Raw genomic sequence first — 144,179 nt, forward strand, 5'->3', positions numbered from 1 at the left:
GCAAAACTGCACATCCAGGCAGAAAAAACAAAGACATTTTTATATGGAATCGGTCTTAGGAAAGTTAAGGGAAAAAAAGACAAGCATTATAACAAAAGTATAACTAATGAAGAAATGATGTAGGTGACTTGGGAGACAAGCCAGGTGAGAGGCATGAAGCTGTAAAGAAAGGCCCTGCTCTGAAAAAAGGAATCTCAACTTCTTCACTGGAGTTAGAAGGTGCAGCAATTGCCTTTCTTTTTTCTACCTAATATAAAAGCAAATTGGTTTCATAATTTATTTGGGTTTTCATGCCTTATGAAGGCTCCCATGTCACAAAAAAACTTGTGTTAAATAAAGTTATATGCTTTTCTTCTGTTGCTTCTTCTTATGTCAATTTAATTCCAAAAAGAACCCCAAGCGGTTTAGTAGAGGTAATGGTTTCCCTTCCCTATAAGTCAAGGAACATGAGTAACTTCTAGAAGCTGGGAACAGCTCTCTCTGAGAGCCAGCAAGAAAATGACAACCACAAGGAACTGAATTTGGCCAACCACTTAAATGATGAACAAGGAAATGGATTCTCCCTCAGAACCTCCAAAAGAATGCAGCTTGCTACTACCTGGACTTTAGCTCTAAGAGATCTGTGTTAGATTGCTGACATGAAGAGCTATAACATAATAAATGTGTATTGTTTTAAGCCACTTAATTTGTGGTAGTTTGTTAGAGGAGCAATAGAAAACTAATACAGGAAGAGATGTTATATCTTTATTTTATTTAAATCAAATGTATCCAATGCTGAATCCTTATTCTATTGGGCTGGCAGGGTCTTCAATCCCAGACACTATTAAAGCCTTTTCTTTATCAGTGACATGAAAGTTCCCAAAGATCTTACCATGTGCCATGTTAATCTAAAAATAAAAGGCCAAAGTGAGAGGCAACAAGGGTTTGAGATCCAAAACAATAGGTATTAGGAAAGCACTGATTTAGACAGAAAGCCAAATAGCGTACCAATAAGGAGAGTAATTAAGAGAAAGGGAAGGGGAATAATTACATGAACAGGAGAAATTTATATAGTTACAGATAAAAGAACACAATGATGCTAATTCAGAAGACAGACTTTAATTTTCAGTCCAGCTTTCAGAATGTCTTTTCTCTTGTTATTTTTGCAAGCATTTGTTGAGGATGCAAGCTATTTTAGGCCCAGTCCAAGGATTATTTTGCCCAGTTTTAACATTCCAAATGTTTGAGGAGTAAGGCACACAAGACAGTTCCTCCAGGAACCTCCGGATGGTACCTCCAACTCCATTTAAAAGTGGCTCTGTTTATATTATTTCACAGCAAAAACATCAGGAAGGCCCCTTGAATTGTCTGTCATCATTCGTTACCAATAAGATACCATTGTCTCTGCCATACTGGTCCCTTGTATTCTGGTAGTAACAGCAGGATCTTCACAAGGCTGGGAAACTTGGCATCTAAGGCATGAGAGTGGGGTTTCGGTTGTCCTTTGTCCCCTTGGCAGTTAGGAGAATCTTCCCTCTAGCAGTTTTTGTATTTACTCCAAAGGCATTTATTCATCTGCAGACAACCCCCACCCGCCCAAAATGCACACAGGGTGTGATATTATAAACAGTTTTTACCACTCAAATTCCCCTGAGGCTAAGAATCATAATGGTCTCACTACCTACTAGGAGTTGAGGAAAAACAAAACAAATTGACATCTCAATAGATTGTCTTGTAATATTCCTGCACTGGTAAATAGTTGTATTTCTTAAAGGAACTTTTGTTCCCCTTCCTGATGTCAGCATTTCCCAGAGATTGAGACATTGATGGTCTTCATTCTGCTACCACAGTCCATCCCTTACTGGTAATCTCATACTAAGTAGCAGCTGGCTGGGTAGGGGATACATTTTCTCACGCTTTCAGAGTCAGGGTTCATAGACTTGGATATTGGGTGAATTTCTTGCTTTCCAGAGGGGGAAATAGCTATTTTTTTTTTCTGCCAACTGTGGCTGTATCCCTCCTGCTGTTGTAGCCACCAGCCGCCCCGTAGACACAAGAACCACCAGAAATCAGTGAGTTACAAGAAACACTCTTTCTTCAGCCAGCTGGATCTGCCAGGGGTACGCAGCCCCCAAATTAAGCAGCCTTGAAATGTAGAGGTACTTGGTTTTTAAGCCCTAAACCCCTGTTCTTCATCCTCTTTGAATACACAAGTCTATTTTTCTTTTTTTTTTTTATTGACTGTCAACCCACAGGTTGGTTGTGCAAGCGGGGGTACAGAAGCAGAAAGCTTATTGTTAGAGTGTTTTATGTTCCCATGGGCAATAGCCAAGCAGTAATTTTTCAGCCAGCACACTACGTGGGAATTTTCTTTGATTCTGGTCAAACTCTGGGAGAATGGGCTATAGAGAAGCAAGGATGCAGCAGGGAGCACCTTATGTGCCTATGGCAAAATCCTAGGCAAGAGATCATAGAGGCTTGACCCAAGGCAGAAGTAGAAGGAGAGATAAATGGTTGGATTTTGAAAGGTAGAGCCAAAGATCTGAAATGAGATGTTAAAAGAGAAAGTCAAATATAAGTAGGCTTGTTGGGACTCATCTGCCTTACATAACTCATAGTTGGGAGTCCGGAGGAACCTTAAATGACTTAAAGAAAATTTCACATATTGAAACTAGAGACAAGAGTTTAAAGTTTATCATATGAGAATTTACTTTTAGTAGTTAAAGAGTTGGTTCTTTACCCTAAACCTACAGCCAGTATTTATTTTCTGATTCACTTTCCTTTCTACCATCTCTAGGTTTTGATTATCTCTCAAATCCAACAGGCATAGGTGCCAGTTCTTTGTCCCATCCTACATCCATCACCAGGTTGATGCCTTAGCCTTTTCCTATTCCTTCCTTAGAGTACTCCCAAAGAAATGATGGGTGCTATTTGCAGGAGAAAAGAAAGCAAGATAGTTGAAAACAATAGCCTTGTACTCTATTTACAAACAAAATTTTAAGATAACCAAAAATCTAATATGAAATAAACACTTTAAGAAATACATTACCGCCCTATTACCAGTAGTGGTAAATCTATTGGTAGAAGGAACAAAGTATTAATAAATGAAAAACTGCCATAGTAAAGTGGAAAACGCAGCATTCCATCTTATTTTTATTTTTAAAGATGAAACTAAAGAAGGTTCATTCCAGTTTGCTACTTGAGGTGTTTTCAGAGGGGATTCTTTTACTTATCCCAGTGATACAAACCTAATCTCGCCGGCTCCCCAGGATGACCCACACTTCCCTATCAGTTTCTAGGTGAAAGTCCGTCCATTGCCCAATGGGCTCCTTTCTTCTTCGCTGCGGGGCGGGACCTCGAGCAGAAGCTTCGAAGACCCGCCCCGTACGTGGCGTGCGTGCGTGGGGCGGTGCGGCGCGAGCCGTTTACTCCAGCGTGTGGCGCCCCCCGGCGGCAGCGGGGTTTCAATGTGACAGCCAACTTGAGCGCCTGCCATGGAGCCACCGAAAGAGGCGCGAACACTCAGCGACCCCGTGGCGCGGCCGCTTGGGGCAGTGAGTTCTCTGACGCCAAACGAGGAGGAGCGGCGGGAGGGCGGCGTAGCGCCGCCGGCGGCGGTCTTGGGCGAGGAGGCGGACGGCGCCAGTGCGGACGGGCTGTGGGAACTGCCAGTGGAACCTGCGGAACGGAGGCCCGAATGCAGCCGCTGCAGGTGACCGCGGGGCGAGGGCGAGGGCGAGGGTGAGGGTGGGGGTGGGGGTGGGGCAGGGACCGAGACGGGGACTGTGACGGGGGACGGCCTTCGGAGGAGGCTGCAGCGACCCCTGCCGGGGAGGCGGCTGCTGCGACCCCTGTCCCTAGGGAGCGCTTTCTTGGCATCTCCGTGCTTAGGGTGGCTGGTACGCTGGTTGACCTTGGAGTTACCGTGAAATATTTGTCACATTTCTTTAGTTAGAAGATGTTTATCCAGGTTCATGATGATTTAGCCTTACTGACTGAGCTCAGCGTGTCATGTGATGAGCAGACAGTTCTGTCAACTTGAGTTTGATGGAGCGATAATGACAATAATACTTGTACCAGTTAACACTTTTATGCTTAAGCGACATAACCATCTCATAAATTTAAAAACATGAATTAGAGGAAAGAGGCAATCACGGTGACTGTTACAATAGGTAAGATTGTATTCAGAATTCTGAATTCTTTTAGAAATATTTATTTAGCACCTGCTGTGTGCCAGGTACTGTGTTAGGTCCTGAGAATGCAGGCCTAGATAAAACAGACATTGTCCCCGCCCTCCTTGGGACACTTAAAATTAGTTATCTAAAAGTACTAACACTACTGAATGCTCACAGTGTGCCCAATCATTTAAGTACTTTTCAGGATTACCTTATTACATTGGTATACTTGAGGCTTGTGAGGATTGCTTTCCCTGCTTGTTTGAATCTCATGCTATTCAGATACACTATTCTTTTTACCTCTAGAGTGTTCTGGATCATTTTCCTTGGTTACCGAAGATCTCCATCTATCATCTATCTCTTGCCCTTCCCAATTTAAACTATTAGATGGTGCCTCTACTTCGTCACCTGGGAATCACTCTGAAAATTGTCATCAGATTCTATATTATCCTGAAATGGCTTTCACTGAAGTCATCAGTAATCTCCATGAGATGAACTCCAATGAATCTATTTCTGTTCACTTTTTACTAGAACTCTTGTCAGTGTTCTGTAGTTGAATACTTCTTGAAACACTCTCTTTCTTTAGCTTCCCTTTGGTTTATCTGACTTATCTGCCCTACTCTTTGCCTTTTCTGCTCAAACTCTAAATGTTGGGCTTTTTCAAGTCTTGAGTCTAGATTCTCTTCTAACCTCACATACCTCCCCACCGGTGATCTTACTAGTTTTCATACCTTTCATACCTTTCTCCTGAGTACCAGATTTATGCATTCATTTAACTAGCGTTTGGTGTGCCTTGTTCATCACTGGTAATATAGTAGAGTCTCTATCCATGTGGAGTATTCAGTCTGTTATTGCATACAGATAATAAACTAGAAACAAGAAACCAAATATGTAACTACAGCAATGAAGGAAAAGAATGGGATGCTATGATAGAAAATAGCAGGATGGTGTCAGGAAAGATTTCTGAGGAGATAGCATTTATATTGAGATTTAAAAGTTGAGAAGGATCCAGCCAGGAGAAAAGCATTCCAAGAGGGGGAATAGGACATACTGGTTGAATGTCTTTATTACTTGAGTACTTGGAGTATGCTACCTTGGGCTGGCAGTAATTTTTACCAGGGCTGGTTGTAAAACTTAACATGGGATCTCGAATGTAAGGGGCTTTTTATATTCTCTAAATGTAGTATGCATAGTAGACACTCAATAGACCTTTGTGGAGAATGAATAATTTGTGTCCAGAAGGGACTGCATATATGAACTTAATGGATGTTGAATAAAGTTTATTTAAACAAGTTGTCTAAAGGTGTTAGGAGATAACACTTAAAAATTCTATGAAGGGGTCTTAATAGGATGCTGAAAGAAAAGTGTTTCAAATATAAATCAAGTGCTAAATTATCATGCTAGTGTTATCATGTAGTTTTTAGTCTTCCTAGAATTGCTAATTAGAATTGCTAACTTTAAAAAGTTAGTCTCTTATGCTTAGCAGAGGTTTATAATTTTTCTGATTTGCTTTCCCTCTTTAATTGACTTTATTTTTTAGAGCAGTTTTAGATTTATAGAGAAATTGAAGTGGAAGGTACAGAAATTTCCCACCTATTCTTTGGGCTCACATGTGCATAGTTTCCCCTATTATCAGTATTCCCCACTAGAGTGGTACATTTGTTAAAACTGATGAACTACGTTGACACATCATTACCACTCACAGTCCATAGTTTACATTAGGATTCACTCTTGGTGTTGTACATATTTTGAGTTTGGACAAATTTCTAATATATATCCACCATTATAGTATTATACCAAAAATTTTTATGCCCTGAAAATGCTTTTTGCTCCCCATTTTCATCTTTCCATGCCCCCTAACCTGACTCGCTTTTTAAAAAATAAAAATGACCTGACGGATTTTAGCTTATTTTCAGTTACAGTTAGTTAATACTTTAGGGTTATAATTCATTCCAACATTTCTGCACCTTTCTTTTTCTAGTGAAATTTTCTACCTTTTAAAAGCTCTTTTCCCACTTGGTGTGGTATGCAGTTTATTTATTTTAATTGATTAGAGCTTTAGAAATATGGAGACTAGGTGTTATCAAAATATAAATTAATTGTTTTTCCTTATATTTTATTTCATTAGGCTGTTAGTGTTTTATTAGTTTTCTGGGTCAACTTCTTTACATTTATGCTTATAATAATTTTAGATTTGAGTTATCAGTAAGTCACAATTATTTGGCTATTTATTTAAAACAGTATTCATTTCTCTAAACACATTACTATAGTTGTCACAGCCTAGGGAGTTCCAAAAATTATTTTTGTTCAGGAATTAAAAAGTTAATTTAACTTCTCAGCAGAATCTTGTTCTTTAGAAATGCAACGTGTCTTAAACATGAATGGAATATTCTTTAAAAGATCCCAAACTAATTTGTTATTGCAAGTTACAGATTTTATAAAAAGCATGTTTCTGTTAGAGGGAACAGCACGTACAGAGAAAAGTGTGTAGAGTATAATGTATTTGGAGAGCTTGGCAGAAGGAATGAGAGATGAGGCTGCAGAGATTAGTTAGTGGTGGTTGCATTGGGAAAGGCCAGGTAAGCTTTGTAGAGAGTTTGAGTCTAAGGCACTAGAACCCGACAAACATGCTACTGAAGTATTTTTATATTTGAATGGTGGTAACAAGTTTGACTTCTACAGGTGTCTTTTAGCTATCATAATTTATACTTTATTTTATTTAAAAAAATCCAAACTGGATGGTGATACGTGGTAAAGTGCTTGACTAAGACGAGCTAGGACCTCATTCCAATAAAGATGCTAGACATCTTAATTATACTTTTATATCTTCTATTGATATTGCTCTTAGCCTGAGGACAAAATGTAAGAGCTACTTGCAAATCACTGGTCATAACAATAGTGGAATAATGGAAAAATGTAGAGTATTTTTTTTTTAAACTGTCTGAGGGAGGGTTTTAGTAGGGAGAACATGCACATAAACTGATAGCTAGACCCTGAGACAGACATTTTTCTCTCTCTAGTGCTTTCTTCTGCAAAAGTACAAAGTTGTAAGGATTATAATAAACCACACCAAAGTATTTATCACTCATTTATTAAACACCAGTCATCTGCAGCTTACCTACGAAGCCTGGGTATGTTATATATGATATTTCTTATAACAGCATTCTAGAGTTGATGATATTGTTGAGTGACGAAAAGGTAGAGGTGACAAGTAAGTAGCAGAATTGGGTCTCCATCTTCAGTCAACTTGGCTTCCAGCTCATGTAAGCACTTGACCTTGCTCCACGCTGAGAAGACTTATAATTTTGTTTGCAGAGTTGCTGTAGTCACCATTTAAACTAGAGCCACTAAGACTGCAAGAGTAGCTCTGATTTTCATACTTTTTGAAGCTGATATATGTTTACTTCAAGCTCACTAACCAGTTGCCAGAACTTTAATATTCTTTAGCTCTTTAAAAAAAATATGATATAATTGACATATAACTGTATAATTTTAAAGTATACAACCTGTTGCTTTGATACACACATATATTGCAATATGATTACTACTAGTAGTATTAGTTATCTTTATGTAATTACCATTTTTTTTTTTTTGTGGTGAGATTTAAGATCTAGTCTCTTGGCAATTTGGAAGTATATCATACAGTATTATTGACTGTAATCACTAGGCCGTGCACTAAATCTCCAGAACTTAACTCATCTTCTAGTTCCAAGTTTATACCTTTTAACAATATCTAGTGTCTTTATTCCACATCTGAACCTTTTCCTTATTCTTTAGGCTTGGATATTCTGGAGAAAAAAGTGATGGGGATGAAATCATGAGAAAGGGGAGGAGGGAAGACTGTGGGTGTTTAGGAAGAATCTAAATGCCACAAAACGACAGCCCATAGATGTTTCGAACTGTATTTCATCAGTTTTTAAATTAGTTGGTAGCAGTTAAAAATCAAGATGTTTTATATAAAAATCCAGATTTGTGGCTTCTGTGAGAATGGGAATATCTAGCAGCTTGAGGACCATCTTTCTGAGCAATAGTTGGCTGAGCTGTGTATTGGCTGTACCTTTTAGATTGGGCACGATCTGTCCAGGTCACCATAGTTCCCAGGAATTCTTGCTTAATTAATCTGTGATTAATTTCCTGCCCCTTGTAGGCATTTGTTTTAGATTCTGGATCTCATGTGTGTCGCTGTGACTAGCTTCCTGAGCAGCAGGGTAAATAAATCTGCAAGTTAGGTAGGTAAAAATGAAAAATGTTAATTCCTACGGCAGTTTAGAATAATTAAGATTGTTGAATTGGTATCAACATTTAGAATTAGAAAACAAACTGTTTTAGTAAATTTAAAATCAACTAGATTATTGATGATAATTTTTAGGGTAAAAACTTAAATAATCTACAAATTCTCTGTGGATATCAAAAGTATTATATTCCGAAGAGAAAATTATTAATTTGTTCTTCCCTGTTAGTGTAGAAAATATGTTTATTCTTTGAAGTAGTTCATTTGTAATATATGTGGAAAGCTAACTGATTTACAAATTGCTGTGCAAGCTAATCATATGTTCAAAGTTGAGCAAAGGGAATTTTTAAATCTTAATTAAGTCTCCAAAGAAGAGTGACCAATTTTGAAAACCATATTAGAGCTTTTTAAATGTTTGATTTATTTTCCCCAAGAAAAACAAGAATTATATTATTACCCTCTGATAGAAATTTTCTTCAAAGAACATCAAAGCATGTTGATTCTTTAAAGTGCATTTGCCCCAAATTAATAATTCATAGTTCTGTTAGTGCTTATGTAATGAGAAAACATATTCAGAGACAGTACATTCTAAAATTTGGTATTACTTAAAAAGTTTACAGGTTACAAAGTGCTTTTATAAGATATTTTTATTCAATACATAAGACAACTTTGTGATTTAAATAGTTATTCCCTTTTTAATAGACTCTCAAGATCAGGTGACTAGTAAGAAGTAGAGCTGCTCTAGCATAATAATGAATTATATGAAATGAACAGTATGACTGCCTTTGTTTTCTTATTGCATATAATAAATACCTCCAGTGAGGTGTTTCTTTGCCTTCTTTTTAGTCCATAGATTCTTTTCATTTTCCTTTGTTCATGGCTACTTTTAATTATTTTGAGATGAACAATTTTAATTATTGCCTTATTTTTAAGATCAAGTTTTTATCTCCTGAATTCTTTTTCTGCCTATGGTCAACTTTTCATTAGCGGCTCCTCACTTTTTGTTGGAAAGGCACATTTGAAGCTATTACTGACAGGATTTTATTATATTTTACTTCCATTGAGTTTTTTGTTTGCTCGTTTTTTTAATTTTTCTTTGTTAGAAGCCTAGTGGAAAGGTTGTGAGGAAAGAGGGAGTAGTGAAATAAGTAGATATTTTACATGATTACTCAAAAAAAAAAATGCAAAGTGATTGAATGAGTCTCCTTGCTAAGGATTAGAGGGATTCACCTGATAGAAATGTGTCTAATTTGTTTGTTTATGTGAACATGTTACTTGGCAGGCTAACTTTTTTTTTTTTAAATGTGTTACTATATACATAACATAATATTTATAATTTTCACCATTTATAAGTGTGCAATTCAGTGGTATTAAATACATTCATAATGTTGTGTAACCATTACTACTATCTATACCCAAAACTTTTTAAACATTCTCAACATAAACTCTGTACCCTTTAAATAATAACTTCCCTTCCCCTTTACCCCAGCCCCTAGTAATTTCTATTCTACTTTTTGTTTCTATGAATTTTCCTATTCTAGATACTTTGTATAATCATATAGTATTTATCTTTCTTGTTTGTCATTTCACTTAGAATGTTTTCAAGGTCCATACATGTTACAGTGTATAGTGTATCAAAATTTCATTCCTTTTTGTGGCTGAATTGTATGTAAATAGTATTCTTGTTTATCCATTATCTGTTCTGTTGTTTATCCATTTTCCATTCATTTGTTGATGGACACTTGGTTTGTTTCTACCTTTTGGCTATTGTGAAAGTGTTGCTTTGAACATTGGTATACAAATATTTATTCTAGGTTCTGCTTTGAACTCTTTTGGATTTAAACCTAGGAGTAGAATTGCTTGGTCATATAGTAGTTTTATTTTTAACTTTTTCTGGAATTGCCAAACTGTTTTCCAGAAGCTGCAATCATTTTATGTTTCCACCAGCAATGTACAAGAGTTCTAGGTTCTCCACAAAATTGCTGATGCACAAGTCACCTAAGTAAACAAGACGCGTATATAAAACTTAATGTACTTGAAATTGAACATTTAATGCAAACTCCCAAAGAAATGAAATCACTGATAAAATGCAGTGATGATTATTGCTCTAACAAATCATGAATTTTTAAAAATGGAGTTGTAATTGCCATGCAACTTTTTATTAGTTTAAAGTGTACAATATGATTTGATGTTTGTGTACATTGCAGAATGATCACCACAATAAGTTTAGTTTAAACATTCTTTACCTTACATAGTTAGAAAAATTTTTTTCTTCTTATGAGAACTTTTAAGATCTCAGCAACTTTCAAATATATAATACAGTAATATTAAATATGATTGTCTTGCTGTACGTTAAATCCTCATGACTTATTTATTTTATAACTGGAAGTTGTTACTTTTTGACCCCTTCACCCATTTCTCCTATACCACCGCAACAAATCATGAATTCTTTGAGAGGACAACCTAATGTAATACATACAAATTACACAGTGGCAATGATGACTCCATTATTATTATTACTACTACTACTGTTTTCTCTTGGAATGGAGGAGTTGGTATGTGGCTCCTGATTGATTTAATTTTAATGTAACACTAATTTAATTAATTAATTAATTAATTAGCTTTTTTTTAATGGTGACATTGGTTAATGAAATCCAGTAAGTTTCAGTTGTACGTTTTAACAGTAAGGTATATATTTATTTACATTGTGTGTTCACCTCTCATAGAATTTAAAACTTATTTTAGATTTACTCAAAAGTTATAAAAATAGTACTGGGAGTTCCTGTATACCCTTCACCCAATAAACCAATATGGTTATTGTACATAACAATAGTACTATCATGAAATGTAAAGGGTCTGAGATTTTATCTTGTTTGCGAATGGATAAGTTAGCCTGCTATAGTTGCATGGATGCTGGCAAAAGACGTGAGGTTCTTGGGTCAAAGAGAAAAGACTTTTTACTCATGGCGCAGCATCTGGTGTAAGCTTTATGTTTGGTGCTTTCCCTTGCTTTCCCCTCCTTCCCCAAGTCCTGTAGCAGTTTCACAGAGGGGCCTAGGTGGATGCTGTGCACCCAGTGGGTTTACATCTTTGCTGAAGAACCCTGAGTATAGGGTTACTGAATCTTTTATAATGGGTTGCAAGCAAACCTGTCCTTTGCTCCAAAGGGAGAATTTATCTCTGTCTTCAAACGCAGATCACCATACAGACATCTTCGAAAAAATAGTCCAGAATGGGTAGTTAGTGCCTCACTCATATGACACACAGAAATGCAAGAGACCTGTGGAGAATTATCTCCCAACAGATTCTGTTAATCTAAATTAAGAAATGAACATTGCTACAACACTATTAACTGTTTCGGAATTCACCAATTTTCCCTCTAATGTCTTTCTCTGCTCTAACATCTAACCAAGGGCCTTATAAATTATTATATCTCCTTAGCCTCCTCTAGTTTGCAATGGCTCCTAAGGACTTTCTTGTTTTTTATGGTCTTGATAATTTTGAAGAGTACTGGTCATTTATTTTTATAGAATGTCTCTCAGTTTGGATTTGATTCATGTTTTCTCTATGATTAGAATGAAATTATTTATTTTTGGTGGAAACTACAGTGAGATGTGTCCTTCTTAGCACAGAGGTCCATGATGTTGATATGCTTTATTCTTGGTGAGATTAACCCTGATCACTTGGTGAAAGTGGTGTCTGCTGGGTGTTTCTATTGTAAAGTTACTCTTTTCTCCTTTGCAATTAATAAAAATCTTGGGGTAGGGTAACTTTGAGATTATGAAGATACCCTTTTTTCTCTCAAATTTCTGCCTACTAAGTTTTGCATCCATCAGTGAATCGATCTTGCCTATAACAGTTATTGCTGTGGTATTCTAATGGTGTTTTTCTATTTAGACTATTATTTTTACCATTATTGATTGGAATTTTTCTGTATGGAAGAGCTGTTTATTTTATTTATGCCTGTATGGAATTGAACATTATTTTATTTTCTGGAATATAATCCAATAGTATTGTTATTTATTTTGTTGCTGAGATTGTTCCTCTGGGCTCATTGGAGCTTTTCAGGTTGGCTCCTGGACCTTTTTGAGAGGTTTGTTCTTCTTTGAGAACTTACTTTCTGGTGCCATAAGATGGTCCAGGCTCACCCTGTATTTTCCCTGTTCACTTCTCCAAGAAGCTGTAGTTTATTGGAGAATGCTATTAGAAACTAAGATCTGGGCTCTAGGTGTGTTCATTGTTACTGGGATGTCCATCTTATTAGTGGACAGAAATAGGACATTTATATATATATACTAACCTATGCATATGTCTACATCTTTGTGTGTTTCTGAGTCTCTCTCTCTCTGTGTATGTGTGTGTGTGTGTGTGTGTGTGTGTGTGTGTATGTACACATAGCCTAGTATATGTACATACATACCATGAGTTCCATTCAATAACACAGAGTTCATTCTGTTCTTTCTCCTTTCTTTATTTTGTAACTTCTTTCGTTGGCATTGAGAAACTTGGCTGTCATTATCTGTAGCATATCTATGTATAGTATTATCAATGGCATATAGCATATTGCATTATCTATAGCATAATATAGCATATTATTTGTTCAGGCCTAGTATACACATAAAGCTGTTTTAGAATTGCTAACCCATACCACTGTTACTGATTAAATTTTAATTCGTAATTCTGGAGAACTATTAGGGAAAGCAGCATACTAGGAGATAGATTATAATCATGAGTACTTTTATTAATTTAATTAACCAGTATAACACCTGATCTTTTTTTTTCATATTTATTTTTGACTTTGTCTTATATGTACTAAAGAGATAAGATTGGCATTGTAACATATCATCATTTAACTTGTGTATGATCATAAGAAACTGGTGAAAAGATCTGAAAAGCACAAATTATTGGAGAAACTTTGAAGTGGCATCTATTCAAAGCTTTTTGAAAATATTCTTTTCTTACTACAAAAGTGGTATAAAATCAGTAGAAAAAAATTATACATTACAGAAATATATAATGGTGCATGCGGAAATTCCTCATAACCCCTTATGACAACCACCACCAACGCCTAGACCTAACTATATGTCTAGGAAAACTGATGAAGATGTTAGGACTCGTTGTGAGATTTTGATAGTATTAAGATAGCTTTGTGGCCAGGGTACCAAGGAATGCCAGTGACTAGAGCCTTTCACCAAGCTAGGTACTGGGGATATTAAAATGAATGAAACTTGGCTATTGCCATTAAGGAACTTTAAAGGGAGAAACACATATAAGCCAATTGTAATTATAATATGAATAGTGTGTTTTAGGAGGAGGGGTGGGAGAGAACCACTACCTGGAGTTTCACAGTGAAGTGGGTATTTAAACTACTCATTAGTACCTGGATTTTCTCAATGCCATTGGTCTATCCTGAATTTTTATAGCCCTGTACTAATTGAAGTAGTTTCCAAACTCCATTTTGTCATCTATCCAGTTCCCTTTCAGCAGTGAATTAAATTGTAACACCTGGGTCTGCATATTTTATTTCTTTTCTGGAGACCTTCCATGCTTATATTTTAGGTCAAGAATGGAGTCCAGACTCTAGTGTGGCATCGAAAGCCCTGAAAGTCAGACCTCAGCCTGTTCTGCTTGTCTCTTTCTCCATCCTACCCTTCACAAACCCTTTCTCCAGCTACCCCAACCATTCCCCCAGACAGGGTGTTTTTTATATTTTACTGTCTGACTTTGTTCTTTTATTCTCCGTGTAACAAATGCTTCTTGTCTCTTCTGTGTGAAATTCTACCTTTATTTCAAGGTTCATGTCAAATACCATGTTTTATGTTAAACCATTTCTCATCCTTCCTGCTGTCTTCCAAATTTGAATGGTTTCTTCATCTAATTTCAGCCTTTGTCTCTGTTCTCTGTAATACTATTAGATTCCTGTGCGTTGGCCTTTTCATATTCCTTCCTGTGTCTTTAACCACATGTCCTTAATTACTTATAGATTATATACTGGAGAATTTTATGCATGTTCTGGCTTTGACCTTTTGGTGGTTGGTTATCTCTTTCAGACTCAGATTTATTTGTCACTAAATGTTTTAATTCTAGTGCTAGGCCTTCTGGGACTTAGGGCAACTAGTTAGAATTATATGTTAAAACTTTTCATTGAACATTAAATGCTTACGTGGAATCAACAAAATGTTTTGATTAAGGACATACATTTTGGAATTAGCTAGCCCCAACTCTGTTTTCTCTTGAGAAATTTAACCCCTCTAAGCCTTTTTTTTTTTTTCATCTATAAATTAAGGGAATAATATCCCTCTCTTTGACAGGTTTTACGAGAATTAAATGAAGGTAAAGTGTTTAGGATAGTGCCTCTAACACAAAAAGTGTGCAGTTAATGTTAATTTCTTTCTCTTTACCTTTTTTCCTTCATTTTTTTCTTTTTCTTCCTCTCTCCTCCTTTCCCTTCTTCTTCTCCTCTTCTCCTCTTTTTCCTCCTTCTTTCTTCTTTTATTTTCCACCATGAGATATCATCATCATTATTAATGAAATTGGTCTATTTTGCTGTTAGTCAGTGTCTCCCCTGTTGGGGTAGTTTTTCTAGATTCAGAGATTAAGCCAATTTTTTAGCCTTCTTTATAGTAAATCATTTTGCATGTGTTAATGCTACAAATCGCCATAAATAAATTGCCTCATGATGGAGATTTTCATCCTGGGGCTTTCAAAAGTACTCACTTTTTAGTACAAGTAAATGTTACATTGATGAAAAACATTTTTTTCAGGGTTATCAAAATTAATGGCTTAATTCATAGCATTATTATATTCTCTTATGTGGTAAAGTAACACTAACTTAAACCTTATCTTATTTTCTTTATCATAACAAAGAAAATTCTTAATTCTTCTTGGCTCTTTTGTGTAAATGGACATTTATATAAAATTAGGAGGAATATCTTTTAAATATATCAGCTATACAAATTCTATATTTTAAAATACAGGTAAGGGAAAAAGGAAAGAATACACAAAATGAAATTGTTTCCTAGTAACATGGTCCCTTTAATCTATGCTATTCTTTGTAATATATTTCTACTGAGGGATAACTAGTCCTTGGAACAACTTAAACCTTTGACTCCTTGCTTGTCAGGATGGACATTCATCTTGTTCCCTTTAGTTGGCCTTATTCAGTGAATAAGGAGCATAGAATTCTGCTCCTGGAGGCTCACTTTGATAAATTGTGTAGATATTCTTTCTTCATTCAATCATTATTTTTGCAGTATCCAATAACCAATAAGTATACAACTTGGGTCATTGAAAAATAATTAAGAAATTGTTTTCTCTAGAATTTATAGTGAATTGAGCATGAGAGAAAACATAGCTAAGCAACTAATATTTAAGACAAATTCTAAAAGTATAAGTTTGCAGAATAGTGATTAACTTAATTTGCTATTAAGAAAGATGTTTGCTATTTTTAATGTTTGCTTACATTTTTATAGAACAGAAAGAAGTAAATAGCATAACAGTATAGTTGCTCACCTCATTCACAGTTGCCATATATAGTCATCTCTCTGTACACAAGGCTTTCGTTTTCCAGGCGTCTGAGTCCTCTGAAGGCTTCTTTAATATAATAATACTAAAAATTTTCTTAATTATAGATCTGATAGTAGGAACAAGCTTATCTCTAGGCCAGTGATCTCTGTTATTTTGATTACGTACCATAGCTGGTTAAAAAATATAGGATGTAATAATTCTAATAGATATACTACACATTTACTTATAATTACATACATTACATATTAATATATGATGTACCTCATAAAACATACACAAAAATTGATTTTAAAAAGGAAGAGATAATAGTGAAATAAACTATTTAAAAATATCATGTTCCCTCTGGCTGCTGATGTGAAGATGGAAAGAATGGTGTGACCCTTGCTGTCTGCATGGGGCTGGTGTCCTCCTGTGCTATATATATACAAATAAGCCTGAGGCAGGATCTGTAAAAAAAAAAAAAAAAAAAAAAAAAAAAGTCTTGCTAATTGTGATCAGATTATTTTCATTATCCATTATTTTGAGGCATGATATATACTTACAGTGAAGTTCATTGTTAATGATAGTAAAATGTGAATCCACAATACAAATAATCTTTATAATTTCTAATTTTTAAAGTTATTGTCATATCTCATTAGATTTTTTAAACTAATAAAAAGTTTGAACTAGGAGTAAGAAACAGCTTGGTCATATGCTTTATTGTGATTCATTGAGGTTCATTGTGATTGTGTAATTAGAGTTTCATCAATATAGATTCTTGGTGGGTGTGTATAGTTTCTTTGCAGATGCCATTGTTAACATTCCATGTTATGGAACTTCTCTCTCTTTTTTTTTTTTTATCAGGATACCACATATCCTGATGCATAATTATTTCATATACCAAGCTGAGGAGGGATTGTTATTCTATATATGAATTATTAGTAATAAATAGAAGTGATAATATTTTCCTTTTGTGCCCCATTGGGTCATTTTTCCTAACCCATTTTGGAGACCGCTGCTTTAGACATGTCTTCTGGGGCACAGGTCTCTGAAAATCTAATCTAAAGATATTTATTCTCTTTATAGAGTTACTTCCTCTTCTATAACAGTGATTTTTTTTTTACCCTCCTTCTCTACTTCCAAAGGTGGTTATATAATAGAATGGTTATATAATAGAATAGTGTATTGATAAAAACAGTTTTAGAGGGTATGAGAATATTATTGTTATTTATACTTGAAGCCATCAGACAGGATAGATGCAATTTTTCTTTATGAGATGAAAGTTTCTTATACTATATTAATAACAAAGAGCTGTTTCTTCTTAATTGGTTATATCAAATATCGTTTCAGAAATTTAAGAAGTAAGGTTTATTTTACCGATTATTTGTTTAAAGTGACAGTAGAGGGCACTGTGGTAGTTTTTCAAAGCCTGTTTTAAAATTAGTTGTTGGCATTTTTATGTGTCATGCAGTGTCTCTATTCAATTAACCTACTGAAGGCTGTGAAACTCTTTGTTCTTTGCTTTTTCACTCTATTGGGACTATAAAAATTTTGTGGAGTATTGGAGTATTTGAGATGCAGTATTTTTTCTGGGTTCTACATTTGCATTACTTTAGTGGGTAAAAGAAATCTTTTAAAAATAATAATTCTTTTAAATCTGTTCACTAATCTTTAAAGTTTGCCTGTGTGAGATTTTCTTGGTTAAAATTAGTACTATGAGAAAAATCACATTCAGTGAATATTAAATAGGATATTAATTAAACTTTTGAAAGATTTTTTTGTAGGTCCTAGCATCTCTAGTCATATGTCAGATATAATTCCATTTGCCTACAGGCTGTCAGAGATAGGATGCCCAGAGTGACAGATTATTCTTGTACTGTACCATTCACTTCAGAAGCCAGTTAATCTTAGTCTGACAGGAAGCCTACATATTTATTCATATAATCCTTAATAAGAAAAGAAGATGAAACTTATTTCATATCATTCTCTGAGGGAAATTATTTGAAAGTTCCATATATATTTTAAGAACATAATTAACATTAATTTGGTTGTATAGATTTTAAAGAAGATAAACCCCAGTGATGGAAAACAATATTTATCACACATTTGCAGTGCATCGTGAATGTGGACAAGGGAAAAATCTCAACTCTTACTTTGACATTCTGTTATATATTAGCTGAAAAATAATAGTCATAAATGATTATATTTTTATAACATTTGCCCGTGATTCAGTAGTTATCCCGAGAACTTTCTTAGTGCTTCGTTACTAGTTTTATGAAAGAGGAAATTGAAAACCTGTGATGTGCTCAAGATCACGTAGCAAGACAATGACACATTGTCAGTGACATATCTTAATAGTCATACCCAATTGACCTCTACCCAATTGACCAGTTGATATTTTTTCAGATACTAATTTTTCTTCTTCAGATCTATATAAATTCAAGAAGTAGTATAATTTTTACTTATAAATAAATGTTTATTATTTATAAATAATAAGTTATCTGGTATTTTTTTCCCCCTGTCAACCTTAATAGTTCATAGAAAGTAAGAAACTTTTAAGAAATTCTTTCTGGCACAGTGAGCACAAATAAGCTCCTTGAGAGCAGGAATCTTTATTTTATTGTCCCAAGTGCCTAATGTCTGGCACATAGTTAGATGTACAGTAAATATTTGCATAGAACTTTGCTGAATTTATAAACCACTTAATTCATTATCAGTTTGAAATAGTTAAGTATTTAAGAGTTAAGTTTGGATGTAGGGAGAATTTTTGTTCTTTGGAGAAAGATTTTAGTGTGAGGAGAGCATTTACTGTGAACCTATCCACTAATTTGGTAAGCTGGTTTGACATTTGGACAGCTAGTTACCAGTGCGGTGGATGCTGACCATTGTGGAGAAGGAAAGTATGAAAAAAATTGCTTTTAAAGTAACAAGTGCTAATTCATATTGTAAACCAACTTGCTAAATATAAATTTGATCAATTGGAATACAAAATGCTTTAAAGAACTATGGTTTTATTAGTTTGAGAGAATTGTAATTCGACATAGGATAATAAAGGGGACGTGCTTTAAAATAAATAGGTAATGATGTTTTATGTGCATGTCAAAGCATAAGCCAAAACAATTAATTTTAGCTTGAGTCACAGTTACAGTTTTTACACATAAAATGCTTAGCTACTTTTTTAATTAAATATTTCCACCTCTTATTTGCTATCACTGGAATGATTACAAATTATAACAAAGAAATATGTGAGATTCTGAATTTCATTGATAGTAGAAACTAATTGCTTGAGTATTAGAGAGGAAATAGAGATCAATATTTTATATGTAAGAAAATGAAGGGATGGGGTAAGAAATTAGGAGGAGAAAGGCATCTAGGTATTTCTTCATGTATTCAACAGTATTTATTGATAGCTTACTGTATTAGAGGCTGGGATATAAAAGTGAAAAAAGTAGACAAAGTTCTAGACCTCATGTAATTAGATTGAACATTGTTTTTCCATTGCATTTTACATTTTGCAAAATAACTATTAAGATATGATTCACATAGCATGACATTCATCCTTTCAAAGTGTATAATTGAGAAGTTTTTGTTATATTGAATTGTGCAAATATCACCAATATTCTAATGGTTTTAGCACGATTCTCTTTGTCTCTTTTCTAGATCTTTTTCTTAAAAATGACTTGTTTTGGTATTCTGTCCTGCCTGTTAAGCTCCACTAATTACCAGCTGATTGTTCTGTGTTTCGATACTGTGCTCCAAGGCATAAATTGTCCATAGGTCTGGTATTAAATTTTGGAAGAGATAATTTTTGAGGTCAAAACAGTCCTCTTTAAGGATTGTTCTAACTGCTGGTAGGGTCTTCTTAGCTGTCTTTTTCTCTGGTTCTTTCTGATGAACTAGATGGCCCATGATTTAGCTTGTTGCTCTTAATTAAATTAAGAGGAGTTATTGCTTTTGAGGGCACCCTTAGGCTTGAACTTCCTCACACTGTGTTTCAGATAGTTACTTTGGGGAGAGCTTCAGAGCTATCTTTTCTTATACTCTGTCTCTTCTTCAGGGTAAACTCTCTGAGCCACTGTTCTGGGCACAGGCCAGGGCAGTTGCTGCTAGCTTGCTTTTTCTTTTCCCTTTAAAATTTATCTATCTGTCTGTCTGTCTGTCTGTCTGTCTATCTTAGGCGAGGCAACCCTTTGTTGACCTCACAGATTGCAAGGACTCTGTCAGTTTACAATCCCTTATTTTTTAAAAATTTTTTTACACCTACTGCACGTGGTCTTAATAGGTAGTCTCCCCCATCCAAGTATTAACCAGGCTTGATCCTGCTTAGCTTCCGAGATCAGACGGGATTGGGCTTGTTCAGGGTAGCATGGCCATAGACTAACTTGGTTCTATCACTGAACTGGGGTGAGGGCAGTTGGGACCCTAGTATTCTCAGCCTATTGCGATGTGATGAAGCTTTTGTTTTATAGATGGAGGTTAGGTAGGGTTAGGGAGCCTCTGCTCTCTTAGCCACACTACCAGGAATTTAGCCTCTTTACCTTGAAGTTGGAGAGGTTGAGAAATGCTGATGACCTACCTTTCCCTGTGGCATACAGTAAACCTTGATTAAGAGTTGAGAGGGACTTCCATTCCCTTGGCCACACCTACCTGCAGTGGAGTTTTTGTCAACCTGAGTTAGGAAATGGGCTATGGCTCAAATGCCACAAACTGTCCCAATACGAAATTTTAGTAGATTTTGTTGAATAATGTTTCTTTATTTGGATATGCCCTTAGAACAATTTTCAGAGACTTTAAATGGTTGTTTTTTATAATAGTTTTGTCAGTTTTGCTTGTTTCACTGTAGAGTGAAGCAGCTTTCCCTATCATCTTGGAAGTGCAATTCTCCGAATTACTTAATCCTGAATATTCCTAAACTTCAAAGGTATCTTTCTAGTAAGAAAATTACCATCCTAGGTAACTGAGGGTTCCCCCTTCTCCAGATGAACAGATGGTTTGGTCACACAGGAAACTCAGAGCTAGCAGTATTCAGAGCAGTTCTTTGCACTGTCCTGTCATACTAAGGACTTCTGTGATCACTACATATGTTGTGAGCTAAAGATGTTATTTTCAGGGTTTACTTATCTAGTTTTCTGCTACCCACAGAAGTCTGCAGTTTCCACCCAGCTTGTTTCCTTTTTCGAATTTTGCAGTTCTTTGGCTCTATTGACACGTGGCTATTTCTTGCTTAGTGCATCAATTTTTTTTTTTACCTTCTTTTATATTCTTAGAATCATGCAATTTACAGATATTAAAGTCTAAATTCTGAATTTTTTTAAATGATTTCATCTGATCTTAAATTACGTTTTATGAAAATAATTTTACTGACATGTGATTGTGCATTTCAGTCATATACAGAGTTTCATATTTAAAAAAGGCCAAAACTTGAAATTTTAGAATTTGAATGTAACTCATCCTCCTTATTCTTAATACTGAATGAGGAATCTTTTCCAATTTCAGCCCATGATCTCTGTCAGTACACCTCGTTCCATCAATCAGTGTGTGCTCCTCTCTGTTTACTTGTATTTATTCCTCTTGTGACCAATGAATGACTCTCTCCCTGCTAACACTCCTGAGGAGGAGTCCAGTGTAGGGCAGAGTAATGTCACCAAATCATTTCAGATGTCACTGGAAAGTGAGTGTGTTGCTTTTTTTGGGGTCAATCATTTATTCTAGGTTTGGTGGAGGAGAGGGGAGTGGAGTCATGTTGTACAACACATTTCTACCTCTTCCTAAGATGTTATCTAGTGAATTTTTTCCAGCAGAAGCATAGATTTGATAGTTTCTTGCAGAACGAGGTGGTAAATATAATTGAACTGATTTACTCACTCCATGGTTTATTTATATAAGCACTTTTTACCTCAGGCTATAACTGCATAAGTAAAACTGAAGGATTTGATAGCAGTCAGTTTTATAGTAGTAAGTATGCTGTTGGGAATTCTCTTTAATGTAACATTCACTTGTATACTATCATAATGGCATATAACATTTGCCCATAATAGTGACCTGTTGTGAAAATTTACTCTCATATATGCTATATCTGGCTGCTTGATAAATTTCCTTTTACAAATACACATATCAAATATAGGATTTAACGGTAAAGTTCAGGACATACAAGAAACTGGTCATTGGTTGCCCCTAGGGAAAAGAGTGCCCTAGGTTGGAGTGCTGAGATGGGAAGTATACCCTTTTATTCTGTCTGAATTTTGTAATGAACATAAGTGTTACTGGAACAATAGTAAAACACTAAGAAGGAAGTAAAACAAAAACAACAATGTAAACTACAGAAAAAGGGAAAATAAATGGATAAGGCAGATACTCTGTGGATATAATTCTAGCCAAATATAATTTTATGGCCCCCATTTGGGTTTCTTCTCACAATTGATAAGCTCCCCATATTGCTTGATGGCTAGGTTTAATTAGAACTCCTCTAGATGGTAATTATGTTCTAATATTTTATCATTATCTTGTTTCCTTCAGCTTCAGAGGATTTTTAAAAAGTTGCTAGGTTTCTCTTTGACATACGATCTGCTTTTGATTTGGAATGCAAGTTAGTAGAAGTGTTGCTTCATGACTAAAAAGAGCATGGTGGTGACTTATGAGTATTCTTCCACTAAAGATAACTAAGACAAAATTATTTGAGATACTTTGATCTACATAGATGGTAAAGAATTTACTTGAATCTTTTTCCAAATTCTCATATGTAAAGTCCGAGTGATTAAATTCATTCTTGGTGTTTCATTTGAAAAGAATGCAGCTTTAGCAAATCTCTTTATATAATGATGTTGGATTATGTTCAAGTTTTAGGTTATTGTCATATCATTGTATTTTAAACATTTACAGACATTCTTTTTCTTTCTGCTCTTTAGCCGGCCTCAGAAAGTGTGTTTGTGTCCATTTCTACCAGTGTATCCTCTACATGTCTCTACCCATTTGTACATAATTCAGCATCCAGCAGAGGTGAGTAAAATTTTGTAAAGTACACAATTTCAAACAGAATATTAGTATACAAGAGGAAACACACAAATGAACATACTAATCCCTTTCAGCTCTTTAGCATTTCTGAAAATAAATTGATGATAAATGCTTTCTCTTTTACATAATACGTGATAGTATAGTGTCATATGCTTTGGAGAGATATAAAAACTATATTATTTCATAAAATGGTATTATTTCACAAAAAGCTGTGTTGAATAGTGTAGAAATTTATAATGCCAACAATTTTGTCTGAAGAAAAAATGAGATTTTCATAAGTAAAGAACTAAGAAATCATTGCTTTTAAAATTTTAATTATAGCTTACGTTCATTAATGTCTTGTTAAAACAAAAGTACCTCAGTATTTTAGTGTTACAAAATGAATATATAATTTTTTTGTCTTTTAAATGAATAGAACAAATATGTATATTTTATAGTATATGTGTTTTATAGAAAGAGTTTTTAATTAATACTGTCCTATATTAGTGATAATTATTGCATGTGCAGGTATGTACGTGTGTTTATAACTCTTGATTTAGTGAGGAAGAGGGAGGTGAAGGAAGTCGTAGAGAACCACAAATTATAATTAAAACAGATGTAGTCAGTGCATAGTACAAAATGGGTTCAGTGTAAACTGAAGTTAAAACTATTCCAGCATTTAGGCATTCAGGACATCATAGATTGAATCAGTTTTTGAAAAAGGACTAATTTTTTTTTAAAATTTCTGAAGCCTCTACCACTTGAAGACTTTAACAAAGATGTGAAAGGTATTAATCTGTTTTCCTTCTTTTTCAAATGATGAAACACTTATTATTATTTTATTACAAATTGTTAACTATTTCATTTGTTGGGCACCCTATTTTTCAATGTTAACAACAACATGATTTGGTCAGGATTAGACAGTTCGGTCACTAGCATTATTCTATTGCATTTAAACTTACAACATTGTGCAGCTCGATTTGTATAAAATGATAGTTAACTGGCCTTAACAGTTTTGGCTAAAACTTAACTTTGGATGGTGAATGCTCTTTTCATTTTGTAGTATACATGGCATGGCACCTCTTTTTTATTGTGTTTCAATTGATTTTTGGCAATTTTAATGTCAAATCCTTCCTTTCTTTCATTCCTCCATCCATGGTTAATTCACAATTTAGGTGATCAGTTTATAATTGTGTATGCTACAGTTGTATTTTATGTATGTACAAGTACATCCATTTTGTTTTTTCTTATCACCCATGGAATTTTCCAATCTTAATCTAACTCAGTAATACTGAGCTGCCTTATTCTTAATCTCAGCACACTGTTTTCAATAACAGACTATGCTGATTTGATGACTTCCTCTAAAAAGTGATTGAAAACTATTTGGATAGGCTCTAGGAGATGACTTTGGAAAAAGAAGACTTGATGGAATGCATGATGTGGTGGCGATATGATGGAACATTTCAAAGAGTAGTTACATGTATGTAGAAAATTCCTTAAAGATGAAAACAAACCAGTTATCTCAAAAATAACAAAAAACTTTACAAGAAAGGTTATGTTAAACAATGTATATGTAGCCATAATGAGGTAAACACTTTATTAATTTAACTATAAATATTAGAAGATGTGAGGGTAAGGAGTGATGTAAGAAAGCTGAATCCTCATTTATTATGAGAGGCTGTGTCTATAAAGTACAGTAGTTAAGACTAAGGGCTCAGAAGCCAGATTGCTTGAGTTTAAGTCCTCAGTGGCTCTGTAAACTCTAACTCTGGGCAAGTTAAATTCTCTGTGCTTCACTTTCATCATTAGTAAAATGGATATTATAAAAGGGACTTCTTTACTGGTTTATTGTGAACAGTACATTTATCTGTCCGCCTGCCTGCCTTTCCATCCATTTATCCATCTGTCATCTATCTAGAATATATTTTGAGTTATGTACATTAAAGTTAGTTATTATGGTGATAATAAATGGTAGTTTGTAGATAGTATTTAAAATTGATAAATCAAATACCAAAACACATATTTAGAAATATGGAGATAACTACCAAAAGATACAGATAAAAGAGTTAAAGTGATTGCCTCTGATAAGTGGCATAGGAGGAAGTATCTGGGAACATCATACACTTTGGGGCACTATTTAACTTGACATGTGTCCATGTGTTACTTTGATAAAAGTTTGGAAAGAGATTTAAGTATGTGTCAAAGTCTCATAGTGATGGTCAAGAAAGAGGAAACAGTATAAAACATTGTAAAATGTCTTAAAACTCCTTTCTCACCTATCTCCTCCTAGTTGCATTTATATGTTAGCTGCTCCAAATCATTATTTTCAGGCTCTCTCAGTGCCCCAGCCTGCTGCATGTTCAAAGTTGAAATTTTAGCAAATTTTTACTCTTCTATTTTCTTTTCCAACTTTTCATTAGAAAGGTCAGTTTAACTACTCTTAGCATCTTTAAATTTATTTTTTACATGTTATTGTAATCAACACTTCAGGAACTCAAAAGCAAAAGAAGTAAACACAGAAATGTCCCTAAATAATGGTGTGTGTATATGTGTTTGTGATGTTTGAATACTGTTACTATAACTTTTTTTCTGTTATAAACATAATGTTATTATACATTTATTTTTAATCTAGTAAATTCATATGTAACATTACTGTAACATTACTGATACTTCTAAAGGAAAGTAATATTGATATTCTTTAAGGACTTTGTCATTTTTCTGCAGACACAAAAAATAGTCAAATTATCACTATGAGGATATATTTGAGCAGGATTATATAAATTGATAAAGATAACATTGGATTGTGTATAGCTAAACTGATGAGAGAGGGGCTCTATTACTTATTTGATCAAGAAAAACATTTTTAGCAGAGAAGAGCCAGACTGAGCCATGCAGACCAAAATAACCAAGAAAAATGTTAGGCTAATGCAGAATAGCTAATCACTTGGCTCTACAAAGATTGAGGTTAGAATTCTTGTGACAATAAGAAAAGTCGTTTTTAGTGTTAGAAGATAGAGCATTGAAAAAACCACTTATGATAGTTAATGGAATTTACAGAAATGGTCACCAGATTTCTTAACTCTAAAGTTTTTATGTTTTTCCATTTCCATGCTCTTTATTCTTTGGTAGTAAGGACATAAATCCAGCCCACACTCAAGTGGCAGGGAGAGATTAAGCTCCATCTCCTGGAGTGGGGAGTATTTACATTTATTACTTGGAATTTTTCTATAGAGAAGATTTGTCTCTTCTCTCCCATTTATTTATTTAATCATGTATTTATATCAATCTGGACTCTATATTTTATACTTTGGGTTATAATTCAAATACTCTTACTTATTTTGTTGCTCAGGTTGTTCCAGTTTGGCCATTGGGAGCTCTTTAAGATTGACTTCTCTGTTCCTTTGATATGCCCCATGTTTGTTTTTTTGAACACTTCTTTGCTTTCTAGGCATAAAGATCTAGGCACTTTTCTTCAAGTTGACATATTACAAAATATAATTATTATTGAAATAAAGAATTGATTAGAATAAATAATTTCAATTTAATTAAACACAAATTTACTTTTTTTATAATCTTAACCATTATTTAATGTTATCTTATTTGAGCTCTAAACCTCTAAACCCAAATAGGATAAAAATATACACTTGTATTATTTAATATTGATAAATTAGAGAAACTATAGTCTTTTTATTGAATTATGTTCCGTAATAAAATTTTATATAATGTTATAAATCATATATTCATCATAAAGTTTTAAAAAGTATGTCTAATTAAAAACTTACGTTTTAATTATTTTTTTTTAATTAAAGGAAAACAAAGTGTTGCGGACAGTTCCTCTATTAACAGCATGCCTACCCCAGGACAAATGTAAAGTCAAAATTGGTCGTCGCTTCAGTGAAGAAAGGTAAATTAACTTTTAGGGCAAATTAAAATAATTTTCTTCTATATAGATCTTTAAAAATGGTTTCCTTCAACTTACTCATTAGACCTAGAAAGAACATCATACATTGGAAGTGGTCAACAAATTCAGTTTCTGCCTTTTCTCAAAATAATACAAGACAAAGCAAAACAAAGAAAAATACCCTGCCCTCAAAACAGGCCAAAATGGAATAAATGAAGGAATGATAGTATTATCTGAATCCCATATTAATATATATTGGGCCTAAAAGGTATATATATTTACTGTTTATTTCATTTTAGTCCAAGATGGTAGGGTGCTTGTAGTAGATTTAGTTCAGTTGTTTTTTCTTTTTTAATAATTACATATGTCATATATTTATATAAATAAACATATCTATCCATTTCTAGCCCATTAAGGCTTTCCTAAGGTACAGTGACTAAAGAACTATATCTAGTATTCTAGTTATAGGCACCTCATATGTATGTCTTCACCTGTTGTATTCTTTTTGATGAGGTCTAGTATTTTTATGTGCAGTGGCCGATTAGTTGATATCTTCACTGACAGTTCTGGGATATTTTTGGATCTTATTTCACATTAAGATCTTATTTCACCCGTTTTCATAAAAATATATACTATATGTATATTTTCTACATTTTCTACAAGTCTTTTCTTACCTTTGAAGCATATTTGTTACTTTTCTGCCCATTCACAAAGTCTTCACAGATTACTTTGATTTTGTCTGCACAGTTAAATATATTTTTAGATGCAAAATTTAAATTCTTTTGAAAATATGGAAATTTATTTTTCAGTTCACTTTTGAACATTCTAGACCAGTACTAGCACCAAGCCTAGGGAATCGAGCAAACTTTTTCCTTCCTTTATTATTTAGCTTCCTATTATGAAAATAAAATCATGTTAGAACTTTATATAATCATTTCTTTTTCCTTCTCTGATGAAACTGTGGCTAGGTACACTTTTCTCATACAGAATTTTATGTTTCAAATTTTGCATTGCCTTGCCCTCAGAGGAGAGATTTGCTTAGGGTTTGGTGCTGTTGTTAGGAATTTTGCTATTTTGTTGAAGAATATAAGTGAGATCCAGAGCTCTTCTCATGGGGAGCAGCCACATCATTTACACGGTGACCCTTCTTTCACACAGAAGCTCTTTATTATGATAGTTTCTCTATAATTCTTGGGTGGATGCATATGTACAGGTGGGTCCACTTCATCTGCCAATTTAGATCTAGGTTATTTAATTGCAGTGATGAGCATCTGTGGTGGTAGAAATGGAAACCATCTAGGTCATCCCTGATATTTGGCCATCTAACCCCTCCATGAATGTGCTTAGGGATGAGAAGCTTGACACTTGCCAAATAGTACACCCACTTTGAGCCTATTATGTTAAGTAGCTCATTTTTTTTTCATGGTGCTCGATATAGTCCTTACTTAGTAAATTATTATTCACTGATGGATTTTAAACTAAAGCTGAGTATGCTTATTAATTTAATATTAATCTTATAATTGAATGATTAAGTTAGGCTTTTGTTAGAGTATATGATGTAACCATGGGTTAATGATTATAATACATTACTTTTAGTATCCTTCGTAAATGGAATTTAAATACTTACCTTCAGTTTTTTGCCTTTAGTATATAAGAAAACAATTGGGTTTTGCATATCAACTCTGTATCCAGTGACTTTCTAAATTCATATGTTAGTTTTATAAATTGTTTTTTAGCTTCCCTAGGACTTTTTGGGTAAGTAGCATTATCCAGTCAAATAGGGTCATTTATATGTCTTCCTTTCTGATCTTTATGTATTTTATTTATTTTTCTTGTCTTATTGCAATAATTGAGACCTTTAGTACATTGTATATAGGAGTGGTGAAAGCCAACATCTCTGCTTTGATCCACATCTCAAGGAACATTGTTAAATATGATATTAGCTGTACATTTTTGTAGATACCATTTATTAGTTTGAAGAAGATGCCATTTATTGTTTTTAATTGATACTTTAACTTGTCCTTTCCCCCTCCAGTTTTTGTTTCCTGCAGATAGGGGCCATCTCATTTTATTACACTTCTAGTGCAGAAATGCTTTAACATGTACTTTTGAATGAAATTCACTAAGAGTAATAAAACTTGTTGTTCACGCACAAGCTAATGAAGATTTTTTTAAAAATACTTTTAGAGATCCCGAACTTTCAACTGTTTGTCGGAAGTCTGGTACATTAATATTATATCCAGGGGATGAAGCTGCTAATTTAGAAGAATTTATATTAGATTCTCCTATATATCCTTCTACAATCATCATCATTGATGGTACATGGAGCCAGGCTAAGGACATTTTCTATAAGAATTCTTTGTTCAGACTGCCCAAACAGGTAAACTAATATTTTAACATAGTAGAATAAATACAAATGTATAATTATGTTGTATATGTTGTCTGTGAGGGGATACACATACATTTTTAATAACTTTTAGTTTTTCTTGGGAATTATTTCTTTCCTCTGAGTTAAATTGATTGCCATATACCTGGAAATATTCTTACATAATTACTTAAATTTCTTCTGAATGTGTCCTTTCTCCTTTCTAATCATACATAGATACACACACATTTTTTTTTTTTCCTGTGAACACACTACTCAATAGAGGTTTTTCTATTTTACTTTTAAAACTATTAGCCTTTAGATTATTTTAGTGGCTATTATATTTTATTCTTATTTTATTAATTTGAGCTTGTATCTTGATCAATTTCTTTCACTTTTTTTCAGCTTCATTTTTCTGGTTTTGTAACATTCATACTAAGTACTACTTTCCTTCGTTAAGATTTGTGAGTTTCTTCTTTAATAATAAAGGGAGAGAAGACTGCAGTATTTCTTAGTATAATTTAATTATATCTCAGTTTTGGGTTCCTGTCTTCTTATATCTGTAGCATTGATATTATTTATAATTTGTTTTGATTTCTTTCTATCCATGGATTATTGAGTTCTTTATTCTTAAGTGTTATAACATTTTTGGTTACTTTTATTTTTATTTCTGATTTTGTTGGATTGTGATGAAAGAACATTGCCTGTAATATTTTGAATAATTTTATGATTGTTTATGGATAAGTAAGTACCTGTTCTATGATGTAGAAAATTCACATTGTCTATTTGGTGAAGAAAGTGTTTACATTTTTTTAAAGTTTATTTGCACTTCTCTATATGTTTTTATTTTTGGCATACTTGGGCTATATGATGTCGCAAAAGATATATTAAAAGTTTCTGTTTATTTATTTTTAATGAAGTTATCCGTGCATTTCCAATAGTTTTGTGTTGTATATTTATCTGCTTTGTTTTTGGGTGAACATAAGCCCTGCACTTAGTGGAAAATAATAGTGAACCTTGATTCTGAAATTTAAACTCAGTTCTTTGTAGTTTAATTCCCTTTGACTGAAATGCAGTCATGGTTTTCAGATGAGACTCAAATATGCAAAACAGTTCTAAAAAGTAGCTAATGTGTTGAGTGCTTTGAATGGGTGAGTCTCAATTCCAAGTGCTCTACATGTGTTAACTGATTTTAACCTTCCACAAATCCCATAAGGTGAGTCTTGTTATTATCTTAGATAACAGATGAGGAAACTGAGGCACAGAGATGTTAAATAGTTTGCTTTACATCACTATTTCACAGCAGAGCTAATTTGAACCCACCTAGTTTAGAGCCAAAGCCTATGGTCTTAATTAAAATAAATCCATTTCTAAAGTAGAAGAATTTCATTTAGGATGTTTACATATAGTAGCTTCTGTAGGTTTATCTAACTTCTTAAATAATCTTTGTGTTACTTAAGAACCAATTCATAAAAAGCGTGGATACTGTCAGATTGTGGTGCATTCCAGGTAAAATTTTATATTTACATTGCATTTAAATGTTGTTCAATATAAAAAAAAAAGTTTAAAGTGTTACCTCTATAAAATATTTTAGTGTAAATATTTTTATTTTGTGTGGATATACTGTGTCTGCATCTCTGATCTTTCATTTTATGTTGTCTTCATGACTACCACAGAAATTAAGGACATAGTCATATTAAAAAGATTAAAAGGTATTTTAAAAAATACAATCACCCAACTTATTTTTCTCCTTTAAATTGAGTAGCAGATAAGAAAGTAAGTAAATTAAATAATTTCCCTAGTCCTTCTATGCCATACATTTCTTTCATCTTTTTTTTTTTTTGTATTTCCAAGTCAGAAGCAAATATAAGTGGTTATTTGTTTAACCTTGAAATGGGTATCTTTCAACTATAAAATAAAAAAAAAATACTTAAAAAACATTAGGTTAGACTACATGGGGCAAGATAGCACCATAAACTAAAGTGAAAAGGCAAATGTCTTTCTGGACAACTATGAATCAGATAAAGGCATAATAAGCTTACAGTTCTTAGAAATGAATAAGGTAAAGAGAAAATCTCAGTTAAAAAATGGACCATAGATATGAAAACGAAGTTAACAAAATACACAGTTAATGTAGGTATAAAAATTATCATTTACCCTTGTAATTATATGTCAACAGATACTAAGTTATAAACATTTATGTTGAAATAACTTCAAACTTACAGAAAAGTTTCAAGAATAATGTAACACAAAGGTTTCTCAGATATCCTCAAGTGTTAATATAATGTCATATTTGCATGATCAGTGTCTCTCTCTTTGTCTCTTTTTCTGAACTTCATGAGAGTAAGGAATAGATATCAAAATTTTACTTTTTAAAATGGAAATTTTGCTAGGTCTAGCCCTTCAGGATCTTCTTTTCCTAAATATTTTTGGCCTGAAGTAAAAAATATATACATAGTAATTTAAAGCCAAACAATTTATAAAAACTCATGTATATCTCGAGACAGTTTCATCTTAGTATACTTGGGAGGTACAGATAACCTTAGAAATAATTATAAGTATGGCTTTTAGAGTATCATACAATTACCAACCCAAATATTAATTTGGTTAGACAAAATATGTTTCTAGAAGTTGTTGCAAAAAAAGCAATGAAATTTGTATATCTACTCCTTCTAAAAAGGCATGTGTGTGTGTCAGATAAATAAGTTAGGTTGAAGAGGATCGATTTTTATTTTATTATTTATTTATTTTATTTTTATTTTTAATTTATAAAAATTTATTTAAATTAGTTTCAAGTATACAGTACATTGGTTAGATATCTATATAGTTAAAAAGGATTGATTTTAAAAAGTAACTATAGACATACCTTTAGACATCTATAAAATAATAAAATTATTGATAATTATAGTGAGTTTTGAACTACCTTCTACAAAACTAAAAAGCTTTGCTTCTTTTTAATATCTTTTTGAATTATTGAAAGATTTCCCATTTATATGTGATAATATTTAGTTAATTAGTAACCCTATTCCTCAGCTTTTCTGGATAAAAGTTATTATGTAATAGACTTTTCTAGGGACTCTGCTTTAATAAATGGACATAAATAAGTTACAAATAACATGTCTCTTTCATGTGTAATGACAGACATCCAACTCTATAACTCAAACGAAGAAAGTAGTATATAGTTTATGTAATTGAGAAGCTCAGAATGGATAGGAATGACTTCAGCCTTCGTTGGATGTGGTTCTCCAGTAGCTCCCTGTTTTGAGGTTTGCATCACTTTGTGTTGGTCTAATTTTCTCTTATGATTGGCCTTCCTCTTTGATACTAGAAGATGTCTGTAGGAAGCAGAGATTAGTCTCATATGGATAGCTGTTTGCTGATGACATGATTCTCTATATAGGAAATCCTAAAGACTCCACAAGAACACTACTAGAAACAATAAGCAAATACAGTAAAGTTTCTGGATACAACATCAATATTCAAAAATCCATAGCGTTCCTATACTCTAATAATGAAGTGTCAGAAAAAGAAGTGGAAAAAATAATTCCTTTTGCAATTGCAACAATAACAAAAAATACCTAGGAATAAAATTAACAAAACATGTGAAGGACCTATATAATGAAAACTATAAGACCCTATTAAAAGAAATCAAAGAAGATACAAAGAAATGGAAAGATATTCTGTGTTCTTGGATTGGAAGAATCAACATAGTTAAAATGACCATATTACCTAAAGCATTATACAGATTTAATGCAATCCTCATCAAAATCCCACTGGCATTTTTAAAAAAATAGAACAAAAAATCATCAAATTTGTATGGAGGCACAAAAGACCCTGAATTGACAAAGCCATCCCGAGAAAAAAGGATGAGGCCGGAGGCATCCCTATAGCCGACTTCAAATTACACTATAAAGCAATAGTAATCAAAATGGCATGGTATTATTGGCGGCAAAATAGACACACGGACCAGTGGAACAGAAATGAGAGTCCAGAAGTAAACCCATATGTATATGGGCAAATAATTTCCGACAAAAAATCCAGAAACATACAGTGGAGAAAGGAAAGCTTCTTCAATAAATGGTGCTGGGAAAACTGGAAAGCTACCTGCAAAAGAATGAAACTAGACTATTGTCTATCACCACACACCAAAATTAATTCAAAATGGATTAAGGACCTTCACATAAGACCTGAAACAATAAAATACATAGAAGAAAACATAGAAACTAAACTCATGGACGTTGGCCTTAAACAGGATTTTATGAATTTGACCTCAAAAGCAAGGTAAGTAAAAGCTAAAATAAATGAATGGGACTACATCAAACTAAAAAGCTTCTGCTCAGCAAAAGGTAAAGAGATAACCATCCGAATGGGAAAATATATTTGCAAGCAATGCCTCCGATAAGGGCCTAATATCCAAAATATACAAAGAACTCATACGACTCAGTAACAACAACAACAAACAGTCCAATCAAAAAATGTGCAGAGGACCTGAACAGACACTTCTCCCCAGAGGACATACAAATGGCCAACAACTATTTGAAAAGATGCTCAACATCACTAGCTATTAGGGAAATGCAAGTCAAAACCACAATGAGATACCATCTCACACCTGTTAGAATGGCTACACTCAATAGGACAAGTAATAACAAATGTTGGAGAGGATGTGGAGAAACAAGAATCCTCATACACTGTTGATGGGACTGTAAATTGGTATAGTCACTGTGGAAAACAGTATGGCGGTTCCTCAAAAATACTAAGAATTGATCTACCATATGATCCAGCAATCCCTCTACTGGGTATTTTACTGGGTATTTACCGCAAAGACTTGAAAACTCATATACAAAAAGATATTTTCACACTGATGTTCATAGCAGCATCATTCACGGTGGCCAGGAAATGGAAGAAACCAAAGTGTCCTAAAATAGACGATCGGCTAAAGAAGCTGTGGTATAATGGAATATTGCTCAGCCATAAGAAGAGATGAAATACTGAAATTTGCAACAATGTGCATGGACCTTGAAATAATCATACTAAGCAAAATAAGCCAGACATAAAAAGTTGAAAGTCACATGATATCACTTATATGTGAGATATAAACCTAAAAGCAACAAATGAACAGGACAAACAAACAGAGACTCATGGACATGGACAATGGACTAGTGATTACCAGATAGGAGAGGGGAGTGGGGAAGCGGAAAACTAAATACAATGTTAAAAAAGAAATAAAAACTGTCAATGACTCAAAAAAATAAAAAATAAATAAAAAATAAAAGCAAACCAAAAACCCATAGATAACTATAGTTTATGACGTAGCAGTTGTTTACTTGTAAAAAACATGCTTGTTTTATACATTTCTTGGTTCATTCAAAGTTAGTGCTCTATGTAAATATTTCAATAGTTCTTTATTATAGTCTCGTTCATCAAGTACAAAATAAAAATGTAAAAGGAAAATTTAGGTCAGTTCTTGTCCAAGTTTCTCAAATCTATAAGTCATGTAGTTTAAGTTAACTAGGATTTATTTCTAAATGTTGTAAGTCATTTTTTCCTCCCCTTAATATACATAAACCCACATACCTGTTTTTTGCATATATTTTAGTTGTTAGTTTAGTTGATCCATTCAATTTCTCTAGTATTATAAAAATTTTGCTCCATATGTATGAGAGAAAATGTCAGAGAGAAAACAAAAACCAGAATTAAAATCTAAATTATTGCTTTTCTTTACAGAAAAAATATGTAGGCTTTTGTTTTCCAAATAAGCAAGTAACCATATGTGAACTTCATACTTACCTAATTGAAGAATGAAAGAATTGTAATGCAAACTCGTTAACTTGGCCTCCTTTTAATCTGGATTTCTAATATATCCAGACCACTTGGCAGTGAATCTCTTATCTCAGAGGAATTTTACACAGGAGACTCTTGACATGTGTTAGGAATAAATCCAAGTTGAATATGGAAATGTTGGTAGAAGCTTCTGGCTTTCTTTATAAATTTATTTTTAGTGAATATTTGTGTATCCTTGTTCTACTGCCTTCAGAATTTCCACTTAATGCTCAATTTCTTACTCGATAGCAGAACACTGCTGGGAACGCTCACTGGCTAAGACGTTTTCATGAAAACGTTTTCTCCTGTCTACTAGAGCTATTACAGACTAGTTTATGTTACATATCTAATCTGTTAAGAAACCGAAGTTTATCATTCTTTTAATTATTTTTATTGTGGTATAATTGACATACAACATATTGATTTCAGGTGTACAGCATAATGATTCAATATTTGTATATATTGCAAAATAGTCTGCATAGTAAGTCTAGTTGACATTTCCCACCATACATAGTTTTTTCTTGTGATGAGAACATTTAAAATCTGTTCTTTTAAGAACTTTCAAATATGCAATGCATTATTAACTATAATCACCATTAGTACATTGCATCCACATGACTTACTTATTTTAAAACAGGAAATTTGTCCCTTTTGACCTTCTTCACCCATTTTTCCTACCCCCTACCAATTTTTTCTGTATTCGTGAGCTCGTTTTTTGTTTTGTTTTTAGATTCCAAATGTAAGTGATATCACATGGTATTTATCTTTCGTTGACTTATTTCACTTAGCACAGTGCCCCCATAGTCCCTGCATGTTGTCACAAATGGCAAACTTTCCATTTTATTGCTGAATCATATTTCATTGTGTGTGTTTGTATGTGTGTATGTGTGTGTGTCACATTTCCTTTGTACATTCATTCATCTATGGACACTTAGGTTGTTTCCATATCTTGGCTATTGTAAGTAATGCTGCAGTAAATGTGGGAGTGAGATATCTTTTCGAGTTAGTATTTTCATTTTCTTTGGATTAATCTTTTAATTTTATTTAAAACTTCAGGTTCATTTACTTCTATTGCAAGCGTTAGGAACTGGCTTACTTTTTAATGCCTTTATCCCCTGAGAAGCGATTTTTTTTTTTTTTTAACATTTAGAGTATGTAAAAGAGTCTGGAAAACTAGGGAACAATACGACTTCATTAAATATAGATTCTGAATAGCCTGTTCTACTTTTGTTAAGTGACTTCTGTACTGTACCTTCTAGTAAATATGTTTTAAATTAGTGCCACAGCAAAATTACTGTTTCATGTTATGAAACTTCAGTGTCCTGTGGCATATAGAACAGTTGAATGTTAAATGTGGAATGCCCAAGGCTTACTATAGCAGTGATTAACTCTTTTGACCTTTGTTTCAAAGTCTATCCATGTTGTAGCATGTATCAGTACTTCATTCTATTTTATCGCTGAAAAATATATTGTTACATGCATATACTGCATTTTGTTTCTCATTCATCCATTGATGGACATTTGACTTGTTTCCACTTTTTGGCTATTGCGAATAGTGCTTTTATAAATATTTGTGTACAAGTTGTGTGAATACTGATTTTTAATTCTTTTGGTTATATATCTAGTAGTGGAATTGTTGGGTCATTTATTAACCTTACATTTAACTTTTTGGAGAACTACCCAAAGCAGCTACACTGTTTCACGTTTACATTTCCTCTAGTAATGTGTGAATGCTCCAGTTTCTCCATGTCCTGAACTATTATTTTTTTAATTGTGGCCATTCTGGTGGGTATGAAGTAGTGTCTCATTGTGGTTTTAATATGTGTTTCCCTAGTTACTAATGACATTGAACATCTTTTTATGTGTTTATTAGTCATTTGTATATTTTCTTTGGCGAAATAGCTGTCAAATCCTTTGCTGATTTTTAAATCTAGTTATTTTTCCTTTTATTGTTGAGTCGTAAGTGATCTGTAGAATAGCCCTTAATCAGGTATTTATGACTTGCAAATATTTTCTTCCATTCTGCGGGTTGTCTTTTTTCTTTCTTGAGTTCTTTGATGTGCTTTTAATTTTGATGAACTCCAATTTATCTATTTTTTTCTTTTGTTCTTGAATAGTAGATGTTTTAATGCTCAGAGAAAATGAAGTGAGAAATTATTGGAGGCCCTGAATATAAAGTAAAAAGAAAGTTCAGATTTGGAAGAATTGCTTAAAATTCCCTGGGTACCGAATGCTAGAAACAGTTTCAGACATGAAAAACTTGTCATTCTATTCTTTATTAATTTAAATTAATTTTCAAACATTCTTATAGTGGTTATTATATGCCAGTCACTTTTCTAAATACAAATATTACATCATTTGTCACAATAATTTCATAAGGTAGGTATTTTTATTATTTCCATTTTGTAGAAGCAGAAACCAAGGCAGAGAGATATTAAGTAACATGCCCAAAGTCACATAGCTAATAAGTGGTAGTAGAACTAGTAAAGAATTCTAACATATATTTTTAAAGTTTCTACATCAAATACGATTTTGATATTAAGAAGATGAAAGAGTAATCCCTAATCTTAATTACAGAGAAGGATAGAGAAGATACTGTGTGAAAGAATGTTGATAATGGGTTAGGGCTGGTTTGGAAATTTCTGCTGTAATTTGCTTAAGCATCTGATGCCATACTAGTATGTTTTTCAAGTGTTTTATATATTTATGTACCTTTCTTATGTAAGCTCCTTACATACAGAACTGGAAATGGGAAGAAGAGAGTAGTATGTTGCCTTTTTACTCTGTTGATTGTGTCTTTTGATGCACAGAAATTTTCCTGAGAAACGAATGACATTTTCCTTTACAGTAGTAAAGGAAATTGAAATTTCGATTTCTCTAAAGTTCCTTGTTTTTAGAAATACATAGCAAGGTAACTTTCCATGAACATTTATTATAGCACCTTCTGTAGATACCAAAGGAGAGAATGATGTAGAAGTTCACGTGACATCTAGCTGTCCTTACTTTTTCTTTTCACATTTCGCTTTTTGCACTATGTTGAAGTATCTCTTACTTAATGGTAGATACATAGTGTTCAATGATAATTTTGAATTGTCCTTTATCATTTGCATTATCCTACCCACAGGATAGTGAATTGGTCTATTTTGACATCTTTGACTTGTCATTAAACACATTATCACCACAGTTCCATTGTCTGGATCATTCTGGTATGTAGATGCCTATATGAATCCCCACATGCTTATCTTTTCTTCCTATAAAGCCTTTTAAAAATTTTATGTATCATTGACTTGTATTTATTTTTAGAATGTATAATTCTTTTCACTGATTTGTTTTTTAGCTCATGCAATAATCTGCATATTTAAAGTGTACAGTTTGCCAAGTTTTGACATATGTATGAAAATGAAAAACCAGCTGTGAAAAACCATCGCCACAATGAAGATAATATATAACCATCACTTACCAAATTTTCTTGAGCTTTGCAATCCCTTTTTCCCATTTTTAGGCAACCAATGACCTTTCTGTCACTATCAATTAGTTTGCATTTTCTAGAATTTTATGTAAATAAAGCCATATGTTATATGCTTTTTTTGGAGTATAACTTCTATCAATCAGCATAATTATTTTGCAATTCATTCTTTTGTGTGTATCAGAAATTCATTCCTTTTTTTTGCTTATTAGTAGTCCATTACGTGGATATACTATACTTTGTTTATCTGGGTATCTGTTGATAACAAATTAGATTGCTTTCAGGTTTTGGCTATTACAAATAAAGTGACTATGAACATTCATTACAAATCTTTGTATGGATGTATGGTTTCTTGCTTTTTACCAAGGAGTATTAATACTTTTACCTGAAAAGTAGAATGCCTGGAATCATACAATAGGTATATGTTGAATTTTTTTGGGTGGGGCCAGTTTTGGAAAACTGTCAAACTGTTTTCCAAAATAGTTGTACCATTTTATGTTTCCATCAGTAGTTTATGAGAGATCTTGTTTCTTCATGTTCTTAACAACACTTGGTATGGGCAGTGTTTCTAATTTTAGCCATTCTAAATCTCTTGCGGCTTTAATTTGCATTTACCTACTGATTAATGATGCTGAGCACCTTTTCATGGGCTTGTCATCCATATACCTTTTTTGGTAAAGGGTATACCTCAGACCTGCTCATTTTTATATTGGCTCCTTTGTTTTCTTACTGAGTCAGAATTCTTTATATGTTTTAGATACAAGTCCTTTATCATATATGTGATTTGCAAATATTTTATCTGTCTTATCATTTCATCCTTTTAACATTCTCTTTGGAAGTGCAGAATTTCTTAATTTTGATGAAATTCACTTAATTCATTTTAAAATTTACATACATTATTTTTAAGATAAAGAATCTACCAGATAAATCAGCTTATTTTACTTTTATGCGTGAAGGGTGGAAAGAGCTAATGTTTTTATGGTTAAGCAAGACAACCAATTAAAAAAAAAACGGATTTTAAAAATCAGATTAGAGTCACAGGACATACTAAGATTCTTTGAATCCAGATGACTTGAGAGGCTCCTTTGTTTCAAATAAACATTTGTAAGGATAGTTTTATCATGGAAAATGAAAAAGGGTGATTACTGCTGTATCTTAATACACAGCCTCTCTGCTAGACTAGGATGTTCTTGTGAATGCTATCTGCAGACCCTTAGACTCAGAATGTTCTGTCCTCTGCAGCTATAGGAGAAAGAGCGTGAGTATCTTTTCTTATCTTTCTGAGATTCCTTTCACTAGCTATTGCTAATTAGGAGGGCCTGTGTTTTCAAAGACAAACCAGAAATTCCAGTGGTTAGTAGCTCCTTAGAGAAAAGAGCAAGGCTAAGAAACTTAGATATTTACAATGTGAAATAAAAGAGAAAACTTATTTTAACAAATCAAATGTGGGTAATGAATTTTTTTGAAAACATATATGTATATACCCAAGTACATGACATATACATATACATTATCTACTCAAATAGTTATAAACACACATAAAATGCAATTGTTAACAGCTGTTGCTTTATCTTTTGAGACTTAAATATAGTTGCTTCATGTTCCTTATCAAATATGTTGCGGAAGTTTTCTGCAAAAAAAATCTGCTGTGCTCTTATCTTCCATGGATGTTCGTTCTCTTTTCTCAGCTTTCTCTCTATCCAGATGTGGAATTTTGCTCCTTCTCTGCAATTTACATCACTTACACAAAGCATTCATGTGTGTATATAGTAGATTCTAATGAATATGTAGATGAAGTTGTGGGATTGGGGAAGGATTGTAACAAATTGAACTATTTAAAATTAAATGTTTAATAATTCTTTTCTTTCTCCATGCACTCCCAATTTTTGTCTTTTGCCATGTATTTTTCACCTTTCTTCCTCCTTCCTCCCATCATGGGTGTTTATCTTTTTATCCTCTATTTTCTTCTCTTTAGCTTTTCAACTTGCCACTACTTCTGAATTCAAGAGAGATTTAGGTATGTTTTTGATTCACTCCCTCTTTATATATCTCATTTTGTGTAAGGAATTTTCCTAAATACAGGCAGAACCCTTAATGGAAGCTGGTTAAAAAACAAAAATGTTTCATTAATGTTACATAAATGCATGTGTTAAAAAATACCTGTGTTATACATATTACTATGGAAGTTGCTTGACATTGTCGATTTTTTTCTATGTCAGTGCAATACATAAATATTGTAATATTTTTACCTTTACTTTTACTGGATGTTTAATGTGTTATTTCTATATTTGAGTGAACATCTTTGAACACATTAGCTTTTTGAACATTTGAGAATTTTTATTTGATTTCTAGAAGAAAATTTTGGGTCAAAAGGTATGTACATTTTATATTTTGAAGGATACTGCTGGATTAGTCTCTGCTAGCAATCTACGGAAGTATCTGTGGTTTCATACTCTCAACAGCCCTGGATATTATCATTTTAAGTTTTGCTAATGTGATTTTATAAATTGATATCTGATTATTGTTTTAAATGTCTTTTTAATCAAATATCCTATTCTTGCTGTAACCCTAATATAGACACTAATAGTGTGCATTAAAAGATGTTGGTTATAATCTTAAATAAGGAGATCTAGAGATTTTGATCTTCTATTCTTTGTGACATAATTTCATACTAATATGTATATTAAATTATCTAATATAAATTCTATTTTAAGGCAAAATGTTATACTTAACTTTCATTTTACTTGATTTTAAGATATGCATTAATAGATAGGATTATGGTTATTTGGTACATTATACCTTTTACATTTCTGGGGAATTCAGTTTTATTTTTAATGAGATTTCAACTTTTAATGACGATACATATGTTTGCATATGTTTGCAGTACTCAACTTTTAAAGAATATATAGGTAGTTTAGAATCTGCTTTAGAGAGTTAACTAGCGATTTGGAAGTCTTAACTCTTTTCTTTATAATTCTAATAGGCTTCAGAGGACCAGACCATACCTCTGTTCTCAAAGTATTTTGAAGCAGTCTCAAGTATTACTGAGTGTTATCCCCATAATGCTGATTAATTAGTATTCCTTTTGAATTGCAGTGTATAACTATTGTCTTAAGGAAATTAAAGCAAAACAAGCAGGAGGCTGTTTATTTCTTCTTAGTAAATATGATGTGTAATGTCCATTTCTCATAAATTCAGTTATATATTTTTATTTTTATTTAATTTATTGGGGTGACATTGGTTAATCAAATTAGTTTTCAAGTGTACAATTCAATAATACATCATATGTATGTTGCATTGTGTGTTCACCACCCAAAGTTTAATTTTCTTCTGTCACCATATATATGACCCCCTTTTACCCTTATCTATCTCTTCCCTACCCCACTTCCTTCTGGTAACTACTAGACTGTTGTCTGTGTCCATGATTCTGTTTGTCTTGTTCATTTGTTGCTTTCAATTTTATATCCCACATATGAGTGAAATCATATGGTTCTCAATTTTTTCTGAATGACTTATATCACTTAGCATTATAATCTCAAGATCCATCCATGTTGTTGCAAATGGCAGTATTTCATTTTTTCTTATGGCTGAGTAATATTCCAGTGTATATATGTAACAAGCTTCTTTGTCCAGTCATCTGTTGAAGGACACTTTGGTTGTTTCCATGTCTTGGCCACCATGAATAATAGTGATATGAACATTGGGTTGCATATATCTTTATGGATAAATCTTTTCAAATTTTTTGAGTAAATACCCAGAAGAATGATTGCTGGGTCATACGGTAATTCTATTTTTAATTTTTTGAGGACTCTCCATGCTATTTTCCATTGTGGCTGTACCAATTTACATTCCCATCAGTAATATATGAGGGTACTTTTTTTCTCCACAACTTTTTCAACACTTGTTATTACTTGTCCTGTTGATGATAGCCATTCTAACAGGTGTGAGGTGGTATCTCATTATGGTTTTAATTTGCATTTCCCTAATAGCTAGTGAAGTTGAGCATCTTTTCATATGTCTATTGGCCATTTGTATGTCTTCTTGGGAGAAGTGTCTGTTCAGTTCCTTTGCCCATTTTTAAATGGGAATGTTTGTTTTTTTGTTGCTGAGTTATATGAGTCCTTTGTATATTTTGGATATTAGCTCCTTATCGGAGGCATTGTTTGCAAATGTCTTCTCCAATTCAGTTACTATCAACATTCTTTGTACCTATGAAAATACACTGCTAATCCTTACCATTTGTGTAGCAATTTATAGTTTTCAAAACTATTTAAAATTTATTTGCTTCCCAGAAAAGCCTTTTAGGTAACGCTGTCACTGTGTTGGAGGAATACTGACCGAAGTATTTATCACTTAGCCCAGTGAACATTAATAACCAAATTTTTTGTGAAAAAGTTGCAGTTTTAGGATGTATTGTTTTCACTATAATTAATAGTATTGAATATATATTAATGACTAAGTTAAAACAAAGATTAATTAGTAATAACATCTGGTTTTGATTATATGATGTAATGTATATATACACCTGAAAGATATAATGCCAAATATATAGAAAGATCATACAGTAATACAATAATCTATATGGCATAAAAGGGTATCAGCAACTTTTTAATGATTTATAAGCTTACAGCATCTGGTCTTTTGATAGTAGCTATTTTGCATGCAGTCCAAATCTTAAGATTTTTATGGCAGTCATTTTTGTATTCATAATAGAAGATATCTCAAAAATTATTATAGATTTATAGGTTCTAGCAGATATAAAGTCTGCTTTTCTCAAATGTATGCTTGCATAGGTGATTGTGATAGGAAAAAAAATATATTTCTTTGCACTGATTAGGAACATTTTAAATATGTATATTTTCTAAGTGTGAATAAGACTCATTGAGATAATTATATTGAAGAAAAATTATGATAAATGTTTAGAGGTAACTCTAAATTTAACTGTAAATATTCAGTTTCACCGAAAGATGCCATCCTTTGGTTTATAGAAATCTGGGTACTCTTACCAGTTTATTACATGTTATTTGATCTATTTTTAAGTATAAATGGATTATAGTTGTCTTATATTCATGTACTTTATAATTTTAACTATACATTCTCACATATGTACCTACTTCTGTTTCATTTATTTAATAAATATTTATTAGGTCCCTACTATGTTTTTGGTACTATTCAACACAAAGGACATATTATTTTTTTCTTTTTGCCTTTGAACATTTGATAAGTGGTATTTCAGATAGCACATTTGAAGCTCTCCGCTGTTCAGTATATCAGGAAGTTAATGATTATATTTTCATAAATTATTTTGTTTTTCAGAGGATCACTAGACACAGTGATAATATATTGATATGGCACAAACTGAGAAAAGATATTGTTACATGATAATATAGACACATTATTAAAATGTTTTATGGTAAATTGCCCCAAACATAGAAACAATAGAAAAGAATTAAGTATGTGTCATTCAAAAAAAATTAAGATTACAGCGAACCATCTGATTTAATTGAGTTTAGCTTGTGTTAAAAATAAAAATTCATAATTAAGTCGTTTGCTCTTCTGATGATCTGAGTTGATAATCTACTTTATGGACAGTTAGGACACACTTAAGAACTTTTCTAATTTATGTTGACAGGTCTCAGACACCATCTGTAGCCCATCGTAATATTTAACTAGTTGCAATAGATCTCCTTTGCTTAAATTCACATGGTGGTAAATACCAACGTATTATATATCATTACATAGCATTTTCTTCAACTATGTGAAAGGCGCGACTTAGGTAATATAATATGCTTTAAGAGAAAATATCAGGCATTCTGATCTTTGTGTTTTAATTTGATTTTCAGTAAAAATCAAACTGTTAAAAACTGAACTGGTCAGAATTGTGAAACTAGTATCTGTTTTCCCCATAATTTGAATGTTTTAATGCTGCTTTATTATGTTTTTTAACATACTTAACATTTCACAATGTTAGACTATCGAGCACACTTAACTGTGTAATGTATATATTTACATACACTTGGAATCCTCCTGCCTTTTTTGCGATTTACTGGGAGATATTAGGGTTGTATATTGTTTTGTGACTACTAAAAAATACAGGGAAAATATTATGGAGAAATATATAAACTGTTGGTACTAGAAGTTTTAATAATCTTTATTATAAATAATTATAAATTTATATATTATATTTTATAATATAGTTAAATCCTGAGAGAATATAAAATATATGTGAATATATAAATTCTTGTTCTCAAAATAATGATTTTGAGACCCTCCGCTACTAAGTACAGCAGGAAATAAATTTAAGTAGTAATTTTATCATTGATTTTTGTTTAATCTGTTAACTCTGTTATCCAGCCTATCTTAAAACAAAATACTTCATCTTTTATATATGTCAAGATTTTGAGTATAGTTTCTGGAAGGATAAATTTTTCTTTTCGACAAACTGAGCTGTCATTTATTCAGTTCATTGCCACAATTTTGCCCTCATTATCTTCATAATAATACCATGTCTGCTAAACTTGCATGAAATTTTACAGCATTATTTTGTTTACAGTTAATGATTTAGGGATGTTCATATGACAACAAATAACTCTTCTTATATTTGCATTTAATATAATTTAAGTGGAAATATTTGAAAAATATTAGGTAACAAGTATAAGAATGTTCATTTTAATGCTAATTGTAATAGCTCTGATTCTCATCAACAATTGAATAAATTGTGGTATATTCAATAGAATGGTCTACAGTGCTAATAACACTCAACCATGAGTAATATACATGAGTGAATTTCATAAAATAATGTTGATGAAAGAAACCAGACATAAAAGTATGTCTAAGCAATTCTATTTATGTAAAGTTTGAAATTGGCAAAACTATGGTTTTGGAGGTCAAGATCAAGGTCAGTTTTGTTTGTGGAGGTGGGAGGGCAAAATGGCAGGAAAGGGGCATGGGATGTTTCTGGGGATTCTGGTTTTATTTTGTTTCTTGATTTGGATACTGGTTACATGGGTGTTTTTACTTTGTGCATATTCATGGAGCTATACACTTATTATTTGGGTTAACTTTATAGATACACACACGCACACATACATATATGTATATTTCAAGAAGTTCATATACATTTGATTCTTGTTATTGTGATAGTTAGATTATATAAAGTTGCTATTAACAATAAATTAGTGAATATTGAGTCATTGCCCCTAGGGGAAATATAGAATTAGTGTCTTGCAACAGTTTTGTCAGTCAGTACATCGGTCAGTACATAAGCTTGTTTTATGTGTGTTTCTGTTTACAGATATCTTATTTAACATATATCATTGATTCATTAACTGAACTCCTGGTAAACAGCACTATATAACTCATGCCTGAGTGAAGGTTATCTAGCATACATATTTTCTCAATTAGGCGCATTTCAGCCATCTTGTGCCTAGGAACATTATATAGCACTTCAACATTATGCTTGGGACCTATTTAAATAGTGAAATCACCAAGAACAAAACAAAAATATGCAAAATGTGGCACTAAATACACTGAGGAAGGGATACTTGTTTACAGTGTGAGAGCTGAAATAAGAAGGCAGAGTGTCACTATGTTCTACCTCAGCTGGGAATGTATGCTTTGAGCAACTCATAATTTTCACTCTTCGGTTGTGTGAGCATGTTTGCAATTGACCCCGGAACCCAGAGTACTGATCTTGAAGTTAAAAATTAATTTTGCTGAGTAAGTGAATTCACAAATATAGAATCTAAATAATGAAGATTAGAGAGAGAGAGAGAGAGAGAGAGAGAGAGAGAGAGAAAGAGAGAGAGAGAGAGTGTAATTCACTGAGTAAATATTTCTAGATCAAGTATGTGGTGGGGATAAAGATAACTTTTCCCACTATAAACTGTTTTAATAATTTTTGTGATTAATGTTAGAGCAATTGAGTACCAATTTGTAAATTTTTTTTGAATCAGATTACGGGTTTTCCTGATAACCATAAGTTTTGGTGGCAGGCTTTACTAGATTTAAAAATTTATCTTCTGGTTCTTTACTGATCAGGATTCATTGTAACATTGCACATTAGTTTGATTTTACTCAGTAACAACTTACCATTAAATTGCTACTTTTCAAATGGTATAATGTATATTCTTCAGAATAAATTCATATCAGGGCCAACCTTTAGGAGACTTCACATGTACCATTTTAAAACAAATTAAGAGTTAATTTTCAGCAGATAAATTGTGATACACGACATTAACAAATTGAAAGATGAAAATCATATGATCATATCAATAGATGCAGAAAAAGCATTTGACAAAATCCAGTATCCATTTGTGATAAAATCTCTCAGCAAAGTGGGAGTAGAGGACATAACATAATAAAGGCCACATATGACAAACCCACAGCTAACATCGTACTCGATGGGAAAAAGCTAAAGGCATTTTCTTTAAGATCAGGAATAAGACAAGAATGTCTACTTTTACCAATCTTATTCAGCGTAGTATTGGAAGTCCTAGCCACAATAATCAGACAAAAAAGAGAAAAGGCATCCAAATTGGAAAGAAAGAAGTAAAACTGTCATTTTTTATTCATTTTTTTTTGTATTATTTAGTTTCAAGCATACAGTACATTGGTTAGACATCTATATAGTTCATAAAACGATCCCTTCAATTGTACCCTCCCTCCCCTGACCCTCCACCTAGCCAATGTATTAATGCTAACTGCATTTCCTATGTTGTGCTCCCCATCCCTGTGACCATCCATCAGCTACTAATTTGAACTTCTTTAACCCTTCACCCTATTCTCCAGCCCCCCAAACTCCCCTCCCTTCTGTCTGGCACCAAATTGTCCATTATATTTGTGAGTCTGTTTTTGATTAGTTTGTTCTTTTTATTCCTTAGATTCCGCATTTAAGTGAAATCATAGTGTTTATCTTTCTCTGACTTAAATACTTTCTAGGTCTATCAAAGGAATATCTTTTTCCATTCCCTTCCTTTTAGTCTGTGTCTTTTAATCTGAAGTGAATCTCTTGTAGGCAACATGTAGGGGTCTTGTTTTCCTTTCCATTCATCCACTCTATCTTTTAGTTGGCCCACTTAATTCTTTTCCTTTTGCGGTACTTATTGATAGGAATGTAGTTGTTGCCATTCTTTATTCTTGTTTGGATACATGTTTTTTTTTTTCTTAAAAAGTCTCTCCAACATTTCCTGTAATACTGTCTTGGTGCTGATAAATTCCTTTAGCTTTTTTTTTCTGGGAAGCTTTTTATCTGTCCTTCAAATCTAGATGATAGCTTTTCTGGATAAATATTCTTGGTTGTATAGCGTCTTCATCCTGTCAAATATTTTTTACCAAGCCCTTCTGTCCTGCATAGTTTCTTTTGCAAAATCAGCTGCCAGTCTTATGGGTTTTCCTTTATATGTAATTATTTGTTTTTCTCTTGCTGCTTTTAATATTTTCTTTGTATTTATTCTTTGGCATTTTAATTATGATATGTCTTGGTGTGGGCTTCTTTGGATTCCTGATTTTTGGAATTCTCTGAACTTCCAGTTGTTTTCTGTCCATTTCCTTTGCCAAGTTAGGGATGTTTTCCATCATTATTTCTTTAAATAGCTGTTCAACATTTTGATTTTCTTTAGTTATGCTGATCAGATGAATATTTGGAGCCTTAATAGTGTCCCATATGCTCCTTAAATTATTTTTATAGTCTTGGCATCTTTTTTCTTGCCATTTTGATTGAGTGTCCTTGGCTTCCTTGTCCTCTAGATAAGGCATTTGATCCTCTTCTTTATTCATTTTGTTTTTTCCATTTAATATACTTCTCATCTCAGATAATGTGTTCTTCATTTCAGACTGGTTCCCTTTTATAATTTCCATTTCCATTTTTGTGTGTTTTTTTTTTAAATCTCTGTTGAAGTTCTCACTGAATTTATCTACACTTCCTAAAAGTTCAGTGAGCATCTTTATAACCAGTGTTTTGAACTCTGTATTGTTAGATTACTTGACTTCATTATATCTGAATATCTGTTGTTTCCTCTCATATGGTTTCTGCTTCCTTGTCTTCCCATTTTGGCTGCCTTTCCATGTCTGTTTCTATGTACTAAGCAAAGCTCCTAAATCTCCCAGTCTTATTAGTGTGGATTTGTGAAGTAGGTGTCCAGTGGCACAGTCCTGAGAAGGGTTAAGTTGCAGGCCAAACTTAGCTTTACCCCTCTGGGGCCACCTGTCAAGATTCAGCAAGCAATCCACAGATGCTGTGCTTATAGTTGCCATGCCAGAAACTGAGGCCAGTTGCCTCGAGTCAGGAGCAACTGACTCGCTGAGGATATACCTGGATGTGGCTTGGGCGGAGCCGATAGTTGGGGGAGGCAGTGTTTCAGGGAATCCTGTAGGCTGAGTGATCTCTGTTATCCAGTTTTATGACCTCTTGGCTATGGTGGCTCTGTGTCTGGTGCACTGGCAGTGCTAGTCTCGCCTAGGCCCTCACTCCGACAGTGTCTCCCTGTAAATTGCTGGTGCCCCCTGCATGAAGCCAAATCGTCATTGGTGCTCAGAGCAAGCAGGTCTGTCACCACTAAAATCTGCTTGCAAACGCAGTCCCTTAAAGAGGCATCGGCCACTGTAGCAGCCTCCATCTCACTTAGCCGCTTAAGACTGGACAGCCTCGTGTCCTCGCCTCATCCTATCTTCTGCGGTTGCAGGGTGATTTCCTGGATTTCTCCCTAGTTGTATGGCTTGTTCATCTAGATTCCAGTGATTTTCCCTTGTTGCTGCTCATTTTACCATCACAACTTTGATTTCGTTGCCAGAGGGATGAACAGAGACTCTATCATCTACACCATCTTTTTTCTCCCCTCAAACTGTTACTATTTGCAAATGGCATGATACAAATATAGAGAACCCTAAAGATTCCATTAAAAAAAATTAGAATTGATAAAGTTAGTAAAGTAGAAGGGTACAAAATTAATATTCAGAAATCTGTTGCATTTTTATACACCAATGATTATCAGAAAGAGAAATTAAGAAAACAATCTCATTTAGAGTTGTATCAAAAAAAAACCTATGAATAAATTTTATCAAGGAGGTAAAAGACCTTGGAAAATTATGTCGTTGAGGGAAGAAATTGAAGAAGATACAAGTAAATGGAAACATATACCGCGCTCATGGATAGGAAGAATTAACACTGTTAGTATGTCCATACTACTCAAAGCAATCTATAGATTTAATGCATTCGCTATCAAAATGCCAATGGCATTTTTCGCAGAACTAGAACAGGTAATCTTAAAATTTATGTTGAACCATAAAAGACCTCAAATCGCTATTTCAATCTTGAGAAAGAAGAAAGTGGAAAGTATTATGCTACCTGATATCACACTATACTACAAAGCTATAATAAAACAGCATGATACTAGCATTTAAATAGACATATAGATCAATGGAACAAAATAGGGACCCCAGAAATAAATCCATGCCTATATGATAATTTATAATAAAGAAGGAAAGACTATACAATGGGGTAAAGACAGTCCATTCAATAAATGGTGCTAGAAAACTAGACAGATAAATGCAAACAATTAAACTGAACCACCTTCTTACTCCATATGCAAGAATAAACTCAAAATGAATTAAAGGCTTAGATATAAGACCTGAAACCATAAAATTCCTAAAAGAAAACATAGGCAGTAAACTCCCTGACATTCCTCATAGTACTATTTTTTTTTTTCCTGATATATCTTCTCAGGCAAGGGAAACTAAAGAAAAAATAAATGGGACTATATAAAACTGGAGAGTTTTTGCATAGCAAAGGAAATCATCAACAAAATGACAAGATAACTTACTGAATGGTAGAAGATATTTGCCTATGATACATCTGATAAAGGGTTAATATCCAAAATTTATAAAGAATTCTTACAACTCAACACCAAAAAAAAAAAAAATCCCATTAAAAAATGGGCGGAGGACTCAAATAGAGGACCCAGTTGGGAATGGGGGTTAAAGGGCTGACTGAAAAAGGTAACAGGATTAAAAAGTACCAATGGGTAGTTACAAAATAGTCATGGGGATGTATAAAGTATAGCATAGGGGATATAGTCAGTAATATTAATAACTATGTACAGTTCCAGATGGGTACTAAACTAATTGAGGAGGATCATTTTGTAAATTATATAAATGTCCAACCACTGTGCTTACACCTGGAACTAATATAAAATAATATTGAATGTTTTATTAAAAAATAAAATAATTTTCAAATAGTAATTTTACCCAGGTTATTTTCAATGATGCATATTTCAAAAAAGAATTAGTTCATTTTGTTTTACATACTGATTCCTTTTAACTACTTAATTTAAAAATTTCAAAGGAACAGGGGATATATCACTTTAGTTCAGGTCAGGCCAATGCTTTGTATAGCCAAATACATTTTTGACAGTGACGTGTGGCTATTGCTCCAGTTATCTGTTGCTACATGTGCAGAATGCAATTAACATAGGGTTGAGACTATTAGCCTTAGAAACAAGAATACTTGTTAAAGGCCTTTTGCTAGCATCTGGGAATGTGAATAGTAAACAGTTTCCTACACAGATATAAAACTTTAAGTAATAATAGTGGCTCATTGTGCTTAAATTATTTGTGCAAACAGTGAATATGTAGTGAACACCTGCTTTTCTCTGAGAGTCTGAAATTTGATATGTGTGGGGCAGAGGGTACCTGTAGGACTTAGCTCCAATAAAGACCTCAGGCACTGTGTCTTTAATGAGCTTCTGTGGTAGGTAGCGCTTCACACTGGTTGTCACAGTTCAGTGCTTGAGGTTTTCAGTACATCCTATGCAACTTCGATAGTAGAGGACTCGGAAGCTTCCAGTTGGTTTCCTCTGGACTGCATCACATTTCTTTTCCCTTTGTCAATTTTGTTTTGTATACTTTGCTGTAATAAATCTTAGCCATAGTTTGTCTGTGTGCTGAGTTCTTCCAGTCTTAGGGAATCACTGATTCTGTGGGTGATCCTGAGGATCCCTGATATACTACATAACAAAATCTCACAAAACTTAATATTTTAGAAGAACAACCATTTTATTGTATTTCACGATTTCGTTGGTCAGGAATTCAATCATAGTTTGACTTGGTGTTGACAGAAGTCACTTGGTGGTTTTCATCTAATAGTTGATTTGGACTGGAGGGTCCAAGAGCTTAATGTACATAACTGGCACTTTGGTAGCAATGGGTAGAGACTGTGCTCAGCTGACCTGTTGTCTAGAATATAGCCTCTCCTGTATAAGAGCCCTGAAATGCCAATTAAGAAATCAGACTACCCCGAATATACAGATCATTAATTCATTTATTTTATGCCTCTGAAATGGCTTACATTTTTATTTTTAGCTGGAATAATTGGAATAATGAACTTCCTATATTACCATATGTTTTATAACATTAATTCCTTTATTTTTTCCTCAGACCACCTGAATGTTAAAGATTTTTTTTGTTCTACTAAATCATTTTGTGTTCATATTATCTATATCCTATGTGATTTTTATTAGCAGGTAACTTATTCTGTTGGCTCTTATTTTTCTAGATATTTTTATCTTTAACCACTACTAGATTCATGTTTTCCATTCAAAAATGAAAGATCTGACGTACATGCAATATGATAAGCTCAGATGCAACATTATGTTTGCTCTCCAGAAGGACTAGGGAAGCATGAATTCCCTTGGTAGAAATATTATTGCTTTTTATGACTAGAAATTATTCTTAATATGGAAATATTTTCAATCTGTGATGAGAAATGTTTCTTGTTTTCTCACTGGTTTGTAGTTCCTAGAGCACCCTTGGAGCCTTCTTTTTGAATAACATGAAAAATTCTTGAATCCTCTTAGTGGCCGTTACATATTTTAGCTTATAGTTGGATATGTTCACATATAAGTCCTTTAGAACTCCTGAGTTAGTTTTACTCAATCCTAATTTATTTATATTTAACAATCATTTTAAAGTATTAATAATCATTGACATCTTTATAGATATTATTGCATGGTAGAAAATAATTTAACATGCATTATATAATTTCTCTGAGCACATTGTAAGGTGGTTGAATAAGTATTAACAGTCCCAAGTTATAAACAAGGAACCTAAAGCTCAGGGCGATTTACCTAATTTGAAAGTACAAGACCTGGAATGAGAATGGTGGTCTTATGACTCCAGATTCCACTGTTTGTCATTATTGTTCATGGACACACCTATTCAGTTGTAGAGGCACCAGAGCTTCCATCCTTAATTCTAATGTTTGCATTTGTGTGTGTGTGTGTGTGCGATTAATCTTGATCAAGGCAGACAGGATGTTGGGTGTTCTTGCATCAGGGTTTGTAAATTTGATGTCTGAGTTTGATATGTGGATACTCGAGGAACCTTGAACACTCATGGTTGCAGTGAGCCTCCACTCTGCTTTTCCTCATTTAGAGTGCTCAGTCTAGATGACCAAATTCCAGCATTGATTTCTGATTTCATGTTTTCCCCAGTGGAACTGAACTCTGCCTTAAATTTGCACTTTCCTATTTCTTGCACTTAGAAATTGGACCAAAAAAGCTCTACCCACTGGCTAGAACCTTGTTCTAAAGTTAAGATCATGATGGTACCACACCCCTGACTCTTCTGACCTTGTCTCACTTACTAGGTGGTGTTGTTGGCTATACAATCACCATTTCAGTGCCACTAAAGACATAGCAGTTTGCACTGTCAGTCACTTTCTTCTGGGGCAGTCCTGTGGGGTGAGTTTACTAATCATACCCACCTTTTCCTCATTAGCGTATATTGAAATTGAAGCCATAGTAAGTACTTTCAGTTCTTTTCCTTTAGGGTATACTACTTCTTTAGGATAATCCTAACTATTAATTAGATGTATAATCTTTTCACTTACCATTTTTTCATATATGTCTTCTGAACTACTTTCATTTAAATGAAGTCGAGAATTCAGAATCTCTTTAATAATTTTCAGTCTGGAGTTTAAAGGAATTATTGAGTCTAAGGTACACATTTGTGGGTCCTTTCCAGATAGGTGGTAAGTGAAGTCAGACTATGGATGATATTATCTAGAATGAGAATATAGAGTAAAAAACCAAAACAAAACAGTATTTAAGCTTGGACCTTGAAGAACTTGAGTATTTAATGGCTAAAGTAGAAAGTTAAAACCACAAGAGACAGAAAATGTGTAGCCAGGTAGATAGAAGGAAAACTAGGGGAGTCTGGTGTGTTGGGAACAGAGGAAAAGAGCTGGTTACTAGAGCTGAATGCTCTTGTGAAATCAGTTAAGATGAGGACTAAGAAGCATCCATCAGTTTTAGCTACATGATGCTTATTGATGGTTTTAGTAACAGTGTTTTGGTGGAGTGATGGGATGGAAATTAGGCAGCATGGCTTAAGGGGCAGTGACCCTAAAGATACTTATGGTTAAAGGGATGATTCACATCCCGGGCTGGACAGAGTGGGATGACTTGAGATTTTATCAGATTACTCAGAATGGTGTACAATTTAAAACTTATGAATTGTTTATCTCTGAAATTGTCCATTTAATATTTTCCGGTCACAGTTAACCATTGGTAACAAACTGTAGAAACTGAAACTGTGGAAAATGAAACCATGGATAAGGAAAGAGACTACTATAGATTAAATTTACCTTTTTTTTTTTTTTAGAATTTTTAAGCAGAATTATACAGTGTATACTGTTTTGTGTCTGGTGTCTTTTCCATAACAAAATGATCTTGAGAGTCATCCATATTAGTATGTCTATAGTTTATTCCTTTTTGTTGCTCAGTGGTATTTCATTATATCAATAATTGTTTATTTACTACTGATGGATATTTGGGTTCTTTCCAGTCTTAACTATTATGAATAAAGTTTTTGTGAACATTCTCATATAAGTTTTAGTGTGAGTATATGCTTTCATTTCTTTTGAGTATATACCTAGGAGTGAAATTACTGATAAGTATATATTTAATGTTATAAGCAACTGCCAAACTTTTCTCAATATATACCATTTTACATTCCCACCTGTAGCATATGAGAGCTCCCTTTGCTTCAGATCCTTGATAACACTTAGAATAGCCTGTCTTTAATTTTAGCCATCCCAATGGATGAATAATGGTATATCAGTATGAATTCAGTGTGACTATTGACCATTCATATATCTTCTTATTGGGTTGTCATTTTATGATTGAGTTGTGATTATTCTGGATACTAGTATATCATCAGATATATGCAATACAAATATTTTCTTCCATTTTGTGCTTTATCTTCTCAATTTATAAATACTATCTTTGAAGGAGCAGAAGTTTATAATTTTGTGCAGTCAATGTATAATTTTTCTTTTTATAGTTCATGTTTTTAATGTCCTAAGAAATAGTTACCTACCTCTAGATTACAGAGATTTCTTTTATGCCTTCTCTTGGAACATTTGTAGTTTTACCTTTATGATGGTCAATTTTGAATTAATTTTCACAAGTGTGAGGTGAGAGTTGAGATTCATTTTTTTCCATATGAAAATCTACCAGCACCATGTGTTGAAAAGATTATCTTTTTTTTTTCCACTAAATTACCTTAGCATCCTTAAAAAAAAAAAAAATCAGTCGAACCTGTATGTGTAGGGCAGTTTCTGGATGCTATATTCAGGTCGATTGATCTTTGCTTTTCCTTACACTGACAGTGTCCTGAATACTGTAGCTTTAAGGGCCATCTTGAAATCTGGTATTTAAGTCATTTAACTTTGTTCTTTTTAAAAACTTATTTGACTAATTCCCAGTCTTCTGTATTTCAAGAAAGTTTTAGGATCTTCTTGTCAATTCATATCAAAACATTTGCTCTAATTTTGATTTGGATGCATTACATACGTATGTAGGTCAATTTTGGAGGAATGGACCTCTTAACAAAATTGAGTCTTCCAATACAATGTGCTATATCTTTCTATTTATTTTTCTTCCTTAATATGTTTTTGGCAAGTTCATGGTTTTCAGTGTTTAGGTTTTATACATATTTTGTAAAACCTATAAATATTTCATTTTTTGATGCTATTATAATGACATTTTTTGATTAATTTTCTAATTGTTTGTTGGTGATATATAGAAATACAATTTAGTTTTGCATATTAACCTTATTTTCCAGAGACCTTTCTAAATTAACTTATTTGCAGTAAGTTTCTATTAGATTTCTTAAGTTTTTAAAAACTTACATGATTCTTTGTAAGTCATTTTCAGATGGTGAGATGGTAAAAGAAATTATTATTTTTGTTGTGTAAATTTTGTTAGAAAAAGGTATTTTACAGAAAAATGAAAGCTTTTCAGTTTAGCAACCTTACAGTTGCTCATGGGCTATAACACCTTTCCCACAATATCAAAGATCAGTTGATTCAAATTTTGAAAAATTGTAAGTACTTCTATTTAATTTTAGATGTCACGTAATATGTACATATATTTTTTACCTGATTAACTGGGTAAGCTCAAATAAAGGAAGAAAATCTGTTAATTTGTAACCTAAAAAATTGAACTCAGTATAGGTAATTTTAGTACTTTCAAATCTGTCAAAGAAGAATTTCAACTAAATCTGAAAAAATTAGTTTATTTCATGTGGACAGTACGCCAGCTTTGGTAGATAAAAAATTATGATTTATTGGAATTTTCAAGAAAGGTGATATTTTATTGCTTCATTTCAGATACGTATTGAAAATATTTGTGTCTTGGTTTTCTAAAGTAGTCTTCAAAATTTTCATGTATACAATTGTTAAAAACAATTCTGTATATATGTATAAATGTTGTAAGTTAACACTGTCTAATGGTGGAACTTTCGAAAGCAGAGGACAATGAATGATCATTTTGTGTTATTTGCCAGTCTTGTTGTTTGCATAGGAGAAGAATTTTACTGTTAACTCTAGGTCAAAAAGTTTGCCAGTGTTCAGCAATCAAAAACAACACATAATGTCATTGTAATTTAAATTTTTTCACCATTATCATCATTTATAGGAATTAGGTAAATTTGAAGCTCGTGTAAAGGAAACTACAAGAAACAATTGAAGAATGCTTTGTCGATATTGATAAATTTAAAGTTACTTTTCAATTTATGCAATATCCCTTGAATTTGACATTAATAAAACTGAGTCAACACAAGATTTAGTGAATTTACTCAATAGACATAGTTTTTATAAACTGATGTTTTTTGCTTTTGAATTAAATGATTTTAAAAGACAACCACTTTTGTCAATCTGAATGTAAATATTGAAGAAATGTATTTATGTGGTATATGAATGTATTATTGGAGAACTTTGAAGTATGTTTAGAACAACTTAGATATGTGAATTACTTTTTAAACTCCTACTGGCAAAATCTAAATACCAATTACATATTTACAGTTAAAATTTAGCCTCCTAATTAATATGTTCTGTATATATAAAATATACACTGGCTTCTAAAGACTTAGTTTTAAGAAAATAATATAAAATATCAATCATTTTTATACTGATTACATGTTAAAATAATTTTATTTTGGATCTTTTCGGTTAAATAAAATATATTATTTAAATTAATTATACCTTTTTTGTTTTTCTTTTAAAATATGACTATTAGAAAATTTAATGTTCTCTATATAGGTTGAAATATATTTATATTAGATAGCACCGAGCTAGATTGTTTTATTGTCTGGATGCTTGAGTTTAAGAGAACTTTGAGTGGAGGATAGTTTGGTCTTAATTCAATCATTAGTAATTTTTTAGTTATCCTGTTTGCTTCAACCACTGTGGAGTAAGGTTTGTAATGCATTTTATTTATTGAATACTAATGCCTTGATCCAATGCCTTACGGGGTTGTGGTCATATGTGTAAGCATCAACTAACATGAAATAAAAATGTGTTTGTATATAATAATTACTGTAACTTCTAGTGAGCCATATTATGATATCAATGGTGTTTAAGCCTCTAATTGCTTGCATTCCTTCGGAGGAGCACATTATTCAGAAATGTTTTGCATTGCCACAGTTGAGAGTACATACATATTGTGAGCATCAGTGTATGTATCATAGACTTTCTTGCAACAGCTGTCACAGTTGGCAAAGGTAACATTGGAGAAATACTGCATTAAATTGTCCCAGTGGACACAATTAATTCAGAGAAAGAAGAGCTATTTTCATAGCGGGTATGCTTGGTATAGTTTGGTAGCTTGTATGATTATGTGACTCAATTACCAGGCATGGTGGGTAAAACTCCTTCTCTTTATGTAATATGGATTGTGGGGTGGAAACAGATGGCTAAGAAATAGTTGACCTTCTAATACCTTAGCATACCAATAATAAAAATAATTTTTAAAAATTAAGATGATTTAGTATAAACTTGGAAAACATCCTGAATATAAATGAAAAATTTTAGCCATATTTAGTCAAAAGACAGATGACAGTTTTAAAAAATCTCTTTTATTGCACCTAGACATTACTAATGAGATCTCATCATTGATAAAATTGTTATCTAAATATATAAGAATTTTTTTTACCCTAAATTTCACCTTTAGCCCTCTGCATATTTTTGCTTTTGTGTTTTTTGTTTTTTGTTTTTTGTTTTTTACCTACTTAATAGTAAACTATACACATTTTGAAAACATTTATTTTTTACCTATGCATTATTCGACTTCTGAATTAAAGAATAATTCATGTAATTTGGGCACAAAACTTGTGAAATCTGTATTTTACATTTCTTTGACTTGCTTTAACTTACATTCTTAGGATTGCATTCTGTCTAAAAAGTAAGGTCTACCAGTTTTCAAAGATATATAGAAACTTAAATGAATGAATTCACAGTCTAAGAATTTGAGACTTTATAAAATATAAATTACTGAGGAGTATATAGAAGACTATCTGCTTAGAACTTTATTATACTTAGTGTAATGAAATGTGGAGGACAGGGTGTGCAGCATAACGTGTCCGAGTCCAGGCCCTGTTGTCAGACAGCCTAGCTTTATACCTGCCTCCACAACTTTCTTGCTGTTTGACATGGCAAGTTACTTTTCTGCGCTTAGATTTCTCATTTGGAAAATGGCCATTTTAACTAGAGATAATGATAGCATTTACTTAATAGATGGTTGTGAGATTTAAATGAGATGATACATGTAAAGCATTTAGCATAACTCCTGGTTTATAATGAATACCTACCAAGTATTATTTATGATAATGTATATAATAGCATTTAGTTTCTTTTGTTGGTTAACTGGCACTTGCCTATTTCAGTTAACTTTTTCTTAGTTAATAGATTGTACTTTGCACCATGCTATTACCAATTAGTAACAGAATGAAGCATTTATTTCTGAAGCTAGAGGATCTTGAATTTTAATAGAAAGCTGAGTAAAGTTCTTCATTTCCTGAAAAATTATATTTTTTAAGGGATACATTTTAGTCTCCGAAAACCATGATCGAATCACTTTCTTGCATCACTATAAATAATTACTGAAAAAACTATAACATTCTTTTTTTTGTAATTTAGTATTTTATAAAAGTAATATATATTCATGTGGCTGTAAAGTCAAGATAGAAGAGTATACCATGAAAAGTCTTCCTCCCACCTCTATGCCCATGTACTGTTTCCCTTCTCAAAGGTGACCAGTATTATCAAGATTCTTGTGACTTTTTCCAGATTTATTTATATGCAACTAAATATATACATATTCTCTCCCTTTCTTAGATAGGTGCTTTTCTCATCCTTGCTTTTTTTCATTTAACAAGTATCAGTGCTTTCTTCAAGATATGTCTCCATTTAAAATGAGGAAATTGAATCCCTTAGTGTCCACTCTCTGGTCATTTTACTCCTGTCCTTGTCTCTTTACCAGATTGGAGTGTAATTCCACATGTAAAATTTGGGAAACAATTAGCCCCACTTTAGTTCTTGCAGATAGGATAGACACTTGGTATTTCATTTAACAACATGTTTTGGGACCTGTTCTGCATCTGTATATAAAGAGCTCCCTCATTCATTTTTAGTTGCCTTGTATTTCATGTATGAATATACCGTGATTTATTGTTTGATGTTAAATTATTATTCCCTTGCTGTTTGTTTTTCCTGTTCTTTTTTCTCCCTAATTTTCTGGTAATAGCTTTGTATGGATTCTGCGCTGGTTTCTTTCTTTCTTTCTTTTTTTAAATTTACTTAACCTTATATGAGGCGAATTTTTCTTGGCCTGTCATTTGTAGGAGGTACTTGTGAGAGAAGGTCCAGAACCCTGGGAGGAATTTTCTTTGTTATCTTGGGTTTGTTTAAGATTTCACCAAAAGCATCATCCATTAAAAAAAAAAAATGATTTGGACTTTCATCAAAAGTAGAAACTTCTCTTCAAAAGACACTCTTAAGAGAATGGAAAGACAAAACACAGATTGAGAAAAAATATTTGTAAAGAACAGATTTGTATTTGGGACTTATATAAAGAACTTGTATTTGGGATATATAAAGAACTTGTATTTGGGATATACAAAGAACTTTTAAACACTCAATAATAAGAAAACAAACATCTCAATTAAAAAATGAATAAAAGTTTTGAACACTTCACCAAAGATAGATGAATGGAAAATATGCACATGAAAATATGCCTAAAATTATGTCATTAGAGAAATGCAAATAAAACCACAGTGAGATACATTACACACCTATTAGAATGGTTAAAATGAAAAGGACTGTCCACATCATGTATTGGCCAAACTCTAGAGTAACTGAAACATTCATATACTCCTAGTGGCAATGTAAAATGATACAGCCACCTTGGAAAATAGTTTGTCAGTTTCTTAAAAAGTTAAGCCTACATCTGACATGGAATATAGCCCTTCCACTCCTAGGTGTTTACCCAAGAGATGAAAGTTAATGTCACAAAAACTTGTATATGAATACTCATAGCAGTTTTATTTATAGTAGCCCCAAACTTTGTGCCAGTTATCCAGAACAAGAAATCTCTATGACTTGTTTTACTAGGCCTTTGGATCAACTTTATTTAGAGTCCATCATTGTATCTCATATTCTGACACAAACTTTTAGAAGATTGAATATTGTTATTACAAATTTTAAGTTTCAAGCCTCTTAGAGGATTAAGTGAGTGACAGATCCGGGAGCCCTCATTCTTTATACCACCTAGCTGGCTACTCAACCTTGTCAGAAGAAATTTTTGCTAACAATAGCAATTTCAAATTAGTTTTCCCTAACTCTTTCCTTTTTGTTGAACATCTAGAATAGATCAACACTTTTTAAATATAAACACTATATATTTCCTATTTCTAAATCGAATTTCTTTATGAATATTAATTTCTTACCTACATTTCCTACCCTTGCAAAATTATTGGAATCAGGAAGTCAAAGTATTTTTTACTGATATGTTCAAAAATTTAATCCTAATGTACTTTAAAAATGTGTCACGTAGTGTGTATGTATGTATTTATTAGATTTTATTTTATTAGTTTCAAATATATAGCACATTGGTTAGACATTTAAATAGTTTGTAAAGCGATTCTCCTTAATTGCTGTTTCTCTCCTCTAGCTCTTTACTTAGCCAATACATTAATGCTAAGTGCATTCCCTATGTCATGCTCTCCATCCCTGGGACTTGTATGTGGAATCTAAGGAATAAAAAGAACAAACTTATCACCTAACTTTTTAAAATTAAACTTTTTATGTTGGGATAATTGTAGAGTCACATGCAGTTGTAAAAATTACTTGAGAATCATTCACCTTTTAAACCTTATGATTTCAGTGTAAATGGAATATAGCTGAATTAATATTGCAGGTAGAACTTGTAGTATGCAGCATCATCTCTCTTCAGTTGCCCTCTGAACTCTGTCTACTAATAATAGATTCTTTGTCATTCTCTTGACTTCTGCATGAATTCACTTACTTTTTGGTTTTATATGACATTCTTGTGTCATACCACATACATTTCTCTAACTTATATTTGTTCTGCAGGCTCAGCTTTCAACTTCCTTTCCTCTCATTGCCTTCCTTGATATGCCTCTGGAAGATTAGTTTTATTCCCAGGTATTTCTGTACCACCCACAACTTACTCCTACCACAGGGACTTACTACATGCTGTAATACTTGCCTATTTATTTGCCTGTGATTTTGTAGACTGGATAGTAATGAGAGATTGTCTCTTGTTCATCCTTGTATCCCCAATGACTATTGATTCCTTGAAGTCAAACATTCTATTTAATTACTCTAGTGCCCATAACAGTGCCTGTTACATGCAGGAGCTCAGGAAATATTAGGGGATGAATGAGAAAATAGGGAGCAGAGATAAATAGATGATATTTCAATTGAATAGTAATTCCACTGAATAAATATAGTTTATAGTAAAGTAAAACAGAAACCAGACTAGAATGTATAGTTGTTGCCATGCGGATCTGGGTACAAAGCCGTTGTTTTTAAAAGTTATTTTAACTGTCCAGAGAAATAATGTAGGAAGTGTTAAAGACTATTTGAAGAAATAACTTTTATGAAAAGAAAAAGCTGTGCATATGGTTTTTAAAAAAGTTTTAGTTGGCTAGAGTAGAGATTAGTGGTGAAACATTTTCAGGAAATAAGTTCTTTTGGGTTGGTTAAAGTAATAGAGTGCCCTATACTGAAGTAAATTTAAATATGTATTTGATAAACTTTTTATATGAGTATGCTAATAACTTAATTCAACTTTAGTTACACCTAACTCATGTAAGAAGAAACTATTTTTTTTAGCATTATTGATGTTTCTAGATACTGATTTCTAAAGAAGAGTAAGAGAGTAATAATGTTGCATAATTAACATTTTTAGACCTCATAGTAAGAAAAACAGCATATTTTATTTCTTTTAAAATTTTTATTAGAATTAACATTCATTTTTTTTTTATGTTTCAGATGTAAAACACAGTGGTTAGACATTTATATAATTTATAAAATGATCCTCCCCAATTAGTTTCGTACCCAACTGGAACTATATACATAGTTATTAATATTATTGACTATATTTCCTATGTTCTACTTTACATCCCCATGACTATTTTATAACTACCCATTTGTACTTCTTAATCCTGTTACCTTTTTCAGCCAGCCCTTTAACCCCCTTCCCAACTGGCCATAGGTTTGTTCTCTGTATCTATGAGTCTCTTTGTTTTGTTTGTTCATTTATTTTGTTCTTTAGATTACACATATGAGTAAAATCATATGGTATTTGTCTCTCTGTCTAACCCAGTTCACTTAGCATAATATTCTGTAGGCCCGTCTGTGTTGTTGCAATTGCTTAAGATTTTTATTCTTTTTTATTGCTGAGTGATATTCCATTGCATATAAGTACCACTTCTTTTTTTTGTTAAAAATTTGATTCTTCAGGATCTTTTTTTCATTAGTTTTTTTTTTATTATTATTATTAGTTTCAGGTATATAGTACATTGATTAGGCATTTATATAGTTTACGAAGTGATTACTCTGTCACCCATCTGGCTCTGCACATAGCCATTACAATACTGTTGACTATTTCCTTATGCTCTCTTTCCTCTATATCTCCAACACTATTTTGTAGCTACTAGTTTGTTTTTCTCCTTTTTCTCTCAGCCTCCCACCTCTCCGCTCCTCTGGCAGTCACCAGATTTTCTTCTGTATCTGTCAGTCTATTTTTATTTAGTTTGTTCCATATATTCCACATATAAGTGACATTCTATGTACCCCTTTTTCTTTATCCAATTGTCTATTGATGGGCACTTAAGTTGCTTCCATATCTTGGCTACAGTGAATAGCGCTGCAGTGAACATGTGTTTTTTTGAATCAGTGTTTTGGATTTCTTTGTATAAATACCCAAAAGTAGAATTGCTGGGTCATAAAGTAGTTCTGTTTTTAATTTTTTGAGAAACCTCCAAACTGTTTTCCATAGTGCCTGGCTATGCCCATTTGCAGTCCCACCAGCAGTGCATGAGGGTTCCCTCTTCTCCACATCCTTGCCAGCACTCGTTTTTTGATTTATTGATGATAGCCATTCTGACGGGTGTGAGGTGATATCTCATTAGGGTTTTAATTTTTCATTTCTCTGATCATTAGTGATGTTGAGCATCTTTTCATATATCTGTTGACCATCTTAATGCCCTCTTTCGAGAAATGTCTATTTAGGTCCTCTGCCTTTTTTTTTAATTGGAGTTTTTTGTTTTTGGTGTTGAGTTGTGTGAATTCTTTATAATTTTTGTATATTAACCCCTTATTAGATATGTCATTGGCAAATATTTTATCCCATTCAGTAGATCATCTTCATTTTGGTAGTTTTTACTTCAATAGTAAAAAAAATTTCTTTTAAATTTTTTTTATGGTGACATTGAGTAACAGAATTCAGTAAGTTTCAGGTATACAATTCAACAGTAAGGCATATATATATATATATATATATATATATATATATGTTGCATTGTGTGTTCACCACCCATAGTTAGATTTCTTCCTGTCACCACATATTTGACCCCTTTTTACCCCATCTACCTTCCCCCTCCCCTCTTCTTCCTATCCTCTGATAACCACTAGTCTTTTGTCCATGTCCATGAGTCGCTGCTTGTTTGTCTTGTTCGTTTGTTGCTTTTAGGTTTATATCCCACATATAAGTGATATGTTTTAAACTTTTCCTGTCTGGCTTATTTCGCTTAGTATGATTATCTCGAGGTCCATTCATGTTGTTGCAAATGGCAGTATTTCATCTTTTCTTATGGAGATAGTTTTCTTTCCTGTGCAGAAACATTTTAGTTGGATGTAGTATTCTTCTGATTCTGTGGGTGAGTGTTGAAATACCTACAAAGGGAACTTTATGTAATATATTATATATACATTTTATACACACACACACACACACACAGATCTGTTAGTGAAGTGAGAAGTGTAAATTTTTCTAAAATTTTAGTGCTTCTGGAAAATTCTGTTAAGAATATTCTAGATTTGATTAAACAGATGAGGAATATTTATCATAATCCCTAGTTTCTGTCTACCTATTGCTTTCGCATTTGTTGACTGCAAAGTTGTATCTACAGAAAAAGAACCCTTATAAATTTATGAAAATCTGATGTCTAATCTTAAACTATAGTATTCTGTCTCTTCTGCTCATCAGGTATGGAACAGTAAATATTGGTCAAACTCATAGCTTCACCATTTTTAAGTGTCATTTTTGTCAGTTTTTTTCTATTTTTTATAAAAAAGATTTTGAAATAGTTTTATACTTCATGACCAGTAGTGTTTGATTTTCATTTTTGTAATAAATATTGAGATTCTAGTAAAATATGAATTTCAAATGGTGGCGATTATTAGAAAGAAATAGTATTTTCAACTTGTTATAAACCATGTTATTTCTTGGGTGTATGAACTTTGAAAAACTCAAATCTTATTTTTTCAAGTAAGACGAAGATTTAAAAAAATATTTTAGATCATGATGTTTAGACTCTTTGGAATCTATGGTAAAAAGGGAAGCAAAGATAGAATGGAATCATATTATTGTAAAATTCATGTCACTTAATAGATATGTTAAAAATTGATGTTTTGGCCTTTACTATTCTCTTTTTCTGTGTGAATTTGAACATACAAAAACACAAGGTAGTTCGCATGTTAAATGTTTTATTATAGAAATAAAATGTTTATTCCAAAATAGTTATATATTAGAATGCTTTCAAATCTAATATAGCATATTAAAGCTAAAACTATGAGATTCTGCTGTACGAAGTTACTAATCAGGTAAGAAGACCAAATCATTTGCGTGTAATATGTTTTGCTGATAGCATCAGAACTTTAAAGTGATTGAAATAATTTTCAGTGTGCTCCAGTAAGCCACAATACTGAAACATATACTTATTTTAATTGGTAAGGAAGATCACAAAGCAAAATACACAAATTAGGGACTTTAAAGGTCTTGGTTGATATATAAGTTTAACTGTGACTTTCGTTGCTTATTTCAGTGTCTAATAGTTTTAGACTGGCCTGTGTCAGAAAAGTGCACAAAATGTATGAGGAAGATACTACTTTTTATATGTGTACTCAGAAATAACTAGTTAGATAGAATTTTGTTTTCAAATAGGGAGTACCCTTTAAAGCATAGTACTATTTGAATGCATTTTAGTACATGATATTTACCAGTAGTGTGAATTTGTAGGTCTCAAAGCCCAACAAACATATGAGAATAATATGTGAATGGGGGAAAAAAAGATGTATTTTAAAAAAGAAATAAGGAAAAATGACACCAGTTTAGTTGTATTCAGAACCAAAGAAAAAACCCATTACACTTGAAAATTAGGTAGCATGCTTTAAAGAGATTTTTTTTTTTTAAATTCCAAAGAGAATCTCAGCTGTTACCATTTCATTATAAGTGATTTTGCGTTCATTGAGTTTTAAAACAGGTCATTACTGATATTTGGGAATCTAAAATTCTGTTTATTATAAGAGAAGTCCTAATCTTGGATATGTTAAAATGTGGGAAGAAATGTGTATCTAAGAATCAGTGAAATACAAGATTATTGTTCACAAGCAGAAAAAGGTAAAAGAAACGTCCAACGTTACAAAAAGTGTTTGAAAGTCTGGATATGAACTGATTGCTGTAACTGGCTTTAGAATTCTTTCTTTTAACCTCAGTTATAGACATCTTTCTATGTCATTACATGAGATATGCAGTTTAAAACAACCTGCTTCATGACATTCCATTTAGTAAATGTACTGTAGCTTATTTATTCAGTTTCTTACTGCTGTGTATTTAGTGTATAGCTCTTTGCTATTATATAAGCAGTACTACAGTAAACATACTAATGCATGTGTATATGTGAATATTTATCTGTAGTCAGTAACTAGAAGTAAAACGGCTGAGTCAAAGAGTATTCTGTTTTAAATTTTGATAGAGGTTATGAAATTGCCACATCGAGGCTATCCTAGTATGTTGGAGGAACTGTTTTTTCACATCCACTGAATTAATGATTAAATTCTGACTAAGCTGATTGTGGGAAAATAATCTCTTCCTGTTTGGATTTGCATTTCCTAATTTACTGTGGTGAATGAATATTCTTTATGTATATTATTATTATAGTCATTATTACTATTTTTTTAAAGAGAGCAGCTCTTGGTTTTTGCTTGTGGATGAAAATACCTGTGCACCCCTAGAGATCAGAATGTGGGAGAGGGTGCTACTATGAATCTGAGGTGGCCTAGGCCCATAAAGATTGCTTTAGAAATACCTCATTGATTTTTGTATTACTTCTGAGTTTGGAGTTTTTGTGGATATGCTGTCATTTTCTCCAGCAATTTTGGGATATGGTTGACTTTATTTCGACCAATCACATCTCATCCATTTTTTTAGCTATTGTCTATCTTAAAAATTTCTAACCAACCAATAACTTTTTATGGTTTTTAAAAATTTGTGGTAAAATACACAAAACATAAAATTTGCCATCTTAACCATTTTTAAGTGTATGCTTCAGTTGCCTTATATTATTGTACATTTATACTGTGTACAATCATCACTACTATCCATCTCCAGAATGGTTTTTAATCTTCAAAACTAAATTCTATACCCATTAAACAATAGCTTTCCATTCCCTTCTCCCTCAACCCCTGGCAAACACTCTTCTACTTTCTGTCTGTGAATTTGATGATTCCTCTGTCGTAGCATGTTTGATGTTGTAGCATTCATGTTCTAGATTTTCTTTTCTTCATAAGGCTAAATAATAGCCCATTGTGTATGTAACATATTTTATTTATCATTACTCCATTGATGGACACTTGAATTGATTCTACCATTTGGCTATTTTGAACATGCTGCTATGAACACGAGTGCACAAATATCTAGAGACCTGCTTTCAGTTATTTTGGCTGTATACCCACAAGTGGAATTGCTAGATCATATGGTAGTCCTACCTTTAATTTTTTTCTTTGAAGAACCACCACACTATTTTCCATAGTAGCTGCATCATTTTATGTTCTCACCAACAGTGAACAGGTGTACCAGTTTCTCTACATTCTTGCCAACACTTGCTATTTATTTTATTATTTTTTTGATAGAAGCCATACTAATGGGTGTGAAATGTTATCTCAATATGGTTTTGATTTGCATTTCTCTAATGAAAACTGATGTCAAGCATCTTTTCTTGTGCTTATTGACCACTTGTATATCTTCCTTGGAGAAATGTCTAAATCCTTTGCGTGTGTGTGTGTGTGTGTGTGTGTGTGTGTGTGTGTGTATTTTTAAAAAATAATTTATTATTTTAATTACATTTAGCATACAATATTATATTCATTTCAGTTGTACAATATAGTGATAAGACATTTACGTTACTTATAAAGTGATCACTCTGATATACCTAGTACCCATCTGACACCATGTGTTAGTTATTATAATATTATTGACTGTTGGTATACTTTACATCCCCATAACTATTTTGTAACTACCAATTTGTACTTCTTAATTCCTTCCCATTTTTAATCCATCTCCTCTAACCTCCTCCTATCTGACAACCATCAAAGTGGTCTCTGTATCTATGAGTTTGTTTCTGTTTTGTTTATTTTGTTTTTTAGATTCCACATGCAAGTGAAATTATATGACATTTGTCTTTCTCTCTCTGACTTGCTACACTCAGTACAATACCCTCTAGGTTCATCCATGTTGTTGCAAATGGCAGAGTTTCTTTATTTTTTATGGCTGAGTAATATTTCATTGTATGAATGTGCTATCTCTTTATCTGTCCATCCATTCATGGACATCCAGGTTGCCTCCATATCTTGACTATTGTAAATAATGCTGCAATGAAAATATGATTTCACATGTTTCTTCAAAGTACTGTTTTGGGATTCCTTGGATAAATACTCAGAAGTGGGATTACTGGGTCTTTCTCTGTCTCTTGTTATAGCCTTTATTTTAAAGTCTATTTTGTCTGGTACAAATATTACTACCTCAGAATTTTTGTTTTCATTTTCATGAAACATCTTTTTCCACCCCTTTACTTTCAATCTGTGTCTTTTGATCTGAAGTGAATCCCGTGTAGGCAGCATATGTAAAGGTCTTTATTTTTCTTATCCATTCAGGCACCCTTTCTTTTGATTAGAGCATTTAAAATGTTTACACTTAAAGTGTGATAGATATGTAGTTATTGCTATTTTGTTATTCATATATTTTTTTCTTTTTTCTTTTTAATTCTTCTTCTTAAAGAAGTCCCTCCAACATTTTCTGTAACACTGGCTTGCTGATGATGAACTTCTTTAGCTCTTTCTTGTCTAGGAAACTTTTTATCTGCCCTTCGATTCTAAATGATAGCCTTGCTGGGTAGAGTAATCTTGGTTGTAGGTCCTTTGGCTTTTCATCATTGTGAACGTTTTGTGCCAGTCCCTTCTGGCCTGCAATGTTTCTATTGAGAAATGAGCTGACATTGTTATGGGAGCTCCCTTGTAGGTAACTATGTGCTTTTCTCTTGGTACTTTTAAGATTCTCTTTCTCTTTAACCTTTGGCATTTTAATTATGATGTGTCTTGGTGTGTGCCTCTTTGGATTTATCTTGTTTGGGACTCTTTATGCTTCCTGGGTTTTGTATATTTATTTCCTTCACTAGGTTAGGGAAGTTTTCAGTCATTATTTCTTAAAATAGATTTTAAATTTCTTGCTTTTTCTCGTCTCTTGATAACCCTATGAGAAAAATGTTAATACACCTGATGTCTCAGAGGCCCTTAAACTATCCTCATTTTTTCTTTATTGATTTTTTTTTCTTGTTGCTGTTCTGATTGGCTGTTTTCTGCTACCATATTTTCTAAATCGCTGATTTGACCCTCCATTTCATGTAATCTACTGTTGATTTCTCCTAAGGTAGTCTTCATTTCAGTTATTGTATTCTTCATTTCTGACTGTGTTTTTGTTTTGTTTTGTTTTCTGTCTCCACTTTTATGTTTTCTATCTCTTAAAGTTCTCACTGAGTTCATCTACTCTTCCCTTAAGTTCAGTGAGCATCCTTATAACCAGTGTTTTGAATTTTGTATCTGGTAGATTGCTTGTCTCCATTTTGTTGAGTTCTTTTTTTAGAGCTTTGTTCTCTTCTTTCATTTGGAACGTGTTTCTTTGTCTCCTCATTTTGGCTGTCTCCTTATGTGTTTTGTTTGTTTGTTTGTTTTTGTTTTTGTATATTTTAGGTAGGGCTGCTGTGTCTTCTGGTCTTAGTAGGTGTCCTGGGGGCCCAGTGGCACAATCTCCCTAGTCACCTGAGCGGGTGTGTCTCTTGTATGGGTTGTGTGTGCTCTCCTGTTGTAGTTGAGCCTTGGTTGCTACTATGGAGTAGAAATCACTTTAGTAGAACTCTGGTGCCTGCCCAGTCTTCCCTGGGTGTTGTCCTCAGTTATGGCCTGAGGTGGCGCTCTGGCTGAGACCAAAGCTGACCACTAGGCTTGCAAGTTGGGGCCTCCTTGGATGGACCCTGCTGCCACAGGACAAGTTCAGCTTCAGCCTGTGCCCTGTCCAGGGATACCTGGCATAAGCCACCAAGAAATCTGCAAGTGGCCATTATTTACGCTAGGCTTTGATGTGCCTCAAGGGGTCAAGCTGCAAATTGAGGCTGGTTGCCACCACTGCTGGGCTTGAGGCTGCTCAGCAACAGGTACAGGGCATACAGAGGCCAGATGCTGCTTGTTTAGGTTTCGTGAACCTTTGAGAGATTTTAGGAAAGTCTGCAGCATGAGCCAAGACCAACTGTGTGTATGGAAAGACCACTGGAAGCAGCTTGGGTGGGCCCACATGTTGGGTTGGGTGACCAGGTTGATGGAGACTCAAATTTGGTGGCTGCCTGCATCTCTACTCCAAGAGTAGGGTGAACTCAACAAAAGAAAAAATGAATTCTGCCAGCACTTCTGTCCTGGAGAAGGCTGCCCTTTTAGCCCTCATCCTGAAATTAAACAACTTAGTTCTTCTCTGTGTCCCTGGCATTCTTTGAGTAGCTGCCCCAGAGCCAGACCTCAGAGCAAATGAGTACGTTAGTGGTGAGTCAATGCATGGGTTCTTTAAGAGGAATTTCAGCTGTCCTCTGTCTCACTCAGCCACAATTTCTGCTGATTTTCACAGCCAGATGTTGTGGGGATTTCTCTTCCCAGCACTGGAACCCTGGGCTGGGGAGTTCGGTGTGGGGCTGGGACCTCTCATTGCTCTGTGGCGACCTCCACAGCTGAGATATCCCTTTCGATTTTTAACCACCACACACAAGTGTAGGACTAGCCCATTCTTTTCCTCTGCTCTTTTACCAGTGTTGTGGTGGCCTCTTCTGTCTGTCCCCAGTTAGATATCAGGCAATTCTCAATGGTGATTGTTCTGTAGTTTATTCATAATTTTGATATAATTTTTAGAGGAGGCAAGCACAATGTTTACCTCCTTTGACATCTTGACCAGAAGCCCCCTTTGCCTATATTTAATCATATTTTTTATTTAATTGTCATTCAGCTGCAAGAGTTCTTTATGTATTCTGGATATACATTTTATCAGATAAATGATCAGCATATATTTTCTCCTATTCCGTGAGCTGTCTTTTTACTCTGTTAATGTGACCTTTGATGCAGAGTTTTAAAATTTGATGTAGTCCAGTTTACCTTTTTCTTTTTATTACCTGTGCTTTTGGTGTCATATCTACCAGGTAGTATGAGACCTCCAACTTTGTTCTTTTTTAAAGATTATTTTAGCTACTTGAAATTCTTGAGATTCTATATGAATTTTAGGATTTTTCTATTTCTATAAAAAAAAGTCATTGGGATTTTGAGAGATTGCATTGTATCTGTAGATTGCTTTGGATAGTATTGACATCTCAATAGGATTAAGCCTTCAAATCCATTGTAGGAAAGGAATAACTTAACTTTCTTTTTTAACCTATTCTGGCCTGGGCCCTGGAAGTTATACTGACAAAAGACAGATTAACAAGAACAAGCTTAACTATATTAACAGATGCATCATTGCATACAAGTGGGAGAACTCAGTAATGAGTAAGTCTGAGGTGGAATAAGAACTTGGGTTTATACGACATAGTATTTCATTAAGAAAATAGAAGACCAGAGAGGTTATGTAACTTGCTCAAGAATGTGCAAGAGAGTTCTTAGTCACTCTGCTTTCCTGAAAAATTATCTTTGTATAAGGCAAATACAATTGATTGAAAAACAGATGTTAAGTGGCTTGTTGTTGTAACTAAAATATTTTTTTTTGTAGAATTCTTTAAGATCTTTCAAAATAATTCTGTCATGGACGTTTGGAGATAATTTTTTTTTCTTTTTGATAGTTATTTTGAGGGATATTAGATTATATATGCTGTTCAGTTTTGAGCTAAAGGGCACACTTTGCCTGTAAAATATATAAATAATTACCTCATGAACTTTATTCTATTTTTGTTGATCTGTCTATTTCAGGTCATAATAAAATTTTTTTAAGTGTAAGTTTTTAACATATTTTAACAACTAGTAGAGCTAGTACTTTTTATATTCAGAATTTTTCTTTCTTTTTTTGACTAAAAATATTTTTCAACTCAATAATATCAACAGTAGTAACACATTCATCGGTTTTTTGAAATCCCCTTGAATTTATAAATTAAGAATAATTTATACTTTTACAACATAAAATCTTGCCTTACAAATTTTACCTTTGTTTATTTCAGGTCTTTTATGTTCCATTGTAGCGTTTTTATGTATGTCATACCCATCTCTTGAATCCCATTTTTGATATACTACTGTTTTGATTTGTTAAAGGGTAATCGAGAAAATTTGTATCATTATTATTATACATGTAATCGATATATGGCTTTCTCTTGGAGAGTAGTCAGTTTGTATATGATTTTATCACTACTGTCTTTGTAGAAAGTTTATTTTGGATGCTTTTGATTTTACTTCGAAGGTCAGTCCTTCTCTATCTCAATATGTACACACCCCACTTTCAGAATTTTGTTACATTTTAACAAAGTAAGGCAAAATTATGAGCATATTTTTTCCTTGAGAAATAATGGGTCTCAACTACTGTTGTGTTTCTTACTTAAATTTGTCATTTGTGTGTATTTGGAAAGTTTTCAATGGCTTTAAAAGAAGTTTGAAAAAACCTAGCCATTCCAAAATATGAAGGGTCAAATTTTATGCTTTATATTCTCTGACTCCACGTATGTATGTAATTATACATATAATTTGGTTTGTCCAATATTTTAGTTTCATATTTACATAAGTAAATTTTTGCTATATAGTCTATAAATAAACCGAAGAGGAAGTGAAGCTACAGAAGCACATTTTTATAGTCATGATTCTAAAGCAGTGGTTTTTCAGTCAGTAAATGCTTTATTCTTTCCTGCTGTATTTGAATATGGTATAAGATAGTCTTATTGTCATTTATGATGTATTTTACATTGCCTTTGTATCTTATTTTGAAGAGACCATTAGTAAAGCTAGAATCAGCTTAGACCGAGGGTTTCTGGTTATGAAGGAATGTTTGCTCTCAAATTCAAATTCAGATGTATTTAAGAAATTATAAGTAATCAAGGGTGGATACATCCTAAGGTTAGTAGATGAACAATTGGTCATCATGGTGAAAAAGCATGTACATTCTATACTCTCTGAGGTGTGTTTAAATTAGCATCGGCATTGTAATAATTTATTGTCACCGAATGACTTATCAGGCAATATGTATTTCTTTAGGCAAAAGGGCAAATAATTTGGCATCCAAACAATTAAGAGAGTTTTTGTAAATGAGCATTATGACAACTGGGACCACACTACTATGAAATTTTTACACATAGTAAATGTGCTAGAATTTTATAATCGGGAATGGGTGATTATGTAGCTTTATATTCTGTGATTTTTAGCGTACGTTTACCCTTATCTACCTCCTCCCTCTCTCTTTTCTCTCTGGTATATGGCAACAGAATAAAATTTGACTTTGGGTGGTGCACATGCAATGTGATACATATATGATGTATTATTGAATTTTACACTTGAAACCTATATAATTTTATTAACCAATGTCATCCCAATAAATTTAATAAAAAATAAAAATGAATAGCATATATTTATGTTTTGCTAATGATATTTTAAGTGGTTCTTACATTATTCTTTTTATGTTAAAAACAATTTTTGCAGTTAAAATATTCAATATTTCCTAATCTCAATCAAGTGGAAATATATAGGCTCTAAGAATTTCTTTCTTTTAAATTACTATTTCTCCTAAATTTTAAATGTTATTTTTGGTTCTTGGATTTACAGTAATTATGGTATGAGGCAAGGCTGTGATTCAGTCCCCTCTCAAATGATGGTTCAAACTTGTATAACCCAATGACTAGTGTGAATAATCAAGAATACCGACTTCTAGGTCAAATGTATGCATAGGTAGTGAGCACACAATGCAATGTATTGATGCTGTATTATTGAATTGTACACTTGAAACTGATACAATGTTATTAACCAATGTCACCACAATAAGTTCAATTAAAAAAAAATACCCACACCCACTTCTAGGTATTTATTTGAAGAAAACAAAACACCAATTTGAAAAGATATATATGCCCCTGTGTTCATTGCAGCATCATTTACAATAGCTAAGATATGGAAGTAACCTGAGTGTCCATCAGTAGATATATGAATAAAGAAGATGTAATACAGACACACGTGTGTGTGTGTATGCACACAATGAAATATTACTCAGCGATAAAGAAATCTTGTCATTAGTGACAACATGGGTGGATCTCGAAGGTATTATGCTAAGTGAAATAAATCAGATAGAGAAAGACAAATACCATATGATTCACTTAGATGTGGAATCTAAAACAAAACAGAAACAGACTCATAGGTAAAGAGAATAAGTTGATGATTGCCAAAGGGAAGGGAGGTGGGAGAATGGGTGAAAAATAAAATAAAAATAAAAAAAGAAATTAAGATTCTTGGGCCCTACCAGAGACCTACTAAATTTGAATTGGCATTTTAACAAGATCTCTAGATAATTTGCATATACATTAAGATTTGAGAGCCACTATTCTAGAATAGTAGTTCTTAAGCTTGAGCATGCATCAGTGTCATCTGGAGGGCTTAGTAAAACAAAGATTGCTGGGCCCACTTCAGATTTTCTGATTCAATAGGTCTGGGGTGGGACCCAAGAGAATTTGTATTTTTAGCAGGTTCTCAGGTGATACTGAGCTACAGGTAGGCACCCATTTTGAGAACTGTTGCACTTGAGCATGGATTAAAAAGTCATGGCCCCCAAGGTGGGAGCAGTATGGAAACTGGTGCCCCACACCTGTGTAAATAGATTGTTGCATCTGTGTGACTTGGGTGGATCTTGTCCTTTCTTTTGGCTTCAGTAAAAAACGAACAAAAAAACTAGAGAAAATAATCAAGAAGAATGGACCTTAATAATCTCTCAGTCCTCTTAGTGATAAGTGGTTGACAGTTAAATCAAATATGTATTTAAGAAACGTGCTTAAGATTTGAACTACTTCTTTTGTGTTATTTCCCTAGTTTTTAGAGGCATTCCCCTAACAACCACTATTTTTATTCTTATTACTTTCATGTAGTCTTCTGATCTGTTATTTCCTATTTTTATACTTTGTATATATGTAAATAATACCAATTAACACTTGGTCACATTTCCTTCTCTAATCCAGCACCACAGCAGCCTTTCCGCCTTGCTTTTTTTTTTTTGTAAATTCTTTCTTTGTCCTTGAGAAGCCTGGGTCTATTAGCTATAATTTATTTATTCATTCCACCTGAATATACATGTGTACTAGTTTCAAGATTAACTCCTATCCCCATAAGAAATACATCTACCAACTAGAGTGCTATGTTTATATACAGTTCTTTATGTCTTTAGCCTAACAGTATCAAGTTAAAATACTATTTTCCAAAGTTACTTAAGTCAGGCCCATTTTAGCTCACCATTTTCAGGGAGATTATTTTATATCACATTTAATTATTAATTTTTAAAGCTATGGTACTGCATAAAATAATGATACATTGCACGATAACCTGGAATATTGGCAAAAAAATATATAAAATGTCTTTTGTAGCTTCTATTTCAAATGATATTTCATTGTGGATCCATTATAAGATTTTTAGAAATAAAAGTATTCATTTTCTTTTTCCAAGTATATATCTTTAAAATGGAATTATTTTCTCATAGTACCCTCTTTAATACGTTTAAATGTCCAGATATAACGTTTAAATGTATTAAACAAATAATCTGAAAGATATTACCAATTTTAATAATTATTTTTCTAAAATAGGAAAACAATGTTAATATCAGATCATTATTTCCTAGATTTATGGAATTTTAAGGATGAAGAAATCTATTCATTTATTTATTTGTCCATTTCACTTTTTTTAATCTTAGCTAGCCTATCATGAATGAAGGACTGTAATTGTTAAAGCCAAAGGATAAGGAAAATGAATTAGGAGAATCATGAAGAAAAACAGTGCTCTGTTTGTACATATTTTTAATTAATGCGAAGTCATTTCCTGATCCAGTTATGGAATTTTGTTTAGCTTCATTGCTCTATAGTTTTGAACATCTCATAGTTCTTCTGCTAAAGGTTTATTTAAAAAATGACCTAAATGTAAATAAGTCACAGTTTTTATTATTTTATCAGTTTTTTAACCAAATCAAATAGATTTTTTTCTACTTCATATATTTCTGTTAATACAAAGTGGTCCTTTCAACAGCAAATAAAAATTCGCACATGAAATATAAACTCTAGTATATCATTGAATATAGTATCAATGTGGGAAGCAGTTCTTTCTTTAACTTGTATAGCACTTTTACTTAAAATTCATTTATTCTCATACTAAATCATTTATAGCAAATCTTACTGAAGTTACATTTTAATATTTACTAAATGGATATTAGAGGACCAGATTCCTCGTCCTTTTCTTTTAATAGTAATTCACATAACAGAGACAAGAAGCATATTGGAATTATGTAGTATTTTGTGCTTCAGACCATTTCTGCAGAGCTGTGCTGTTGTATATATTTTTTTTCATAGCTATCACTAAGTATCATAGTACAGAAACCACTTCTCTATTTGTTGTCTTCATAAATCTTAAGCATTTTTCTGATAGACAATGAGGTTATGTTCCAGGGTACTTTCTTCAGTGGTGAGGAAAAAAAAGGTAGAAAGAATTAGAAGATAAAGCTTCTATCTGCCCTGAGAAGGGAATGTAATTGATTGGCTTATCCACTTGTTTGTTTGCACATGTATTTATAAGGCATCATTTTATTCAGCATATTTTATATGACAGGCCCTTTGTTAGGCTCTATAAACACTATGATGAGGAGAGAGCAAGATTTCTTTCTTCAATGAGCACAGTCGAGTTGGAGGAGACAAATACATAAATATAATTACAGTACAGTGTGCCAAGAAAAATGATAGTAGGTTTTTGGGAAGAGGGAAATTTCATGCATCCTGCTTGGGGAAATCATGGAATGTTTCCCATAGAAGGGATGTTACCCATCTAAAGAATATGTTGTCACCCAGGAGAAGTGCTACAAAGAGAGGAATGGACACTTCTATAAAGAGGAGAAAATGGGAGCACAGTATCAGAGAAGAGAAAGAGAATCATGTATATAAGGAACTGTAGACAGATCAAGGTCCTTGGAATATAAGATACAGGTAAGGAAATGACAAGAAAAGATGCCAGAAAGTAGGATAGGATCTAGGTCGGGGAGGGTTTTTTAATGCCGTCTTTGGTATTAATACCTGACATTGTATAATGGAAAGATTCTTTTCATTTTTTACTGTGTTAAAATACACATAACATTTACCATTCTAACCATTCGAAAGTTATTACATTTTAAAGTGTTCAACCCTCTTACTTTAGATAGCAGATCTCATTTTGAAATACTGCAAAGTTCTTTGATCACTTTAAGACCAAAAATCTTTTTTGTCATACAAAAGTTTACAGTGTTTCGATTATATATTGCCATAACAATTCTCTGTAGCAAACAACCATAAAAATACTAATAACATATAATAATAAATGTATTGCTCACAGAATCAGCTGAGTGTCACCTAGGCAGCTCTGCTGGTCTTGGTGGGCTCAGTCTTATGACTGGCATAGATAGAGTGGCTCTTGTGAAGGTCACTGGTGTGATTAAGTTCTATTCCACTTGCTTCTCATCCTCTTGTAGGCTTTCTCAAGCGTATTCTCATGATGGTAGATGTGTAAGAGGAAGCAAGCAACACTTTCTAAGTGCTCAATCTAGTGCTACTTAGTCTCCACTATGAAGGAAAGATCCTTCTGTGTACTCTACTCATACCCTGTGAGTCATCAGATTTTCTAGTCTGGCTGGTGGTAACAGGTACATACCTGTGTGTCTGCCAGGTATCATTATCACTCTTCCTTTTAGGTGACTTTGGTTTTTAACTATTACTTAAAAACTATATGAAAATTAGTTCCCATAAAATAAAAGATCGATAAATTATACCTTATTAAAGTTAAGAACTTCTAGTCATCAAAAGACATTAGGGGAGTGAAAATGTAATTTCACTTGCAGCTTTAGTCAACTTTCAAACTTTTAAAATTACAAATTGCACAAATAGATGTGCAAGTTTGGACATTATCAACGTTAATAATAGTATTAGCTCTTTACATTTGTAAAGCATTTTGCAGTTTATAGAGTGTTTTGTCATTGATATTTTTCATAACTCTACTAAGCACAACAGATATTACAGAAAACTGAAACAGAAGTTATTTGGCTTGACCAGAGTCAAAAAAGGTGTATTTGGTGAACCTGGGATTAGAACTTTTATCTTCTCATTCCCAATCTAATGCCTTTTCCAGTGCACGTGGATATCTTTCCAAAAACATTCGTAAACCTGTTATGTTCAAGTTAATGTCAGGTTCTTAGGATGCTAAGAGGTACAAATCAGCCTACCTTAGTGGTTCATTTGGCGAGTGAGTAGTAAACCAGCAGTAGAATGGAGTAAACTAAGATTCCTCTGGTATCTTAGGCTGAGGTCCAAAATGAGGTCATTCTTTGAATAATTACCTTTGTTTCACTGGTTCATGCTCTTACTTAATAAGGTCTGACTGCAGTCCCCAGCAGGTCTTCCACCGCTTAAAATTGCTGAAAATCCTCAGTGGTGTCCTGTATGAACTCCCCAAACGGTTTAATCAGCTACCCAGAATCACTCCTCTCTTACAAGTCTGAAGTACTGTTTCTGGACCAAGCTTGTGCCTATTTTTTTTTTTCCTTTTAGATAGATTTTTATTTTTCTTTCAGAGGTTTCCAAGCCTCTTATATACAGGTATTTCTGTTGGAACTTTTAAAAACTTTTATTAAATTAAAAAAAGCATACGTCCATATTTCTTAGTTTGTAAAGTGGATGATAAAAATCTTTCCTCATTGGAATGAAAGTAGAGGATAAAGGAGAGCTTTATAAACTGATGAATTAAATAGAAGAAAGGAAAAATACAAAATATTCACAATGAGAAACAATTTTACAACCACTAGATTACCAAACATTTAAAAAGTCTGATATTATCATTTGTTGGAGATTATATATGGAGCAAATAGAACTCTTATTTACTGCTGAAGGTTATATGAAATATAACTAATTTGGAACACAGTTTGTTATTGTTTCATAGAGAAAGCATAACCCAATATGTTGATAATAGTTTTGCTCCAAGGTGTATACTCTGGTGAAATTCTTGTACTTTTGTACCAGTACATATGAATTTTTATTACTTTTTAAAGAATAGCAAATAACTTTAAATAACTTACATGTTTCGCTCAATTTGTTAATTGTGGCATATTTATATACAGGGTTGCTGGTAGAATTGAAAATGAATGGGCTGCTGCTATAGAATCAATATGGATGCAACCTTGAAACCTACTGTTAAAAAGACAAGTCACAGAAGAATATATACTTTTTAAATAAACTTCAACAATAGGAAAAATTGAACAACGTATTATTTAGGATACCTAAAAGTAAGAGAATTACAAAAATTTAGAGTAGTGGTTATCTCAGAGGAGGTTGAGTTTATTAGGAGAACTTTTGTTGTTTTACTAAGGACATTCTTAAGTGAAATTGGATGTATGGATTTGTCAATCAAATCGATTGATCTGCTTATCTTTCTACATTTCTGTGAATATGTGGAGCATACTGAGAGGAGTATCTTGAGACTATATCAATCGTTTTGGTTGTATTCTATGTCTTAGTTATTAGAAGATTCAGGGATGTCGTTTTTAGTCTTATACTTCATAACTTAAATATTACATATTTTCTTTCATAGATATTAAAATTTTCATAATTACATATTAAAATTAAGGTGTTAAAAGACTAAATACCATATAGTAAGTAGTTATCATCTTTGGATGAGACATTACAGGACACTTTCAATTTTTATATTATTGATTTCTAAATCTTGTAGGTCTTTAATAATTATCAAGCCATTTTTTAAATCTAGAAAAGACATTGATGATTATAGAAAGTAAAAGGACAAATGCAAATTTTTTCTAAGATTTTGCAAATGAATATGATAACCTTGAGTTATACACTATCCTGTTAATCTGTTATGTCAGGTAGTTATTTGTTTTTGAAAATGACGAGGCCTAGTATTTCCTTTCAGACTTTCAGATAAGCATCTTTATTGTTCATCAGAATTTTAGTAAGTCTAAATTTGGGTTAGCATTTTCTACACTGGTATAATGTATAGCTAAATTTAAAACTAAAGCTGACCTTTGAGTGGTTAAAAGAGAATACATGCAGTATTGTTACAGATATAGTACTTAATTATCCACTCCTATGTAATATTATTAAACAATTCCAACACTACTCTAAGTAAAAGTTTATGTAAGTTGTGCAACAAATATCTTTTGTCTGCATGACACTTCATCTTTTTTAGAACATATAGCTAAATGTAAATATGTTAGAAGTTAGGATAATTCCGTGGTTATTAAAAGTCTCTACGATTATTTTAAAATCTTTTAAAAATTCTAATTTTATATAGAATATTAAATGTCTTAGAAACATGGGAATGATATGATTGATCATGAAACACGCTTCTTATGATATCAAGTTTATACATATTTTTTGGGTAGTTTAGAAGTTTTAGGCATCTACATTTTTATGGTAGGAAAATATGTATGTGTACATATATATGTGTTCAGACAAATATAACAGTTTGTTGAAAAGTTTTTTGTGACATCTTTCTTTGACTATACAATTTGAAAAAATTTCATGACATTTATTCCCTCTAGAATTTTTTTCTTGAAATGAGTGCTCTGAAAATGTCACTTTGAATTAAAGCATAATGTTTGGAAAAGATGACTTATTTATGTTCTTGATGTAGATTTCAATAACATGCTGAGTTTTGCTCTAGTTGTATGTTTCCTGTATCCCAGAAGAAATTGCTGAAAATATTTAGATGTAAGGTTTTCAGATTTTTCAATGTAGAAAACAATGTTACAATTGAATAGAATAAAAGAAATTCTTTTAATATTCTTAGAAAATGACTGGATAAACACTACATATTTTATAATTAAACAGTTCATACTTCATAAAGTCTAAGTGCTTTTTATAGATTTCTCAACTTAAATGTTGACATACTCTTTTTTCTATAGTGTGATCAATTGGCTAAATGTCTAGTTTTTGTGGGATTTGTGTGCCATCAGTGGGTACTTTCTGCCTCAAAAACTTACTAAAATCCCTCAAAGGAGATAAATTATGACTAATAGTTTACTTCTCACTTCCAACTTTTCTGTGTAGAAATTAATTGACCAAGGCAGTGGTTTATCAATTCCATATTTTAAATTCAGACAGAAATCCCTAACTTCTTTATATAGATCCTTTCTTCACTTCTGATTTCCACACAAAAAAACTAAATTCAACTATTAACTACTGAGTGTGAATTCATAGCTATAGTTTATTTTCTCGTGACTATGATCGTGTTTATTAATCCAACAATACTTATTGAACACCAGCTGCCGAGTTGGGCACTGTTTTTGATACCAGAATACAATAGTAAGTAAAGTAGATAGTTCAGGTCCTAATGGAGCTTATATCATGTGGAAATAAACAGCTACTTAGTTCAGTAAATAATTATAAAGTAAATTCCATGAGTGGAATGTAAGGGGTACTTTAAAATGGAGATTTGATTGAAGCTGGGGTTCACGAAGACCTCTCTAGTATTTAAGAACTCAAGAATAAGTAGCACTTAGACAAAGAGAAGGGTAAAGAAATTTACATACTAAGTCTGGCTGGTTTGTAGTAAGGGTGGTGAGAAGAGAGAAGTATCGATAAAATGAATGATTTATAGACCATGTTAAGGATTTTGCTTAGTAGCAAGCTAAGGATTTTAATCTGAGTAATAATGTGATGAGTTTGTTTTTTAATCACTTGGATGACGCATAGAGAATGATTTTTAAGAAGACTGAAATGGAAATAAGGTGTCCAGATAGGCATGTGCAGAGATTCAGGCTAGAAATGATGGTGACTTGGAATTGAGTCCTTCCTGTTACTGGGGCGAAAGTTATTTAAAAATAAAAGTTATGCTGTCTCAACCGTAATTGAAAATAACTTTTCTTTTAAGTCATGCTAATAGTTACAAAGATTTTGTGTGTTTGTGTCTCTGGCTTAGAATGTTGACCTTGTCTAAGACACAAAGGAACATAGCAACCTGTTGTTAACCAACTCTTTTTTTGTCATCCACTTTTACTGTTATAATGTCAATTAAAACATTACAGATAAATTAAACATATGCAGAGGTAGCGGAGGATGAGAAAATAATGAAAACATAAGGTAGATAAAAGTCATGCAAGAAAAATAACTAATTAATATAGATGAAATTAGGTTCTAGATATTGCCAATAAATTAAATGTACACAGACATATTTTATATGGATTAAAGAAGTGATGGGAATCTTAATAAGATATGTAAGTTAAACTACAGGAGAAGCTTTCATTAAGCAGATGATAAAAAACAACATAACAATAAACCACAATTTGTTAAATATTGTATATCATCATAGCGATACTTTTATTTAATTAACGCCTTTCCACAAAGAAGTGTGGAATTAACATGCCACTGTTTTGATTAACCATCTAATAGAATTTTCATTTATATCACTTGAAAAGATGATTGATGATAAGCTTTGGGAGAATTCAGTTTTAAGTTGAAATCAGAATTTTTCTGTACTAAATAGAAAAGAAACCCCTGTAATTTGATAAGAATTCTTCATCTCTTATTATTCTTTTTCCATGTTCTTTTTATTCTTCGTTCTTTAATTCTTCACCTTTATATGTATCACTAAAAACATTCATTTGTTAGTTCAGTATCTGACATTTATGCATATGTTTTTCATGCTACAAAATTGACAGAATTTTGCCATCTTTCAGAGGGGAATATATTGTATCATTAATGGCTATTACAGAGGACTTTATGTTGTCCAAATTGTGCTTGAATGGATTCATTTAAGAAATACTAATTCACTTTTTGGCTTTCACTAGCTCTCTTAAATAGTCTAAGAAAATAATTAACAGAACAGACATTATCTAATATCTCATTATGTTGACTGTACTTGAATGGATGGTGGTCTCAATAAATTTCACAAAACCACAAAATATAATGCATACAGAGAACCAAAAAGTACATTTGAATTTTAAAAATGTATTTATTCATCAATCAGCAGCTTTTTCTATCTCTACCACTGTTAGAATGATAAAATGGTAAGTCAGGGCCATAATTTGGCTGATTTTTGTTCTTCAAGTAATAGTGAAATATTATGTTTGCATGTATGTATGTTTGACATAGTATGTGAAATTTTTTTTTTACTTTGGTATACAATGAAGAGTGGAAAGAACCTACATGAGTTTGACCAGGGCCCCGATAATATTAACCTGGATGATGTGAGATAAAGAGTATCCCAGAATTTTAGAAACTGAAGGTATCTTAAAGATAGATTCAAATCAATTATTTCATATATAGGAAAGTGAGACCCCAAAACATAAGTAACCTTTACAAGGTTACATAACTAATTAGTGACAACCATTTCCTATTTTACAATTTGATTTTAGTGTTTTGCATAGCAGAGAAAACTTCTAATAGTAAGGAAGGAGCATGTATTGAGCTAATACCTATCATGATAATTTTAAATAGCATGTTTTATTTTGAGATATGTATAAAATATATGTGCAGAGTAAGAAACACTTAACATTTATAACCACCACCGAGGTAAAAAATATAGAACATTATTGGCATCCCTAAAGGCCCAGGCCTCTTTTCCACCATGTATCACTACCCTGGGGCTTCACTACTCTCTTTCTTACCTCCAGAGGTAACCATATACTGACCTTTATTGTAATTATTTCTGTTTTTATTTTTAGATTTATGTATTTCTAAATGATAGTTTTGCCTATTTTTGAACTTTATATAAATCAAATTATTCTATATGTGCTCCCTTTATCTCATCTTCCTTCAATATTGTACCCATAAGATTCATCCATGTTATTGTACATACCTCTACTTTGTTCATTTTCATTGCTGTATAATAGCCCATTATGTGAATATATCACAATTTATTCTATTATTGATGGACATTTAGGTTGTTTCAGCTTGGAACTACTATGATAAGTGTTGCTAGGAATGTTTTTGTGCATATATTTTGATGTACATGTGCAAGAGTTTCTTTCAGACATATACCTATAAATGAAATAGATGGGTCATAGGGTAAGCATAATTTCAGGTTTCCTAGATTTGATCGAAGTGTTATAAAGTAACTGTAACTATTTACATTCCCACCAGCAATATATGGGAGTTGTCCTCTCTAATATTTGGTACTGTCAGATGTTTTAAATTTTTTGCCAATATGATGAGTATATAGTACTTTCTCATTTGGCTTTAATTTTCTTTTCCATACTTATTAATGTGGTTTAACACCTTTTTATATATTTATTAGTCATCTAGATATTCTCTCTTTTGAAGTGCCTATTAACATCTTTTAACTTTCTTTTAGCTTTTTGACTTATTTATTCATTTTTTTATTACTGATTTTTAGAAGTTCTGTATATGTCTGGATTTGAGCTATTTGACAAATATATTGAAAATACAGTTCCTCTGTGCTCATCTTTTTTACTTTTTTTGTCCTGTGTTTTGATAAATGGAATTTTATATTTTAAAGTGGCTGAATTTTTCCGTCTTTTTTTTCATGGTCAATGTTGTCTGTGTTTTATGATGTTCAGTTTTACCTCTAGCTCATATTCTCTTATATATCTTCTAAAAGCTTTAGGATTTTACCTTTTACATTTGCCTTTAATCTACCTGTAATTGATTTTGTGTTTGATGTGAATTATGGGTCCACTTTCATTTTTTTTTTTCCCATGTGTGGCTGCCTGGATTATTGCACATGTATTGTCCCAGCATCATTTACTGACAATACAGTTTTTACACTCATTGTATTGGAGTGTTTTCACTGTTATATATCATTTGTGCATATATGTGAGGATATATTTCTGTGCTTTAAATTCTACTCTATTGGTCAATTTGTCTCTGCGCCAGTTCCACACTGTCTTACTTAAATGTTGCTTTACAATAAATCTGACTGGTAGGGCAAATCCTTCTACAATGTTCTTCTTCAAGAATATTGTGGTAATTTTGGCCTTTGCGTTAACATAAAATTTCTGAATCAGCTTTATGAAACCCCACAAAAACCTCTTTAGTTTTTTATTGAGGTTACATTAAGTGATAAATCAAATTTTGAGAATTAACATCTATACAATATTTAGTCTTCTATTCTAAGAAGATAGTGTTTGTCTCCTTTTATTTAGGCTCTGTGAAATATTATTTAATATAATATGACTAATTATTGAGACACTAGTATATAGATATTTATAATTTTATTTATTTGGTTCTGTTGTACACATACAGTCAAACTTAGTTATAAATAAATGAACATCTTAAATGTTATGATACTCTGCAACCCATAATTTCTTATCATTTAGGTATCCCGGACTCTATTATTCAGAAGAAGATAGCCACCTCTTTTTCGTCTGTCTGTCACTTTCACTGTTATAAAATCAATTAAACATTACAAATAAGTTGCACATGTGCAGAGGTAAAGGAAAATGAGAAAATACATTGAGAATGTTAGTCAGATAAAAGTCATGCAAGAAATGAAAAAGTTTTATTTTAAAAGTGATTTTGAAAAATTATTATAAAATCTTGGTCTATCTTTTCTGTTATGTGTTGTTTGGGAATGTTTTAAAGAAATATCTAAAGATAGCTACAAGATCTAATTACTTTGGTGATTATTGCATATTTTAATGATGCTTACAATTTGTACTTGTAGGATGAAAGAATAAAAAACTAATATTTTTCTTATCTATAAATACATTTTTAATGAAAATATTGCTGCTTTTTTTATTTACAGGATTCTAACTCAGGGAATATTTTATTTACCTGATGGCAAAGTGACTGTTCTCTGGTATTCATAAAACCTCTCTATTCTTGTTCCTTCTTTTAAGACTTTTTTTCCCTACCTATTCCATAGCTTTTCTTTTTCATCTTGTATAAGTTGACAGTCTTCTGGTTCTATCTTAAATTCCATCTCATCTCACACCCTATTCATCTGACTTTATTTAAGCAAAGCTGAGTTGCTTCACACTTATTTGTGAGATAATGAGGAAAGCATTGTGAATCTCACCACCAGTACTGCTGTCCTCGTTAACATCACCAGCAGCAGTACCACCCTCATTCACTTCAATTGTATTGAGTGCTTACTGTACATCAGACATTACTTAGCACTTCACATGCATTAGCTCCTTAAAGCACAATCATTGTCTAAGGTACTAATGTTTTAGGCTCTGTGAGTTAAAGAAACTTGTTTGAGGTCATACAACTCTTATGTAGACCTAAATTTAGGTATATCAAACTTCACATCTCATGCTTTTAGTTACTGTGCTTTTCTGCCTCCCAGTTCACGCACACTATTTTAATTCAAGATTATAGATGAGACATGTGTTTTTAATAAAATAAAATAGCATACAATTTAACTAGAGTAAATTTTAAAACAAACTTTTTGTGGCATGTAAATCTGTGAAGTGCTTTTATAATATGTGCCTTTTTTCACACGTAGGCAAATTTATGATTCACTTCTCAGTGACTGTTTATGAAGCCATGACGGCTTTTGAAATAGATAGAACTACTAATTGTCAAATAAAGTTTATCTTTAGTGAAAAATGTCTTGCAAGATACTATAACAATCATTACTTTGGTAAGACTAGTAAGTCACTTTCTAATATCATAAATCACTTTCTAATTTAAGTTTCCTAATAAAAGGTATAAATTGATGTTGGTCTATATGAAAAAATGCATATATGTAAACATACTTAAGTGGACAATTTCAATTCCAGTGGATATTACAAACACTGTAATCTATAGTATTGTTCAGCAGTGACTTGTCCTTATTAACTGTTGGAAAAAATGGGAATCGAAATAAAGGGGAAAGTAACGCAAAGATTTGTAATATACAGTGACATTCTACTCTCTAGGATTGTTTAGTAGCATAATGTTTTTTTATTTACTGAAATCACTCTGAAATTATTGTAGCCAATAATCCTGTTTCTTTTTTAATTTTAATTTTTCAATTAGAGTTGAGATTCAAGATTATTTTATATTAGCTTCAGGTGTATAACATAGTGGTTAGACATTTATATAATTTATGAAGTGACCCCCCTGATTAGTCTAGTACTGACCTGGCACTATACATATTTATTACAATATTATTAACTATATTCCCCATGCTGTACTTTATTTATATCCCTGTGACTGTTTTGAAACTTGTAACCAATAATCTTAAGGATTTTTGTTTTTATGCCTCCATTAATTCTTTGGGTTTTTTTAAGCTTAGAAATTCAGATAAAAGCTTGCTTGTGTTATTTAATTATGAGAAATTATCATATTTCAATATTATTTTAAATGTTAGATTAATTCTCTGAATTCAGAAATTTTAAAAGAACAATTATCCCTAAGAACAAGGAGGTGGATTATTTGACCGCTAAAGATTACCTAAAATTCTGTGATCTCATGAATCTGTGTTTTTACTTTATTTCTGGATATATTTTCATACCCCTAGCTTCCAGTGACTTCAGATATGGACTATATTGGAATTTCATTAAAGACAATGGAAGATTAAATAAATATTTTTATTAATGGAGAAAACCAGTAATCAAGATATGTAGCTAAATATGTCACTTAACATAATTTAAATTTTGTATCATTATTTAGAGTTGCTCAAATTTGAAATTTGTAAGTGACAAATTTTTAGGCTACTAAATTGTATACTTGTGTAATATTTTTTAACATCAAAGTTTATGTGTGTTGGAGAAGCAACCTATATAACTTTATTTTTCATTTAAATGTGTAAGAAAGTGCTAAATTTTAAAGCAAATGTACTCTACAAGTTTTTTTTTTTTAATATAATTTTGGATATGTGCTTATCTATAGAAAGTATGTTATAAATGAAATTTCTCAGGCTAACTCAGAAAAAAGTTTAAACAATTTAAACAATGAGTCTAGGAAGGAGCACTGTTGTTACCATTTTATCTATAACTAATGCCCCCTTTAACTTTATTTTTGTCAGATTTTCTGAGTTTTAATGTTAATTGTAGAATCTCTATTTTCTATAAAAACTTAGCAAACTTCCTAGTGTGGAAGGCTGGAGTAAAATGTAGATACTCTTATTTGCGAATAACTTTCATACTTATGTAAGAGAATACCCTTTCCTTTATACCATTATTTTTTAAACTATGTTCAGAAGAACACTAAAATTCTTCAAGGGTGCCTCAGCCTTGCTTTTCAAAAGAAAAGCTGTTTTTGTTTGTTTATTTGTTTCAAATGTTGGTATTTGTCTAAGAGTTCATCCATTTAATTATTAGCTTGGTGCTGAAGAGCTCAGGCTCTCAAATAAGACTTTATACATTCATATATCTGCTCTATCATGACTGAGTTTGGAACCTTGAGTAAGTTACTCTACCTTTCTGTTCTTTGGTTTCCTCATCTGTAAAATGGAGATAATAGTATCTACTTTATAGGGTCTTTGTGAGAATTAAATGAGACAATACACATACATTATCAGGAATGGCAATTAGTTTATAAAACGTTGCATGTAAGTGGCTAAGTCTGTAGTAGAACTGGCGACTGACGCCAAAGCTGGGCTCCTATCACTATTCATGTTGTTGAATTAAACTGAAAGAATGAAAGGAGTGAAGTGGGATGAGAGATTGAGTCTAGAAGAAAAGATTTAGTGCCTTTCTTTCAAAAGGCAGCTCATAAGCTCAGATAATGAATTTTACTTATTAAAGATCATAAAAGAAAGGCTGTTACAGAAAGAAGGGTTTTTATATGTATCTTCCAATGATAAGACTTCAGGATACTGCTTTAAAAATTTATTTTAGCTTCTTCTAGTCTAGCTTGTTTCAGAAAGCCTGGAAAGTAGATTTTCCTGGAAACCTTTAAAGAAGCTGATCAAGTGATTAAAAGTCTGTGATCCTTCTTACGTGAGAAGCACAATCAATAGTTTTATGTTTTAATGAAATTTGTCTTAAAATAGCCTGAGTACAGATAACAAGTAATCACCATCAAATTACAAAAATACAGTGTTTGCGTTGGGAAGGTATGAATTAAAATTTTAATTTCGAAGTCTTTTTTAGCTTTATTTTGCTTGACAAAAAGAATTAACTAATTTATTTTACAGTAAATTATTTAAAAACGTGTTATGCAAACATAAGCCATGGCATGTTATTTCCTGAATATTTAATTGTTAGCTCTAAAAGCTGTTACCACTGAACATGCCGTCACCCTAACTTTTAATGACACAAATCATTTGTGGTGACAAAAAAAGCTAAAGGTATATCTAGGAAAGAGACATTTGAAAAAGCCCTTTTCAAAGCCATCTGAACAGTGATCATAACTATCAAACTGTTATCTGCTATTCTTATATATTAAATATGTATTTAAGATTTAATGGAAGAGAAGAAAGGGGAAGACATTATAAACACAAAATAATTTCCAGGAATTCAAATTTTAGTCAGTTCAGAGACTCAATGGAAAAGACCTGAAGCTGTCTCGAAAGAAGACATGGGAGAGTTGGCTGTTTCTAAAATGGAAGTTATATTATAAGCTTACTATCTATAACAGTAGAATTTTAAATTAACCAGTGATTTTCTTCTTTCTAAAGAAGTTACATTAAGAGCATTCAAAAAACTTATACCCATAGAGAACCAGTTTCCCAAAAGCTCAAAATTATTGTGCATTCTTTGAGTTAACATGGCTTCCAAAATTTAGAAATTAATATTATATATAATATAATAATTATATAATGTATTATATATAAGTAATAATATATATGCTATATATAATCTGAGGATTGATTGCTAAAAGATGGGTTCTAACATGCTTAGGTCCAGCTGTTTGACTTTTATAGGTGAGGAAGAACTGAGAAATGAAATGACTTGACAGATTGATTGATTATTGTCAGGTTTGATATAATAATCTTGGTCTTCCAGTAGATCCTCTTTTTATATACCATGCTACCATGCTTTCATCATATGTCAGTTTTTTCCTTTATTAGAATAATTAATTTTGCCTTGGATTTTTTTGAACTTTTATTCAGGAAGACAAGACAGTTTCTTAGAAATTATTTGTTTTGATGTCTTTGACGTCTCAAAAAGATGGATCAACAGGGTTTCTTTCTTTTTGCGCTTGCTCATTTACTCATTGAATCAAGAGTGTGATGAAGGTGAAATAGCACATATACATAAAAAGAGGAACTGTGAAATCACATTAACATGCTCTAATAATGTATATATTAATAATATGACATATTTTAGTTATATACTCTTGATATATCCAGCTACTGGATAATTCTTGGAGAGATTATTTGTGTAGGCTATTCTAAAGTCTTGTAACATGATAAATTACAAGTTCTGAGTTTTCACAGTAAGAAATGAAACTCTGTATTGGAATAAGAAACTTCTTTTAAGAAACAATTTTATTCCAATAAACAAAATTCACTGTGAATTTGCATGTTTTCCAAAGATTTTGTAATCAGATATATATTTTTGTAATCAGATATCTGTAATCAGATATCTATTATAAATTCCTTCAGCAATGACTTGGAATTGAGTATTGAAGCAGTAGTTGGCTGTACTCTTTTCTCCGTGTTCACCTGAAGAAATATCAAAACTGTTGCTAATTGCAGTTGATCAACATTATGAATTATTCTTACAGTTATTTAATCATAGGCTTTCTTTTATCATTATACATGTTTCTCAACCATTTTTCTTCATCTCTTCCCCTCCCTGCATTTAGTTTCCATCTTTTCCATTGAAAGAAATGCAGAGTAATTTCAATATGATCACATCTAAAACATTATTAGTCAAATATGCTTTAAAGGATGTATTCCAAAATCAAATGCATTCTGTAGTGAATCTTTAATGTGCCCACTTTGTTACCTTCCTACTTTCCTCCCTCCTTCCTTTTCTCTCTCCCTCATCCCTGGTCTCCTATTCTCTCTTCCTTTCCTCCACTCCTCCTCTCCTCTTTTCCTTTTCTGAGGAAAGAAAGGATAAAAGTTGTAGAGGAGAATTTTCTGAACAAAAAGCAATTAGAGTAGAAGAACCATATTTCTCATCATGGCGGCACTGCACGAGAAACAATGGAGGAAAGGGATTGAGAGGAACAAGAGGCCACTGATGAGAAAGCTTTGATGGTATAAAGGAGTGAGAGAGTTATAGGACTTTAAAGATGCTAGAAATTGAGAGGGACACCTGATTTTAATAAGTTGCTGTGTGTTAAGACTTAAACACCACTACCTTCAATCCCTATGCTCACATATTATGTGAGTAAAAACTGAAATTCTCATTTACTCACACATGTTTAAATGTGATTCTGATCAGAGTGTGGGCTAGGGATAAGACTTTATGAATGTAAGATTACTTGAATCTCGTTTAATTAAAATAGGAATCAAAAGGCCAAATAGTTGACATTTGATATTTTATTGCCTTTTTCATGTCTGACTATCATTCGGTTTCAAATTATTATCTTCATGATAAAAGTATGTATAATATGCTTTTTACCTAAAAAGAGAGGACATATGTATATACATATGTGTATATTAGCCTGTATTTGTATGCGTGTTTGTCTTGTGTTTATACATACTCACACTGAGACAGACATACAGCTATCGGTTTATATTAAGAAATAATGGAGGAATAAACCATAAAATAAAAAATCCTAATTGTCAGTTCTCCAAAGCTATTAAACTATTTCACCTCCTCTGCAATGTATGAGAGTTTCATTTGCTCTATATCTTCCTTATTTGGATGGTATTAGTCTTTTATTTTTTATTTTAACTGTTCTGGTAAGTATGAAATGTCGTAATTTTAATTCGTATTAAACCATGTTGAGCACTTTTACACCTATCTTTTTGCCATTCTTTTCTTTGTGAAGTTAGAGTCTATTTACTTTTTCACCCACCGGGAGGGGCTTGTTATTTTTGATTTGTAAGAATTTGTATATATTTTCGATATATTTTCTTTGTCAGATATATGTGAACATATCCTCTTCTAGTTAACAATACTATCAAAAGGATATGTATAGAAGATATTGATACATTTACTATTACTAAATTTTGGAAGGAAATTAAAGTAATATTTAAAAGAGACTTTACAGTTTTAAATTTAAAGCAAAAATTACATTCTATTATTCCGTTCTTGGTTTCAGGTACAGTTAAAAACTAGCATTTCTAGTCAATATGTCATTCGAACGCAGCCAACTAATAGGTGCCTTTCTACACTAGAGTGTGCAGCTGTTGCTCTTTCCATCTTGGAGAAAAATAGTGCCATACAAGAGGTATGTATGTTTTTAGAACATTATGCAGTTTTTGAAAGTAGAAGTCTGGTTAGATTTTATCTAGAAAATTTAGAAATACATAGCTGGCTAAATTTGTAATTCAAGTGACAAGTAGAATAATATCTATGATAGAAATTTGTATACTTTTATAAACAACCTTTCCCCCTTTGGTGCTTTTTTCTCTGTTTAGCATTCCAGATTTCATTATTTAAATATTCTAAGCTGTCAAACAGCATTTGTATTATGCTAAATTGCTTTTAAGTATCACAACATTAAATAGTTTTTTTGGGGGGGGGCTAGATTTCTCTTTTAGTATTTTGTATTTTTAGTATTTTGTGTTCTTTTTACTTTTGCCTTTTTAATTAAAAGAAGAATATTTTACAGCAACATTATTTTTGCACTGGCTCTTCTATTTGAGGAAGTATACCAACTTCCTGTTTATCTTATTAAGCATATTTAGAGTTAAAAAAGATAATTTTTTGAGAAAAACACCTGCAGAATATGAAAAGGTTATAACCTGCAATCATCATTTTATTTAATTTCAATGAAAGCCTGATGATTTCATATATAATTAATAAGCGTCAGTAAACAATAATGGTTCAGTGTGCTCATTAACATCTCAGTCTTTTGGAACATGTAAGAAACTTTGCATTTATGGCAAAAGAAAAAATAGCAAAATAAAACAAGTTATTAGGGTTTTTTAATCACTGAAGAATTTTCATAAATACAACTCAAGAAGTCAGAGGCTAACGAACATGACTAAATGGAAGTTTTATAACTCCTTTCTCTCTTCTTCCCCTCCCTACTTTCTCTTTCCCTCTCTTTCTCTAGTTACACACTATGGTTACTATTTTAAGAGTATACCTTAGCCGTGAAGGACATTTGTCTAATGGATAAAAGCTCAGGTCAGAGTAACTGGACTGGTTACCAAGAAAAAGGAAAAAAAAAAAAAAAAAGCCTCCAGAGCAAGGAGAGCTAAAGAATAACAGAAGCAAGCACTGAACTGGCTTTTCCTTCCCCCTGCTCTAAGCCATGGAAAATGTCAGAGTTGAAGATGTTTTTTTTCTTTTGATGAAAGAAGTAGTATTTCATGAATAGGCTTCTGTGTGTGTATTTGTGCCAGTGTGAGTAGACTTGGTTTTGGATCCAGGCAATTTCTTTTTCTCTGTTCTCTTTTGAGGAAAAAAAAAATCATGAGGGACCCCAGATCCTTACCCCAAATGCCCAGGGATTGTTCTCAGACTTTTCTTCCTTCCCTCTAACCTTATTGCCTACTTCCATGCACCTGGCCGTCAATATAGCACATAATATATCTCTATACTTGTCTTTCTCTTTTATTTATTCACCATAATTTCTGTATTTTCTTGAGCAAAACAACAGCAACAAAACTACACTATTTTTAAGTGTCTTAAATATGAAATCCAGTACTATTGTTTAAACTTACTTTCTGTACAGTCTCTGTATTTTCCTTTTTGTTGATGTAGAACTATAAAATCAGCCAACATCAGACCTAGGACTCATTAAAAGTTCTAACCTTTAGGGAAAAATGTAATATTCATGGGCTATACATTTAAAACTTTCTTTCCTCTCCTTTTTTTTTTTTTTTTTTTTTTGAGAGGGGGTGGTTCTGAAAAGAATTTTCTTTGGTTTGTAACCCTTATTCTCAAAATTAAAAATTCAAATGCAATTTTAATTGAATTTTTACCACAATCCTAAATGGAAGCTTTAATGCTGTTGTTGGTGGTGGTTTAATAACAGTAGTTGTAATATAATAGGGCTTAGGGTTGGGATAGGGTTTGTACTGTTACTACTAATGCTGCTACAAATGCTCTCCCTTTCCCAGTTTTATAAGATATATTATTCTGGAAATAATTAATGTACCATCATAGCAGGAAACCTGTCTTCAGCTTATATTGTCTATGGATAAAATTCAACATAAAGTCCCAAAGTAATAGTGAGGCTCTAGAGCTCTCATTCTGTTTCTTTTTGTCACCAGGAGTAGTCATACTATAGTTGCCAGGAGTTGGAAAAGGATGTTTGACAATCAGACATGTGATTTGGGAGGTGCTGATAAGATGGTTGGCAGGAGCATGAGCAGAAGAAATGCATAATGAAATACCCCAAGTTGCTTATTGCTACAGATGGCAAAAGTTGAGCTTGCTTAATGGGGTAAACCCTCGTCTAGCCTGTTCAAATCTAGCTATAAAAACAAATAATGTACATTCCTATGAGAAACACAATTACTGTCTGCTCTGAGAGTGTTATTTTTCACTTTCCTGGGGAGGAAAGCTATGACATAACATTTTTTTTTTTTCCTAATAACGATTTATTAATGGCATCCTCATAAAACAAGATAATGCAGGAGAGTAGTAATTTTTTTGCTGGGTTCGTTCTATAGAGGTAGGGCTCCTTAAAATAAAGAACTTGGCATAGAATAGCCCTCAGTCTGTTGATTCATCCGCCTCCTTTACTATTGAGCAGTTTTCAAATACTTGGAAGTAGCAAAATATGAGCTTTGAAGCAGGTTTGAATAAAAACTTCACTTATCCTCACTTGTTGTAGAGTGACAAAATTTTGAACTAAAAGTTGGTGATTTTCATGCAGCTACAATAATATTTACCAGGGCTTTTCATACCTTGGAAGGCTTGAACTTGGGAATTTTTTTTATTATAGAACATTCTCTATTTATGAAGTTTAGCTTGCAAACTTTTATAATTGGTGTGGCAAAGCTTTGTGCCATAGCCTAAGTGCCTTAGCTCTACTTAACACCAGTAATTATTAATAATGGTCCCTTGAAAACTATCACATTGTACCTACAGATATAAAGGATTTATGAAACCCCGATTTTTCCCCAAATAAACTTTTAGAAACTTATTTTATAAGTAGAAGATGTTCTTTGTTCCTCTGAACCAGTCCATCTCTCATATAGCTTCACATTGCCTCAGATATAATGTAATTCATTTATATAGAAATGTTATCATTTATTATCAAGTAATGTTCCAACACTTTAAATGCATCATCTTAATGTACCATAGTAATAACTTTGTAAGTTATTATTGTAAGGTAGACATTGTTTTTCTCATTTTACACATGAAGCAAATGAGGCAAAGAGAGGTTATATAACTTATCTGGGAGCATAGAGCTAGTAAGTGATTGCATCAGATAGGCCAGGTTAGACCAGTAATTTAAAACTCCAAAATCAGAATGGCATAACACAAGAAAGATTTGTGCCTCTCTCATTCTGTTTGTCCAGTGGGATTGCCAGGGGAATCTCTGCTCAGTCACTTAGGGACCCAGGATGATGGAGGAGACACTCTCTAGATATGTCATTCTACTTTACTCAAGGAAGGAATAAGGGGGGGGAGGTTGGTGAATCATATACTGCTTTTAAAGTTTCTGCCCAGGGGTGACACACATCATTCATGTTCACAGTTCCTTAACCAAAGAAACTTATATATAGCCATGTCTAACTTCAAACAGGACTAGAAAATGAGTCTGATCATGTACCAAGAAGCCAGACTTGTATATTTGTGAATAGCCCTAGTGACTGGCACAGAGATGGAATGGGGATCTAATCCATATTTATCTCCAAAACTCATTCTCTTAATTACCTCAGAAAATTGATAGATTCTCATCTTCAGGAGGTACAAGTTAGAGGCTTATTAATAGTATTAGTATTCTCCTGCCTATGAAGAATTTAATAAATGTCATAAAGTAGCAATAGAAACTTCAGTTGTCTGAGTCTGTATGTGATCCTAGATGTTTCCTAGGTATAATGTTTCAGAATCCAGTCAGTACACTATATTGATTCTGTGAAGTAATATGTGATCATTTCCATATTTCCTCTCATTTAAAGAAATGAAGATATTAAAAGAAATTATGAGAACATACCTAAGAGGCTTTCTGCAGTAGTCGAGCAGAGCTTTTTGAAGATGTTTATCTTGTTGGTGAATATCAGTTAGGAATGACATTTGGTTGCATGTAACGAAGCACTTACTGCAGTGGTTGAACCACGTAGGAGTTTCTTTTTCTCCTGTAAATAAGAAATGCTGAGGCGAGCAGTCTAGGGCTGGGATGCAGCCTAAAAAGGACATTGGAGACCCAGATTTTTCCTGTCTTTCTCTTCATCATCATGTGTATTTGGTTTTAATCTTCATGTTTATTGTCCTATAGTCACATTATGGTTACTCTACCTTTAACAATCATGTTCCAGGCAAGAAGAAAGAGCAATAACCTATGGCTGCTAAGTCTGTTCCATTTTGAAGAGCATCCCTGGAAGCTCCACCCAAAGACTTCCACTTCTGTCTCATTGGATAGATTTATGTCATTAGGCAGTGTGCTATTAGTAGCTGGACACATTGCCACCTTGAATAAAATTTTGGATTTTTTTTTTTAGTAAGGAGGAAAAGAATGGATACAAAGAAGCAGCTATCAGTGACTGCTACAGTTTGTAAGATTTCATTGTAAATTAAAGCTATTAAACCCTTCCTATCATTTATGTTGTATATGTGGGGGAATAAAGTTTTATATAGTGTAAAATTTTTGTCGTTAAATCTATAAGGTTTTGTTTGTTTCTTTTTGTTTCTTTTTTTCCTGTAATAATCTCAATCAGATTGTTGCTATTGTTTTTTAAAAGGTTTAGATCAGGAGTCTTAGGCCCAAGGAAAGAATTGACTAAAAATGTGTTTAAAGCACTAGTGTAGTGTTTTTATTTCAAAAATCTTTAAAATTTTAATAACATTAGGAAAGGCATATGCTCTAGTTGTTTTATAACCTCTAGCATTCTCTGTCATCTTGTGTCCACCCAGTTCACATGTTTATGTTAAATGGCTGACCCTATAAATAGTTGAATTTAGACAGGTATGTATTCAGTTAGAATTATTTCATATGCACCAAAACCTAGATATCTAACTTGTATGAGGTCCATAGACTAGTGTGGATTCATAAACCACTTACCCATTACTGCTGTATATCTAATCATTATCAGGCAGCAGGAAGCTGACATCAGTCTGTGATTGAAACTGAATTAACTAATCTTTATCTAATGGTCTCTTGTAGTCCACTTGTTACAGATTAAATTATTATAATGGCAACAACTTTTTGTGGTGTTTGAATATATTAATGTATAAAACTAAATTCAGACTTTATCACTCATATGGAAAATTGATTTGTGTCTTTTTACTAGAGTTACTTACTGGTATGTAAGGTATGAATTTAAATAAATTATTTAGAAATTTTCACATGTATTAAGGTACACATTGCTTTTTATAGTTAAAAGCCAATAATAATATAATAATCTTGTTTCTGAAGAAAAATTCTAGATAGAATATTGTGACTTGTCACAGACTCCTTTTTTAGAATTTTTTTTTTTATTTCAACAGACTTTGCTCCGCCCTCTTCAAGCTTTATGCTCTTTCCAGCTTCAACATGGTGCTCAAATTCGCCACAGCAAGGAACACCTTCTGAAAAATGGATTATATCCTAAGCCGATGCCAAAGAACAAACGCAAACTCAGGAAAATGGAACTCTTAATGAACAGTGTTAAAATTTAGTGCACATGTTTTTATGGTGCTATTTATGGTGTCTTCAGCTGACAATACCAGGTTAAGTTTTAATACAATTTAAATTCGTGGGTTTTTGACTGCCTAAAAAAATGAGAGTTACATACTAAAGTTGCCCCGAGGAAGGATATAAATCAAGTAGCCATAAAAACAAACAAAAAACATTACACCGAATCAGTAAAAAGCAAGATTTTATAATGTATTTGTTTTGAAAATGTGCCTCTAATGTATTTTTTCCAATTCATAATTTGAAATGTGGTTAGCTCTTGAGCTGGTTTAGACGTTCTTTTTTATAAAATGAAAGGAAATTGTTGTGCCTGATTGAGACAGTATCGTTTCTTTTTATGTTTTATAGATAATTAGACCTATAATAGAGGATACCTACACCAATTTGCAATAGTGTACATGAACTTTATAGTTTGAAATAAATAACAAAACAAAATAATGATAATCAGGTGGTTTAAATTGAATTTATTTCATAAAATAGTGTAATAGAATAAAGAAACTAAATATTCTTTAGAGATTAAACTTGAACTCAGCTAATGTGATTAAATGTTATATTAATGCCCCTTTTATTTTAATTAGGTAGGCGAGTTTACTGATAATTAGATGAATCATCTAATTTATTATATAAATGAGGATACTTTTATTTATTGGATGACATACCAGAAAATAGTAATGTGTTAACAGTTATGTGCAAGCTGGAATACATAGTCATCCTATCAATAACTGACTGTGAATTTTAAAAGATACAGTGGAAGGATTTGTCCATTTTATGTATATTTTTTCCACAACACCAAGCAATTAATTCAACTCTCCTTGGACACTGTGACTTGGTGTGTCACAAATCTAACTGAATTCTGATACACCCTGGAGATAGCATCAGATCTTACAGGTTCAGGGCCCAGTCCTATCAGACTCCACCCTCTTCCCCTTCAGATGCCAGTCTCAAGTTTAGGGTGTCACAACTGGCTATACATTGTAAATTCCAATGACTTACCCTCCACCACCTTGGGTTTGATTAATATGCTAGAGTGACTCACAAAACTCAGAGAAACATTTTATTTACTAGGTTACTGGTGTATTATAAAAGGATATAACTCGGTAACAGCCAGATAGAAGAGATCCATAGTGCAAGATATGTGGGAAGGAGCTTGGAGCTTTCATGCTGTTTGAGTGCACCATTCTTCGTGAATCTCCTTGTGTTCACCAACCTGGAGTCTCTCTCTGAGCCATGTCCTTTTGGATTTTTATGGAGGCTTTATTACATAGGTATGATTGATTAAATCAGTGCCCATTTGCTGTTGATTTCAGCCTCTAACCCTTCTTCTCCCCTTGTTCTTTGTCTTTCTAGCTCATTTTACTTAGTATAATGCCCAATTCATTCCTGTTGTTGCAAATGGCAGGAATTCCTTCTTTTTATGACTGAATAATATTCCATTGTATGTATCTATATCTCTCTCTACATAGATCAATCTGTCATCTCTCTCTCTCTCTCTCTCTCTCTCTCTCTCTCTCTCTCACACACACACACACATACACACATTTTCTTTATTCATCCATTAAAGGACATTTAGATTGTTTCCTTGGTTATTGTAAATAATGCTGCAACAGCATGGGGTGTGTGTGTGTGTAGAAAGTTATAACCCTCCAATCACATGGTTGGTTCTTCTGGCAACAGCCCCTATCATGAGATGCTTTCCAAAAGTCACTTTTATAACATAAACTCAGGTGTGGCTGAAAAGGGTTTGTATAACTATTAAGATACCTTTATTGTTCTTATCACTTAAGAAATTTCAAAGGTTTTAGGAACTCTGTGCCAGAAAGTAGGAGAAAGCCCAAATGTATATTTCTTGTTAAAAGACACAAAATCACAATTTGTAAGGATACGAAGGTAAGAAATGAGATGTATTAAGGAAGCCTAGTATGTGTCTATATGATGAGAGGTAATCTGGGAGGTTTGCATTTCTGATTGCACTGAGATGAATAGACGTGAAGTTATGATGGGATTCATCCTGAGGTCAGAACATGGAGTAAATCTTTAAATCCTGAGGGTGATTTTTTCTAACTTTATAGAGGAATAATTAACAAATATAATCATGTATTTAAGGTATACAGTCTGATGATTTGATAGACATACATGTTGTAGAATGGATCAAGATAATTAACATACCCATCACCTCAAATAGTTAATATAGGTAACTCTTTGTATGTGTGTGTGTGTGATGAGAATGCTTAAGATCTAATGTAATGATTTGATATTTGTATATTTTGCTAAAGATCGCCACAATAAATTTAGTTAACATCCTTCACCATACATAATTATAAATTATTTTTTCTTGTGTTGAAAACTTTTAAGCTTTCCTCTTAACAACTTTCAAATATATGATACAGTTTTAACTGCAGTCATAATGTTATGCATTAGAACCTCAGAACTTACTCTTTTTATAATTGGAAGTTTGTGCTCTTTGATCTACATCACTCTGTTTCTTCGAACCCTCAGTCCCTGGTAACCACCATTCTATTCTCTGTTTCTTTGAACTTGACTTTTTCTTTTTTTCAGATTTCACATATAAATGATACCATATAGTATTTGTCTTTGTTTTTCTGGTTTATTCTACTTAGCATAATGCCCTTCAGAGTCATCCATGTTGTTGCAAACGGCAGGATTTCCTTTTTATTTATTTACCACATTTTCTTTGTCTATTCAGTTCATTGAAGGAATTTTAGGTTTTTTCCCATATCTTAGCTATTGTGAATAATACTGCAATTAACATGGGGATGCAGATATCTCTTCTAGATTGTTATTTCAATTTCTTCAAATATATACACAAGAATGGAATTGCTGCATAATATGGTAGTTCAATTTTGAATTTTTTGACGAACTGCCATACTGCTTCTCCTGATGGTGGACCATTTTACAATTTTACCTGTAGTGTACAAAGGTTTCCTCTTTTCAACATACTTGGCTATAATCGTTATCTCTTGTCTTCTTGATAATAGCCATTCTTATAGGTGTGAAGTGGTATCTCCTGGTTTTGATTTGCATTTCCCTGATGATTAGTGAAGCCTGATTCAACTGCATGCATTTTATAAGAAACACCAGGCACTTTAAATACAAAGGCAAGGTTAAAAGTAAAGGAATGGAAAAAGATATGCCATACAGACCTTGACTTTCTTCATTTTCAAATTTATCTTATTTATCACTTATTAAACAAATAAATGTTTAACACCTAGTAGGTTGCCAGGCACTATTTTAAGTAGGTAAAAAAAAAAAAATCTAGCTATTTTGATTTTCCAATATTTTGGATTCTAGGTAGGAAAATCTGATAATGTTAGGACATTTTCAAATAAATGCTTGTTCCTAAAAAATCTTGTTTCTAAAAGAAAAAGCCAATTATAGAACCTGACTGTCCAGTTAATTATCTTTTTGTAGTTATAAATGTCTACTAGAAAAAAATAGGATACTTTTAATCACAGTGGTAGGCATCACTAGTCTTTAATAAATTATTTAATCCTGTCTGGATCTTTATAAGGAAGGATACAGCAACAGTAAAATTTTATATGTACTTGTTTGATTAAAATATTTGTTTCAATCCTTGTGATCTAGTAATTAATTCCTTAATTTATCACTTTAGAAATCATGTCACATACACTTCCTTTTGAATGGAGAATGGAATGATTTTTCCTCTTGAGCCCAGGACATGGCTCTCAACATGTGGTGAATCCCTGTCAGAAGTGAATAAAAGCTTTATTAGATGTTTCTTATAAAGAAAATTAATTTTCTTTTCTTAACATACTTCACTTTATTATCATCAGAATATAATTTAGAAAAAGGATTGTAATATACGTTGACAGGGCCTTCCTGTAGAGAGATTGTTCCAGTTAACTTGCTGATTTCTACAGGAAAATGTCTTGCCTAGTACATAATTCAAGTAAGATATTGGCAAGGGATTGGGCTGACCAGTGATTTCAGTGAAGAAATCTTGTTGGAACCCAAATACTCTATGTAAAATGTATGATATTCTTAATGCACATATTTAATATTTAATAAACCCAGTCCTGAAGGATAGTCTTTGAAATGCAAGTTCAGCTACCTGACTGGCATTTCTGTATGCTACAATTAGAGCTGTCAAAACAATCTCTTTTAAAATAGAACCAGAAGGAGCTTGAGTGCTTGTTGTTTGTAGTTATACCAGCATTACTTGATATGAATACAGAACTTCCCTAAAAGGTGAGGGGAAAAAATAATTTCTGGTTATAAGTACAGCACTATATATAATATACACCAAAAAAAGCAACGTATTTTTCAAGGCTAATTATGAGATTTTTTCTTTAATTATTTAGATATTAATGAATAAGGAGGCTTAGCCAAAAATATAAATGAAGAAACATGTAGATAAACATCTCTGAAATTAATTTATGGGATAAAGAGGCCTTAAATACATTCTTATTTTATGGAAAATAAAATAGGGTGATGTGTGAAGAATCTTAAGATAATTGTTCATTAATGGGCATCATACATTTGGCCAAACTGCTTTTAATTTTTTATTTTAGGACTGCATAGAATAAGTGAAGCAAGGTAAGAAATGTCTCGTAGATCTCTAATTTCTTCTTTCTGCAAAACATTTTCTCAAATGATCGACATCTGAAATGTGAGTTGCCTAATTCACAAAGAAAGTTTTCATGCATTGCTAGGATCCCACCAGTCAGCCATATAAAATTGTGGTATTTTACAAGATATAGTTCTTGCATCAATTTCTTGCTCCTCCTTTAACTTATTTGCTTATAAAAATAATTTAGAAAATTATTTCTCTCCCTCAGTTCTTAGAATGACTTACCCTGATTTTGTTATAAGCCAGGTCCTGTTTGCCAGATTTAAAAATTCTGAGAGAAATTCTGTAACAGATTTTGTGGCAGCATCTCAAACATGTCAATTGTGAATCTTCCCATTCCTTTTAAGTAGGGAAATAATGACAAAATCTATATCATAATATCAAGTATTCTGCTCTCAAACTAATTTACTCAGAAGTCAGAAAGACCAAAGAGAAGTCAGAAAGACCAAAGAAAAGCGTTCGTCCTTGCAGTATGTGGAATTTTAAAATGTGTGTGCTGCCTTTTGAAGGAAAGGCTAAATTTATTGTTTAAGGATTTTATTCTTAAAGCCTTTCTGTTCACTTGCCAATTACTCCCCCTTGACTTTGTATTGTGACTATCTCCAGCTGAGTGCAAAAGATGGATCAGCTAATGGTTAGTCATTGGATTAGAGTGCAGAGGAGGTCAACCCCACCTGAGGAAACTAGTTAGAGAGTGAAACTCTCAGAACTAGCAGAAAAGGAGCCCTTCCTGGGACTTGATTACATTAACAGTTATAGCACCAAAGGAAACCCTGTTGGGGAGCCTCCAGCAGGCTGACTCATGCTGATCCTCCCTGTGCAGAATGGGTGCTTTGGATCCTAACATCCTGTGATCTGTATCAGGATTGCCTTTCTAGATGCAGGGTTTTCTTTATTGTATCTTTGGAGCTCTGATGAAAAACATGTGGTCTATTTAAAAGGCCTAACACACATGACTAAGAAAGAAAAAGTAAGTGTTCACTGGTTTACAAAGACCCTCATGAATTGGAGGTTGCAGGAGAGAAGTGATAAAAGTAGTTCAAAGGAGGTAGAGGTCAAGCCCTCTGAAATGCTGCACCTATAACATCAGTCTTGAGAATGTTAAACGCATCCCTGAGTCATAATTAGATCAGGAATTATGCATTCCACAATATTTTAGGAATCCTTCTGGAATTGCATCTCTAACCCAGATCAAAAAAATTTTTTTTTCATATTCTTAAAGGTAAGAAATTATCTCTTGTCTATTTGATTTATTGAAGTATTCAAAAATTTTAGCTCAGAACAAGAAGGAAGTAGAAATTAACCTAGTTTCATTGTGAAAATATGGCAAAGAAATTATAGTTTGTTTCTTTTGAATTAAAAAGAAAAACCAAACTTTTTACCATTTTCTGTACATTAAACCTAATTACCCATGTAGCATGAATTCTTCATGAGGGATTCCACTGATTTGAAAGAAAAAGTCAACATTTACATTACTTACGAATCATTCACTTAGACATTGTAAAGCTTTAGGAGTATTGAGGATTTCTTCTGATTGGTTTAATTACCAATTGATCTATTCTGTAACAAAGTTTTTGGCAAAAAAAAACCCCAAAGTCTTCTTTTTTTTTTTTTTTGCTCAAAGTCTATGACAAAATAATTGCTAAACTTTTTTCATGTTAGTTTTATTTTATAATTTTCTTTCATCTAAATTTGAGTCCTCAATAATCTAATGTCTTAATGAGCTAAATCTTATCTTTCTACCATTTTCATGTTGAAAATTTTCATGGATCTTGCAGGTAATTAGACAACTTACTGCTTCATGTATAACTGTGGATATCTTTTCTTATTTTAACACTTTTGAACAGGTCAAGAGCTCTACCTTAACATAACTTCATCTGTATAAGCTTTTAACAGGTCAAGATATCTTTTAAGAACAGCTTATTTTTTTTGACTAGTATTATAGCCAGTCACTTTTACACTGACCTGAAACAGTAGGAATATATAAATGCAAGACTTGATTAACTGATCTTGGCTGATCTTGAAGATGTAGGTGGAAGTTGTAATATTATAGCGTTCTCTGCTTTAATCAGTCTTTTTTTATATAACAAAAATAATTAGCTTCCCATTGTTGTGAATCCGGTTCTCCTTCTTTCACTGGACCCTGTTCTATCATTGGTTACTGAGAGTTCTGAGCAAAGGACGTTGTTAGTAAATGCATTTGTGGCTAGATTTCTGTGCTGCATAAACCTCTAATTTACTTTCAACCTTTGAGAGTTGGGCTCGACCAGATTTAAATGTCACAGTCTCTCCTTTCATCCTTATCATCTAAAGCCTAGACCTTGTTTTCTCCATAAAATCTTGTCTAGGTCCATTTGAAGGCCCTGCAAGAGTAAATAACTAGACAGCACAGCCAGTAGAAAACCTAGAGTGAGCAGGTGCAGTAGGGGATGTGAGCTCCTCATTGCCCTTCACCTTCTGGAACACAGCACAGAAATATAACAGAATTGAATCCCATGTTCTGGACAAGGGGCCCAGATCTTGGAATATAAGACTTTGAAGATTAATCACTGGAGGGAAGCATCAGCCCTTCCCCTGGCATAATCGGGAGCTGGCATCTAAGCCTTATAGCTGTATAGAAAGGTGGAATTTTGGCCTCCAGCCTTGTTTTACCCTAGCATTCTATACAAGTGTTTGCTAAATCACCTATGTATAGGAGACCAGCCACTTTTCCATAAGCCTCCCTGCATTCTTGGCCTAGTTTGCTATCATCTCTCATACACTAAGTTGGCTATTGAAAGTGAATGTTGCTTTAATCCACCTCTAATCATGACCTCACATCACCAAAGCATCCAGTCATTAGTCCTAAGGAAAGTGGTCGATGGGACATCGTTCTGTGGTACTTCTTGCCTCAGTTTTGTCATAGACTCATTCACAAGAGTTGATTCCTAATGGTAGAGTTGGAGGGGCTATGATGAACAATTTCTTTTAGCTATGTAGATATGACAGACTGATGGTCCATGAATTAACATGTTTTTTTATAACCTGCAACTATGTAATTAAAGAAAATTGTTAGCATTTCATATTGGGACTCTTGCTTAACAATTCATATTTCTGGCTTCTTTTTAAAAAATTGAAAGATTTGACCTTATTGAGTCTATATTCTTTTATAGCAACAGTCAGAGGGTGGTCAGTGTTGCTGGCCTCCCTATAGACAGGCATTCTTCACTTTCCACTTCTTCCACAGTCATTTGTGTTACCTGCCTGGCCCCTGTTCTCATTTGGCCTGTAATTTTTGTTTTAGAATTCCACTGAGTGCTTACATGTAAATCTTTGTAGTCAAAGAGGATGCTAAGAAAGGTGTTTCATGCTCCCAACAGTATCTTTAAATTGTTTATTGTGGACATAACTGCTGATACATTGATCACATCATCTTGTCTAATGATGCAAAAATGGAATGGATTAACAGTCATAAGAATATTGTTTCTAAGATTTTTTTCAGCTTTCACTGTGGATATGGAAGTTTGTCAGAAGCATTAGTATATGTTTTTGGTGGAAAACAAACATATTTCAATATTTTAATATTAACTGAGGTGGTGGTTCAAAATTTTTGTTTTTTGGGGCAGAGTCAGGGTTAATGAGGACATATCTTGCTGCTTCTGTCTATACTTGAAACATGTTACACAATTTTGATTCCAACTAGAGTACTTGAAAATATTCATTGTGTAGGAATGATGAGTAAATTGCTTTGAAGGAATAGTGTCTGTCTTGAATCAAGGAATGTATAGTAACCAACTTAAGAATGAACAAATTCTTTAGAGATTCGTTAATTGTATCACAGGAAACTACAGAAAGAAGCAGCATGTTAGTGGAGTCCAATGAAGCACTGGGTTGAACTGACCCCAGGTTCAGAGGCTGCTTACTACCTTCCATTGTTCTTTATACCTTCCTAGAATGTTTATACTTGGGGGCGGGAAGTAGGGGATATTGAAGATATATGCCAGAGACTAAAGCAAAAGTGTTTGTGTTTCTGTTGCTTTTCTATAAATCTGAGTTTTTACATGCGATCTTGATGTTTTATTTTTATTCTTATTCCTAAGTTGAGACAAGGTGTTAAAAGCATATATTGCAGAGTGAGCATCTGAGGAAGTGTTCTAATTTTGGAAGATGAAATGTAAAAGTGTTGAAGTGGCTAGCTTTTCTGGAGAGCATCAAGAATAGGGTGGGTGTGGAGCCATAAATGAGAGAGAGAATATCGTTGGGAGAGAAAGAGGGAGGAACAGAGGAGAGTAAAAAGTTGAGAGAGAGGCACCCTGGTGGGTGTGTGTGTGTGGGTGGGTGTGTGGGTGTGTGTGCACGCGCGCGTGCGCGCATGCGCATGTGCGTATGCGTGTGTGTGTGTGTTGTATAAGAATGCAGACTAGATTGGAAATAACTCAAGGTACCTGGAAGATGCAACTGAGTATAGGGTTGAAATGTCAAAGATGTGTCTTCTCTTCTACACATCTGCTCTCCTGGCTGCTACTGACATTTGGAATTTCAAGGTAAAATAATTGATCAAATCAGTAAGAATCACTCAAAAGATGGGGCAAGTCACAGTTTAATTGACTTTTTGAAAACTGTTTAACTAAATGTAAAGTGGCGTCTAAGAGGCAAATGGGGCAGAGCTGCTAACAGATTGTAAACGGTTCATATCCAAGGGCATGCAATTATTTCACTTTGACTGAAGTCTGTAAACATTGTACAGAAGCATCCGTTTCCTTTTTATTTTCAACTTCTAACAAATCATTAAGTTGTGCTACATTTTAGAATCAATTGCCTTTCATGATGAAATCAAAAATATATAATTCAAGCTCTTGATATGCAAATTTTATTTATGAAATAGTTTTAAATGATTATATTCCGGCAGATTACCCCCATTTATGACTTGACAATATAAAAATATAATGATAAGCTTATTTGGTTAGTCACAAAACAATCTAAAATAACAACAGCACATTAATGGTAATCAGTGTAATATGATGTTTCAGCCTGGTCTATGTATTTTTATACTAAACCTTAAGGGGAGAAAACTTAATTAAGGTGTTTAGAAGCTAATTTTTAATTGAATTAGTTGTTAATCTAAATGTGGATTGATGAAAGGAAAAAAATTCGAGGTAGAGAAAACCTTACAGGTGCCTTCCATCTCAATGGAAGCTTGAAACCTGAGAGAAGAATCATCAAATGTCCCAGTTAAAAAAAGCTTCTGGCACCTCATAAAATAATGTAGAAAATATCATGGTGATGAACTCATGAATATGAGTTCAATTATAGGGACTGATTTCTCTTTGCTAGATTCTAGTGTAATGATATAAATCTTCTAAACTCTTGTGTCCTGTATTGTCACACAATAAATATTATCAAACTAATGACAAGAAGAATAAATGATTCATTTAGATGCTTAGAATCTGGTTCAGTGTGATGGTAGCTAGTAATTCAGAGAAATTTAGAATTTAAGCATATTATTGGATGCTCCAAACTCTGACTTACTTAGATAACCTGATAATTCATATAGTTAAGACAATTTTAGAAAGCCTGATTCTTGAAAGAAGTCCTAATCTTAGAAGGAAAGAAAACTTTGAGAACTTCACCTTTCCCACCTAGTATTTTCATTTGGGTGAAATCAGATTAATATAATTATCAGGGGAAGCTCTGAAAGAATGGGGTGAGAGTATAGGGAATGAGAGGAAGTTATAAATTATTGTCCCTGATAGAATACATATGGAAGGGAGGAAGCTCCAATTTTGCTTAGTTTGCTTTGTTTGTAAAAGAGGGTTTTATGGCTGATTTATGTCTAGCTCTGGTTTCTGGATCTTCCTTCTCCCTATGCACTCCTTTTGGGGTTACTGCTCATTCAGTGGTTGTGAAGGGCCCTGCAAGGTTGTGAAGGGTTAGCAAACTTCTGTTTGCGGGCCAAATCAGGCCTCCCACTTGTTTCCATAAGGCCCTGGAATTAAGAATGGTTTTCACATTTTTAACTGGTTGAAAAAAGCAAAAGAAGAGTAATATTCAGGAACATGTCAAAATTGTATAAAATCCAAATTTCAATGTTCACAACTACATTTTTATTGCCACATAGCCACATTCTTTTATTTACATATTGTCTATAACTTCACATTACAACAGTGGAAATGAGTATTTGGCAATAGAGACTGTATGATTGGTGAAGCCTAAAATATTAATTATCTGGCCCTTTACAGAAAAAGTTTGCCAAACTCTGACCTTACAGCATGGAACCTGGGAAAAACACTCCAATGTTCTTTCTCAAGATTTGGACATTGCTGACATAAAATCTCCTGTGGCAATTTTAACAGATACAGATTCCTGGGTCTCTGTGCTACATTTTCTGCTAAATAGAAATCCATGGTGCCACGCGGACTGTAGAGTGTGCATTTTCAACTAGAGCTCCAGGTGATTTTCCTGAGCACTGTGGAAGCAGAAATGGCTTCTGGGTTCCTATAACTCCAGAGAGTCTAGGCAGACTCTCTGATTCTATATGAAATGTCATTTATGGATTGAGATGGGCTAGATCATTCTCTCCGAATTCTACATTTTTCTGTGACTCCTTCCCACTTGCAGAGCTCCTAGGAAGCCTTGCTATTGAACTAAGATCTTATTTGTCTTATTATACAAAATGTTGGTCTCCAAAGTAGAATGTGCATACTCAGAGTCCATAATCCTCTCACTTCCAGGAAGAAAATATTAGAACTATTAATTTTCCTCTCACTTATTTTTTGGTGAATGAAATACATTTATAAAGCTTAAACATTAAAGAATTGTTAATAAAAAAAATAGTATTTTCCAGTTACACCCATTACCATCCTCATTCCTTTTCCCCAGAAGCTATTTCCTTTGCCATTTACCCCTATATTTCTAAATTGTACACTCATATTACTATTTCTTGATTTTTCTATTGTAGACATTATCTGTTGACTTCTGTTATGAAAGATGAGGATTTTGTTGTCCTATATTCTGTTTACTGATACTCTTGCCATACTGCCATTGTCTCAGTATGATTACATAAAAATTTTGTTTAATTTAATATTCAGTGTTTACATTATTAAGGCAATTTGTTGCTTTCTAGATATGCTGCATAGCTATTATCTTTTGACTTTTCTTCACTATATTGTCTCTTTTCTTTGTTAGTTTCCTACTATGTTATTTCTCATTGTTTTCCTTTTTCTTACTTCCTCCCTAATTTTGGTTGATCCCATTCTCCATTGACTTCCTGATAAAAGGCATGTGGGAGAGAAGCTTTTCAAGAACTTACATGTCTCAAAATGCCTTGATTGATAGTTTTAATGTAGATAGTATTGTAATTTAGATTTTTTTTTTTTTTCTTCACAAAACATTGTTTCATTTACTTCTAACTTCTTGAGTTGCTATCAAGAAATCCAATGCCATATTGATTCCTGATCCTTTTCTTACTGTCTGGAAACTTTTATAAATGTTCCTTTTTTCCTCCTGTGATCTGAAATTTTGGATGATATGCCTTATTGTAAGTATTTCTTCATTTATTGTGCAGAGCACTCAGTCGTTATTTCAATCTTGATACTCATTTCTTTCAGTTTTAAAAGAATTTTTCATGTTCATTTTAGTTCCTTCTTTTTTCTCTATTCTCTCTTTCTAGAACTCCCGTTAATTAGATATGGGAACTTCCACATTGATTGTAATTTTCTTATTTCTTTCCTGTTTTCTATCTCTTTATTTCTTAGTTGTATTTTTAAGTCTACTTTTAGGTGTATTTTGTCACTCTTACCATCTGGTCCTGATATTAAACTATTTTTTTTTTTTTTTTGTCTAAGATTTTTATTTCCAAGAGGTCTTTCTTTTTCTGTGACTTTTCTTTGATTATAACATATTATCTTGTTTCATGGATATATCTTCTCTTAGAGCTCTGGTTATAGATTGCTCTTGGTTTGTTTACCTTTTTTGTTTTTTTAAACTCGTGCTCTGTTTTTTCTAAGTGACTTTTTTCTCTTTTAGTTTTGATCTCTGTTTTTCATATCAGAGGCCTTCCTCAAATCCTGGTGATACTTGGCTCTTTGTTCATATTATAAAGAATGAGACACTAAAAAGCTTAGTGAAATTTCTATGTGTATGATTGAGGCTTATGTGTTGGTGAGCTTCATGATAGGGTAATAAGGCAATGAGCAGGTTTGTTTTTTTTTTCCCTCCCTACCCATTCTGAAATAGCCAAATAGCATAGCTATTCTTTTAGCAATTTAATTTCCTCAGAGTAATCTCCAGTTTTATGCGTGGATGGAATAAAGTTAACTTCTTTCTAGTATTCTGGTCGCTGAGTAAAGGGAAGGGGCTGGAGGTCTCACCTTTCTGTATGTAGAGTTTAACTTAATCACCCTCAGTACAGTGCTTCACTCAACCATGCACAGCTTTCTAGAAAGTAAACTTACTGCCTTCTGCCAGAATGTTTAGGTTGGGGTGTGGTGTGGGGGGAGGCACTTCGCCACATAGAGTGGAGATGGGATCTTCCAACCAGTCCTCATGTTTCAACTAAGACTTCTACACAGTGCCTCTAGTTTCTAAGTCCTGAAATCGGTGTTGTGAGTTAACCTTTCTAGTAACTTTACTTCTCTCAATCCCTTAACCCTTCCTCTATTACTTGCAAGATTTCAGTTTTCTCTTATTTCTAAATCTTTTACTGTTAGTTTTGTGGGGTTGGGAAGAGAGTAGTGATAAATTTGTATGTATAATCCACTATGTTTAATGGGTAGTATAGAACTGTTCAATTTTCTAAATTATCTTATTAAAAGTTTATATTGACGTGTCTTATACTAATGTAATAGTAAAGAAACATGTATATAGTTCATAAATTTATATTTGAAGTTGTGTTCAAAAATATTTTCTGATGGAGATATTGGATTAAACACATGTAGAAAATACTTATTTTAAACATATACAGTTAAATTTTTGAAAAATATTTGTATACAAATATAGACGTTGAACTGAGGTTTCATTAAATCAAAAATACTAAAAATTTAGCAAGAGCAAAGTGTAACAAATTTCAGTTATATAGCTTTGTATTTATACAAAAGCAAATGTACTAGACTAATCACACACATTTCTAGAAGGTGTCATTGGGTGGAAATTTCAAGAATTCTACATAGCCCCAGTTTATAGGAGAATTTTCTTATAATTAGAACTATTCAAAAATGAAATGTGCCACTTTTATGTTTTATTTTTACTTCAATAATTGTTTTTTCTTATTTCAGAAGAGAAACATAACATTTCTCTTTTGGGTGCTCTGTTAGCCTAGAAAAATTCTAAAGTCACTCTTATGTCTAATATTCTGTAGATTTAAAGTCAAATGTAAAGTTATAAAATGCCATACTAGAGTCAGTTTTGAATAAGTAAAACAGAATTCAGAGTAATAGTTATGTATATAATGTATTTTATAGTTATAACTTTTATCTTTACTGTTTTACAGATGAAAATTTATTCATTGGCATGACTTACAGAAGGTGTTCTTCAGTAGGGCTTACACAGAGCTCCTTGACACGTTCAAAGCAAAGGCTTGTTTTAGTGGGAAAGACATCCATCCATTTCACTGGGCTTTCATGTAGAACAAAATAATTTGATGTCTGGCTTTAGTAGTATAGTGTAGTATAACCTTATCTTGGGGACACCTAAGGTTTATGTCATCAGTCAATTAGACCAAGAAAAAAGTCAATTTTATGAGTCTGTGTGAGTCAGGCATTTGATTACCCTGAGAAAACAGAGGTCTGGCTCCTTTCACGTTAGCTTGTTTTCCTTCTGCAATCGATTAACTGCTGAGTCTTGTTCTATTCACCCTCACTAATTTTGTTGCATGGTCTGTCATTCCTTCTCTGGAGCGAGAGGGAGACTCCTCTGTAAATATCAACAACTGCTGAGGTTAGAGGAGTCTCCATCTATTCTGGGGCCATTGTTCATAGTGTGTCTGCATCGAGGGCCACTTGTGGAGTTTGGTGGCTAGCACATTTTCCAAGACCAAATTATAAGTTATGGCTCTCTCTTTTACACATACAACAACTTTTGGATAGCCAACACTGTTATAGATGTTTACAAATTAAAATTTGATTTTGTCTTCACTTTATTCTTGAATTTTCTATGTTACATTATTGCTAATGTAAAATCCTGTCTATATGCAGAAAGTGAGTTTAGAGACTCAATAAATAAATTATTCTTGCCAACTGAAGATTAGCTGGTGCTGTTTCATTTTACTCTGTTTCTTTGTATCAAAAACTTAGTGGCTCGTTTAAAACAACAACTTTGGACTTAATTCTTTAATTAGCATAAACAATTAGTACGCTTACAAGTCTAATGCTGCTGTTTTCATGGTATTTCTCGGATTTTATTTGGATATCTATCATCTAATCATTAATGTTTATTTCTTGGGCTATCTCATATCAGATTTCCATTATAATGCTAAGAAAAATTTTCTAAAATCCAGCTGAATTTGATGTTAGATTTTAGAGAGAGAATTAGGAATTCACTGGAATGAATTTATTGCTGAATGAGCTGTCCAAAATAGAGTGTGATCCTATACTGCTGAATATTTCTTCCCAACTTGATACCTTACACCTAAGGTTAAGTTGAAGACATTTATAAACCATGGTGCATTTTAGATCCAAATAAGTTGGACATTCTAGAAAGGGAAGACAGTGTAGGCTTAAGAGCATAAATCACTTCTATTCTGACCTTCCTACATAATATCTGTAAAATGGAGAGACTACGAATTTATTTAGTCCTCATCTGAGTCTGAAGAACTTCATCTTTTGCTTCTTTTCGACTCCTGTCTGTACTCTGACTGGATAAAATCATGTGCATGTCCCTAAATATTCTGTGTTATTTCTCATCTCTATATCATCGTTTCCTCTACCTTTTACAATCTTTTTCTTCTTATTCTGCCTAGTCATTTTTCTTTTCTGTGAAACTTTTGACTAACCAAGATAGAGAACTCCTTCCTTTGTGCCACTACCTGTCAAATATTACAGCCGTTGTCACACTATATAGTTATTTTTTTTATTAACTTGCGTGTCTCTCAGTACTGTGTAAGTGTTCCATAAATGTTGCATGCATGCTATTTCTTATGCCTAGAATGCCTTGGCTCAGTTATCAATTGCTACATAAAAAAACTCCCTAGATTTATGGATGAAAGCAACACAGATTTGTCTGCACAGTTTTTCTGTTGATCTCACTTGAGCTCACTCATGTGGCTGCTGTTGGCTGGCAGCTTGACTGGAGATAGAGAGTCTAATATCGTTTTACTCATGTAGAATGACTGATTCTCTCTGACTTTGTGATCTTTCATCTGGGCTTCTTCACGTTATAGTAGTAAGTCCTAACAGACAGGTACTTATAAAGCCTTTGAAGTGTTGTATTTGCTTATACTCCCTTGGCCAAAGCAGGTCATGTGGTCCAGCACAGAGTCACTGTGGGAAAGGACTATATAAGTGCCTGAATGCCAAGATGCATCCTTCCTTGGGGGCTACTAATATAACAGTCTAGCATGTGCACTTTATTGTCTAACTGTTAAAGAACTTTTGTTCAAAACTCATTTTGATCATTTTGTCCTCTAAAAAGCCTTCCCAGTCCTCCAGTGCTTTTCTTACATGTTTCTATTGCAGTTGGGGTAGTCTTAAATTATCTCTTCTGGGAGCATCAGTGAGATGCTCATTCAGAATTTGGACAATGTATTCATTTATACTTCACCTTGTTCCAAAAAAAAAAAAAAAAATGAAGGGATCAACTTGGAAATAGAGGGCAAGGATCACCTTGGAAATTTTAACTGTATAACACAAAGATTTAACACATATTGTCTCCCAGGTCAAGTCAGTCCTTACCGAAGGTATTAATTTATTCAAAAGAAATATATGGTTTTTCAAATTTCAATTTTGAAAAGATAAAAGCAAAATATCTCCAATACTCTTTGCTGGTAAGGGTTCAGGGAGAAGGGCACACGCATGCTGTGGGATTGAAATTGAAATAGTAATTGTTCTGCAAAGCAATTGGCAGTCTGTATAGAGACCTTAGAAAGTTTATATTGAGTAAAGTCCAATGATTCCTCTTCTAGAAAATCATTCTAAGAGAACAATCGGAGATGATTTCGTGCAAAGATATTCATTAATTCATAATTTATGCAGCAAAAGGGAAAATCCAAAATGGGAAATGAAATAATGGAACAGTTATGTAATGGAGTATTGCACAACCATTAAGAAGTGGTCTATAGGAAAAAATTACTATAACTTGGAAAATTGTTCACAAGGCAAAATGGAAGTGATTCATAGGTATAAAGGATTAATTTAATTCTGTAAATCCTTGTTTGTCTAGTTGTGTGTGTATGTGTATTCAGTGATCAACAAATGTTTTAAACCCATTCTCTTTGGCACTGGGGCTCAGTTGGAAAGACATGTTCACTTCCCTTGCTCCGCTTACAGATTAGTGGGGAAAACAAATGTTGAATAGTGCTCGTGCTGATGGGGTAGTAGCCAGATTTACACTGGAAAAGGACCAAGAAATGGAGTGAGCAAACAATCTTGTTTGAAAAGAAAGAATGAGATTTGAAAGGAGTAAATTTTTTTTTTCATGGGTGGGAGATAATTGTAGGTGTTAAACATTGAGAGACTAAGCAAAATGAGGTAAAAGAGTTTTAAAGAATTTTGATAAATATATTCCTGCCTTTTTTACAAAAGACTATCAGAAATATTTAAGTTACTTTTCAATTATTGTAGATGCTGACCGAAATATTTCAGAGCCCCCAGCTTACCATAGGGTGTGTGTGTGTGTGTGTGTGTGTGTGTGTGTGTGTGTGAGATTCTATCTATATCTTTGCAAATGCATTAAGGATTGGAGGGAAAATGGATTCCAGAAGCTAGGAACTGATTACAGATTATCATCTTAATTTTGTTTTTATTTTGTCTTAAATCAGAAAAATATGCATATACATTAAAATTAGATATATTAAAACTTAAAAAAAAAAAGTGAGTCAATAAGAAAGTAGGTTGATTAAGGAAAGTTGTTGTCTACGCTATTCAGGCATCCTCAGCAGGTCTCACTAGTGTGGAAATGGATTCTGTATGCTGTAGTAGCCTGAAGTCACCAAACAGGTGTTGCATTCATGTAATTTCCCTAGTTTTGGCTTTATACTCATCTAAACATTCTTCTGAATATAACTGAGGTTGAAAACGTGTAAGTAGATCTGTCTTCAGAAGTGGAATGAGCTGGCCATGTCATCTCAAGCCCTCTGTCCATAATTCTCAAGACAATGCAGGTTTCTTCTCTCCTTTCCCCTCCGCTCCCCTCCTTTCTCCTTCCTTCCAACACAGCTTTTATCTTAACAGCTGAAACAAGGGAGGAGTCTGTTTTTCTAAACCATTTTTTTTTGGCAGACAATGCAGGTTTTATTGTAAACTAGTTAATTAGCATTAGAATCCCAGGTTATGTATTAGTGTTGGTTTAGTTAATGTACGTTAAGTATGTTAGCAATGGCTTAGTTAATGTATGTTAATGTACTAGAGACATATATGCTCAATGTGCTGACAAAATCAGATTTCTGAGTTTTCCAGGGAGCTGGTTAGGCCAGGTACATGGAAATTTACCAAAGTAGGTCATTCTGAGCAGCTTCTTGTCAGTTAGCCACGTGACATGTTCTGTTAACGTTTGTAGCTGAATATATGTTAATTTTCCTCAATATTCTATGTAATTTACTTAATTTTCTTGTTTTTCTGACTAGAGGGAGAAACATTTGAAGGCAGTTACTTCTTTTTCATTTTTGTGTGTACTTAGCACCCTGCACAGTGCCTGGCATAAAGTATGCATTTAATTAATGTTTACTGAATGAAAACAAATACATGAATTGAAGTTAATTACCAGACATATTTAACCAAATATACAAGATAAATTTTGGAACATTCACTCTTTTGAAGTATTTATATTGTATTTGTACATACAACAGCCTAATAATCCAATAACGGCATTTGTAAGATATTATTCCATCATCATCTCACCCCTTGTACAAGTCTCTATGTGAACATTGCTGCAGTGTTATTAGAGGCTGGTGCTATTTAAGGATGCGTTAGGCCATAAATGCCACCACTCTTACGTTCTGACAAAGCATCACTTGTAAGAAATGACAGGACTGTGTGGACATAATCCAGTGTAGCTAAGGTAAGAAATAGTCTGTCTGCAGATAAAGCTTATGTCTATTCCAGTGACATTTTCTTTTGTTGTTTTAAAAGTCTACCTTTGCATAAAAAAATCTTCAGAATGAATGTGTTGAGGGCTCAAGAATGAGGAGAGCATTGGCATTTTCTCCCCTTCTTCATAAAACAGATTGAAACAGATGGGGAAGAAAGGTAAATGCCTGTGACCTCCTTTCAATAGGCCTCAGCTGAAGTCATTTGGAGTGAAATGAGGCCTGTAGTGAAGGGTCCTCAGGGAGACCCCTCAGGTTTCCCTTCATTTGGTGGGATTTCTTTTTCACTCTTAGTAACACTTCTGTGCTCTCTGGAGGAAAACGGCTAATAAGCTTAGATATGAACAATGGGCTCCACATGTATCGTGCAAATTTCTCAAATTTCATTTGTGCAAAACCACTGAATGACATTTCCTCAGCTCCAGCTACTGTCCATACCTCTGGGGAATGTGGGCAGAGTAGTGAGGTCAGCTCTACAATGAGACTTTCTTGGTTTCAATAGAAACCATTCATAAAGAAACACTTTGAAGGATTTCCCCATTTTAGGGCGAGTGAGCACCGCTGTGCAGAGACAGAGCCAGCCTGGGCTGAGCCAAGGGGAATTAGGCTAACCTTGCTGACAGCTCCCAGGACTGGCTGTGAGGTTGATGTGAGGTGACTTGCGTTTGAAGTTGACAACTTAATACCTGGTCAATTTAGAGCAACCCTTTGTGTTAGACTCACATTGGTGATGCAGGATATGTCTGAAATAGGTTTGACTGTTGCACTCACAGGCAGGTTTTTTTTTTTTTTTTCTTGTTTTGGATTGGGGCCTTTTAAAACTCTTTTTATGTTACACACAACTTAATGTTGTATAAGCCAAATGTAAAACTCATCTTTGAGACAAATTCCTAAGAATAATTTATGAATCTGCCATTTCAAACCCACTGTTTTCAGTCATTGCAATTTTCAGGGGAAGTTTTGCTTTTGTTTTTGTTTTGAGAAAGTATTTCATAGTAGAGTTCAGTAAAAAAAGTTACAGAAATTTTAAGAAAAAAAAAATTTAGTGAGAAATTTAAAGAAAAATTCCATGAGAAAAAATAATCCTGTTGTCAGGGTCATAAGAAAGCAAGAGAAATATTTCAATGTGCTTTAGATTATAGCTGCAAAAACTGGGAAGCCTATGTTTAGGAAGAATTCTTAATTCCTAAGGTTTAGCATAAGAGGAAAACAGGATCTAGAGATACAAGTGAAAGGTATTAACTGATGCACAATTATATCGGCTGTATAAATATTTATTTCCATATGTAGCATCTCATTTATCTGAAATCACTACAGCCAGTGATTTTAGTGGTTATTAACAGAAAACTAACACAAATGTTTTCTGTTCTACAAAAGGAAAAGGAGAATTGAATGGCCGTCAAAAGTGAAAGGTAGGGCTACTTGATGAAGAGGCTCTTATGGTATTATCAAGACTCCATTTCTCTCTGTCTCTCATTGCTGCTTCCTCTACATTGTCTTCCCTTCTGTGGTCCGCAGCATTGCTACAGCTGTTCCAGTCTCAGAGCTGCATTACCCTTGGCCTCTGTTACAGTTGATCCTGTAGAGTTTCTGGGATTCACTCTGATTCAACAGATTTATATGACATGCCTACCTTTGAACCTTGACTGTGATGTTGGGAAATATACTATATACACTGGCTGACTTAGGCCTGGGTCAGTGACTTCCCTTGAGGCCTATGGAGCCCTAAATAGTCCAGTGGATTGAGGTAGAGAAAGGGATAAGTTCGCAAACGAAGAATAAGGGTATAGAAGGCTTAATGGAAGCTGGAAAGGGCAATGATAAATATCTACCACATGTACCAAAATTTATCTTACTTAAAAACACAATTTTCTGGTCTTCTTAGTTTATTAAAAAAGAAATAATATTTTATAACAGTTCTATCTGGATCAATAAAATTTACTATTCTCAGTACTTGATAGCTTTTCAGATTTCTTTGCTGACTTGTGTGAAGGTAATCACATTTACTATTTTTTTTGCATACGGGCTTTTCTAAAACTATTGAAATGGAGTGGACTAAATAGGAAATGCACTTTGTATCCTGTCTCACCCCATTCAGACCTGGGAATCCCAGTGCACCTCTCACAAGCAGCACTCCATGAGCTAGTGTGTCTTTTTTATGTGAACCCACCGGTTAGGACGGAATGAGCTTTTTTCAGATGGATGGTAGATTACTCTCTATAGGTGTAGTACCTATCAGAGGGTACCTAAATTAGAGTCAGATCTAGGCAGGTGAAGTGGAAATGAAGACTCCTATTTGATGGCCCAATCGCCTGGTTAGTCAGGAGCCTCCATGCTGTCACTTCCACCTCTTGGCTTTGGAAGTGAGGGACTGTCGCAGATTATTTGGCTTGGTGATTCTCTAATCTTTTTGGACTATAATCTGGAATCTTTTTGTATCATGTTATTTCTTTAACAAGTTCTGTCTTCATGTTTGTCGAGAGATACTGGAGTCCCATTAATGTCTGGATTTATGTTACATACTAATCATTTCCATATTTTTTATTCCTAGCATAGCACCTTGCAATGATTACTTGCTGCTCATCAGTCCAAGACGTGAGCATTCAGTGGTTGTTTAATTTTTATTAACTGTTATGCTTAGGGATACATTTAAGATATTAAATAATTTCAGTTACTAGAAGGACAGCAATATAGGATGCAGATAATAATAGTTATGATGTTCAATGGGAGGTAAGCATTCTAAAGTCATCTAATCTCATTCTATCTTTTCTTAATAACTCTGCCTTAATTGTGAACTTTAACATTCCAGCATCTTCAAGGATTTCAAGGCAACTAGAGCTCTTTATCTCTGTGTAGATGACCCTAAGTTATTAGGGTTTCTTACTTTCATGGTATTTCTCTATTTCTGATAACTGTCACTTTTTACAACTATCAGTATATCTGCTTTTAGGAGGCTCCTGGGCTTCCCTCTTATTTTCTGCTTCTAAGATGAGGAATACTGAAATGGCTCACACAGAATTCAAATGCATGTGTTTACAGCATTGATTTGGGGGCAGTTAGGTTGGCTTCCTGGGTGTTTCCCCTGTCCTTAATTTCTAGTTATTTTCTGGGTTCTGGGTGTAGGAAAAAAGGTGAAGAGAGATTGGGTCTTTGTATTTTGCAAAAGGCAAATATCTAAATTTTAGTTAGAAGGACCTCAGATAAAACAGTCTAATCTTACTTTATGAATGAACAACTGGTTTTCTTTCAGATATTATGTTAAGAGTAATTTTTCAAATGATTGAAGAAAGTCACTGAGTGAACACATATTTATTTTGCTTTTGGCAAAGAGATGTGATACAGAGCAGCAATAGATGGGCCTGGCCCTGAGCTGAACTATGATGCAGATGAGCCTTGCCTGAGGGGCCCTCACATATCCCCTCAGTTGCTTTTCTGTTTTCTGAACCTCACTCTTCACCTGTTCTTGCCTCTAGATATGCAGTGCTCTCAGGCCACTCTGCAGTCTGGGTTCCTTCCAACTCTGCCTGGTAAGGCCCTCTAGCCCCAGGCAGTGCATCAAGTCCTTTTTTAGATCTCCCCGCCAATAATCTAAACTCAATAAAGTAGATTCCTAATCTTGCAGGCTGGATCCCAGCTAGCTGTCACTACTGGAACTAAGCCTAATTAAAGTATTAATGCACTATAATGCTTAATATATTCTTTGTCCCAAGGATGCTGACATTTTGACAAACACTTAAAGACCATTTACACTTAAGTCAAAGGAATGATCATCCTAAAGTAGACTTTCAGGCTATTGTCCAGTAGGTTTAGGAAGGGCAGCTTTCAGTATCTCCTCTGGTGCAGACATATCCATTTCTTTCTGAGCTTTTCCCATATCTTGCTCCTTCAGAAGGGTTTTTGAGAAACTCTTCCTTTATAGCCAGGCTGGCAGGGGATTGCTTTCCAGTTGTGTTCCTGCCAGGTGCACAACCCAGGGTTCGACTCTATTTGCAATCCTCCTCGACAATGCGTGGAAGAATCATCCTCGGATACAGCGAGCGCTATGTCACATTTGGCTCTCCTGCCATCTCCACCCCACACGATCGTTCTGAAGCCACATTCTCTTTGTTTCTTTGTGATGAACTCTGTTGCCTTCCATCTGGAATTGCTCCAGAAATGCCATTTCTAGAAGGTGAACTTTCTTCCTTGGGGTTGCTGATTCTTCTCCCAGGCTTCTTAGTTTTGCTAGCTCCATCTCTCTGACTTTCTGTCTTCCAGTGTCCTGCATTGCCCACCTTGCCATGTAGATACTGTAAACAGTGGAGGTTCAGTACAGAGCATGGTAAGTGCATGTGGATGACGTAAGGCATTTTATAGTAAAAGAAGATTCATGATTTAAACTTTGCCTCTAAGAGAGTATTTATTCCACTCTATCACAGATGCATTCCTCCCCCTCCCCCTCCCTCTTTACCCAGAGTCTTCATTTTCCTAAGATAAAATATTTCATCCCTCCTTGGATAGGATTTCCAGATTTTCCTTCATTCTGGCTATTTTTTTTTTTTTTTACAAGAAAATCCATTTCATCACTGTTTCCCTGAAAATTTGGTGTCCAAAAAGGGACAAAATATAGGCAGCATGAGAGTTCATGTAAGTGTTTTATCATCCAGCCCACATTTCTCCATCTTGTTTGCAGATATCATGGGAGACTTTATAAAAATGCCTTGCTTAAATCCTTGCATAGGTTCGCCATGTCAAAAAGAAAATCAGGCTATTTTATGTAAACATACACAAACACAAGCACATGAGGGACAGCATTTATACACTACAACTTAAAAGTGCAAAAAAAAAATAGTATTCATTATTTTCCACATGTGATCTCATTTTGTCCTCGATCCCATATTTCATTTGGTAGCAGGAAAAATAAATCTAAAACTTGCCAGTTTTTGGCAAGTTTGGCATCTTGGTAATTTAGTCTCTTTTTAAATAGTCTTTGTAAGGTTATCTCAGTGTCTTTTGGACAAATATTAATTCAAATTCAAGATTTGAATTTCATATGAAAAAGGGATATTTCTGTCCTTTTAAAGATTTGTCCCTGTTCCCTAAGGTGCCATGTGGGTATCAGCGAAGGAAGCCTCGAGGAAATTGGGGTAGGGTAGCTAGTCTTTGTCTGGGTCTTCTCTGGTTACTGTGGAGATGTTTCTAACCTTTATTGATCATTGTGTCCTGCTGGCATCTGCTGTAGGAGTCTGTAGCTGGTGAAACTCCCTGTCAGGGCTTAGTATACAACATCTACCGGCTATAAGTCATAGCCCCATTTCTCACCCAAGAAGAGTCTAGGCAAAAAGTTCAGGGGACAGAGAAGATGATAAGTGAGATGATGAACTGTGTGGGGCTGAGAATGGACAGTGCATTTTAGGCTGTTGTTTAGGCGAGAGTTGAAACAGCTACCAAAGCTCTGGTTGCAGGAAGAGCTGTTGCTAAAGCCAGACCCAAACTCCCTGGTCCATGTCAGCTGGCAGTTTGTGGGTCAGGAGCAAGTTGTCCATAAGAATGCTTTTGCAAATTAGTGATCCCAATGTAGAAATCTGTGTTTCAGGTCTTCCATTTTCAGAAATGTGAGGCTCTCAATGTGGGTGCTCACATGTAGGCTTTGTTTTGTGAGAGCAAACCAACTGCTGTAATCGTGGAAGCAGGACCGAGTGGACACAGCATTGGCTTGAGACAACTGGGTTTATTTCTGCGTACTACTCCCTGCTGACCTTGGAAAACTTACTGAAGTTTTCTGAAGCTCAGTTTTATCTTCTGTAAAACAGAGTTAATAAATACCTATCTGATTAAAGGAACACATTGTCCATCAATAAATAGCAGCTATAATTGTATATCATAACAATATCTTCTAAATGCAAATGCTGCTTTCCTAACATTCTGAAGAGAGCAGCTTGCTTCCTTTACCAGTGGTTGGCTTCATTAAGTATGACCTTTCCCCCTAATATAGCCATTTTTCTTGGAGACAAGTGCCTTTTTCTCTCAGAGAGATGTGTTTCTCCCTTTTCCTGACAGAGTCCAGAAGATCCTTTTGCGCATCCTTCCTCTCCCTCCCCTCGGGGGTCCTGGGCCACACTGACCTAGTATCATTGCCATCATCACTTGGCCCAAGGAAGACTGGTAGAAACTCCCCTTGTGGCTTATTGACGTCAACTCTGAGGATGTACAAGATGGATTAAGAAAAAGCCTCTAATAGTTTTTATTTTTTAGGAAGCCAAATGTTTTTCAAATCAGAAGCAAAAGGATTTAGCACAGGCAGGCTGGGCCCATATCTCTGTCAAGGGAGAGAAATATGAAACTCACTTTTACCCTAGGCCCTCCCATATTTCCCACTGGGCCTCACCTCTCTGTCATACTTTAACTCTTCTCTTCCTGATCTTCCTCCTAGAAACCTCTTGGCTGGATCATGCTCTGTTCTGTATCCAAAATGTGATTAGGGATGAAGGCAGGCAAGACAGAAAGCTCTTGTCTGGTTCTGTTCTTGTGGTTGTATAAGTAGGCTTTTCCTAGCAGGTTCTGGGTGCTTTCTCTGTTTATTTACTTAATATAACTTGTACAGCAAGAGTTACAAAACAGAAGAGCAACACTTTTCCTACCAATCTTTGACCTCCAAATACTCTCATGGGGAGCATGGTAGCCTGGCTAAAGAAACCTGATCCCAAACCTGAGTTCTTTTCCTCTTTGCTTCAAATAGTAATTTACCTCTTATATTCTCCAGTGACTGCCCTTTGTCTGCCCATCTTTGGGGTATGGGAAGAGCTGTGAGTGACTGGAAGCTTAATAGTACAGTCATTTATCTCTTGCTGACTGAGAATTCTCAAGCTTTTGGAGCCAAGAAGTAGAGTTAGAAGTGATCCTGGTCTTTCCAATGTGGCTAACGTATGGTCTCAAAGAAGCATTTGCAGTATTAAAAGTCAATTCAAAGGCAGCTTGTTCTGGGATCTCTGTAATCTGTAGAGATCTGTGGAGATCTCTGCAGATCTCTCTTTTTAGGAGTCCCTGATTCTACAGTACACATTATTCACAGGCTTGTGGAAAACGAGGCCGTTATGTGACTAATGGCATGTGATAGAAACAGATGACCAGAAGGTGGCAGTAGTTGTATTTATTAGGTGCTGCAGCAGACCATTAGGTAACTGACGCAGGGCTTGCTTCCTTCTAACTGGCTAAAAGTGAAAACAACTGTGTTTTGTTAACACCATGTTAGAGAGAGAGAGAGAGAGAGAGAGAGAGAGAGAGAGAGAGAGAGAGAGAGAGAGAGAGAGAGAGAGAGAGAGAGAGAGAGTGTGTGTGTGTGTGTGTGTGTTTGTGTTTGTGTGTTTCTGCTTTTACCCTATCACTGCAGCCTCCTTTCCTGCCATGTTAAGAGAGTTACAGGGAATTCAAAGGCCGGAAGGTTTTGTTTAAGTTTGCTCCATGTATTTATGCTTTCTATTCTTTGAAGCTTTGACTACAACAACCCTCAATTCTCTGGGAAATAAGAGAACCCGTTTGTTTAGCAACCGTTCACCCACTTGGTAATGTTGCAGAGGTCTAATATGCAAGGTTGTTACTGTTTGTCTTCTCAAACTTTTCACTTGTCAAGGCTTTTAATATTCTTTTTATGAGTTTTATGTAGAAAGGCACCAAGTTAATGCTGCCTTTACATGACTAATAGACGGCCTCATGAATAAGTAACCCTGTCCATGTATTTTTAATACTATAAGAACTTACTTAAAAGGAACTCGAAAGCCATCAAGAAACTTGGGAGAAACTCAGCAGGAAGCCTCCATGACTGTGCCGCTTTTAGCAGAGAAAAAATTTCCAGACAAACTAGTTGGCATCAGTCCGACTAATGGCAACAGAAACCTGTCCTCTAATTCACAGGAACAAGGAACTGCCAGTCACAGGAAAACTACTGCAGATGTTGCAAATTTTTCTGTATAGATCCAAATAGTAAATATTTTAGGCTTTGTCAGCCATAAGGTCTGAGTTGCAGCTATGCCACTCTGCCATTGCAGCTTGAAAGCAGCCGTAGACAATATATAATTGAGTGGGCGTGGCTTTATTCCAATAAAACTTTACGAAACAGGTGGTGGGCTGGATTTGGCAGATGCCATTCACCAATGGGCCATAGTTTGCAGACCTCTGAGCTAGAGGAAGGGAGACTTAACTTTTCTTTCTCTGATATGGCATTTCCTTTTATCCTCCTGTTTTGTTAGGGTAGTCGCTGAAGGTTGTCCAGATGTGTTTGGCTTTGTCCTCGTAGACCTCCCCCTGTTACAAGAGCAAAAGGTGAGGAACAGTTTCTGTTTCTGCGGCTGCTGCAAGTAGGCAGAACCACTGACAAAAGGGGACAGTGGCTACTTGTTCCATCTTCTCCCTTCTCAGATTTGGCCAACAGTCATCCTTAAAAATAGGAGTTGGCACGGGACAGCCTGAGGGTCAAATCTGGTCCTTCCCTGGTTTGGTAAAGGTTTATTGAAATACAGCCATGCTCATGTGCTTACACATCATCTATTGCTGCTTTTGCTTTATAATGATGGCTAAGTAGTTGCTACAGAGATGTTATGGCTGGCGGCTTAAGATATTAACTGTCTGGCCCTTTATAGGAAAAGTTTGCTGGCCCTTGCTCTGGAGTAGTGCTTTTCAGACTCAGTGACAAAAGACTAGTTTTCCCTTCCTTTTTAAAAATCCATCATGATGACGTGGGGTTCTATTATCCATGACCGTTTGCAACTTGTGCATGTGCAACTCACCACGCAAGTGCTGAAGCCCCACACTGGTCCATTGCTTTTGAAAGATATGAGTGATGCTCATGCACTTGGATGTGGCCTCAATGTCATTCAAGTTTTAAATGCTTACACCCAAATTCAGTACATATGTAGTAGTGGACAAGTGTGTACATAGGTTATAGACCAGCAGCACAGTTCTAGGGCAGTGCTACACACAGTGCATCAAGCCATCAAATTCACCTGAGTATCTCGTTAAAATGCACTTCTGATACATTCAGTAAATCTAGGGTGGAGCTTGTCATTCAGAATTTCTAACAAACTTCTGGATTATGTTGATGATACTGGTTCATGGACTATTTTTTTGAGTGGCACTGCTCTAGAGGTATTTCTAAAGCACCCAAATTAGACATCAACTATAGCTTCTACTCTCTGAATGGTGCTGGCTACATTATTTCCACTTGACTGATGACTACTATGTTACTTAGAGAAGTGAAGCAATTTGCTTTGGGCCACTAAGAGCGAAATGCAGATGTGATTAACCAAGGGGTGCCTAATAAATGTAGACATACTTATTCTGTCTCATCATAATATTTACCAGGAAGTTAGCTTTCCTAGTACTGACACTAACCTTGCTTGCAACTTTTGCTGAAACCAAATCGGTAGTTGTTGTAGTCTGTTAAACAAGTGTGGAACATGGAGATATGCAAATCACTCTTAACTTCTTCCCTTCTTTCCACCATACCTTCTTAGTACTCTCACGATAATATGTGTTGTTTGGAGCATCCCCAAACCTTCATTTGGACCTGCAAGACATTGGGAAAGAATGTATCAAGCAGGAAATGGAATCCTTTTTACATTCTTGTAATATTAACGTGCAAAAAATATACTTAAGAGATCAGACAAATGCTTTTCTGTGTCATTTGAGGACACTGATGTGGCCACATAGGCCAGACTTTGGATTTGCATTGAGATTTATGTCTTTAGAGCTGAATTTTGCTGGTTTCCTGCCCTCCCTTAACTGCTGTATTTCAGGAGCTTTTTGTGTAGTTCAGCTGCTGTTTATCTGTTTAAACGATCTTGGCCATTGAGGAGAACAGAAAAAGAGGCTACCAAGGGAAGCTTAACTTTCTAGATTTCTTACGTTAAAAAGTTTATTTGGAAGCCAAATCTCCTTTTAAAAAATCCACTCCATATATTACATTAAAAATGCTCATCATGTTTGCTCATCAATTCTACAACAAACATTGTTTTGTTTTTGTGTATATACTGTTGCTGTATAGTTCTCTTTTTTTCAGAAATGTTTTCGTTCGGGTTAATTCATAATACATCCAATCAAAGTTGTAGCCATATTCTCTTCTAAGATAAAGTACCAACCTAGGGCAAAGTCATTTCTATCGAATTCTTTGTTAGGAGCTTTCTTCTGCTCCTTATAGTACTTTGCCTCTTCTCATGTTTTCTTTTTAATAGTTTGCCAGATATACTATTAATTTTTCTCTGGTGCTCTGGTAACTGGGCCAATGTTGGTGTAATGTCACAGTGGCATTTGAAGTGAGGGATTCTAGACTATTGACAACGCTCAGCTGTGTTGTTTGTGATGCTGCACGTGTTGAACAAATTACCTAAGATGGTAAGGGTCAAAATATAAGCATCCTAGTTGCTTGATATTTCAGAACGTTTCATTCTTGGAAAATTCAGAAAACTATTAAGACGAAATAGATTTCCTTAGGCTAAGCCCTTAAATTAACCAACAAGAGGAGAAAGAAGGCACCCAAACTCAACACGTGCAAACTTTTTTCCTCCTTTCCAGACATGGAATGTGACCGATCGCCCACCCTTCGGTATGCTCTTGTCATCAGCTGCAGAGCCATCCACCCAGACCTCCTACATACACTGCAACCTATTCCTGTCCCTCCTGCCGCTCCTCCAGTTTAGGCACTTTTCTTCAAATGATGACTCGACTTCTGACATAGCTCCTGAGTGATCCAACTGCCTAACGTCTTTTTATTCTCATGTCCTCTTACCATCTGTCTGGAACTCAAGTCCCATGTGTCATTTTTTTTTAAAAGATATATCATCACCAGAGGGGTGACATTTCTTTACCTCTACATGCTCTACCAGACCCATTATCTTTTTTGGCTCCCATGCTTCTCCATTCCCTGCACTGTATCTCATACTTCAGTAATATGGAACTATGTATAGTTGTCAGAAATATGCTGTTTTGTATTTTGAGTCTTTGGTCATGATTTCTCCTCTCTAAGAATCTACTCCAGTGGTTTTCAACCAGAGACAATTTTATCCTGTTGAGAGATAGTTGGCAATGTTTTGAGAGATTTTTGGTTGTCATAACTTGGGGAAGGGTGCTACTGTCATCTAGTGGGTAAAGTCCAGAGATGCAGAGCTTCCCACAACAAAGAATTGTCTGGCCTAAATGTTAGTAGTGCTGAGGTTGCTCCATCTCTACATTTCCAGTAAGATAATTTCTGCTTTCTAATTATGACACAGGTAAGACATTCTCTCCTCTAGCAAATTATCCTTGTTCCCATCTCTTTTAGGCTTGGTGAAGGGCCCCTTTACTGTGTTATGAAAGTGTTCTCTATGTATATCTTTGCCATCACTGCACAGGTCATATACTATTATAACATATTTAGTAAAAGTAATACAGATGCAACAACACAGGCTTTCAGAGTGCCCCAGAATGATGGCTAACTCCCAGAAAAATGGGATTCAGAGCAAAGCCAACAGGTAGTTCGGCTGCCTCACCTTAGGTGTAATATAGAAACAAATTCAGAAACAAGCTCTACACCAACCACCTTCCCTCCTCACAGTCAACACAAGGAGAAGACAGGCTATCTCCCCACTCACATTTCTGTGGAGGGGATGCTTTCTTTTCCCAAGGCCAAGTGGAGGGTCCAAAAGAATTCCTATTTTTTTAAAAAGGAAACCTATGAAAAGAAGGACTCATTTTTATACCTTTTTTTTTTTTTTTTGGATGTCCGCTTTGCCAGAGAATTGGGGACAATCAGATGGAAGGAGGAAGCTTTTTACCAGTGAAACATGTTGGAGCCACCATCTGTCCACTCCAGCCATCCAGAGTGCATATACAATGCAAGAACATCAATACTACCAACCTCAGTCAGGACTGTGATTTGGCACAGTGGGTAGAGGCCAAGTAGAGATGAAAAGCAAAAGTTAGGCATTACAACCCACCCCTCTGTTTCAAGTCAGTCCAGTCAAAGCTGTGGCCTGTCTTTGGGTTAGGGAAGAGTAGAGAGATGAGATCTGAATCAAAAGTAATATTGAAGTTTTTAAAATAAGTGGAGCTGGGTCTTAGAAAATGAAAGGATACTGTTTGTATAAGTCGGAATGCCTGGAAACTTATGGAAATTGGTCAAGATGATACTCAGAAAGGCAATTCTTACATAAGATATCTAGGAATAGTTACTGGTAAAAACATCAGCTTTATATCCTAATGAGCTGACAGTCTCCAGTAAGTCAGAATATATGTGTGTGTGTGTGTGTGTGTGTGTATGATATATGTACACACATATACATATACATATATGTATAATATATATATGCAAGTCAGATATATATATATATATACACACACATATATATGATATGTATATCCTATATATAAAAATTTCAAACTAAACAGAAAGAATAATTATGACATAATGACATAATCTATTTTGCAACACAACACTGGGTGTCCTTGGGCCCTTCATTTTTTCTATGGACCAGTCTTCACTACAGATGGGTGAGGCATGAAGTTTGGACTTTCTTAGGTGCTTCCTGCATTGTGGCAGGCTATTACTTTAGAAAGCCTCCTGCAGACCTGGGGTATGAGGTGATAGAGAGGTCAGTATCAATGTCTTGCTCTGTTGGAGCTCAGAAGGAAAGGGACAAAGCCAAGTTACCTATCCTTGTTCATGTTCCATCAGCCTCCACCGGACCCATATGGCTCACCCTGATGTGAATATATAAAGCTCTTTTTTGAAGGGTTGAATATTGTAAGAAAGTCTTTATAGAGGTTAAAGTTCTAGTTAACTCAGAAGTTGCCTTGTACTCCCCAAGGGAAGGCCTTTCAAGCTTATGACCTGTGTAGAGTGCTCCCACCCAGGACCAGCTTCATATTGCACTGATTGTATATGTGCACACGTGCACACGTGACACACACACACACACACACACACACACACACATTCTCATGCCACCCCATGTTTGGATCTCTTGGTCTAGTGGGACAACTCTACTCTTTTTAATGGAAGAATTCTTTCCCTGAGTTCCTTTGGGCTTCTCACAATTTGAAAAATGTCTTGGACTCTGTCCTCTTGAGTATTGTGCTTCTCTTTCTTTCATATAGGCTCTGGAGGAAAAGGAGCTGTGTCCTCCCCGATCTGTATCTAACTGCTCCCCCCGCCACCTGATCTGCTGAGCCTAGCATAAATGATAATGTGGGACCTCTTGTTGAAAAAATTTAGAATTTTAAGATGGTGACAACAGAGCACTAAACCAAACATGGGACTTTCTGAGCATGGGAGCCTGTGTGACTGGGCCCTGCTCTTCTGTGACAGCAGGAACTCAGCTGCTGCCTTTACTGGGTCGCCTATAAAGGGAGCACAGTTTTTAAAATCATTAATAAAATTTTTCCTCAGATGTCAGGTACATCTCCAGAAAAGAACATTTCCCTGATGGCGTGACTCTGACTTTGCCCTCCAGGGACAGCGCATGACCCACAATGGTGCTGCGACACATTTATGTCTTTACCATCTGCCTGGGCCTGACAGCATCTGACAGGGAAAACCCCACACAGACTTTTTACACTAGTCTCTTACTCAAGGAATGGTGCTGGTGCCATTTGATTTATTTCAACTAATTCTACCTCTGACAGGAGAAGGGGAGGAGAGAGTATTCTCTTTTTTTGTGTGTGGCAAAATATATATAACATAATATTAACGATGTTAATTATTTTAAGTGCATAGTTTAGTGACATTAAGTATATTCATACTTTTGTGCAGCCACCACCACTATCCGTCTCCAGAACTTTTTCATCATCATAAATCTAATTCCTTTTATTTAATTTATTACCCTGGACCAGAAGCCCCTTGAAGGCTGAGAACATGACTTACTCATTTTTGAATTTACACAGCCTTTCATATAATAGACACTCAATATGCTTATTAAACTTCATTTACATTCAGCAGAAGGAAACAGAACAGAAAGCTTTCGAAACATTACCCATGGAAACAAAAGAAAGCTGATGGTAGAGTTAGTAATGTTTCCCTCTGTTATTGACTCCACTCTTTCCTTTCTCAGGAAATTATGTGAATAGATTTTTTTATAAGTTTTGTCCTTTATGATGTCCTACTGGCTTCTAATCATAGAACATTTAGGAATTTCCAGTAAATTGAATAATATGTCCCTAAACATATAAAGCTATATCTTAAATCATTTTAAAAAAAAAAACTAGGAATAATTAACAACCATGCTTGTACTTGCATCCTATCCTGAATTCTTCCACGGGTCCAATCCTTTTTCAAATGAACAAGAATTCTATTTTACTGAATGTTTTTATTGCTGAATACAAGGAGATCACTTTTTATCTGACTGAAAATCGATAGGTCAAATGTGTCAAAAGTGTAAGTTTAGGAAAGAAAGACCTGGCTCTTAAAAGATCACCTCAAGGAATTCGATAAATATTTTTATATGATTCCTTGAAGTTCTGAGGCTGGAGAGAAGTCTAGAAAATTAGTAAGACCAGATGCCAATGAAATAGTCTCATGGGAAGAAGATGGTCAGAGGGTTCCCATAGTCCTGGTTTAAAATGAATAGTTGGAAATGAAAAGTGAATAGATGCAAAGTAAACAAATGAAAGGAGGGATGTTGTGATTGCTAAATGGAGGTGAATCCAAAAAAAGGATCCCTTTACGATAAATTTAAGCAAATAGATAGAGGTCAAAATAAAGCCGCCTATAAAGTTTTGAAGGAAAATTGTTCTGATGTACTACAGTGATGTATATTTCATAGAAACAGTTTTGGTTGTTAGGAAAGATTGAGGAAAATATAGTTGGGCCCAGGAAAGGATTCTTAATTAGATTATTGTGAAGAGCAGGCTATCTCACTTCTCTTCCTCAAAAGGGGAGTCATTATTACCTGTTGGTCACTTTTTTTGAGACCTACAATAATACCTGGGAATTTAATCCTGGTTCTCAGATGTGTGGGCAAAATAGTGGAGAATACTTTGTTTGTAAGAACAAATTGTTGGAGTCAGCAGAATAGTCGTATATGATGCTTACTCAGGAATGTCCTAACATTCTCCCTTGAATATCATTCTTTTATATCTTGTTCTAGATTGTAGCTGTGTTAAGAAAAGATTTATAATTATGTGCGGGTATTTACATTAGGAATTTAACTGTATTGGTTAGCGTAACCGCTCTGCAACAAGTAAGCCACAAAATTTCACTTGCATAATACAGTATATTTTCCTGGTTGATAGGCAGATGACTTACCTCCAGGTGGGATGTGGACTCCTCTTGTCTTGTGCCTCTACCGTCGTCGAGGGTCTCAAAGTCCTTTGCTTAAAGCCACTGGAAAGGGGAAGACTATAAGGAGAGAGCACACCAACTTCTTATCTAAATTGCCATTATTAGATAACACAAAAATGTGATCTTACACCTTGTATAATAAAAAATCATATAAATAATAAGATTTGTTTGGCCTTCTCCAGACTTGAATTAACTCAAAACTACTATGATAGCTTTTCTTTTTCTTTTTCTTTTTTAACCAAACTCGGGACAAGCAACTCTGACAAATTTAAAGAGAAATTTAGCCTTTCTAAATTAACTATGTTAACTTAGTAAAAGTAAAATGTGTTAGTCTATGTTTCAGTGTGGATGTACTATTCAAGTTAAAAAAAGTACTCAAAAGTACTCAACAACAAAGATTAGAAAAATACCTGTCTATAAATCAATTGTGTTTATAGGTTTCAAGGGCTTTGTCAATCCGAAACAGTCATAATACAATTTATCATATAAATGAGAAAAAGCCCTGGAAGTTTTCACTGTCCTCATTATTCATAATATGCTCTTATTCCCAGGGGAATCAGTAATCAAATCCTTAAAAATTGTAGCGTGCCTCAATAGAAGATTCCACTCTTCTTCATGCTTTTATTGTAGTTAGTATAATAAATTGATCAGAACCATTTAGTCTTGCCACCCTCAGGTGTTTCTACTTCTTCCTCATAGTCCCCTAAAGCCCTCTACTATAAGCTGAAAATTGGGAATTCAGATTCCTGAAAGGAACGACGAGAGAATTGATATTAGAAACATCTGACTTTTGATACTACAGGGAATATGTTAATGAGTACCACTGTGATATATGGTTTCTGTGTGATATATGGGGAGTACAGAATTTCCAGTATGATTTGGGTCCCTTAGCAGAAGAAAGTGTGAAGTGGGAGGTTTCTGCACAAGACTGTCAGAACAAGGTAACCCGGATACTTTATCACTGCACAAGTATAATCAAGTCTCTAATTATCTACTTCCACTTTACAGCTAAGGAAACTGGGGTTCAGAAAGTGTAAGGAATTTGCAAGTCATTGGTTATTGAATGGAAGAACTGAGGAGCAGAGGACTTCGGTTTGTCTGAAGCAAATTTTCGCTTATTGTTTGCTTTTTAATTGCCAACAAGTCCAGCAGAAACTAAGACTAATTGACAATTCCTGAGGGACTGGAAAGGGCTTCTTCATTGAGGGGAACATTCTGGCATCTAGAAGCTGGTTTGAGGGTTCCTGAAAACCACCTCAAGACTCAGAGACCTGAATGTAGGCAGAGAAGGCCTAGCCAAAAAAATGCCTTTTTGTGTCATTGATGATGAGAGTGTGAAACAGCTTAGGAGAGGGGATTTTCTCATTTCTGCTTGGATGCTTCTAAGAGCACGCTGGCTCAGAGGTCAGTCTGACTCTGCTCATAAACTTGGGATCAATAGTTCTTTGGTTCTGCCTTTTGAGTAGAAGGAAGGCAGACTTTGCCTCTTTGATAAAACAAACAGGACGTTCTTAAAGCCAAAGGACTTTTATTACCAACCTCAGTCATTATCACTTCAACTAAATTAGTTACCTGCTGTGTGTCAAGCTTCTGGTCGCCCTTGGCAAAAAACTAGCAAAGTCAGTTTCTTCATCTTTTAGATGCTGGAGATGGTGACAAATGACAACAGTAGTGACGGCAACAGCAACATAACAATAACTAATGATTGTAAAATTCTTACTCTATGCCAGGCACTTGTCCTAAGCATTTCCCACATATAATTCATTGATTCCTCATAACAATTTAGATATAAAGCAGGATTAGAGCTTTCATAAGGTCACACAGGCAGAGAAATGTCAAATAGAGATTCAGTCTATCATCTTAATCACTATGCCATCTCGAGTCTCTTTTAGATATTTTAAAATCAAAGTCAAGATGCTACTGATATTTTTTAGTATGAAGTACACTGAAAACAAGTAACTTTTGCCATATAAGAAGCTTAATTTTAAAGTACTTGTTTTCCTAAAAATAGTTGTTTTGAGACTATTATTTTAAATATTTCCCTTAGTTCTTAAAATAGTGAAAAATTTACTGTAAGAAACAAAAGTTATATTTTTCCCAAATTCGCCATTTTATAAAATTACCTTGGATTATAATGTTTTGCTTATAGTTTAGTGGAAATTAGAAAACATATTTTACTTTTATAGAAAACATTAAATGAATAATCAGGTAAATATGTCTCTTTTTTCCTCCAAAATGCTAGATTCTTACTATTTCTCATAGTAGAAACTCAGGTAGGTTTTACATTTCTTATTTCCATAGGAATTGTGAGCAAACATTGCTATATCTATTTCTATGTATCTATGTCTATATCTATATTTCAATACACACATACCTATAGCTGTAATAACCATTTTTTTAAACTTAAGAGTACTATTTTATTATAAAAGATACAACTCAGGAGCAGCCAAATGAAGAGGGGTATAGCACAAAATACGGGGGTGTGGTGGTGCAGAGCTCCATGCCTTCTCAGGGGCAACACCCTCCTAGCACATTGGTGTGTCCAAACCTCACTGTTTTGGGGCTTTTATATGGCATTTTATCACCTAAGCGTGGTTGACCAAACCACTGGCCATGTGACCGAACTCAATCTTCAGCCTCCTCCCCTCCCTGTCGATGGGACTAGACCCTTCTTTTAAACTCTCTAAGGGCTCACTGATAATCATTATTTTTTTAAATTAAAGTAACTTCCAAGTGATACTGTAGTTTTATTATTGAGTTATTATTTGTCTCTTTCCTCATTCCACAAAAGGGACTTAAAGTGGGTAAAATATATTTACTCAGTAGTATATGGTAATAAAGGAGAAAATTGGAGAACAGAGAAAGCACACAAATAAAAAAGATAAAGTCAGGGTAATGCTTTACCCATAAGTAACTGTATACATTGTCATAGTGGGCTACAAATCTAGCTCCACATTCTTAACAATTGATTTAAATATTGTAGAACTTACTGAGTTCCTAAGAAACAACAAGAGAAGCACAGCTATCCTTGGTACTGAAGCCTGAAAATAAACAAATCACGAAAATGTCAAACACCCACTTTTTGTTTAGATATAAATGAATACAAAGATGGTTCTTGGCCTAAGGGACCTTTTTAGGGAACAAAACACACTCACACTCAATACCGAGGAATATAAAACATGCTTCTCAATTGGGTTCTCAACCTTGCTTGGCATCTCTGTGTTTTTTGTTTCTCATTCTCTCACTATACACAATGACTTTTTAAACTTTTTCTATTTTCTTCAGCTTTCCTAATCCTTTTTACTCACCTGTCACCTTTCTTTATCTCAGAAAATTACCTACTGCAAAAAAAAAAAATGGAAGCCGTCAGCAGAGAATTAAGTCTGTTTATTACCATCACAGGTAAATCTCTCTACATCTGCACTTCCTTCCTCTTCTCTTGGCATGCAGTAGAGGGGCTGTTCCTCCTTCTTGCTAAGAACAGTTCTTCCACTTATGCTGCAGAGTCTTCATGTTCTTAAAAACCTGTGCTGAACATGATCCTTTATCTCTTGTATACTCAGCCTCTCTCTTTCATTGGCATTGAAATATGCTCCAGACTCAATCTTAGAAAAAATCTTCCTTAACCCTGCATCCTTATCCTGGATCAACTTGTTCCTTATGACTTCTCCATTTATAGCTAAATCTCCCAAAAGGCAGTCTTGTGCTTGATGCCTTCTTCGTCCTACTGTCCAATAATATTTTGAGCCATTTCACTCTGGATCCCTCAAAACTGCACTTACAGGATCACCAGTGACCTCAATGGCAATAAATCCAATGAACATCCTCCAACTTTGTGAGTTCTTTAATGTATTTCCAAAAAATGTCCTCCTTATTTTGATGAATGAGGTATGGTTTCCTTCTGTGGCTTACAACTAAAGAACCCCAACTGATACTATAACTCTCCAACCTTGTCTTGCACTGCTATTTTCTTTGCTCTCCATGTTCCTCTCATGTCTTTTTTTTTTTTTCAGTTAAGTAACCACTATTCTGCAGGGCCTTTGTGCATGCGCGTGCGCGCGCGCGCGCACACACACACACACACACACACACACACACACACACTGTTTCTTCTACCTGGAAATCTCTTCCTGTCTCTCTTTACTTGACAATTTTAATTTTTTTAGATTCAGATAAAATGCCCCATCATCTGAAAAACCTTCCCTAGACCTCCAGACTTGATCAGCTTCATATTTCAAAAGTCCAGAGAAACAGTTTAATATCCCCATCAAATAATGGCCAGGAGTGAAGATAGGGCTCTACCTGGTTAAGTGATAGGGGCTAAATTTTAATTCTAACCACATCATGACATCCCAAAAGACATTTAATGGATTCTTCAAGTAGAATGTGTGCAGCCAGTGTTTGAACAGTGGTTGGAATATCCTCAAGTCAGAGTAGTCATTTCCTGATGACTCATGGGCCTTTCAAGGATATCGGAGCACATCTCTGCTTACTGTATGATGATCATAAGAGTTGCAGAAAAAGGGTCAGACAGAGGCCCTGAGCCAAGGAAGAGGAGTCGAGATCCTTCCATGAGGGTCTTTCTCTGGGTGATTCATGGTTGCTGCTTCTGGTCGTCATCTTTATTACAATGTGGAGCTTTATTGGGAGGTCATCTAATGCCTTAGAGTCTGGCTCTGCATCTCAACATATGCTTCTCTTATTGCTTTTTGTTTTGATTATCCCTCAAGTTGCAGAGATTCCTTGATCTGATACACTTACTGGGTAAGTCTAGGAAGAAGAATACAAAAAATAGTAATATCCTATACAATGTTTTTGTAATTAATATTTATATGTTACTATAACCCAGAAGAGGAGGTAAGGGCCAGAGTTATACCCTCCAGTTTTTACATGGGGAAACAGAGGTCAAATAAGTAATAAGCACTGAAGACAATTGTAGAACCTAGGCCTGCCAACCTTAGGTAAAATTTAAATGTTTTAAATTCTTCTTTTCACCTAAGTTCTCATGTATTGTATATTATTATTCATTTTCAACTCAATGCAGTGAAGATTCATTGACTGTTGGCCATAAAACAGTAATTCAAATTCTTCAAGTTTATAATTTGGTGGGAATAGAGGTGGGTACAGGATAATAGCACGTACCGTATTACTCCAGTGTCTCATGCTTCACCTTCATAGAGTTGAGATTAGACTTGATTTTAGATTTTGCTTCTCTTAAACATCCCTTTCTTTCATTATTACATATCTTGTGAATATCTTATCATCTATATGAATCCAAACCAGATGAAAACAGAACTTCTGAGAAGTTTCTGCTGCCAAATGACTTTGTCTCTTTTCCTAACCTTGATCCAAAGTGAGGGGCAAGTGGCAATTGAGACTCGAAGTGGGTTTAAACTTGGAAAAATAAAATAATTGTTTAGTAATATTTAAATATAGCTTGATGACCTATTGAAAAAACACTGAGCTTTGTTTTTTAACTACTGCCAATTCATCATGAAAGAATACCCTCTGTCGCTTATACTGTGAGTTGTCTTCCCCAATATCTAATCTGGCCATATAGGATAAAAACTACATTTTCCAGCTTCCTTCATAACTAGTTCGATTGTGTGACTATGTACAGGCCAATGAGATGTAATGAAAAGTTATAGCAGCCCTGGGGAATCTTAAAAGACATCCGACATGACCCTTTATACTCTTACTTGTGGTCACTACAAGAGTTATCATCTTAGATTATGGGATGGTATGCTACAGCTGGTGGAGCATTAAGATATACAGCTTAGGGAGCTATCTCAGAACTTCTCTTAAGGGAGATGAAATAAAAATTTGCCTTTTTTAAGGCCATTGTTGTTTTGGGATTTATGTCATAGGCAGCTGAATCTAGTCTTAGCTGAATCCCCCCATTCCATCTCCATTAGGAATGTCCTAAAGTTTAACATTTATTTGTTCCCCAAGAAAGACAAACCAGATCTTTTCATGTTTCTGGTCTTGGAGTCTATCCATTTACAAGGACAATCCATCAGACATCATTACGAGAGAGAGCAAAACAGGTACAGCTAACTTTTTTTTTTGGTTTGAGAAAGGAGAAACAAAAGAATTCTGGGATATTGGATGAATATGTGAGGGCTGGGATAAAACCTGGAGTTTATTAGTTTCAATTAGTAGTAGAGATATGATCTCATTGAGAAGCAAGACTTTTGTAGGTGCAGGAATCTCACATAGAGGCTTGGGTGCTCCAGTGAGAGTCCCTATGGCTGAACGTGGAATGGAAGAAGATCTGTGGGAAGAACCATTTTCTTTATCATAGACTGACAGCATTGGTGATTGAAATGGACAGCAGCCTCTGTTCCATTTTCCTGGACCCCATGGTTCTATCTTTCCTATTTGAAAGAATGGCAGGGGTGGTGATCCAAAAAGATGACTTTTATTGGATTTCTCAAATAACTTTTTCTTTGGGGATATTGAGTCAGATTTGTTTCATTTTGGAACACAAAGAAATATTATGTTTCTGTCCCCTCATGGAATAATTTATACCATTATGAATGGATAGAATGTTCATCATTTCCTTTTACTTTTAACTCAAAGCCCTCAAGGTATTTCTCCATTCAAACTGTACATCTTGTTTTAACATGCCAAGTGCCAAAGCATTTAGGTTTAAATTTTTATAGCAGGACTTTAATTACTTATAATAAATTCAACAAATAAATTGAACTTTTATTTTGTGTCAGGCACTGTTATAGGCCTGTGCCTGAGATTAATTAGAGGGCAAAGAAAAACTCTTCCCCTCTATGGAGCTTACATTCTAGTTGGTGGACAGACAACAAACACAAATAGAGTAAGCTAGAAAGTGATTTAGTAGGAATGTCAGTGAAGAGACACAACCTACTTTTGTTTCTTGATTGCATTAAACATAGGGACAAAGCTGCCTGTGTTAGTAAAAATTTACCAAAGGAGGGAGTATGATCCAGTGCAGTTCAAGAGAACAGCCCTTTGTAAGCTTACACAGAGAATTCCTGAAGTTACCCCAAACATTACCCTTAGGTATTACTGAAAACCTTGCCAAAAGTAGCAGATTTGAAGAGCTGACATTTGATCCTAAACATTTTGCAGCTTCTAAACAGAGCAGCACACTGACAAGAGGTAAAGACATTAAAAATACAACAGATGAATGAATTTATTACTTTCCTGAGGCTAAGGACTGTGGTGAACTTAGGGTGTTCCTGACAGTCTCTAAGGAAAGAGATTCATTTCTGTTGGCCTTTGAAATTTTTCCTGTACAGCAAACTTCCTGAAATGTGTGCAGATGGAGAATGCTTTCATCTGGTAGGCAAAGGGGGATTATCTTATGTATTGGCTTTAATACAGGTCATTGTCTGCACTGAGTGAGGATGGCTTGGCAGCTCCTATTGAGATGGGTCTGATAGATTTGGAGTGTTGGTCTCAGCAGGTAGTTCTGAGGGGGGGAGGCTAAGGAGTAGACAATTAGGTGTTATAAGAAAAGATGGGATTATTAGAAAGTATGAAGATGTAGGGCAGGTTTAAGGGTCCCTGGCCATTTTGGACAATGGAAGATTATGAATAAGGGCTGGAAAAGGGGAGATCTGGGAAGCCATTATTTAATATATTTAGACCTGAGCAGAGCCAGGCCAGGCCAGGGAGTATGTTCAAGGAATTTGTGAGGCGAGGAAGGCTAGAAATGAGGGTCTTCTTGAAGTGGGGAAGAGGTGACTCTGGGGGGAGGAGTTTTGATTTGGAACTGAGAGCTAAGTTTGAAGACTAACAAAGAAGGAGATTCTAAGGTTTATAGGTTGAGTATGCACATTGCCAAAGAAGGCATTTTAATTCATTCCCGAAAGGTAAAAAAATTAGCTGTTACAGCATGTGCTATGTTTTGGCTGTGGCATTGCTGTTCTAAAGACAGATGTTGACTCTACCCTGGATGTGGGTATCTCAAGGTATAAACGATCCAACAACATAGACTGACTACACAGAGTAGGCAGTTAAATCGTTTCTGGAATTTTGAATTCAACATAGCCATTTTATCAAAGCTGAACTTTATTGGCTCCCTCACTTTTTGGTTATTTTGTCCTCTACTGAGAAATCAGAGTGTTTTCTCTTGGCATATGTATGAAAAATTTATTTAGAACTCATAGATGTTATCTTGTCACTTTGTGTGTGTGTGTGTGTGTGTGTGTAATTATCATACATATAGTATAAATATATAGTGTGTGAATATTTATATATTGTTATATATAGCATACATAATTATAACTGTACATATGTAATACAAAGCGACAAGAAATATACATAGTTATACATATGTTATGTATATATGTTATATGTATATGTATATCCCATATAAAGTATATGGTATTTCATAACTTTAAAACATTTCATTTGCTTTTAAAAAGATTTCATTTTACCCTTTAAAAAAGCTAAACTCACAGTTAGAAAGTGCTGTCACTAAGTGGCAGATGCTGGTTGCTTGAACCACAGGATTTTACTTCTTTCCAATTTAGATGAAGTTTTCTCTGCAAGCGCTAGCAGTAGTTTTCCTTCTCTCTTTTTCAATCAGTAAATACATTTATATGTAACTATACACACATAAATTCATAGAGATATGTACGCTCTTTTACATACACGTACATATCGCTTATATACCCTTAAAAAAACAGTTGAACATTGGAAACATTGAAAAAAATAACCTCACTGTGTTTAAATATGGTACTTTAGAGTAATTTTCTAGTGAAATCATTTGGCACATTTTTCACTAACCTTTTATCTGTCACCACTTTTTCTGATTTTAATATATTTCACACCTAGACTTGGATTGCCAGATTTGATTTAAAGCTCACCCTATTCCTCTTCCTGGGGTGATTTCATGACTCTGGGACCTCAAGCTCTTGGATCAAAGCTTTGCTACATCTCTGCAGCTGTCTTAACTACTCTAGAGAGAGCAGTTTGAGTCCTTCCAAGCTCATCATAGAAGGTGTTAGTTTGCCTTTCTCATCCCCCTGCTCTCAGAACATCTGCTTCCCATCTCCCGTATGCAATAGCCTAATGCGAAGAAAGTGTCAAATAGAGGGCTTCTCTGTTGAGAGTAAATGCCCTCCTGACTAGGTCTTATTCAGTCCTCAAAGGGCTTCTTGCCATTTTGCTCTTGATAAGTTTGAGAGCAGTTGGTTAATAATGGCGTACCAGCACGGGTGCTGGGCAAGAAATCAGATGATCTTAATGACTGTCCAACTTTGCCGTGTCACTTTGAGCAAGACATGAATTCTCTGATTCTACATTTATTCATCTATAAAATGAGACAATGGCATATTATGATCTTATATTTTAAAAAATTCTATAATACTAATCAATTCCTGACACACTTCTTGTCATATTGATGTTATATGTATATAGTGATTTTTTCCCCCAACTCATAGCTGACTTCAGTCATTACCTGGATTTATAATATTTTATCTTTAAAATTTGAAATTATAAAATTCCAGCATATAAGCAAAACCCTTTGAAATTTAAACAGAAGATTCAGTTGTTATATTACATTACATTTATATTATATTTAGCTCTAGATCCTTCTACTGAAGTGTCTTTATCAGATGTTTGTTAAAGAGTCATTACACATGAATGTATTAGTGTTGAGAATGTGTTCATAGAAATTCATGATAATGTTACAAACTACCCTTTGAAATGAAACAATGTAAAGTCATATGACTAATAGCTGATGATTATTTTAGTAAATGCAAATGTGGCTTTATAAAGTTATGTTAGTTGGACAGAATTTTAAAAATCCCAACAGTTTCTAGCTGGAGTAGAGTTGAGGGCAAGGGAGTGGGTAAAGGATCCTGGGGAGAGCTGGCTGATGCCAACAGAAACACCTCATGCATCCTTAACATTTAAAGGGCTTGCAGAAGAAGAGGAGTTCCCAAAGGAGATTGAGAAGAAATGAGAGGTAGGAGATAAAGTAGAGGAGCATCCAGTCAGAGAAACAAGGAGAGGAAGTGTCAGTACCACAAAATATTATAAGGATTGTAATAACTATGTATAATGTTGGATGAGTATTAGATTTATTGGGGGTGATTATTTTGTAAAATATGTAAATGTCCAATCACCATGTTTTATACCTGAAACTAATATGATATTATATGCCAACTGTAATTGAAAAAATTATTTAAAAAATGGTTTAGGAGGCAAAGTAAAACAAGGATTTAAAAGGATCTTTTGCTAGGAAGAAATCTTCTCAAGCTATAGTGATTGGGGTTTATTTTAAGGATATTTTATGAAGTTTCATGTAAATTTGAGAATAAAAACCAAACAAGTAGACCACAAAAGCACTGGCCTCTGGGATCTGGAAAGCCATCAGGAACCAAAGCTATTCTCTCCACCCCTTTTCCAGGGGCCATCTCTGAGCAGCTGCTTGGTTATCTGTTCTCCGCCAGCCCCTTTCTCTGTGGTTTCTTATATATGGCCACGGTGGCCTCCCAGATCCATTGCCTCCTCACCAACTGCCAAATTTCCTTTGATCTTAGTTCACATATGTGAGACAACCTAGCCATGTTCTTTTTTTAGAGCCTATACAAACAAATCATAAATTTCTGGCCCATCCTCTGGGTAAACTGCCTTTAGATCAGGTGTCTTCTGGTTAATTGGTTGCGACTGGGCGAAGGAGTTGCCTGGGGTAATTTCATGATAGAACATCCAGGTCTACTTGACAGGGCCTGTGGGCCATGGCACAGCAGGTTCATTTAGAAGGGTTGTGTGGACTATCTATGGCAGAAGAAGTTTGTTCAATAGATAACCTGATTAATATGTCCAGTACAGGGTCTATTCAATTTAACTACTGAATTTCATATATAATTTTGGAAAGAGTGCTTTCAGTTGAATGATGTAACATGGCAATCAGATTATAATGGAATGAGGAGTGAAGGGGAGGTACACAAATGGACGTAATGCATAAAAACTATTTCAGGCAGGTAGTGGAGATGGGTATATGAGGGGAAGAGATAAAGATGGAAGCTAAAGGAACTATATAAACTTAATAGAGGACATTTTTTAAAAAATACTGTAAATATGGGAGTAATTTTAGCATTTTTTTTTGTCTGGAATGAAGAATATGTTAAACATAGAGAGAGGATAATCAGTGGAAGAACTTTACTGAGGATTGAGAGCAAATGGAAAGATACATCTAAAATGGCAGGAAACAGCATATTTTGTGATATAGAAGGAACTATGTATCAGTGAGAACAGACTTCAATAACAAACAATTCTAAAATCTTAGTCGTTTTTTTAAAGGCTTAATTCTCACTCATGCTGCATTTCTACTTTTTTTTTTTTTTTTTTTTTTTTTTGCTCATTACAGTTACCCTGATGGAGCTCAGATATTGCTGGTTTCTATGCCAGAGGGGAAGAGAGCTCTGGAAGATCTCCCTTTGGCAATTAAATGCCCAGACCCCAAAGCAACATGCCATTTTCTTTCACAGATCATCCATAAGAACTAGTTAACCACTCTCCAAGTACCTAGGGGTCAGATAATGTGATCTTAAGAAGCACTAGAAAGGTGAATAGTTGGGGTGTTTGGTGAACAGCTCAATTACTCCGATGAATAAAGAGAATGATGAGAGTGAGTGCAAATACCTCTGTGATTGGTTTTTGAGAACTGAGGGAGTCCCGTAAAGCAGAACGTGAGGTGTACATTAATGGGGAAGAATGAGTTGGCGCAGGCTTGAAAGGGTTGTTGGAAGAGGAACTAATTAGAGTTGCAAAGAAGGACTGTAGGTTACTCCTGAGGACCTGACTGAGGATGCAGACTGTGAATTTATGGTAACACTAATCTGCTGATTCCATGACTTTCTCTGATAATATTCATGAACTCAGATGTGGATGGGCAATGGGGATGCTTAATTCATCTAGGATGGGGTTTTACTGGGCACATACAGCAGAAGTGTGCAAAGGCATTGAGAATATTAGTAAGCATATGGTTAAATGATGGGTCATGCAATCTAGGCTAATAGGGACATTGATGTAAAGAAGAAGGGGTGATTAGATTAGAGAAAATGGAGGAAAAGCAGAACAGGTTAAATTAAAATTTATATTTTCTTAAGCATCTAAGAATTCTTGAGGTGAGCCAGATAGGATGCTTTAGGGGCATTTATCAGATTGTACTACTTTCATGACTATAAACCATAAGGGCTTTTTTTATTCACTTACCAAAGTATGGAGATAGACCATCTAGAGATAGGTCCAGTGACTTA

At 33.9% G+C, this 144,179-nt stretch overlaps 1 protein-coding gene across 2 annotated transcripts; it reads left to right on the forward strand.

Annotated features, from left to right (window-relative positions):
* The first annotated feature begins 3,342 nt into the window (after positions 1-3,342).
* Positions 3,343-99,292, forward strand: DTWD2 (DTW domain containing 2). Of its 2 annotated transcripts, XR_001597021.2 has the most exons (7): positions 3,343-3,691; positions 22,797-22,887; positions 26,691-26,785; positions 28,970-29,162; positions 92,119-92,247; positions 97,629-97,850; positions 98,881-99,292. XR_001597021.2 is itself a non-coding variant. In XM_016145327.2 (6 exons), exons 1-6 carry the CDS (start codon positions 3,474-3,476, stop codon positions 97,797-97,799), a joined length of 897 nt encoding a protein of 298 aa, XP_016000813.2. In that variant the 5' UTR covers positions 3,344-3,473; the 3' UTR covers positions 97,800-98,126. The 2 variants fall into 2 exon arrangements, 1 of the variants encoding a protein (XP_016000813.2); XM_016145327.2 differs by lacking the exon at positions 98,881-99,292 and having other exon boundaries at positions 3,344-3,691; positions 97,629-98,126.
* The last annotated feature ends 44,887 nt before the right edge of the window (positions 99,293-144,179 follow it).

Source organism: Rousettus aegyptiacus, unplaced genomic scaffold (genome assembly GCF_014176215.1).
Source record: "Rousettus aegyptiacus isolate mRouAeg1 unplaced genomic scaffold, mRouAeg1.p scaffold_m13_p_8, whole genome shotgun sequence".
In the NCBI taxonomy this organism is placed as follows: Eukaryota; Metazoa; Chordata; class Mammalia; order Chiroptera; family Pteropodidae; genus Rousettus; species Rousettus aegyptiacus.

Excerpts from the sequence above, each read along its gene's own strand:
- DTWD2 (XM_016145327.2), top strand. The coding sequence starts at position 3,474 with ATGGAGCCACCGAAAGAGGCGCGAACACTCAGCGACCCCGTGGCGCGG. Across the intron at positions 26,786-28,969 it reads CGTCGCTTCAGTGAAGAAAG|AGATCCCGAACTTTCAACTG; the intron begins GTAAATTAACTT and ends AAATACTTTTAG. Across the intron at positions 29,163-92,118 it reads TGTTCAGACTGCCCAAACAG|GTACAGTTAAAAACTAGCAT; the intron begins GTAAACTAATAT and ends TCTTGGTTTCAG.